The 144,179-nt window shown below is 34.4% G+C and overlaps 3 protein-coding genes and 1 long non-coding RNA gene across 11 annotated transcripts; 2 read left to right on the forward strand and 2 right to left on the reverse strand.

Moving 5' to 3' along the window:
* The first annotated feature begins 2,380 nt into the window (after positions 1–2,380).
* URH2 (uridine-ribohydrolase 2) lies at positions 2,381–62,020 on the forward strand. Of its 8 annotated transcripts, none has more exons than XM_089786232.1 (10): positions 2,381–2,634; positions 2,767–2,841; positions 22,748–22,863; positions 23,156–23,215; positions 23,467–23,652; positions 23,777–23,881; positions 45,461–45,557; positions 45,765–45,872; positions 46,096–46,231; positions 61,661–62,020. In XM_089786232.1, the coding sequence occupies exons 2-10, from the start codon at positions 2,781–2,783 to the stop codon at positions 61,764–61,766; spliced, it is 975 nt and encodes a 324-aa protein (XP_089642358.1). In that variant the 5' UTR covers positions 2,381–2,634; positions 2,767–2,780; the 3' UTR covers positions 61,767–62,020. The 8 variants fall into 8 exon arrangements, with proteins under 8 accessions (XP_089642358.1, XP_089642364.1, XP_089642359.1 ...); XM_089786238.1 differs by having other exon boundaries at positions 2,411–2,447; positions 46,132–46,231; XM_089786233.1 differs by having other exon boundaries at positions 2,435–2,613.
* A 1,722-nt stretch (positions 62,021–63,742) lies between these two features.
* On the forward strand, positions 63,743–64,497 carry LOC149550674 (uncharacterized). Its single transcript, XR_016352552.1, has 2 exons — positions 63,743–63,874; positions 64,113–64,497. It is a non-coding gene; the product is annotated as an uncharacterized LOC149550674 (long non-coding RNA).
* A 4,793-nt stretch (positions 64,498–69,290) lies between these two features.
* Positions 69,291–72,984, reverse strand: LOC149550675 (uncharacterized). The gene is made up of 4 exons (XM_089789566.1): positions 72,926–72,984; positions 71,642–72,636; positions 71,490–71,556; positions 69,291–69,603 (listed from the first exon to the last, which is right to left on the reverse strand). The coding sequence occupies exons 1-4, from the start codon at positions 72,982–72,984 to the stop codon at positions 69,291–69,293; spliced, it is 1,434 nt and encodes a 477-aa protein (XP_089645692.1).
* Positions 72,985–134,495: 61,511 nt separating this feature from the next.
* On the reverse strand, positions 134,496–136,963 carry LOC149550676 (strigolactone esterase D14-like). The gene is made up of 2 exons (XM_089786239.1): positions 136,448–136,963; positions 134,496–135,269 (listed from the first exon to the last, which is right to left on the reverse strand). The coding sequence occupies exons 1-2, from the start codon at positions 136,828–136,830 to the stop codon at positions 134,840–134,842; spliced, it is 813 nt and encodes a 270-aa protein (XP_089642365.1). The 5' UTR covers positions 136,831–136,963; the 3' UTR covers positions 134,496–134,839.
* Positions 136,964–144,179: the final 7,216 nt, after the last annotated feature.

The raw sequence follows: 144,179 nt of genomic DNA on the forward strand, positions 1-144,179 counted from the left end.
TCACCAAGAATTTCACATGCCCAAAAATTGCCAACATCCCATCATAACAACAAACATAAAACTCTTAGATCTATAATAAACAACCTACAAAATTAATCTATCTTTCCCTTTAATTATTCTTTCATGCATTCTTATGGATTTAATCTATGGCTATAACAACAAAACCATAACTTTGACACCGCTTGTAAGGAAACTTACAACCAAAAATATTACGATTGTTGGACATAATTCATAGTAAGTCTAAAACAAATAAACACTTAAAAATCCACATGCAAGAGATATCCACAAAAATGTCACACAAGATATACCTTAGGAAACCCTCACCGAGGGAAAAAAAAAAAAAAAAAAAACCCCAACCTCCAAAAGAATCCATCACCATGCATTATTCAACAAAAATATCATTGCAATACAACCATGGCCTTCAAAGCCATAGCCACAACCAAGCAATCCATGTGAACAAGCATCAAACCACACATCCCGTGCCATGCTTCCATCCTTCACAAATGCTCCCTTTGCTAACTTGTCTCGCCTTGACTTGCTCGACTTTGCTTTTTCACTTTGCCTCTACAAATAACATTGTGGTTGCTTTTATAATAGCAAGGTTCCACAAAACCACCAAGTGGTATTACATAAGCCATGTGCTAAACATGTGCTATCTAACCCATGTATTGACCCACGTTTAATTATTTTCCCTAATATTAAATAATTACATCAAATATTATCAAAATGTTATGATGCAACTCATCAATGATAGTCCATGGGAATCCATGTTACACGTCCATCTAGATGATCATAGGTGCAACATTACATAATAAAATAAAATAATACAATATAATAATATAATGCAATGTGTGCAACACTCATACTCTCAACAATAATTTACTTCTATGTTGGCAGATAAATCTCATGAGCTGTCAATACTTCCTTGGAATGATTAGACAATTTACTTGTACGTTGGTAGACAAATTCCATGAGCCACAATCGATATTCAAACTACACCCTAATATTTTAGTTGAGAAGGTTATGTAAAGTTGTTTGTCTCTGATTCCTCATGAGGTAGTTTTGACTGAGGATGTAAAAATTTATCTCATGTGCAAACTGGATGAATTCAATCAATACAAGCTATTGGATATTTGGGAAAAAAATTGTCAACCAACGATGGAAGAGTGAAACTAGAATATCCAATTTTGGTGGACAAGAAGCTAGACGTGTTCAACAAATTTCCAAAGTTTTGTGGAGTTAATAATTGGATGAGAATGGTAATAAGTCACTTTCACAATACCTTTTCATTGCTCAACAATTGTCATATGTTGAGAGAGAAGGATACGAAGAAGGTTATTGGATTGTGTGACATTGGTGAAGTACCAAAGAACAAGTTTGCAAGGACTTACAAAGAAAAATCTCTAATGAGTGTTGTTCCTAACGGTAGAACACCTCATGCAAATGACCACTTAGATTAAATCATCCCAACCAAGTATTTAACCCCCCACAAATTACATAAACAAAGAAAAACATCCACTCATCTAGGTTAAGGGCATCATCATCACCTCTAAGTGTATATCTAACAAAACAAAAGTTTTGACCATTTCTAGTCTAATAAAACTCTTATATATTATACAAGTTAACTTGCATTGTCTTGTCTTTAGGGGGTGAAAATCATTATGTGGCAATGATATTTGTGTACATTCTCTTTTTATTGTTACAATCACATTATTAAAACACAAAACTGCATATTGACCCTTCTTGTGGAGATGAGATATCTCAATATTTGCTCGATCTAGACTAAGTACAACTTGACCATCATATATTTTGATCGTCCCTATTTTCATATCATATCTATTTATGCATTCGATTACCAATTCCACACATTGTACAACTAATGATAATCCTCTTGCTTTAGTTAATCCACTCTCTACCAATTTTTAGCAATTCCATTTTGCTTTAGATGTTCTACCATTCTACAAGATTCATTCAGATCCATACAACTCATTTTTGTATTGCTCATTTCACCACCTATGCATTCTAACCCATTAAGATGTTCATACCCTAAATGCTTAAATTTTATGTTTTTATGCCCTTCTTCAATTTTACAATTAAAAGACAAAAAATCACTTTGCAACACACAAGTCTTATCACTTTGTTCTCAAAGATGTTTGCTAAACAATTTTGTAAATTGTCCAATTAAATAAATTATGCCATAAATACAATTATTTATTACCTATGATATTGCACTACCTCTCAAAATTAAAACTTCAATATATTGAAAATAAATAAATTATTAAGTAACTTTTGTAATTGACCTAACAATTTAATTGATGTTGCCCTTTTTTCCCACCCTTCTCATATTTAGACATTACAGTTTTAAAATTGTGCACCAATTACACAACTTCCTTTCATCACTTTCTAAATTCCCCAATTTACACGAACCCCATCATTTTCCCACAGACGTAAGTGCTAATAGGCCTATATGCTTTTATTATATTCTATTCTATTATAGTGTGCTCCACCGATGAAGCAATATCGATTTTTATCTCACTTGCATTGCATTATATTCTAATCTATTATACCTCGCGCCGACGATTCAGCAACCATAACTATCGACTTTGTCTGCATGTAGATGACATATTCTCTCACGTTCGTCCAAAGTGGCAAAGATTTTACTTTATTCTGTCTATAATTCACCAGTGCGCTTACTATGCCAAATTTATTCAGCCTTCAATTCCCTTGTGATACCCAATTTCTGCTCTCAAACTTTTGCTTTTACAGTTGCAGGAAGATCAATGGGCGAGTTGACAGAGGAAAAGAGAAAGAAAATCATAATCGACACCGATCCTGGAATAGGTAATAATTGCATTCATTTCCTAAACCGTGCTCTGAATCTCAACGGATAAATTAGCGTAATTATGACATAAACTAGGTGATTAATTAAGAGCACACGTTTCTGCGGAATTTTTAAAGGAAATTTCTTAAAAACGTTTCAGATTGCAATCAAGATTTAAACTGGATGAATGGACTTCAGTTTTTTGTGCTATAAATTTTTAAAAGAAAATTTCTTCAAAGCGTTTGAAATCGTCAATGTTCTTAAACACAATACAATAAAAAAAATAAATGAACAGGTTAGTTAATATAAATGTCTAAAGTAGGTAACGAATCAAGAAGATAATGTTTTCAAAACTTAAAATTACCCTTAATAATCCATGTGTGATGCGATAAGTTGCCAGATAAATTTTCACATAGTTTTCTCAGAAGATTTTTTGTTCTTAGTTAATGAGGGATTATGTCCATCCTGGGTATTGGGAATTCACATAGCTCCAGGATCCACTTTTGATCTGATAAGTTGATACAAGATTTCCGAATAGTTTTTTCAGGAGCTAGTTTTGTTTTCTTGTAGAACGAATGGTTATGGCCATATTGGTTCCCATGGTTATTTGGAAGTCACCAGTATAACTCAAACCTTTGATTTAATGACGCAGAAGTTAACTGCTTAGGTTTTATTGCTGAATCACAGGCCTTAGGCAAGAATCATATCTATATTAGGTTGTGAATGTAACTATATTTGTAATTGGCTGGAAACGTGTCAAATTAAAAATGTGTATTTAAGGAAATATTTCAATTTGTACTTGGCTTATAAACCTCAGCGATAGACGTTCATGTATTTGAATATTCTTGTTGTGGTTCAGATTACTATTATCCTTCAAACAGATACATTGGGATGGTGGGTACTTTTATTCGGATTTGTTAATAAATTCTTATGGGGCTATGCTCTTGGAAGTCAAAATACTCTAACAACGCAATTTGGAATTCTCAGCCCTCTGAGATTCGATCTAGATCTTACATCTTCTGACATCTATTATGAAACCTATGCCAGTAGCATTGTGCTGTAGGCTCTGTACATAAGATTATGAGTACGAAATAGCAGCATACTGTTGTTGTTGAGTTGGACTACCTGGACTGCTCAACATTACACCTATTTAAACTACTTTTTTGCAGTAAAAACTATTTTGAATTTTAAGGTTCAGGTATTTTGGCATATTGTTCAAAAATGGAAGAAGCGAGCAAAATTTGGAATTGTTCCATTTAGTCAAAAATAAAAAGGAAATTACAATTGCTGGCTTTAATTTCTGAGTTATAATAATTTCATAAAATGCAACTTGTATAAAATAGCTGGCTAAGAAGATTTAGGATCAATGCCTCTGATTATGGCAGCAGAGGTCCATAAACTAAGGGTATTTGACAAAGAGGCTTGATTATGGTATTGAATTTGAAGTGGAGGGATTGAGCATTGGGTTCAACTGGGCGCTTAAGGTTAAAATACGCTGATGTTTATATATTTTATCTAGAAATAAGAAATGAAACAATCTATTGTGTCCTTGTGTTGGTGAGGAAATTGAGTTCTAAATGTTTTGAGTGGATCTTTGCACTACGGAGCACAGATGATACACATTGATTGTATCACTTGAGGTTTAACTGCTTTTGGTTTGTTCCCACTAACTATGTTCACATTGTTTTAGTGTTGGATACCTTCTCAAAATCTTGGGTTCTTCTCCTTTACAAAGTCATTTACCAAAAAGTTTGGAAATATTCTATTTGAGGTAGCAGAAAGCTTATAAATGAAGATCTATTCACACACACTCACACGCACACACTGATACACACAGAGGGGTTCAGATTTGGGTTCCAGACTGTTTTGACTGTTTTGACATTTCCTAAGGTCTTGCTTGAGCATGTGCATAGAGGAGTTCAAGTTCGGGTTCAGAACTGCTTTGGGTTTCCCTAAGGTTTGGCTTGAGTGCACATACACACACATAGGGGTTCAGGTTTGGGTTCAGATTGTTTTGGGCTTGCCTAAGGTCTGGCTTGAGTGCACACACACAGGGGTTCAGTTTTGGGTTCAATACTGCTTTGGGTTTGCCTAATGTTTAATTGCTTTTGTTTGTTCCCTTTAACTATGTTTACATTGTTTTAGTGTTGAATAGCTTTTCAGAATCTCGAGGTTCTTCTCTCCAAAAAATATTTACAAAATGTTGAGAATTTTTTGTTTGACAAAGCAAAAAGGTTACAAACAAAAATCTTTTCTCACACATTCCACTCACACCCACCCACCCACACGTACATAGAGGGGCACGTGCGCACGCTGTTAGAAATATATGATTGGTTGTCTGTTGTCATTGATGTCAAACATAGTGTTTTCTAGGAGTTCGAGTTTGTGTCTTCTCAAGTTTTGTGGTTTGGAATAATTGCTGTTTTTGGAGAGTGTTCCATAGGAGTTTGAGCTTGTGTTTGCTCAGGCTTTGTGGTTTAGAAGATTGCTATCTTTGAGCTGAGGGTTTGTGTACTGAACCTTTAGAGAAGTGGATGACAAGTACATATATAGTACAGTGGAAGATAAGTATGTATCTTGTGATCATAAGATGATGATGTTCTTTAATGTCTTTGTATTATATTCTTCTATCTGAAAGTTTGTATGGTCTGGATATCTATAGTTTAGTTGCAGTGGTATTGTGTTGCAAAGCAGATAGCAGTTTTACAGTTGCAATTATTTGTCTTTCTAGAGTGTCTATGTTCCAAAATCAGGGTTGAAGATGTGCTGCTATTCATATAAGTGGATTCAGGTTTTGGTCTTGGTTGTGGCATTCTCTAGTGGTTAGGAATGCATTCCTAGTGTTCTAGCGATCATGTCATTCTGTGCTGTAGTTCTCTTCAGGTGTTGTTCAGATCCAAAAATATGTTGAGGCAATTCCTGACATGGCTTCTGATGCAACATGTTGACATGGCTTATGTTGTAGCATATGGATCACTCCATAACATGTGGAGGTCTAGTTAGAACTAGCAAGTTGGCAGTTTGGTTCTACGTGTTTTAATTATCTTTGGTTGTTCCGGTTATTGTGGATCTAGCAGTGGGATATGTTTAGCGTGTTCTTAGTCTGTCTATCTCCTGTGAAGGATCATGCTTTCAGATTTAGGTTGGGATTTTTTTTCTATCAATTGTTGAAGTATCAAATTTAGGTCTCAGTCTTGTACTTAATGCTTATCTCTTATTTGGATGGGTTCATGCTAATGGGACCTATTCATTTAATGTTTATCTCTTATCCGTCTAGGTCCTCAGTTCAGATGCTTTTGGCTTTGGGCTTATTTGCATTTTGCTATTGCTTTGGTTGACATGAAAACTTATTTGTAATATCTTTTGGCTTGGTTGACCTTGTTGTAATCTCCAATGATCTATCATGAATATAAGGACTGTTGGTGCTTTGGCAAAATGTAAGTGTAAGGTGCGAAACAAATGAAGTGTGCAAACCTGTTCAACAGTCAGCAAAGCACAATTCAGTGGCAGCGGCAGTGAAGGACAGGCAATAATAGTTTGCTGCTAAGGGTGAACAGTGATTTGCACATGGGCTACATTATCAGGAGGGTTTTTTATCTACTTTGAAGAAGTGTATGTGCTTTAAGACTGTGAGTTTTTGGTACTTGAGTTGTTGTATCTTGCTACTTTGGTAGTGAGCCTAAGTTTGGAGCAGTGAGCTTCTATTTGTATTGTAAGGTAGTGAATCTTCTTATTTACATTTATTGTTGTATAGGCAATGAGCCTTCTAGCTGCTAGTCTGAAGCAGTGAGCTTTTATAATCAGATTATATACATCAGTGAATTTTCTTTGTGAGGAAGTGCTCACCATGGTTTTTCCCAGTCTGGGTTTTCCACGTATCTTGGTGTTCTTGTCTTACTGGTTCTGTTCTTTACCTGAATACTTTAAGTTAATTATTGAAGTTCTGTTTTGTTGATTTACCCCACCCCCAACTCTCAGTATTCAGAGTGTGTTTATCAATTGATATTAGAGGAAGGTTCCTCTAGAAGAAGCTGAACTGCTTGAGGCAAATCCAAGTTGGCACAAACTTTACACTTTCAGCCACCATTATTTGATGGCATAAATTTTGCATGTTGGAAGGACAAGATGGAAGCATATCTGGAACATTACAGAATGGTATTTGGGAGGTAATTTAAACTGATTTTTATCCTCCTTTTGGAAGAGCTTTGACTACTAAAGAAGAAAGACAGAAAGAAGCAGATGTGAAGGCAAGAGCAATCCCTTTTTAGTAATTTGTGTGACACAACTTTTGGGAGAGTGAAAGGCTGAAAGGTGCGGAAGAGACTTGAGATAAGCTGGTGCTGGTGTATGAAAGAGATTTGAAGATAAAACAAGCAAGACTGATGAATCTCAAACACAAGTATGAAGTTTTGAGAAAAGTGGAAGATGAGAGTGTTGAAAGCTACATTTATATTGTTACTGATGTTGCTGATAGAATTAGAGTTGTCAGTGGACATCTTGAAGATACTGATATTATTCTCAAGATCTTATTAACCCTACCAAAGGAGTTCATACCAATGGCATGTTCAATAAGGGAGAGCAATAATTGGAGTAAATATTCCATTGATCAGCTCTTTGGGTCACTTTCTGCATTTGAACTTGCAGAAGTTGAAAGAAAAAAGAGAAACAATATTTAAAGCTGTTGGAGATGCTGAATTGGAGAGCATGCAAGATGATAGAGGATAATGAAGCATATCTTTCACTAAGATTCAAGGGAGGTACCACTGGACACAAAGGTATGTTACTTTTTTAAGTGTTTCAATTATGGAAGGGTAGGACATTTTGCTAATGATTGCGAGTATAAGGATAATTATAGTGATTTAGAAGATGAAGATAGAAAAGGCAATCAATAGAAAGGAGATTTCAGAATGAAATTTAATTTCGAAGGTAGAGGTAAGAAGAGCTTATACTTCTTTGAAGATGAAGATACTAATGAAATAATTGAGGAATCTTTATTCTTCTCTCTTTCTCAAAAAGGGAGTAGATTGCTTTACATGCTGAAGTTGTTGTAGATAAATGGATTGTAGATTCTGGGTGTTCAAATTATGTCAGGAGATAAAATAAGATTTTGGGGTAATTGAAAATTCAGTTTCAGTGGTAGTCAATGCAAATGTCCAAAGTCATAAAAAGTGCAGTTCACTTTTCACTACATGGGATGATACCATTCTGAAGAAAAAATCTATGCCCATCTTTTAAAGGTAGTATGTAACTCCCCCATGAGATATAAAGGTAAGTAGAAGTAGGGTCAAATGGAAGCCTTCGACTGCAGACTTCTTTAAACTAAATTTTGATAGTGCATTGAGAGGAAATCCAGGTGAGTTTGGTGTTGGGATTTGTAATCGAGATCATTTAGGGGAGTTGAAAGTAGCTAAGTCAATTGCTCTTCCTCCAAGTACAAATAATATAACTGAAGCCTGAATTAATGGCTTTCTTGCACAGTTTATTGCTTGTTAAGAAAGTGGGTTCATCTAAAGTACATGGACAAGAAGTCTCGTTATTAGTCATAAATGCTTGTAAAGAAAGATCATGTTACAATTGTCATATAAAATGTGGTACAGAAAATGTGGGGATTACTAGATACAATTTTATCAATTCAATTATCATATGAATAAAGAGAATTGAATAGGTTAGCAGACCAACTAGCAAACACAAGGTCTCAAAGGCAAGAAGTTGACATTATGGAATGTGATCATTACTCTAGCAACTTTCCAAACCTGGTAAAAAATAGTGATGCACAGAAGTGTGCATGTTGTTTTAATGAAATTTAAATGTTAAGAGTTACATCCCAAATTTTCCTTTTAGAAGAATGCCAACTACCCTATAATAATCATAACTCATGCCTACTAAAATTTGATTCAGGAAGAATTAATCATTACAGATGATGGGGTCCAGGTGGAGACATCTCCCAACTTAGCAGAAATTTGGTGACGAGCAACTAAGCAGGGATAAATTTAAATACACTACATGGAATCATGCAAATGCGTCACAAATAAATAGTGGGTACTTGGCATAGACAAGTAAATTATGGAGTGCTCAAGTGATAAAGATTTAATAGAGGATAATCATGAGGGGATCAGTTCTTGATTAATTGCATTCACAAAGGGTATGAGAAATCCAATACACATTACATTTGCAAAGAAAATTTCATGACTCCCAAGTGTATTTAGTACGCATTTCAGCTGCCACATGTGAAAAGCGACATCTAAAGTGGAAAGATCTCCTACATCCAAGCCGATGATATGTTTTAAATGCTAACATTATTTTCTTTGAATGTAGACAATTCTCAGTACAAAATATTTCACACAGGGACAAGTTGTCTAATTGTTGCGTGTGAGACCTTGCATTGCTTTACGGTGGCATGGTGCACTACATTGTTTCACTTCATTCATGTGTACAAGGAATATTTAATCAGACTCCAGACTTCTTTGAATTTCAACCAATGTTTATTGATAATTTTAGTAGCGTTTGGCAAAAGCAGGCTATGCATCCACTACATTCTTTAGAGGAAGAGGGTGAAATCAACACATTCTCTTAGAATTACAGGATTTGTGGCAGAGTGCAAATGGATTATTGACTGTGCAACTATGGATATGGGTACTAGTTAACAATTGTGAGCTATCATTCTCTAGGGCCATTGAAGATGAACAACTTGGGAAAATGTTACTGCTTCGAGTGTAAAGAAAGTGTGAAATAAATTATTGGGAGGAACATAAGGGTAATTTTTCTATCTTAATTAATATAGATTTTTCTTTCAAATGCCTTTGACCTTTTTTGATTGTTTCCATCGTTTAGCAAATTTCCATGAAAGTTGTTAAAGAGGCGTTCCTGTAAAATAATATAACTCGCAACAGTGCAATCATGGACAAGGACAAATTGGGGGTTTGTTTCGAAGACATTTTCTCCTGAATCAGACTACATTTGTTATAGTGTATAATGCCATTAAACAGACTTTGGAGATGCAAAATTCCAGTCACCTTCAACAAGCTTTATAGGAATTTTGTAGCCGTGGGTGATGAACTCACGAAAAGGATACAAAGGAAGGTAAATGCATTACTGATGATGCTTGTACATGATCATAAAGAACTAATTTCAAATGTTGCACTGAATCCTCTAGGTTAGGCCATTCACGGTGATTGAAAAGTGATTGCTCGAGGTAGTATCAGTCCTCTCATCAACCTTAACATGCTCAGCAACCAAGTCTCAACATTCCCCTTTTTACACAATCTGCAATGAGTGAGTTTCAGGAACAATTGGGTGAGCATGATATCTAGATTGATGTAGTGGAAGAGTAAAAGGTTATTGCAGTCATGTTTCTTTTTATAAATGGGGGGTTTAGTTAGTACATGATATATTTACAGTCTTTGTATATATAGTTCATTTGAGTTTTAGGTTGAATAATAGGTTTGGAATGCCACATTATAAATGATCAAATATCAATATGGGGATGATACACTATGTTAGATCAAGTCTTCATGTTCATTTTTCTTGCTAGCAAGAGCCAACATTATCTAATTTTGTATTTTGTAAATGTTTATATATTCAAATGTATATAGGCTAAATGCCTTCTGCTTAAAAAAATATTATGGTGGTGGAACAATCAGATTTGGAGAAGAAGGAAGTGCTCAAATTGAAGGCATAGGAAACATCTGCATTGATGGTCCACATAGAATTAATGATGTTTACTATATTGAAGGTTTGAAACATAACTTGTTAATTGTTAGTCAAATATGCAAAAAGGGTTATGAAGTTATGTTCAAAAGTGATGGTTGTACAATTAGAAAGAAACAAACTTGTAAAACTTGTATTGAAGATAAATGTGAGAATCTATGCTTTTTTAACTCAATTCAATGGTAGATGGGGAGATGATTTAGAAATCTAACTTAATCAAGACAAAGTGGAATCCTCTCTGTCAAAGCATAGCAAGGAAAGTAAGGTCGAATTGGAAGATCCGGTGAAGGCTAAATGGACTATGATATAATAGAGGCAAGAGGAAAACAATAAGGACATGGTAGACTAGAAGCAATAGTTAATTGGATGCAAAAAGAAGACAAAAAGGAAGTTGATTAACTTATAGTAGACCACAAGCAAGAGGAAGATAATATGGACATGGTTGACCAAAAGCTAGAAGAAGACAAAAAAAGCATGATAAGTCAGAAGTAGATAGTAGAAGATAAGAAATATATGGCAGATCCAAATCAGGCCAAAGACAAAAAGAACATGGTTAACTGGAAGTTGTTGGAAGATAAGAAACTAGTAGACCAGAAGCAAAAGAACAACAACGAGAATTTAGTGCAAGAAAAGGACAAAAAGAGGATGAAGAATCAAAGATCTCCTTCTATTATTTCTAGGTACTCTTCCTTGGTTGGTATCTATCTTTATTCCAAAAGCGTAGAACACAAAGTTAAGGGGTAGAAGTTTGGGAAGGAATCATATTTTCAATGGAAGATGCTATCATTTTAATAAGTTAGGGCACAAGGAAATTCAATGTAGAAGTAAAGTGAATTACAGTAGAATTAATGTGAACAAAGATATCAAGAACTTCAGTGGATACTGCTATGGTTGCAATGGATATGGACATAGAAAACTTGAATGTAGTATAATTATCAATGTCAGGAATCATGTAACTACTTAAATGAACACAGGTGGTTTGATTTGCTATAAATGTAGCAAGACAAGATATATTGCAAGGATGGTCTGGTTTGTTATAGATGCAACATAACATGACAAATTGCTATGTTCCACAATCATGTTAAAGAGTAGGGTGATTGTTTGACGATTGTAGAAGACTCAAAAAAAGGAATGAGATATATTTTTTGTGGAATACGGAGGAGGTTTCTAATGGTGGTTTGATATTCATTCCAGATTTTGTTTCCTCCTCTGTTAAATGACTTGACTATATGTTTTGAGGGGAAGTTTTCAATTGTTTCCTCGTTAAGACTAAATGCTTGATATTTTCTCACCGTGAAAATAAGGTACGAGTACTTCTTTGAAGATAATGTATATGTTTTGTGGTCTGGAAAAGTTTGTTGGTTGATGGTGTTAGAATTTGTTTATTCTAAGATATGTTCAAGTATGGACTAGAAATATGATGTGTCAGTTGGATCACAAATTAAGGTACATTTGAATGACAGTGCTATGAATTATAAGTCCTCTTGATGAATCGATAAGTTATAGGATTGTTTCTCTACTAAAGTTGATGATTCGTTAAAAGAGAATAAGATTTTCTGCTACATAGATAAGATTGAGTTTGAAGTCATATATTGCAAGGACTAATTATGGCAGGTCGAGGGAAAAACAAAGATAAGGATAAGATAATGAGAAAAACGTAATCAGAGAGCTTCTTTGCTCCGATTATTAATGTTGCTGGAAATATGCTTCATCATATGATCAAGATTCTTTTGTACTTCTCCAGAATTGCTTACGATTGTCACCTCTTTCTTTATCTAGCTTTGTGCATCAAGATAATGCATCTATCCAAGGGGAGCTCTAACTCAAATTTATTTTGGATTGATGTTGGTGCTAGGTTATTAGAGTTGTGCAATGATAGATTGGTTTTTAGCCTTTGTCCTTGATGACAAAGGGGAGAAAGATAGAGAATTTTTTTAACTACAGTAGGGGGAGCTAACATTTTTGGTAGTTGTTTTCCATCAATGACAAAGGGGGAGATTGTTAGAAATAAATAATTTGTTATCTGTTGTCATTAATGTCAAATATAGTGTTGTAGAGGAGTTTGGTTTTCTTTTGCTCAAGCTTTTTAGTTAGGGACTGGTTGTTGTTTGTGATCAATGTCAAACATAGTGTCTCGGAGGAGTTTGAGTTTGTGTCTATTCAAGATTTGTGGTCAAGAAGACTTTCTATTATTGGAAAGTGTTCCAGAGGAGTTTAAGCTTGGGTTTGCTTTGGCTTTGTGGTCCGAAAGACTGTTATTCTTGGAGTTGAGGATTTGTGTAGTGAACCTTCAAAGCAGGCAAAGATAAGTACATATTTAGTGTAATACTACAGTGTAGAGGAAGACAAGAATGTATTTTGTAATCATAAGATGATATGGTGTTTGATAGATAATAATGTATTATGGTTTCAATGCCTCTATGTTGTATTCTTTTGTTTGGAAGTCTATATGGTTTAGATGTCTATATTTGCAGTGACATTGTATTGACTTCATCATGTGCGAGTGGTTGGTCCATATGTACTTTAGGCATAAGTCATCCTAAAGGCATGTAGGACCAAGCAATGACTTGCCTTAAAAATCCTTTCAATGCTTGTCAGAGCATTCACCAAGGAATGCCTTTTTGCATTGCCTTCCAAAAGTCAAATTGGTGTGTTGATTGTAGCTGCCACCACTTATATCACCAATATTTCTTAGAAAACGTTGTTATAGGAATGAGGAGTCGAAAATGAAGATGATATACTTGTATCCAAAAATTTTCCTTTGTAATTATGACTTTTTCATCCCAAGCTTCAAGACCGCCTACATACATTGTTACCATTAAATCTAGTTAGGCCAAGGACCATCAACTTGGATGCCTAATGTGCTTGCCACTCGGCTTTGTATCAGTTCTCTTGTGTGAGGTTATCAACCACTTTGGGACCATGATAATTTGATCAACGTATCTTTAACCAATCAAGCCATATCTTTCAAAATGAAGGCCTTTCATTGGTTCTCTATTTTGAATAATGACATTTCAAATACATGCGAAAATTCCAAAGATGGGAATTATCTGCTCATTCTTGCTAGGAGGCTATTGAGGAATGTTATTTGTAATTGTTTCTTCATCTCCTTGAATTATGTTTACCACTTTCTCCTTGGAACTTGGTCCTTTTTCTTATTGCAAAATCAACTTCGCATGCTTTGTTAAGGTTACTTAGTTTTAAACCTTAAACACCTCCATTGTTTCTTGAAAAATTGCCCAATGTGCCTTTTTACTCGAACTACGCTCTAGTGGCATGGGAGAAGAAGAAGCACCTTGGTTGTTATTTTTCTTTACCACGGTACTTTCTTTGCTTGGGGGGTGACTTGTTGTAGCTTCAAGTCTTTTCTTTCTTACCCATTTTTCATTGCTTTTAATTACATTAGTTGTCCTTTCCTTCAAGTCCTTCATTATGGGATCGGCCAATCTATTGGTGGTAATTGGGGCAACTATATCTTCTCATTGTAGATTGGGTCTATCAAGGATAGCTAATCACCTTTAGTGTCAGTCGCATCAATATCTTGTTTGAAATCAATAATTTGTTTCACTAATTGAAAACTTGTATGTTTGCCGATTTTCAAACTCTGTCCTTCCATTGGGGTATTTTGTAAAAAACTAAGCATGTTTACATATATATCCACAAGACCCTTATTCAAAGATTTAAATCACATGGCAACAAAGAGCACAATGTCAAAGGTTGTGATCTCGACGTCATACCTCTTAACTATCACCACACACATTTCACGAACCCCTCTCCCTTACAGTAGGATTTTAGGGGTATTCATACATTGTTTGAGCACTTGATTAGGTACATCTAAAGAGATCACATCTCTCTTGAACGAGGTTGTCAAATAGCTTTTTGTCTTTCTTTTGCTTACATTCTATAATCATTTCCCTTATTTACTTGAATCAATGTCTCTTAAGACATATTATCAAACAATTTGATGTAATATCCCCTTTTCTGGTTCATTACTATTGTCATGTTCTTACCTCTTTCCACTATGTTATCATGGGCTAACCAGGAAACCTTTGAGGTATCAGTGTGGGTTTTGGTCTAGGTGCTTGCAGTTCAGGCCAGGCCGAGTGTTTTAGCCAGGTTTGTTATACACTTACTATTTGTAGTGATTCACTTGGGTCTATATTTTGGTATTCCAGTATTGAATGCGAACCGGTTCATTGAGAACTTTCCATCGAGCTATCACACTTGCAATTCCAAGTTCAGTTTAGTTGGTTCATTTTTATGCCAAAGATGCATTTAGACTATTTATCATGGCACTTTCCTATTACATGGAGACATTAATTAAAAGTGGAATAATAAGACAGGGAGAAATATAAAGAGTCAAGCAGGGAGAAAATGAAGAGACAATAGGATAGTTATAAAAGGACATTCAGGTGTTCATTTTGGACATGTTTGGATATTTGCTTGGATTTGATTTGGATATTGAGCTCTCTTGGAGAGTTAATTAGAAGCTTCAGCTTTCAACCCGCTTGGAGGATGAAAACCCACAAGTTGGAAGACGGTTAATGAAAACCCATCGTAGTGGAGGTGTCATTTCAGGTGTCTCACTTGTACTTATTTGCTTCTTTGATTTTTAGTACTTCCAATCTAATTGTGTCTGTGTTTGTAAGATTGGATTTGGGTGGTAATAAGAGTTATTGTATTGCTGATGTATAATGCAATAACAAATTTGAGGTTGTTTTAATCCATGATATTGGTGAAATTGCTAGTTTGGGTTCAATAACTAGTAAAATCTACTACATGCATTTACTGTTCATTATTTTGTGGTTTCATTTTTTGAGGGGTTGTAAATGATACCTAGATAGGGTATCACATTCAATGTGTTGCCTATGCTTCACCATTTTGCACACGTTTATTAGTGTAATGACATGTTCAAATGTTGGATCGAGAATCTCTACACTGCACCTATTTCATTCAGCTTATTGACATGGAGCATTATGTTGAAGAAGTTTACATGCTTGGCAATGCTTCCAAGTTTTCCTTACATGTCTAACAAAGCATTTCCATCTATAATATCTAACAAAAATCTTCTTTCATTGTGCTTGGGTAAATATATATACACTGTTTCAAAGCTTTATTACTTTGCAGATTTAGCTTCCATTAGGGTGCTAAGGGGGAAGATATTCCCACAAAGTTGTGGGTTTTGGCTCCACATTTGTCACTTGCACTTGTTTTAAATTTTAAAACTTGTACAAAAAATCATCTCCTAGAAAACTTGACAATAGAGCATATGCCGCTCAACAAGATCTGTATAATGATGTGCACACTCTTGATGATTTTACACAAGGCACACATGCTTGTGCGGTTCCATGTTATGGACGAGCACTTGCTTCAATGCGGGTCTACATATGATCTTTAGACAAAAAAGAATCTGCACAACCACCACGACTCCGTATTTCAGATTCATTTCATTTAATTTTTTGAAATAGTATCTTGTCGAAGCATTATATTAAACAATTTGTGTGCATTGGCATATCCGTCGGCTTTCTGTCAAATAGTTTGCATACCACCTTTGGGCATCCACATTTTCTAGACGACTGTTATATGTTCATCAACACTACATAACATTTCTTTCAAATGTAAGTTGCAAAAAAGCTTGTTGCATTGGGTCTATTGATGCCAATTGCATTTACTTGAAAGTAAACAAAACCTCTCTTACTCTCATTCAACACATACACAACTTTCATTGCATTTTGAAGGATGACATGCTTTTGTGGCATTCTATCAAATATATTAGAGCCATGCAAGGTTATAAAGTTTTATGAGACCACATTTCCCCATGTGGCATTTAGTCAAACAATTAATGTGCTTGTTGGTTTTATTTGGCATATATAGCAATCTGCGGGTAAGGAGGGAGTTGGTGGGGTTTGTTGAATTTGCAAGCACCTCTACCAATCACATGATCTTTGAAGTTTTTAATATCTTTACGATCTGTGAAACTTATACATATCCTGTGATCATGGTGGTCTGAAGCTACCTTTCATTAATGGATTGTGTCAAATAGTTTGCATGACCCGTTTCTCCTTCATTTCTTTTTATACATAGTTATTGATGTTCACTTACAACTCCAACATTCAATAGGATTTTCCTATCCCTTGAGTTCTATACTTGCTAAAAAAAAATACTTCATAAAGCCAACATCTCATATGATGTCACCTTTATGAGGCATCCTGTCAAAAAATTCATTGTTTATGATTCCTCCTGCTTTGCGTTTCTTTTATATGAAAAATATCCCATCTACAAGTTTAAAAATAGTTATATAATAGAAAGGTTAATGAATCATTTGAAAACATGTAAAAGATGATGATTGCTTAACCAAGGGGAGGTTTAATCGTTCCCATCTTTTTGTGTGTTTTATACAAGTTAATTAATCCCTCTTTTTATTTTCTTTTCATTTTTATTTTAGAAGAGGTTAATGGAATGTTATAATTTGCTAGTTTTTAAAAGATTCATTAGCCTTTTCCTCTTTTGCAAGTTAATGAATATTGGAAAAACAAGAAAAAGTAGAGCATGCATAACTTATCATAAGTTTTGACTGGGATGCTTTTTTTTCAAAACTTCAAAATGTAGGTTAGAGCTGGAGATCTTCCAAACTCAACTAATCTATAACATCTTGTTTTTCTATCTCTCAAAACTCAACAAACCAAGTCTTTGAAAAGTTGAGTATAGGAAGGTGAGGAAATGTTGAGCACAAAGGAGCGAGGCAATGGGATTTTAGGAGACATTAGTACAATGCGAAAAATCAAATTTTAGATGTACATAGGGGCAACAATATCATTTCTTTTTAACAATCCCTATTTAAAGGAAATTCTACTAGATTGAAACCATTCGATAATGGCTTGATTGCAACATTAGTCCCCCAATTTTGTCACACCATTTGCTCAATTTTCCAAGGGCAAGCCGACCCACACCCCATTTAATGAACATTCCAACTTCTTTTTATTTTGAAACTAAGTTTTTGACTTCTTTATTTTGAGATAGATAACACAATATTTTTAGGGGTTTTGTACGTACCTTTTCTTTTCTCCTCTTTGCCCTAGGTTGCTTCGCTCTCCAAGAGAATCCCTTTGCATTTCCATGGTTTGGTGTTGTGTTCCATGATTGATAGGCCATTCATCAAAGGCTATTTTGTCTTCAAATTCTTCAAGGTTTCTTCTCTTTGCCTCTTCTCTTGCCCAAATTGTCCATACCCTTTCTTTAATTTTCTATCATGCTAGGCTTTATCCAACCAACAATCATCCCATGGTTTGTTTGCCAATTTGGTGCTCAAAGATATTGATTGCCCATTCCTAGTCCCTTCTTGATTGAAGGTTTCCCTTAACCTCATTATTTTTGCTGATCATCAGGTGTCCTTGGTGCTATTCCCAACCCAATGTTTGTTGCAATTATGGGAATTTCCATTGATAGTTGATCCAAAGTAATTCTTTTATCTTTGCTAAAACTCTAGAATTTCCCTATGGTCATAACCATTGCCCTAAAGGGATACCGTTCACTCCTATTGAAACTCTTGAACCTTGATTTCCAAGGTGTGTGAATTTTCATTTCCAAATCTTTTACCAATTTTTGGTTGCCCTAGGCAAATCTTCCAATGGGAGTTCCCTTTCAACTTCATCTACCCATCTTCCTAGACTAGCCTAGTTTCGTTGTTGATCCCATTTTTAAGTTTTGTTATGTTCCACCCTTGACTTTAGTTGCCACGATCTCTTGCCTTGCGCACTTTGTTGTTCTATCTTCCTTAGTTGATGACATATTTATATCATATATAATCATTAAGTATAGTGTTATAAAATTATCAATAGATTATATTGCATTTGTAAAATTTTCATATAATATCTTATTATAAAATTTGTATATATATGTATAATGTATGTATGTATGGCCATACCAAACACTAAACACAAAGCCCCGGGAACACTTTATTTTGAACCCAAACTTCGAATTGTTTCTGAATCCAAACCTAAATTGGCAACTTAGGTAAAGAATTTTTCAATTAATAGGGAATAATTGAGTTAGGTTTAGGGAAAAATCTGGAAAAGGTTAGTGTAGAAGTCCAGAAAAACCCCACAAACACTAATGTTTATGATAAACCTAGGTTTATCTTGGTTTTCCATAAAGTTTTTTTGCCAACTTAGGTCTATTCAACCCTCCAACCCTAAAAGTGACTACCATAAAGACCAAAAAAGTTGTGTATATGTCATTTGTGCATTTGTGAATGAAAAGAAAAACTTCTTGTCTCCATTGCCAATTTTTTTTTTGTCTACCATTGTTGGAGTGTTGACAGGTGATTGTTACATACTCGAAGCTTGTCTGTGAGCTATTTCTCTATGGTTGCAAGTGTGGACAACTCTTCAAAGACATTGAAGAGGAAGATTTCAACAAAAGAGGTAGGGTTTTATTTGTTTTTAAAAGTTTTTTTGCTTTTGTTTTACAAAATGAAATGATCGCTCTAGTTTTATTTTCTTTTTTCATTTTGGTTTGTGGCTTTGCATTATTTGTAGATTCCTAGAATGACAAGTGTTTCTAGCATTGGAATCTCACACTTCAAAATAAACAAATCCTCTCAATTATGGAAATATGTGGAAATGGCTCAACCAATGCCAAGCGGAGGAGGGCTTTTGTCGATTTGCCGCCATTGCAAAGAGGAATATAGTAGCTCTTATAATAGAGTGAAAGCAAATTTGTGCTTTATTCCTCAAAAAGTACATTAAGTTTTGTACAGGGAAGCTAAGAGTTAATGGGATCCTACCTAAAACCCTTCTTCCAAACCATTTTGTGAACAAATATATTCAAGAGCAAAAACAAGAAGACAAAGCAGCTTGGAATGCACATTTTTATCCTTTGCAAAAGTCTAGAAAAATAGAAAAAAAATCTATGGCTTCAGTTTCCACTCCCAATGGATCACCTGTAGAGGGCCATCGATTATTGTGTGTTCCTCAAGAATTGGTGACAAATAAGAGAGCAAAGGGGCCCTTGGAAATATCATTTTAGAATGAAGCTAGAGACATTGTTGAGGAAGACAAAGCGAGATGCATCTATGCAAATGGGTTTCCATTTAATTTTGTTTGCTCATCATATTGGTGAAAAATGGTGAGATCAATTAATGAGACTTCACAAGAGTTCAAGGGATCGGGCTATGAGAAGGTGTACACTGCTTTATTGGACAAGGAGGTGATCCATGTAGAGGCTTCGATGCACCCCATCAAGGATTTGTGAATCGAAACATGGGTGACCCTAGTATTCAATGGATGGAAAGATGCAATAAGTTGTCCTTGGGTCAATGTTATTGTAGTGTCCACAAGAGGTGCAATGTTTTCGAATGTCATGGATTGTGAAGGAGAGGCGAGGGACAATCCTTTCATTGAAAACATTCTCATCCAAGCCATTGAACAAGTTGGCCCTCAAAATGTTGTTCAGGTATAATCAACAATGCCAAGAATTGTAGGGCTGCCGGTTTATTGGTTGAGGAGTGCTTCAAACACATTTTTTGAACACCTTGTGTTGTCCACTCGCTCAACCTAATGCTGCAAAAAATTGGCACTGAAATTGAGTTGATCAAAAAAATGCATGAAGATGCACAAGAGATCCAAATGATTGTCACAAACCATCATACGACTCAAACCATATTTAGACAATTCTCAAAATTGGAGCTTTTGAAGATAAGTTAAATTATTTAAAATTTAAATATGTTTTAGAAATTTAGACTTTAGTAAACTTTTTTTGTTTTTAAATATAAAATTTAATCTTGATTTAAATTTATTATTGTTTTGATTTTTAAATAGGTTGGCGAGACCCCTTTTGCCTCCAACTCTATTGTTTTGAGATGTGTTGTGAAGGTTAAAGAGGAATTGTCTAGAATGGTAAAAAGTGCTAGTTTGGGCATATAGAGGCAATCTTGTAGTACTAGAGTAGCTGCCATTAAGGCAATGATACTAAACGATTGTTGTTGGAATAGTGCTAAGTACCTCGCGAGTTTCATGGAGCCTAAATTGAGCATGATTTGATACATTGACATTTATAGGCTTTTCTTGGGTGAGTTATATGATGGCATAGACTCCATGATTGAGGATATAAAAAAGATCGTAAATGAGAGAGTAAGATCTTGAAGAAAAGTCCTTCAAGCAACTACAGATAATCATTGTAGCAAGATGGAACAAAATGACTGCCCCTTTGTATCTCCTTGCCTTTTGAATTGTGCCCGAGGTTCTATAGTCAATCAGTCCTTAGGGTGAGTACCACAAGCGTTGCCCCACATAGAGATCCTGGAGTTACTCACTAGTACAAGGCATGCCTTTGAAGACCCTATCTCTATTACATATGACCTACAATGAGGTCTGCATTCACGAGTTTTGCAAGCATCGATGATTGTGGTCTTGAGGCTCATGAAGACAAGAACAATGTTGACACTCATAAATGGTGGTACTTCCATGGACAAATGTACCAATACCTGCAACCCATTACCATCAAAAGTTTATAAATAGGTAAATTCTTAACTCTTCAAATTTTAATTTCTAAATTCTTGTTGTTGAATATTGAATTTATATTTTTTGAATAATGCAAAACTCTTAATCACTAATTTCAAAATAAAAAATCTTGATAGGTTACGTGGTGCAAGGAGGAAAGAAATAACTAGGGCCAAGGGCACACCTAGCTATCCAAACCACCTTGCTGAGTAAAGACAACGGAAGCAAACAACTAAGAACAACACCAAGGAGAGTGAGAACAAAATACTTTTATTGATTTTTCAAGCAATCAGCATACATGCTTAGCTGTAAGGCCTTCTGGGTTACGACCAGATACAAAATACATTCAAGATCCACAGTTCAGCTTCAAATTCGCACTTCCAAACACATATGCCTCTCACTTTTGAAACCCTCTTAATTCCACCTTTAACCTAAGCCTAAGCACTCTATTTATACTTGCCAAAATGGCTTACAAAAGATTCTAAAATATTACATCGAAGAAAGGCCGACCCCAAAATGGTCAACACTCATCCCTAAACAAGATCCTATCATTAAATTCATGATTTGAATTAAATACGAAAGTTGGCTCCTACTAAGAACTAAAACACAGGCAACTCGGCGAAAGAAGGAACCGAGCATCAACAAATAACATGATCACTCGGCACACGAAGGAACACTCGGCCAACACTGGAACTCAGCAGCAACTGGAACTTGGCAGTAACTGGAACTCGGCAGCAACTGGAACTCAGCAGCAACGGGCGCTCGGCAGTTACTAGCACTTGGTAATAACTGGCAGAGTGAACAAAAAGTGCAAGATTAGAAGGCAACCTCAAATGCTTCTACATCATTACAAGTTCATCATCATCCGAGAGGAACTAGAGCACATACTCCTCCATCCACTCAATGAAACGCAATAGACTAAATTCCAAGAAGGCAGATAACTTGGTCTTTGTGCATACAAACTTGAGGCTCACAACACACAAAGACGATGCTTACAGAAAAGGGGAGGCAAAGCTCTGGGATGTTGAACTGCACATGCGGAGTTGGAAGATTCAATTGCCCACTTTGAAGCACTTGCAATTGACAACGGTGATCACAAGCTACCTAGTGATGTTGACGCTGCTCCTAATTCTGACATTGCTAGTACTGATGCTAGTGGCACTTGTTGGGATTGTAATTTGCAACATTAATGATATTTGTTAAGTGATGGCTGATTATTAATGTTGACATTATTGCTTTTGAACTGAAACATTGATATGGTGGTGTATTTTGGCATTTTGTTATGTCATTTGGACTAAAACGTTAATATATGTGATGGTTTATTTTGTTATGTTGCTTTAATATTAGCATCGTGGTATATGAACTTATTTGCTGCTGCATACATATACATATATTTATATATTTTTTTAGAAAAAAACATATATTCTGGTACAATGAACCCAAAATGAATCCGAGCCCAACCCCAAAAAAAGTGGACGAATTTTGAACCAGAACCTCAAACTCCCATCCATACCAGAATCTAAACCAGCAACTTAGGTTTTGGGTAATCAATAAACCTTAGTGTTATGAATCCATACACCGTACAACTATATCCAACATTATAAAAGTACAGACTTTTACTTCAGTATCAATTATGCAGGTCACGATGGGTATTTTAAGTAGAACTTTCAACTATATACGAGTTTCTAACTTGCTATGACTGTTGAATTCATTTTTACAGATGATGCCATGGCAATATTTTTGGCTTTTCAATCTCCAGAGGTTGATGTAATTGGTCTCACTACAATTTTCGGCAATGTCTACACAAGTTTGGCTACAAAGAATGCTCTTCATCTGGTATGCAGATAAGAGAGTTCAAGTATTTGATTTACGGTGAAAATAAGTCACATTTGGACAATACTGTAGGAAGCATATCTAGTGTTCTTTCTTATTATTTATACACTTTTATTTAATCTTTCTATTTTATTTAGTTGTTTCTAGGGATTAATGATGTGCAAAATTCAAGGCTTTGAATTATAATATCTTATTTTATTCTCATATAGATTGATTACCTCACATACCAAGTTTCTTTGTTTCAGCCATACTGGCGAATTCTTAATCTGATAGCCATGTTGTTTTTTAAATGCAGTTAGAGGTTGTGGGAAGAGAAGATATTCCAGTGGCAGAAGGTTCACATACATCAATCAAGGTTTGAAGATGTCTGTAGTTTTTTCTTAGCAAGCCTTGAAGATGATTCATTCTTTAGATATGAAAGATTTGCACTAAAGCCATTCTGAATTGAAGTTGCCTATGATTTCAAACTATATCCCAAAATTGTTAACATCTCAAGTTAGAAATTCCACGAAATTGTTGGTTGATGTGGAAAATTTAAGTTGCTTCTTGTCATTAGCTGTTAAATTCAGAAGATATCTGACTTCTTGTTGCACACTTGTCAAATAGAGAGTTCCAAAGCTACGGATTGCAAATTTTGTCCACGGTTCTGATGGGCTGGGAAATACCAGTATCACTCCACCAAAAGGTAATGCAATTGTGCAATCGGCAGCAGAATTTCTTGTCGAAAAAGCGAATCAGCACCCTGGAGAAGTGACTGTTGTTGCTTTAGGACCACTTACAAACATAGCATTGGTAAAGCTCTACTAAGTTCTGCTCAGGTTGCATAAATTACTTTATTTCATGTCAATTGATATGTTTATCCAGGAGGTTTATTTAATTTTATGTCGTCTTCCTCTAATATTTTCCAATGTTGCAGGCAATAGAAATGGATCCTCTCTTCTCGCAGAAAGTAGGGCAGATTGTTATTCTTGGCGGTGCATTTTCAACGAATGGAAATGTTAATCCTGCTGCAGAAGCAAATGTATGTACCACATGCTAATTTTATGTAAGATTTAGTTGATCTGAAAATGCAGAAACTGAGAGGGGGAGAGGATGAATCAATAGTTTTAAAATTTTAATAGAGACAGAACAAAACACAAGAAAAAGTTGAGACCAGGACACAAAATATATCACGTGGAAACCCTTTTAGTTAAAAACCACAGTTTTCTAATCAGTCAACAATGGGCTGCAACCCAGTACATTAGCAGAGCTCCAACTCCATTTAAGGCTCTGAACTGTCTACTAATGAACTCCAACTCATACAATCACATGGCCACAACCATTACATGGGTGATGACAAACTCAATCTGCTCCTCCCTCCATTACCACTATATCAGATATGGTTTTAGAAGTCGCATTCACAACCTGCAGTTCTATCAAGTTATCAACACAACCTGTGACCTGTATGTCACTCAATACACTATATTTCACTCTCAAACGACCCTGTCAAAATATATCCACTTCACAGCAATCTATCCAATACCTGTAATACCCAAAATCAATTTTTTGAGTATCATGCATATTATGGGAAGTAATTGGTAAAAAATACTTGCTTGTATCAACAAAGATCAATAGATCAATATATACAAATGAATAAATGATGTTTCCTTAGGAAATAATTGTCAAGGACAGAAACATTTCTATTCTAGCTAACAAATAACTAACAACTAACTAAATATTAGAAAGATTCTAATATTTACAATTAGTTACAATAGATAACCATTAAATACAATAGATAACCATTAAATAGAAATAGAAACTATCTATTATTGTAATACTCTTCCTTAATGGTTAATCTATCTGCTACACCAAGTTGTCCTCTGAATTTGACAAACTTATTTGGACCAAGAGGCTTGGTGAGAATGTTTGCAGTCTGATCCGCTGTAGGAACATACTGCAAGTCTAGTGTCCCATCTTCAACCAACTGCTGTATGTAGTAACAGTGAACATCCACATGCTTGGTTTGTTCATAGAAGATTGGATTCCGTGCTAACTTGATAATGCCTTCATTATCAACAAACAAAGTTATTGGGCTTGCTAGTGACATATGCATATCCCCAAGCATTTGACAAAGCCAAACAACTTCGCAACCTACCTTAATTGTCCCTCTACAGAGGAGAGAGAAACTACCTGCTGCTTCTTACTGCTCCATGTGACAACATCAGATCCCAAACTGAACACATCTTGAAGTTGACTTCTTATCGTCAACAATGTACAGTTTTGCAAATTTTGAGTCTTGAATTAGAGTTAAAAATCAGAACCCAGATTGGCAGAGAGTGAACTTCTTTAATATACTAAATATTCAGTGTGTTGACTGAAAGTATAAATTAACTTGAGTACAAATCCACTGTATTATTCTGATCTGAAAATATCTCAGATACCGATGCGTGGCCCTAGGGCCTGGCTTTCGCATCCGATACGGACGGATGCGGGAAGCCTTTGGGTGCCCTGCGAGTGCTGCTCAAAAGCCACCCGCAAGCATCTGGATGCGAGTGTATCAGCTTCCACCCGCATCCGGATGCCTGCGGGTGGCTTCCGGGCAGCACCCGTAGGGAATCCGGGAGCATAAAATCATAAACATTCGTTCAGAGTTTTGAAGCACAAATTTTGACGGTTTTCGACTATTTCATTGTATAAAATGTTGTTCAACTTCATCGCAAAAACATTTTAATGGGTTTCGCTGCTAAAATATGTGGGAGTTGATCATTCAAGGAGGCACGAAAGAAGCTGAGCCAGGTCGCATAACTTTTCTTTTCCTTCGCGCCGCGTGACTTCATAATTTAGGCACACGACTCCATTTCTTTTGCCTTTTTGCAATCTTCTTTTCTGCATGCAACTCTACATTTGAATTATTAGGTTCTGTTTTAGGTTTTCTTACGTATCATTCCCATTTCATATCCGTATTATTATTATGTTTTTGGTTTACTTATGTTAATATTAAGTATTATTAAAAATATATATATATATATATTTTATGTTCGATTTTACTTCACATTTCTTTCCTTGTATCATTTTCATGTATGTATTATTATTTTTTTGGTTTATTTTTTATTTTCAGAATATTTATACTGTCAAAAATCTTATATTAATAATATTTAACAATATTACTAAAAAATAAATCATATATTTAGATATAGTTTACATTTAATAAATAATTCAATCTTTTTATAATTATTTCAAATCTATTTAGCAAAGTAAAATTACTTTCACCTCAGTTGCATTTCTTTGGATATGTTAATATATATATACGTTTCCTCTCGTATCCGCATCCTAAAAAGAAAATCCCCGCATCCCGTATCCGCTTCTGGAATCCGCTTCGGAATCCGCATTTGAATCGGTAACTTAGGAAAATATATATATTTTGCAGACTTATCAAATGCTGGAAATGAAATGCATAGAGGAGCAAACTATTGTATTTCTGTGTGTCCTCTAATTCTACATCCACAACCGATCATATACCTTGCTAAAGGGTGTCTCCTTCAAGGAGTATAACCCTTCAAAAGACATTAATAAAACGTTTTCCTAAGTCAGTGTCTTCTATTAACTTTAGTTTAGAACTTAACTAACTAATCAATAGTTTAGTCAAATACTAACAAAGACACCTCTAAGAAGATAGCCGGCACCTATAGGATAGATAGGTATAAATAACAAATGCCATTCTTAAGTTATATTATCATTTAGGAGAGGTACGGTCTGTACTGTCAGACCTGTAGGATTATTTAGGTTAGGATTTAACACTCCCTCTTAACCTGATAATCCTACAGAGAGATTTATATCTAGCTATCATCAATACAGATGATTAAGCAAGTATTAATACTCTATATCTGTTTGTCTCCTATGTGGTATCATGGAACACATGATACAAAGTCATATTACTTAGCCTGTAATATGACAAATCACTGCTACTAGTGATAAAACACATGTTATGACTCATAGAAATTGGTATTTCTAAATCACAACTAGACCCTGAATTTAAGATCTACCAGAATACAGGATAAACCTGAAGAATTTCTAGAATTCTCTCTTTATCCAATTTGTGACCCATGAACATAGCAATGTCAATATCACAAGACGATCTAAAAATTCACTTGGATCTTATAGTAAAATCTACTATTAGGGCATTATCTAAGAGATCGTCACCTCTCATAATGCCTTTGCACAAGTATTCATTATTTTAGAGATCGTCACCTCTAAATAATGATTACACATGGTGGAGCCCATAACTGTCAATAGCCTGACAAATAAAATTTAATTTTATTAATAATTAAAGAGTACAAATGAATTACAACTCAACCATACCAAGTCTCTTTCTGAAATGTTCTATCTTTACTCTAGATAGAGGTTTGGTGAGTATATCTGCTGTCTGATCTGCAGTACAAATGTATTCCAATTTAACAGAATTCCTGTCTACCATATCTCTTACATAATAGTAAGGAATTTCAATATGCTTGGATCTATCATGGAAAACTGGATTCACTGAGAGCTTGATGGAACTCTGATTATCACAATGAATGATCGTAGGATTCATGGCTTGCCCAAATAATCCCACAAGTAACTTCCTTAGCCATACTACTTCTCGAGAGGCTATTGCTGCTGCAATGTATTCAGCTTTTGTGGAGCTCTGAGCTACTAAAGATTACTTTCTGCATATCCATGAAATCATAGCTGATCCTAAACTGAAACAGCATCCCGAAGTGCTTTTCCTATCTTTAAGACTTCCACCCCATTCTGAATCGGTGAATCCATGCAAATCTAAAGCAACTCTCTCATATTTGAGTCCATAGTTAAGAGTACCTTGAAGGTATCTCATAATGTGTTTAACAACAACTAGGTGAATCTCCTTAGGTTCACACATAAACTAACTTAATGCACGAATCGAATAGCAAATATCAGGTCTCGTATTTACTAGGTACATCAGAGACCCAATTATCTGCTTGTAGAGAGTAGAATCTATTGGAGGTGATTTTGCAGTTGCTTCTTTAAGTTTATGCAAATTGGTCTCCATTGGAGAAGACATGGACTTGCAGTTCCACATTCCGAATTTTTTCAAGATATCTGAAGGGTATTTCCTTTGATTCAGTATGATACTATTGGCATTCTGTCGCACTTCCAATCCTAGGAAGTAATGGAGAAGACCCAAGTCTTTCATCTCGAATTCTCTGATAAGATCTTTCTTGCATTGATCTATAAGATGATCATCACGTGTGATTAATAAATCATCAACATACAATATCAAGATTACCATACCATCTTTATCTCTTTTATAATACAAGTTCAGATCAGCTTCATTCTTAGAGAATCCTAAGCTAGTGAGATATTTATCAATCCTTTCATACCAGGCCTTGGGAGCCTGTTTAAGCCCATAAAGAGCTTTCTTGAGTCTGCAAACAAAGACATTTGGATCATGAGTTTCAAAATCTTCTGGTTGCTCTATATAGACTTATTCTAAAATCTTTCCAAAATCTTTCCATTGAGAAATGTTGTCTTTACATCCATCTGATGTACCTTCCATCCCTTAGATGCAGCAATTATTGAGACAGCTCTAACGGTAGTATATCTGGCAACAGGAGCAAAAGTTTCTTCATAATCAATTCCTTCTTTCTGAGAAAAACCTCTGGCTACAAATCTGGCTTTATATTTCTCAATACTTCCATCAGCAACATGCTTTATTTTGAATATCCATTTTGAAGACACAATGGATTTTCCCTTTGGCCTAGGAACTATTTCCCAAACATCATTTTTCATAATTGATTGATATTCTTCTGTCATAGCTGCTTTCCAGGCTAGATGTTTAATAGCATCAGAAGGATTGGTTGGCTCTGTTTTGGATAAATCAATCATATTTGCTGTATAACCAGAGAATCTTTTAGGTCTTTTACTTTCTCTAACAGATCTTGAAGGTGCAGCAAAATCTTGAGCTGCTTTAACTATTTTTATGGCCCAAAGTGGCCTTTTCTTTGAACTTTCTTCAAGGTTTATTTCATCTTCGACCTCTTCTAAGTTCTCCCTCTGAGATTTAGATTCACTTATTCTTTCATAATTTGATGGAGAGGGTTCATGGGAATTTATTGCTCTTTTAAATGCAAGATCTTCCTCAAAGATTACATCTCTGCTAAGTTCAATAGTTTTCTGTCTAGGTATGAAAATTCTATATGCTTTAGAAGTTTCACTATACCCGACAAAGATACCCTTCCTTCCAGATGGTTCTAATTTGGTCCTCTTTTCTTTTGGCACATGAATGTATACAGGACATCCAAAGATTCTGAGATGACTTATATTAAGTTTTATTTTAGTAAATACTTCTTCAGGGGTCTTATCTTTAAGATAGGAGTGAGGGCTTCTGTTTTGGATGCATACAGTAGTATAAGAGGCTTCTGCCCAAAGATAGTATTCTAGATTTTGATCAAAAATCATAGCCCTAGCAGCTTCTATAATTGCCCTGTTTTTCCTTTCAGCTCCCCCGTTTTGTTCAGGGTTATAAGGAATAGTGTACTCCCTCTTGATCCTTGATTCTTTACAAAAAGTTTTAAACAAATTTGAGTTATATTCTCCTCCATTATTTGTTTTAAGGGTTTTAATTTTATGTCCTAAAATTTTTTCAGTTAATGCTTTGAATTCCTTAAATCTTTGTAAGATTTCTTCTGATTCTTTGCATTTTAAAAAGTAAATCCATGTTTTTTTAGAGAAGTCATCTATGAACAAGACATAATACCAGAATCCTCTAAGGGAGGGAACGAACATGGGTCCACATAAATCTGAATGAATTAATTCTAGTACATTATTTGTTTTTCTAGTTCTATCATGAAAAGGACTTCTAGTACTTTTACCTAGGGCACACTCTTTGCAAATACTAGGGTGATCTTGGTTTAATTTTGGTAATTCGGTAACCATCTTTTCTATAGTAGATAGGGTTTTAAAGTTTAGGTGCCCTAATCTTCTGTGCCATATTTCGTTTGAATCCTCTGCTTTGTGAACAAGGGCTTGAATGGGTTCTATATTCAGTTCATACAAATATCCCTTTCTTTAACCAATTACTTTAGCTTTTTTGATGGAAGAGTTCTTAGCCCAAGTTAATACTTTGCCATCCGCGAATGTAACATTGTGTCCATCATCTTCTAACGCTGTAATTGATATTAGGTTCCTTTTTATCCTTGGTACATATAGTACATCCTTAAGAAGAAGAGCATTTCCTGTCTTTAGCTTCAAAGTGCAGCTACCAATTCCTTTAATTGAATGTGCTGAGTTATCACGAATAGTAACTTCATCGTTAACTTTCTCGGTCAAGAAATCTAAAGTTTCCTTGTATCCTGTTATATGCCTGGAGGATCCACTATCTATCACCCATGCCTTATTTGAGATTTCATTTGATAAGGAGGAATACAATACATGATTCTTTGGATCATAAGTTTCTTCTTCTCTAACAACATTTGTGCAATTTTCTTGTTGCTTGGAGTTTTCTGGACAATTAGATCTATAGGGTCCATTTGAAACATTTTATTTTTGATAGGTCTTTCTTGGGCTTGCCATTCTTTTGATTTCCTTTATTTTTCTTGAAATGTTTTTTCTTGCCTTTATAAAAATTGGCATTAAGAATGTGAAGTTCTTCATCTTCCACTTTAGGTTTTCCTCCTTTCTTTAGTTTTCTTGATTCTTCCTGAAGACAATCATTCTTAAGTCTGTTAAAATCAGAAGTTGATCTCTGGCACTTATTTCTTGTGCAAATGTTTCCCATGATTCTGGTAGTCCATCCATGGCCATGAGCGTTAATTCGGTATCATTTATGATGATTCCTATTCTGGACAATTCATCTCTAATACCAGCGACTCTTAGAAAATAAGAGTTTATTGATTCTCCTTTCTTTATTTGGATGTGATTTAGTTGTCTCTTTAGTGCAAGGACCCTCGTTGCATTATTTATTTCAAATGCATTTCGTAATGCATTCATCATATCGTAGGCAGTCTGGTGTTTTGTAAGCATAGGTACAATGTCATTCTTAACTCCATCCAATATGATTTGAATGGCTTTCCTATTTCCATTGATCCATATAGATTTGTGAGGTTCAACAGGTGGCTGTTTGGATGCTCCATCAACAAATTGTCTAACATTATTTTCTTCGAGAATCATCAAGATTCTGAATTTCCATGCTTCAAAATGTTCCTTTCCATCGAATCTATCTTCAGGTCTGATTGAATATGCCATTGGAAATGGAAGACAATTACTGAATGTAAAAAGTCTGATCACTGAAAAATTTGCAGAGCCTTACATTTGATAACTAGGCTCTGATACCATGTACAGTTTTGCAAATTTTGAGACTTGAATTAGAGTTAAAAATCAGAACCCAGATTGGTAGAGAGCGAACTTCTTTAATATACTAAATATTCAGCGTGTTGACTGAAAGTATAAATTAACTTGAGTATAAATCCACTGTATTCTTCTGATCTGAATATATATATATATATTTTGCAGACTTATCAAATGCTGGAAATGAAATGCATAGAGGAGCAGACTATTGTATTTCTGTGTGTCCTCTAATTCTACATCCACAACCGATCATATACCTTGCTAAAGGGTGTCTCCTTCGGGGAGTATAACCCTTCAAAAGACATTAATAAAACATTTTCCTAAGGCAGCGTCTTCTAGTAACTTTAGTTTAGAACTTAACTAACTAATCAATAGTTTAGTCAAATACTAACAAAGGCACCTCTAAGAAGATAGCCAACACCTATAGGATAGATAGGTATAAATAAAAAATGCCATTCTTAAGATATATTATCATTTAGGAGAGGTATGGTTTGTACTATCAGACCTGTAGGATTATTTAGGTTAGGATTTAACAAACAAAACCGACCTATTCTGAATCAGTGAACCCATTGAGTTTAGGATCAGAACTCTGAGAGTAAAGAACATAATATGTAGTGCCCTTCACATAACGAAGCATGCACTTTGTTGCCATCCAATGATCAACCTTGGGAGCTATCATAAAGTGTGAGATGATTGACTGCAAAGCTGATATCAGGTCTAGTAGCAAAGAGGTAGATGAGGCTGCCTATTATTTTCCTGTATGTGGTATCATCAACTGGAGGAGAATCAAACTTGAACGATAACTTCAAACCTTTCTCCATGGGTGTAGATGCAGGCTTGCAGTCTTGCATACGAAATTTGTCTAACAGAGTCATGGCATATTTGGACTGAGAAATGAATATACTAGAAGACTGTTGTCAAACCTCAACACTAAGGCAATAATGCATGAGCCCAAGATCAATCATATCAAAAGACTGTCATCAGTAAATATGGTATCAAGATGTATGTCGTCGGTATTGGGAAGGTTGTATCGGGAAGGTTCTCATCGGTATCAGGAAGGTTCCTCGAGATGTATATATACACCCTCCAGGTAATCATCTTATCGGTATCGGGAAGGTTGTCATCGGTATCGGGAAGGTTCCTCGAGATGTATATATACACCCTCCAGGTAATCATCTTATCGTCAAAATCATCTCATATTAGAAGCATATTGTAATATCTTTGGCATATGTGAATAGAAGTTTTGTTGTTCTTATCTATTGTCTGTATGCATTGATTTTTTTACCCCAGTATGATGAACATTTGGCGTTGTTGCCCGATGGACTTGGAAAGACAGGAGAATGACGACTAATGCCGAATCGGTTGAACAAGAATAAGAACAAGTTGAAGGAAAAGGACGAAATACGCACAGCACACGGAAATATAATTTTGGCACAGCAAGCCAAACACAAAAAGAGGTTCTAGAAGATTGCCGACGGACATAGAAGTGCGAAGGACTTGGAGGAGACTCGATAGCGGGTGGAGTTGGTGGAAGAAGCAAGGGAGGAGTTTTTGAATTTGTATTCGCCGAGGGAAGAGAATCCAGACGGAAGAGAATCGACCCGCATGGCTCGGAGTGCTGAGGGAGCAAGAGCGTGAACTCTTCATCCGCAATACACTTCCAGAACAGACAGATTCGCTTAACGGAGACCCTTCTTCACCAAAAAGCACAGCTGTCAGGATACAAACCGTTGGTATCGGGATACCAAATGTCAGTGTTGAGATACCAAGCATCGGTGTTGGGATGGCAGGACCAAAGGAGAAGTTGTCTAAATTTTATGGTGATGGAGCAGCCGATCCCATCCGACATTGTAAAACATGCAAAACGATTTGGAGGGCGAATGCCATAACAGATACAAACGAATGGATCCGGCAATTTCCGACCACCCTACGGGGTGTTGCAATTGATTGGTTCATCGATACAAATCCCCAGAAGTTAACCGACTGGGACAACATTAAAAAGGAGTTTATTATGGAATTTCAACTGCTGTGCGATGACAACGAAATCGTAGTAGAGATATACAACACAAAATAGGGGGAAAATGAAACAGTTCGAGTCTACGCCAAGAAGTTGAAGGACTTAATCAATAAAATGGAGAATAAGCCGGTTGATGGGTTGTAGAAAAGATGGTTCATTGAAGGCCTACACCCGAAGCTGCGAAAGAAGATGAAGATCGTGCCGCCATCGTCATACACTGAAGCATACAACCGGGCAATGAACCTGGAAAGTGAGCAGAAGAAGAAGAAGAGTAGTTCGTCTGATTTAGATGATGACACATCTTCAACAGAGGAAAGCAGTGATGACGAAAAGGACAGCAAGAAGGTCCGCGCTCTCCAAAAGGACATGATTCGAATGATGAAAGAGTTCAAGAACATGCAGAAGGAGACCAAGGGAAACGAGCTATGGTGCACCAAGTGCAAAAAAGGCCATACGAAGGGATCCTGTCCGAAAGATCAATTTTGCGAGATTTGTTAGAGCATTGGACATTTGACAAAGGAATGCCCTTTCAACCTGAAAACAAGAGCACCGCAGCAAGTGTTTTTGACACAAGGCGTTTGCGTCAGGAGGGAGCGGGAACACCAGTACAAAGGGTGCCACATTGGGAGGATATAGAAATAATTGACATGGTCAAAACAACAGTAGCAACAATAATAATGGCGGGAGGAGTCGAATTCAGTACGATGCGAATGACCGGCCGATAGTTCAATACCGCGCATGCAATTTGTGGGGCCACTTTGCCTGAGACTGTACAATGGGAAACACATCGAAATTGTTATGCAGATGGTGCAGACCCGGTGATCATGAAGATGCCAAGTGCTCGAAGTCGGGAGTAAATTTAATCACCATCGGGATGGACGAAGAGGAGGTTCTGGCCATCACATGCAAGCAAGCAAAAGTGTACCCCGACCTGACAGAAGAAAAGAGGCGATTGGAGGAAGCGCGGGCAAAGATCCAGAAAACAACGCAGGCAGAGAAGGCACACCTGAAGGACACTACTGGTAACTCCGTACAGAACATCATACGACAAATATTACAAACTGAGGTACCAGTTAAAATCAATGATCTGCTGCTTACAATGCCTCAACTCCGTACGACACTCACGAACATAGCTCCAACTACTAAGTTACCGGCAGAGCAAAGAAGGGAGAAAGAAGGTGGCGCAGGTGCAGAAGATCCGATGTTGTTAGCCCTCTCATCTAGATGCCATCCGACAGTTCTCGAAATGGGCATTCTCGGGACTATTTTGACAGACACAATTGTGGACGGAGGGTCTGATGTCAATGTGTTACTCGAGGATACCTAGAAAAGGTTGGGACAACTGACGTTGTGGCCACCTACGTTCCAATTATTAACGGCGGACCAGCACGGGATCAAACCATTAGGAGTCCTCACGGCACAACTAGTGACGATTGGAACACAACCGTTCTTGCTTGACTTCATCGTCATTCTGCTGAAGAGGAGAGGGTACAACGCTATTCTAGGCCATGGATGGCTAGTGCAAGGGTTAAGCACAACTGGAAGAAGAATACTCTATCAATGGAGCGCGGAGGGAGAAGATTCATAATTGACTTGCACACACAAATGGTAGGTGAGGAGGCAACATCGTCAAACTCAGAAGGTGAAAGCAAGAATGATGACTAGGGGAAGAAGAGAATGGAACCTGATGAAGAGGGAGTATTGAGACTGGAAGGAGGGTCGGATGAGGATGACCTAGACTTGTTGAATGGCCTTTTCCACTAGCAGATGGAGGATTACGAGCTCTTTCTGAGCTATAATATGTTAAGGGTCGCCGAAGGTGAGAAAAATGAGGGAAATGAATGTCCGAAGGAATGCCGAGAAGTGAAAGAAGGAAAGGCGATTATGGCAAAAGATGAAGGGAAGAACATACAGTACAAACCCATAAGAAGGCAAGATTCCACCATACAACCGCGCAGAAATGAAATGTTACGTTGAACCACAGATATAGCAGAAAGGTGCCAGCAGCAAGGAAGACACATCATATGGTCTGCACAGGAAACAAAGAGGAAGGGTTTAATAAAAGTTGCAGCAGTACGGAGTGGAGGTGTTATTGCCGGCAAGAAGAGGCAGCGCAACGGAGTCCATAGTACCAAGCATCGGGAACAAACTGGGTGATATGGAAAACTTGAGGGAGAAATTGTGTAACTTGAATAAACTGGATGAGCGACGATTACAAGCACAGTGGGCCACAAAGGTTACACAGAACAGGCATAAGGCATGGCACTACAAGCACTTGAAGTTGAATAGGTTTCAATCGAGACAACCAGTGTTGAAGTATAATGGGTGCAACGAGATCAAACTAGGTAGATTTAAAATAAAGTGGGTCAGGCCATATAAAATCCCTGAAGTGGGCGATAATAGAGCAATAAAATTATGGACGCTCGACAGGAAGGAAGTAGCTGATGCAGTGAATTGGTCGAAAGTCTACCATGGAAGAAATAACGCACCTCCATGGACGAGCAACTGAGAAAAGAATGACTGTAAATACTGCACATATGTAAGACAGTTGAACAAAAAAATAAAAAACAGAGAAGAAAAAGTACCGTATGGTGGTCGTATATGCCTACATTGTACGGCTGGATACTGTACGGTTTCAAGATGACTAATATCCACCTTACGGCGTGAAGGGTGTTTCAACAAGCATGATCCGTACGGCCTTTTGCAGGTGAAGAGGCATAAGGAATAAGGAATATAGAGTCCTCCAGTTGTCTAAGGTAGCATACAACACTCAACTAGTTCCTGGAGGCGGCGGTTCTAAAGACACATTTACTTGTCTGGACACCGTACGAACGCAGGAGGGAGTACGAAGTGATCATCGTACAACTTGAAGAAGGTGACACCATACGGATTGAAGGAGGGACACTGCACGGCATGGAGATGGGCCATCGTATGGCTTGAAGGTGATACCGTACGGCACGTGACTGACGCCATAACTTGTATAACATTGTATGGCTCAGTTAAAACGCCGTACGACATATCCTTGCAAAGTTTTGAAGTGTTTAGGCATAAACCTCGTACGACCTCTTCCAGACGTCTTAATGTAGTGTTTTTGTTGAACAAAGCCAGCAACTGGGACTCTGTACGGGAGCAGGTTATTGTTGGGCTATCATCTGGAATAGAGTAACGACGTACAAAAGCAAGAAGCAGAGACAACATGATAGGGAAGGGTCGTACGGTGATGTAGACAGATACAGAAGGGTTTTCTAAAAAAAAAGGTCGACAAATAAAAAATGTTCAGAATGAATAATGGATGATGCCAAAGGGAAGGGAAAACATCAACGATTGCCCCCTAGACCCCCATTCGTTGCAGTTATTAGTCGTGGGAAGTTTGACTAGTTGATGAGACATGGACTTGCTATAGGCATTAGTATCTGTGTATCGGGGGTGGAGGATTAGAGTGCAGTAGCAACAGCAGTAGAGAAGTAGATGGAGGGTTGCAGGGGGCGAACCCTCTATAGCTAGCAGAAGAGAAGGATAAGGATGTTCGTTCATGCCTTGTTGACATCACAGAGCGAAGCAAGTCCCTGGCAGAGTTGGTGCTTACAGAGAGAAGATGGGCAAAGGTTGGGCGGGAAGCTTGGGACACGGCGGAGAAGGCTCGGGAGAAGATGACCGATCGACTTGCCACCCAGTAGATTGCATGGGAAGCAGAGCGGACAACCTTGTTAGCACAACTTGAGGAAAGTGCACGAGGGAGGCAGCAGGTAGCAGCAGCAGAGCAGCGTTTGGTAGAAGCTCTTGAGGAGAAGGACTCAACAAAGAGGGCTCGTGATCAGAAAGAAGCTGAGTGTCAGGAGGTTGCATTGATGTTGAAGGAAGTAGTGGAAGAGAACTCTCAGATCAAAGCTGATTTGAAGGTCCAAACAGATCAAGTGTATCAGCTTCAACGCAGCCGGTCTTCACAGTCTGAGACACAGCCTTCTGGTTCATGATGTCTATGTCTATGTTGTTTTTATGAATAAATGTAGTTAGTTGTTGAGTTTTGTTGTGTGGTCGTCCGGAGACAACTTTTCTTTTTGGGGGGGATGATGTCATCAATAAATATGGTATCAGGATGTATGTCGTCGGTATTAGGAAGGTTCTCATTGGTATCGGGAAGTTTGTCGTCGGTATTAGTAAGGTTCTCGTTGGTATCGGGAAGGTTCTCATCGATATCGGGAAGGTTGTCGTCAGTATCGAGAAGGTTCTCGTCGGTATCGGGAAGGTTCCTCAGGATGTATATATACACCCTCCAGGTAATCATCTTATCATCAGAATCATCTCATATCAGAAGCATATTGTAATATCTTTGGCATATGTGAATAGAAGGAGTTCTCTTGTTCTTATCTATTGTCTGTATGCATTGATTTCTTTACCCCAGTACGGTAAACAAAGACTCTATTTGATTCCTTGAATCAAAGATGTTGAACTGCCAGTGATGATCAAATTATGCACAAAAATGACCAGAAGGATGGTGTCACTGTCAGTAGTCTTGATGTACGAATTTGAATTTGAAGAACTCCTTTGGAAGCCTTGATTATTGAGGTACATATTAATTTTCATGGATCATGCCCTAAGGGCTTACTTCAAACCATAGAGAGCTTTCACCAATCTAAGAATTTGGTGTTCTTTACAAAGAACCTTGAAACTAGGAGGTTGCATCATGTAGACCTCTTTTTGTAGGTCACCATTCAGTAAAGCACCCTTGACATCCATCTGATGGACCTTCCAGCCAAACTATGCTGCCATGGCTAGGACTAATCTGATAGTGCTCATCTTTGTTGTAGGAACAAAAGTATCCTTGTAATCAATACCCTAACGCTGAGAAAAGCCCTTTGCAACTAAACGAGCTTTGTACTTATCCAAAGTATCATCAAACTTGTATTTTATATTGTAGACCCATTTGTAGTCAATGGGTTTCTTCCCTAGTGGAAGATCAGAAAGGACCCATGTGTGATTCTTCAACTGCCTCTAGTGTTTAGACTTTATCCCCTATTCCCACTTTGGAATTTTTTTAGCCTTGGAGTATGTTTGAGGTTCAAATACATTGTGAATTTCTGGCTATGAGAACAAAATTAATTGTTTGAGTAGGTTTCCTATATTTTCGAGTAATTCTCCCATCGATGAGCTAATCATCTCGGAGATCAGCAAGATTCTTAGCCCACCACTTACGCTAGAGAGGAGAAGGACCAACATTAGTATTAGGATATGCTCTATGATCAAGGTCCTCATTAGAAGAATCTAGATCAAAATAAGGTGAAGCATCTGCATATCTAGGTGATCCTGTAGGAGAAGTCAGAGGTGTTTGTATAGGAATAATTGGTATAATTGGAGCTGCAAGAGTTGTTGGATCCGTCACATCAGGTGGACCTAATGGATCATGAGCCTTCATAGGCTCATTTGTTGGATTAGGAATAGGAGAAATAGGCATGAATGGTCTTGCTTCTCATCAAAGACTACATCACGACTGTACAGGAGACAAGATGTCTTAATGTTGATTAAGCGGTAGGGTTTGTGAAGACTACTCTATCTACCAAGCATGAGTTTTTGACTCTTGCCATCCAACTTGGTGTGTAATGCATTGGGGATCCAAACATAGGCAAGAGAGTTAAAAGCCTTCAGGTGACTAATTTTGGGCTTGTGACTTGACTAGGCCTCTTCTAGAGTCTTACAATTGACTGCCAAAGTGGGTGAAGTGGGTGGCCAGTTCAAAAGGTAAACTGCAATGTTAACTGCTTCAGTCGAAAACTTCTTCGGAACATGTTTGTGGTCAAAAATGGATCAAGCCATATCAGTGTTCTGTTTTGATGTTCAACTACACTATTCTGCTACAGTTTGTGGGGTGTGGTTAATTAACGCTTGATGCCATGAATATCATAGAAGCTAGAGAATTCATTAGAACAAAATTTCCCCCCTTGTCTGACCTAAGAGCAATAATAGATTTCCCAAACTCTTTTTCGACTAGAGGTTTAAACTTCTGAAATACAGTAAACACTTTTGATTTCTTTGTAAGAAAATAGACCTACATTTTTCTACTGAAATCATTAACAGACGACAGAAAATACCTTGACCCAAGAACAAAAGGAGTGGCCATAGGTATGTAGATATCGGCATGAACAAGCTGAAGTACCTGAAAAGCCTGCCATGAATCGCCACTTTTGAAAGGTGTGTGATGTTGCTTCCCCATGTGACATGCATTACAAACTCCAAGCTACTGAGTCTGAATCTTTGGCAATCCGAGGACAAGCTCTTACTGAGCAAGTTGAGAGAGATAATGCACATTTAAGTGCCCATACTGCTGATGCCAAAGTGAACTGACAAAAGACCGCCGAGCAGCAATAGCTAAGTCCCGAGAATCACAAGAATCAACAAGTCTAAAAAGATCATGATCCTCAAGACTAACTGCAACAACAAAACAAAACTCAAGTTGATATTCAAATTTATATATACATAATTTGTGCCATAAGGTATATTTAACTCAGATTGAGGATTTTATAAAGACTTTAATATCTCTTTGCAAAGTCTCTATTGATTTCTCCGTCACTAGAGTCTGAACTAAATTAATGTTTTGATGTTTTCACAGTTTCACTCGTCTGCATTTCTTCTTCCTGTTGAAACCATAAACTACTGCATTTTTCCTTTCATTATTTATTTTTCCTGTTGAAACCCTAACGACTGTGCATCAACTTAGCAATTAAGTTTTACCATCGATATCATTATTTCATGTGATATTGCAATTTAATGACCAGAGAACCACTGCAATTTTTAGAAAAACTCATGCACGATTATATCGTTTACAGTTGTGGCTAGTGATATATCTGCAGTTTATTCAACTATCAGAGAACCTATTTTTAACCATGGGCAGTGCCACTAATTCATTATTTTCAATTTGATAGTAACAAGTTAATCTTGAAGCTGAATGATCTATATTATATAACTAGCTACTTTGTTTGTATTAGGTTGTTTATGTGGCACTAAGCTTGTCCTTTAGCAACTTCTTGCAAGAAATGTTTACACTTTGATACATCATAGGCCACCTTTTCTGTCTTCTTATTTGTGATGTGAGAGCTTAAATATGCTTTCATTCAATGTAGGGTGATATGCTTTGCCTTGGTAGACGTTTTCTTAAGCAAATTAAAACTGGGTTGCTAGGAGGTGAAACGTTCATTATCAAAAACTCAAAAGATCAATTTCCTCCAACAGCAACTGCAATTTCCACTTCCGAGAAGTATAGCTGGAAGTAGCTGCTCGATGCTCACACTCTCTAAGATTAAAACCAGTTGTACCTGCTATTCCTGAAATACTCTAAAGCTAAACATGTCAACTAAGATCAATGGAGTTCAGAAGCCTATCATAGGGGTGGATCAACACACCAATCCCTATAGGACGTAGGATACCCCACTGTACAACTTCTTATAGGTTTAGAGTGTTTTGGTCATCGAAACAAGGGCATCATATTAATTGAAATCCTCTGACAACTCCCTCTCACGGGTAGCAGCACACTTCATACATGGATTTGGACTCCTCAATACTACATAATTTATCTCTTTTCAATTTAAAAAGAATTACATTACACTAGCTCAATACTCGAATTTACTCCATGTTTTTCGGCAGTGTGCCCTAGGTCTCTTTTATAGAACAAGAGAACTGATTAAAAATTCTGATCTCAGTGGGGTGCCTAGGAAAGGGGGAAAATACAAAGGAACAGCTAAAATAGAAAATTGCCTTGTTCTAAATAACAACAAAGTTAACCGACTGAATTTAGAATCTGATTAAATATTAAAAAAGGAAGCATGTCATGCTAAAATATAGAAAAACTTTGTCCAAATAAAATCAAGACAGACAAAAACCTCAAACTAATTGCTGTGCTCAATTTGGTGAGTGTGTCCTGTTGAAAGATAACAATTGCCAAGCAACAAAAAACTAAAATAGTTCAATTCATATGTACATTTCCAGTTATAGATATATCTGGAATACAGGAGTTGAGGGGCTAGAGCAAAAATAAAACAACAATGAATATCGGAATGGAAGCATTAAATATATTCATTCCTGCCCAAAATGATCCATTAGTAGATCACTAGATCTAATCATTCATCTGAGGTTCTCCTGCCCCTTTACTAGAGGGCACTTTTGGAGGACAAATCTTCCAGAAGTTAGAAAGGTAAAGACAGGAAGTGAGTGAAAATCAAAGACATCAAATTTGCATAGTCCATGATATTGTAGATAATTTTCTGGATTAGACTGTTAACAATTTTTCTCGTGTACAGATGAGTGAAAAGCCAAGGGCCATGTTCAAGAGATGTATAGAGAAAATTCTTGACCTCAACAAAGAGGAACCATCTTGTCGAATGTAATTGGAAGTATCTTCGATGAAGGGAATATGCTAAGGCATCTTATGGTCCTGGAGCTTTTTCGGAATTCAGTGATCTTCACAGTAAAAACTTGTCACATTTCAAGGGATGCCGATTTATTTTCTCTTGGATAGTTTTTTCACCATGTGCTGCACAGGAGTGTTGTTTTGATGAATTAATTAAGGGAAAGAGACCCCACCTGACTACTATTAGATATGCATGAAGACCATGGCAAATCAGAATGGAAGTATTAAATATATTCATTCCTGTTCAAAATTATCCATTAGTAGATCACTAGATCTAATCATTCATCTGAGGTTCTCCTCTCCCTTTACTGGAGGGTAGCTTGGAGGACAAATGCTTCCAGAAGTTTGTAAGGTAAATTGAGCAAGTGAGTGAAAATCCAAGAAATCAAATTTCCAGAGTCCAATATATTATAGATATTTTTTTGGATTAGACTGTGTAACAATTTTTCTTGTGCACAGGTGAGTGAAAAGCCAAAGGCCATGCTCAAGAGATGTATAGAGAAAATTCTTTACCTCAAAAAATAGGAACAAACCTGTTGAATGTAATTGGAAGAATCATAGTTTGCAAACTCTCCAAGTATGTCAGAGTTGCCGAGTACTCTCAAGTTTTTTTGCTGCGTGAGTACTTCAAGTTTAACTCTCATGTATTTATAGATGTTAAAAAATGTAGGTAAAAATGTTGATGCAGGGAAAACATTGGATTAGATGCATTTTTTACATCATTTTAGTGCTATAAAACTATACATTTTCTCTATTGAAATGTCAATTACTAATTTAATATATTTTATTATTGTATTCTACAAAAAATTATATGTTTCTTTAGGAGATTTTAAATTTTAGTACTTTCTGGGTTGCTGAGTTTTCCCTGAGTTTTTATTGAGTATATGCCGAGTTTTTTCTGAGTTGAAAATTTTGGGCTTGTTGAGTACTCTCCAAGTCCGAGTCTGCAAACTATGGGAAGAATCTTTGATGAAGGGAATATTTAAAGATATCTTTTGGTGCTGGGGCCTTTTTTGAATTCAGTGATCTTTGCAGTAAAAACTTGTCACATTCTATGGGATGCTGATTTATTTTCTTTTGGATATTTTTAAAAAAAAATTCCTCGTGTGCTGCACAGGAGTGTTGTTTTGATGAATTAATTAAGGGAAAGACACCCCACCTGATTACTATTAGATAAGCATGAAAACCATGGCAAAAAATAACAGCAAACAGTAAATCAAGAAACGGATGGAAAATAATGCAGAAAGCTGTGAACAACACCAATTTGATGTAGACGAGAAAGCCACTAGCTAACAAAGAGCAGTAGCAGACAGAGCTGATTAAAATAAAGATTTGATGAAGCACTAAACATCCAAAAAAAATTGAAATCAGAAGCGGCCAAATCAGAATCTCTAATATGCCATGAAGAAACTAGAACACTCAGTGGTGAATGTTAGGTCTTCTGGTCACAATAACCAAAGTAGAAACTTCACCAGTAGGATAAAATAATGATTAAGGATGAAGCAGCAGAGCACTGCTAATGACCTCGGAAGCAAGGAAGAATGAGAGAAGTACAAGAGCAGAGGCACATGTTGTTGGATGCCTAATCTGAGATGCGTTACCAGCACAATGCACTTATAATCATTCAACAATAATACCAGATATGAATCTTAGATAGCATCACAGAAATAACCAGAGACAATACAGAACATATAATGAGGTATGGCAGAGTGACATAACTTTTTATAGCATAATTATATCCAGTACACAACCCCTTACTTTGTTCCAGCATGAATACAAATAGACCCAACGGTTGATTAAGTCTGCCAACTGTTGCTAACTGACACCACTTGAAAACAACTGTTTTACTATTATGCCCTTTAATTAATACAAGTATTATTAAGGCATAATAGCCACCTACATCACCCCTAGCCCCCCAAAAGTTGTCGTCTTCCAGATGACAGAAAACAAAACATCTAAAACTCTGCTGGGATGGGTGAGAGGGCGTCCCTAGAGTCACCAAAGTGGCAGGGCGTGGAAGTTGCTGATGCAAAATATTCAAGTCTCTATCAGCTAGCATATGCTCATGCACAGCCTTTAGCAACCCAAGAGCAGTCATGAGATCCTTCTCAGTAGTCTCCAACTTCTGCTACTCCATCTGTGCTGACTTCTCCAACAGCTGCACTCTAGTCTGTAGGGCAGTCTCCTCTTTGACAAAGAGTGTATGCTTCTCCACAGGCTTCTGGGCCATCCATGTAGCCCACTGCAACTGTTAAAATATAACTTTGAAAGTCTCTTCCATGCTTGTAAGGTTGCGCATCATCTCTATGTGCCCCTTATGAGCTGTCACGACATATGACATACTCCATGCCTCCACCTTCTCCTATATCTCCATCTTTGGCCACCCATGTTATATGAAACACTTGCTGACTTCCGTGTGGAACCCTTCTGTCATAGACCTCAATAGTGCCTCTATTGCCGTAGTCAAAGACCCCATATCCAACTCCCTTGTTCGGTCTGCCATGTCCTGCGTAGCAGCTGCGATAGCCTCCAATACCACCAAGAATCTCTATTCTGAGTCCCAGAATAGAGGGATGGGACTTTCTCCACCAATGTTTCTCACTTCCTATTGTTTCTCTGACTCCCTCCCTCAATCTCCACAATATCTAGTTGGGTCTGGGTAGCCTCCCCATCCTGGTCTCCCATCATCATGGTGGGAGAGGGTGGCAGTATATCCTGCACCTCCATTTGGAATTTTGCTAGCAAGTTGTTGGCTTCTGCGTCCATATCTCCCCCTTTGTGATCACTCCTGCCATCTTGGCCATCTCGGTGCCAACTACCATTTCCCCACTGCCAACTGCCATCTTGTCAATCTCCACAATGTCTAGTTGGGTCTGGGTAGCCTCCCCATCCTGGTCTCCCATCATCATGGTGAGACAGGGTGGCAGTATATCCTGCACCTCCTTTTCGAATTTTGCTAGCAAGTTGTTGGCTTCTGCGTCCATATCTCCCCCTTGGTGATCACTCCTGCCATCTTGGCCATCTTGGTGCCAACTACCATCTCCCCACTGCCAACTGCCACATTTAGCCAAGGAATATTATTCATGTGATGCTTTAAAAATTAACTAAACCACATATGCTGTATCTCAGCAACTTGTCTCCAAGTTTGTAATGTTACGTCACTTAGTTCCACATAGGATCTTCATTGATGTTTGAAAACAGTTATAAGCTATTTGAAGATAGATCTGCTGGTTTTTTCCAAAGTTTTTAATGAATCTTTGAAAAGCATACATATGAATAGCATGCTATTTCTGCTCCCAAGTAAAAAGAGAAGGTTGATGGATGCTTGTGGTCTATTAAAGAGAAATAGTGTTAGTTGAGAAATATGCCAGCTGAAGGATTTGTTCAGTTGTCTTGTATCACATTCATGTTTTATGTTGATATAAGGCCATATGGGATTGGGAATATGACCTTCAATTAACAGGAAGTAGAGAAATTTATTTATTGTCTTGTTGATGAATATGGTGGGGCTTTTAAAGGAAAGCTGACAAATTTTTGCCAGTACATTTAAGTGCTTAAAAGAACAATGCCAAATTTCATACGATATGAAGGATTACTTAAAGTTTGCTATTCCAGCCATTTCTATTAAAGAGACGATTCATGCTTTGATAGGCAGCAAAACCTTTATCTTGATGCTTATGAGAGAGGAAGGTTATGTGATTTATTTGCACATGGATTTTATGTATTGTTATATACTGTTCAGATATGCATACTCTATGAGGTTAGAATAAATTTAATGGATGAAGTAATAGCTTGGATATCATCTATCTAGAATCTGCATTTAACTTGAATTTATGATTAGTCAGATATTTGGCGATCCAGAAGCTGCTGATAGGGTCTTTACTTGTGGAGCAGATATTATAATTGTTGGAATCAATGTTACACATCAAGTTGTTATGACAGGTTATTACTGTTTCTTTTACTGCATTATACTCATTAAATGATTGCCTGGGGTTTCTTTCCTACCAAAATATAAAATTACTTTGCCTGTGCAATTTTTCTCAACATGGATTTTGTTATATTTTTTAATTAATGCTAACTCAACTTATTTTGTTCTGTTTTCGGAGCTTTACTGTGGTTGTGACGTGTGGTGATGTTTAAGCCTTGTAGATAAAGACCTTGAGGATCTTACCCGCTCTCATGGGAAATATGCCAAGTATCTTTCAAAAATATTGAAAGTTTATTTTGAATATCATCTTGAAGCCTACAATACATGTGGTAAGTTTTAGAATAAGGGCACAGATGGTTTAGAATATGACAATTCTGAGGAATTAAAAAATGCTTAGTTTACGGACTATTTTTATATTCTGTAGATGGTTGATATTATGCCAGTGACATCAAAGAATTTTGTGAATACATTTGATGTTAAAATTGTGTTTGCTTTTCCTTTCCAAGCCTTTCTTCTGATTCAAATTTCAGCTTACTGTTTTGATGAATCCAGGAGTATATCTTCATGATCCTACTGCAATGTTTGCAGCTATAAATCCTTCGCTCATGACATATGTAGAGGGTGTAGTTAGAGTCCAGTCAGAGGGTATATTTAGGGGCGTCACAGTACTTGACAACATGAAAAAAAGGTTGGTTATTCTCGCTTCATCTGTTATTAGCCAGGATATCTGTAATGCTAATTTATCAGTTTAAAGCAACTTGCACCTTCTGACATGATTGATTGCTTTTGAGTTAGAGTTTAATTTTGCTTGAATGACTCTGGTTATCGATTTAATGTTTTCCCTTCACTTTAGTTCTTTAGGAACATATATCTCTAAGATGGTGAAGATATAGTAAACATTTAGTCATTTGCATATTCAAACCTACCATGAGGATCAAGGACCTCGTAGATTTAACTTTGTTTTTACATATTTGGTCATACAAATTAGTGATCCAATTGGATCAGAATCCAGTGAGCAACATACTGAATTGTAGGACTTAATAATGTGTTTAATGTATTATAGATGGAAGAGATTAATGAGAATTGTATGTTAAAGATAATTACAGATTTGTAACTCAATGAGTCAGAAATTAATGGAAATAAAAACATGCATGGAAGAAATCTGAATAGAATATCAATAATGTAGTATAATTACTGTTTCATTGATATTAGAGGCATGTACATGAGAAGAGGTTTAAGCTATTCTCATGTGATATTACAAAAGGAAGGTAGTGGTCTTTTTGAGAAGAGATGCAAATCTACCTGGAATTTTCTGCCATGCTCTGCATTTTTACAAGGACAATCTAACTTCTAGACCCAAGCACAAGCAGTATGATTATTACTCCCATTAAAATTAGCAAGAGTCACCTTCCCCAGAGATTTTTGATAGTCCCTTTGCAACATAAGACCTTTGTTCTCTATTTTTCCACCATCTCTCTGATTCTTTGGATTTATGAAGTGATCAAGTGTTAAATAAATATCTTGAATCTCTAGTGGAGTTGCCACAAATTCAGTATAACATGCCCTTAATCTGCTGTGGCAACTTTGGCTTTTGGAGAAACTTGAACCTCCTCCCTATAAGTGAAAGTAAGCTGGAGAGGTCTTGAAATAGACCACATGACAGTCGCAATAGTTACTCATTACTTTTCTTTTGGTTGCCGATGTTTGAAGAACTTTCTTTATTCTGAACTGGAGATTTCTGGAGACACACTTTGATTCGTTTTGGCAAGCAAGTGCAACACCATGTCAAGCATGCCATCAAACTTTACTTTTTCTCTAGTGTTTGGACTGTCTAATGCAGACATTCCCTTGTCATTTTTGATCATTTTTTTGATGAAATCTCAATACCTTCAGCAGAATTTTTATGGGCTGCTAGGAAATCTGAAAAAGTGTCTTAAAGTGGGGTTATAGGCATTTGATATTGAAGTCTTTTCTGCTCTCTATTATAGTATCTCAGCTGTTTTTCACTCATTCAGAGAGAGCAAGCTGCATGAAAGATTTTACAAGCACAAGCTGGCAAGATCACTAGCTTTGAGACTGCTGTAATACACTTCTAACTGTTTTTGAAATTTACTTCAACTGAAAATGAGATACAATGCAATAATCTTTCAACTCTTTGGCCAGCCAGATCTTGGAATGGGCAAGGTGACAGCATATGGCATTTAGGATTTAATAATTAACTTGAATGGTATAGTAAAAGAAATGCAATAGGTGGTAAGCTAGCCATTCTCAGCTATTCAGTGAAGTCCTTATACAACCCTGAAAATGAAAAAAAAAGCTTCTTCCACTTATTTAGTGATGAGCAAGTATAGAGCCTCCACTTGTTCACTGGTAAACAAAATAACTCTTCCACTTTTCAAATGGTGATTGGTAATTGCAATGGGGTAAGTACTAGCGATAATCGAGATCAAACCTACTGGTAGTATTACCATCCAGAGTTACAATACAAAATGTATAGAAATATCAGCTTTTCGGTGATACAACCATCTGAAGCATTACATGGCTAGTCCATGTGCATTGTAAACACTGCTTAAGAGGAATAATTGCCGATAAGTAACACCTCAAAATAAAGCTAAGTACAATGAACCAAATACCTTAACCAGGAAAAACAATGTGATACCTTGTTTGAATGATGGAGAATTCTAGTGTAGCTCTGACAATTCCCTGAAACATGCTGCAAAAGGGTTGAATGGGGTAATTCACCTAGAAACTCACCAACTCACACCTCAACACCTCAAATGAACATAAACTGAAAACGCTAACTCTAAGCACACCCAAATTTCATCACAACATACTGATAAGGATGCCATAACAATTTGATAACAAATTTCAGGGCCAATGAAGTCTATAATAACATATAGTATCACTGTAAGTGCAAGTACAACAAGTCTAAAACATCACCACATTCATTAAAACCCATGAAGTTTTCTTTAATAATGTTTCACACTTTGCGAATCCGTGGCATCTCCATTTAAGGTGGAAATATCTTGTTGGTCTAAGTGCCTTGCTTCATTAAGTCCCATGGAACTTCCACAAGCACAAATCATCATAAGATACTACTCACAATCTCTACCTTGCCCTTTTCTTGGACTGTACTAAGAAAGAACAAAACGATGGCATCCAATATAATATATAAAAGGAAAATAACTCAGAAATTATACCCACAAAGCAATCAATAGGGAAGAACGGTACGGCCAAACAACACAACTACTTCAATTGCCCTACAAACTCACAAAATCTCCAGAAGATCTCTTCACAATGACAAACTAATAGAGTTTCAAAACAAGCTAAAAACCTCCATGATTGCAACAAAAACTAGAACACTTTTTTGCAGTAGAATGGTAATCTCTATATGAAACTACTCTAACCAGTAGTGGGGTTGGTCCCTGAAATCAGCAATTTCAAGATAGTTTTCGTCCTCAAGAATTATAGAGTTAGTTAGGTTCTATCCAACAACAAAAGAAGAAATTATTTAAATCTAACCTTGCGAATGAGCCCACAACCTCCTTTTTAATCTTTTGTAGAGGGGCATAACCAATTTTAAAATATAATAATCTTTTCCATCTCAAATATCTTTTTGAAAAATAATAGTACTTCATCATATTTAAAAGGCCCCTTTCTAGGAATCCGACATTTGAAGCTCAATTTTTGTTTTAGTGAATTATTATAGTAAGCTATATTTTTAATACTTTGACGTCAGACAACCTAGGTTAATAATCAAATAATTTATGCAAGTTGTAGAAAGCATTTGAAATAATAGAAAAGTCAAATTTTGATAATACCAATATGACTTGGAGGGTTTCCTTAAGGTGGGAAATTGATTTTAAAAGCATCAAGGGGCTCCATATAACCATCTAAACTCATTGCTATGAACGACTGTGCAAAACTGAACTTGTGCTCTCCAAGTTTAATGAAAATGATTCCTCACCCTTGCAAATCACGTAAGGTTACTGTTTATGGTAAGTTCACATGTGAGCACATATTGGTCTGAAAATTTCCCCAAAGCTATGGATTGGCTAAATAAACATGTTGATAAATTTTTGTTGCAAGATCATCAAGCATTTGAAGATATTAAAGTTTTCACTTCTAAAAGTTTTAAAGTCAATTTTGAAGGCCTTGGAGGCATTTTGGGCCTAAAAGTGGATGTAACTGGCTTAGTGGCTCATAGCTTGGTAGAGCAGTTCATGAATTTTCTAATGGTTTAAACTGTTCAATTGGATTCTGCAATCAAAAGTTATGACCTATGGAAGATGGGTCTCTTGGAATTGGAAATATAAAAACGTGTTGGACACATAAATGAGCTGTAAAAGTGAGTTGCAGATGTTGTATATTTTGACACATCAAAGGGCATCTTGGATTGAAAATAAGTTGGACACCACTTTTTGGGCGGTTTTAACCTGTGGTTTTGTAATGCCTTTGACAATTTCATGTATTGTATCTCCTATATATTAGGTGTGTGATATGGAAGTTGTGTAAGAGAGTCTTGTAGTTATTGACTTACCTCTAGTCTAGTTGGTGATACTCTGCGGGAAGCTTTCACTACAAATATAATGTGGGAAGTTTATTGCCGTATGTATTCAACCTATTAAAAAAGTGGTAATTTTTTATTATTTGCGCACCATTGATAAGCGGAAGAGTTGTTTACTTAACACTGAATAAGTGTACACTTAGTATGTGCTCACCGTTGAATAAGTGGAAGAGCTTTTTTTGTTTTTAATATTGCATAAGTACTCCACTGAATAAGTGAGCTTGGAATATTGTATGCTCGCAACTTGCCCATCCTTGGATCGAGTTGCTCAAAAAGTGGAAAGGACATTGCTTTGCATCTCATTTCAGTTGAAGTAATTTTAAAAAGAGAATAGTACTGCTTATTATGCTTCTATGTGCAAATCTAGTTTTGCTGATGCCGTGCTCAGTGTTTTCCTTTCCTCTTTGCTATTATAACTTTGTTGGCCAATGAATTAAGCATTGATCTTTGTTGGTTTAAAATCAAACATTTTATATTGAACAATGTAATTTTTTGTTATCTATAGATTTAGATTGGGTTTTGCATGTTGTTTATGGATTGCTATTATAAAGTAGTGACTTTGTTTTAATGAAAACATGTGTATCATTAAATAATCTGAATACGCACGCCTAAACCTTTCCATTGTGTGAGAGAGATGGTCAATGAAGCTATGTTAAGGGATTAGAACTATTGATAGTTACAAGAACATGCACAAGTTGTATAATCAGCTATATAAAGGTCCTTTCTAGTCAGTTACATTTGACATGGTGATAGAAATCGGGGTCAAATGTACAATTAAATCTCATTATTTATTCTGCTCATTGTCACATTTTATTTGATGTAAAAAACCTGTTGAGGAGGCCTTTTGGGAACATTCTCCCTGGTTTAAGCTGAGCCCACAGAGTAAGAGAATCTATCTGCTCTTATTGTGGGCCCTTGATCATCCTTAGCCTATCAATGAGAATCTATTTCACCCTCTTGAAGACACCCCTAGATTGTGGACCCGGTTTTGGTACCTAACATGGTACATATAGAAGCCTTCCCAATGTGGTTAGAAGGGGAGAGAAGTTGCAACATCCTTGATATCAACATTAGTTGTCTCATAAAATGTAACATTATGATGGGTTATGTTGGAAAATGAAGTAAAGTCTTTTAACATAGAAGGGTATACATGCATAAGGTCCATAGAAGAAGAAATATCATGTAAATTACTAAATTATCAAGGATCTTATAAATGAAAAATTTGTTGAAACATTGTATTCTAATTGGTGCGAAAGGAGTGAGCAGATCAATAAGAATTAAATCTAAATATAAATTTAAATACGGTATCTTGGGTCTGGTGGCTACAACAAATAATATTGCTCCTAACATGATATGACTCACCATTTGAGTTTTGGAAGGATTGTGAAAAGATATGCTAGATGGTTCTCTTAATGTCATTATTATATTCTGGTATTAGTAGTTTTGATTTTCTAGCATGTGTTATTGTATGGAAGCATCTGCATTATGTTTACAAGGTTGGTTGATCAGAACTAATATGTGCACTTAGTTGCACTATCGTGGTGTTTAGTAAAGGTACATATGACTTATCATACTACAAAGTTATCATACTACAAAGTTTTAGAGGTTGAGCCGACAAGTCCCTTCGGGAAATTTATTGTTATGTAGCCAACAGGTCCCTTCGGGAAGGTTCTTGTTATGTAGCGACATGTTGTATGTGGCCGACGAACTCCTTCAGGAAGGTTCTTCGGAAAGTATTTATACAACCGTCAGGATTATTGTAAATCATCAGTTCGAATTAAGCATAATGTAATGTCTTTGGCATATGCGAATAATAATAAGAAGTTTTGCTATTCATATCTATTGTTTGTGCTTTTATTTCTTTACCCAGTACGGTAAACATTAATTGTGCTGTGTGTGTTAATGTTCACTATTCAGTAAGTAGCTTGATAACTAAGGAAATATTGGTAGATAATGCTAATGAATTTTTGGGTTTGAGGATAGTTGTGTTGCTTGGAAAAAATTTATTAATGACAATTAGTGTTCAATAAAGTTGAAATTGTCATATATTGATTCACAACCCCCGAACCCACCTCAGTATATTTATGTGCTTAACAATTGGTATAAGAGATAGGCTTCTTGGAAGAAGCTTAACAACTTGAGGTAGATCTGAAATGGCACACTTAGTTGCTCAAGAAGGTCTTTTTGCAAATGTGGCAACAATTTTTGATGGATCTAATTATGTATTTGGAGTGTCAGAATTTGAGCTATTTGATGGCCTTAGATTTAACATTTGGAAAACAGTTGTGGATAGTTATGAATTCGAAAACCAAGGTAGAGAAAAGGCTTGTGAGAATAATGCCAAGGCAAGAAATGCAATTCTATGTGATTTATCTAACTTTGAGTTTTTAAAGATAATGTATTGCACAACATTGTAAAGGAAGTGTGGGTTAAGTTGCACAACATCTATGAAGATGATGACAAGGTCAAGCAAGAAATGCTTCAGACCTACCCAAAGTCAATTTGAGAGCCTGAAAATGAAGGAAGAAAACATTGCCACCTTTTTATTCCAGGTTGATGCAATAGTCAATACTATTAGAGGAATTGGCGAAGAGATGAAAGAAGTGATGACTGTGAAAAAGGTACCTAGATCCTCCCCACAAGGTTTGATCCCAAGGTTTTTGTAGTTGAAGAAGCAAAAGATTTGGATACCCTAATTATTGGAGAGTTACATGAAAGTTTGACCGTTTATGGGATAAGGATTGATACCGATAAATTCTTATTGAAAGAGGCGCTATTCCAAGAGACCAAGAAGCAAGAAGATCAGGACTCTGATGATGACTTAGATTTGGAGGAAGCATACTTTCTCAGAAAGTTGTAGACAGGCTTTCAAAAGTACAAAGGTAAATTGCTTTTTAGATTTTTTAAATGTAGAGTAGGAGGGCATTTTATGGTTGTTTTTATACATAGGTTCTAACAATGAATAGGGGTTATTCAATTGATGCTGAAGATCATTGCATTTATGGGATTGAAGGTGAAAAGGTTCTATAAATGGCTATGGAGACTATTGAGGGGGATGCAGGAGGAATAAAGTCCAGAAATTATGATGTGTTGGAAAAGAAATCAAAAGACTGAAGAAGAGGATTACAGAGCAAGTAAAGGCCAAGGAAAAGGTATCACATGGCCTTGAGAATGTGGAGAAGCTGATCATTGACTTGAAAATACAAGTGGAAGAAGCAAAGAGGATAGAAGAAGTTATGATGGAAAGGTTCTTGATAAGAGACGGATTGTGAAAGACTTGAGGCAGAAATATTGACCTTGAGAAGGGATCGAGAAGCAAAATGATGAGCTAAAATTGAAATTTGGAAAAGGCCCGAAAAAGCACTGAGATCTTAGATGCGATCATAAGTAGTCAAACATTGCCACATATCAAAACTGCTATTGGATTCAACAAGATGCAAATGAATAAGGTGACAGAGAAGCCCACAAAATTAGTGGCTAAGAGTCCAAAAGAAAGATGGCTTTGAAAGTTCAAGATTAGAACAATTTGAGGTTTACTAGAGACAACAAGAGGGAAGATGATGGCTTCATTTGTTGATGTTTGGTAGCTTCAGTTGGATAAACTCATGAGACTAATTTGAAGTTACATATATGTGATATGTATGTATGTATGTATGTATGTATGATTATGTTCTTATCATTTTAATGAATAGACATGTCCCATGAAGGGACATGTCTCCTCGTAATATAATCTCAATAAATAAGAGGTCGCCGCCATCTGGAAAACATATACCAAACATTATGGTAGTGCTATTACATTTTTAGCAAACATCAGAAAAACAACAGCATTCAAGTGCACAAAAAGAATAGGAGATACAAAAGGCAATTTTCAAGAGGATAAACATACAATACTAGGTTCAATTATTCTTAGGTTTTAATGGCAATCAATTCAGTCATAAGGCAATGAATTGTAGAAATGTTTTTGCATCTTTTTTTGATGTCAATATTGTTTATATAAGTGCAACATTTTGGGGCATACTACAAGAAATTGTAGATGTAATTTTGTAAGTCATTCTGCACATGTTGGGCATATTGCAAGAATTTTGTAGATGAAAAAGGAAAAAGCTAAGTAAATCAAAAGAATGAATTAGAGAAGGTTTGGAAAGAGAAATGTAGTGCCTTTGTGTTTGCATTCTGTACCTTGTTTTGTTTTGATTCGAGAGATACTTGTACTCATGATTTATACATTTTGAGATGACCTAAGGGTTGGATGTTATATTTTGATTTCAGTATCATAGATGCTATACTATTATGTTGTGCAGTTGATCATATTTGCATGTTGATGCCATTTTGAGATGACAATATGTTTTATGATGATACATGGTTATTCGATATTTGGACATATCTCTGATTATGTTTATGTGTTGGATTTAATGCTATGGTACTTTACTTCATTCTTGCTTTGTCATGTTTTATGCGAACGTGAGTGATGTAAATGGCTTATTTCAGTGTATTAGAATAAATGGTTAAATTAGGTATTTAATGCATTTATTGCTTCAGCTATGTTATTATAAGCAATTGCACTTGATCATGTGTTTTAGTGTGTAGGATTTATATCCCTGGCAGCGGCATATGGAGTTAGTGATTTAGCAGTTCATATTTTTACCAATGTCGTCCTTGTATGGTCGACGTATCTTATTTAAATGTTAAATTAAACCTTTCAGTGATTTGATAAATCTGGACTCATTTGCATTATGTGATTAGACTAGTGAATGTGTCTGTGCATTTAGAGTTTCGCATTGTCGCGAAGTTGTTAAGGTTCTCTATGATTTTGGTTTAAGGATTTTTGGGCTTTATTTAATTGATTTTTAATTTCTTGCAGCTTTGCCATAGATGAATTCCAATTACTTGGAATAGCATGTTTTTGTTTGAGTTGATTCAGGGTCTAACTAGTTTAATTGGTTATTTACCCTAATCGATTATTCACTTGAAAATTGAATAAGTATTGAAAGAGGAAATTAATTCTTCACTTCTCACTTTTGGAAATTGAGAATTTGAGAGATTTTTCCAAAATCCTCTTTTGGAGGATCGCGTTTTTGTTTGTTATGAGAGTTGCGGGCATGGGATCTTTGCGAGATCGGTCTCGTTGGATCCAGTGCGGGGAGACGTTGTTTTGCTGTGATTTCTGGCAGCTTCTTCAGGTTATTTATTTTATTGTGCTGATTCCTATTTCTGCCCTTTTGACTGTCAGGTAGGGTTCTCTTGTTTTTGTGTTTCAACTCCGTTTCTGGTAGCTGTTTGTTAGGAGGCTGAGAACTAGTGTTCCCCTCCGTTTCTGTTTGCTGGTTTTGCCCAGTTGGTTGGGTATGAACGTTTTCCCAGTTTTTGGGATGGGGGTTTGGGGTTTCGCATTGTTATGTTGGTCGTTTTTTCATACAATGGTTGAACTTGAAATTTATTGGATTTTGTGGCTTTTGTACCTAAAACCAAATGAATTCCCCAATGAGAATGATGCCCACAAGATGATGTGCTAATATAAATATTCCTTGTTAGAGGATGGACCCTATTAGGAGTCTATTACAACATTTAGTACATATGAGTCCCTATTAGGAGACTTTGAATCCTTGTTAGGAGTTGTAGTACAATGTATGCAAGATGTATTTTTGAAGTTTTCTAGTTTTGGAGTTTTTACTTCGATTTGTGTGCCGCCCAGTTTTCTTGGGCTTTCTTGGCATGATGTTGGTTGTAGATCTGGATCATTCGTTTGGATGTCAATTAGATTGTTGTTGTGCTTTTATGTTGCATTGGGATGTGTGTCGCATCTATCCTCCCAAGCTGTTATTCGGTTGAGTGTTTTATTGCTTGTGTTCTCATCTAGCCCTTGTGTTTTGATATTCATGACAGTGGTGCGTCCACTCACGAGCACATGCGAGTGCATTTATCGAGTGACTTACAAGGCCCAAACTCCCGTGTTAATTCAGTTGAGTTGTATCTTTTGGGTTGGGTTGGGAATATGCATGCCTACAAGCGTTCACCGTGGGATGAGTATGGGTAGGGTATGGTAGCTTCATGGAGGGGCTTCTACCGCAATTTTGGTGACTTCTCCCAAGTTGATGGGTAGAACGCTTAATTAGTGATAACTAAATAAAATGCTAGGTGGTGATAAAAATTAAGATAATTAAAATGTATGAGCACCCGATTAAGTTTGAGGACACAATGTATGAGCCTTTCATTGGGATGTTGACTTCAGCAGCTCGCTAGCTTGAGCTACGTGATGCCATGCTATTTCCCCTCCAGGCGAGTCTCTGCATAGTGACCCATTGGGTGTCTAACCAAGACCTATTGTACTTGCATTGTCTCATGATCTTGGTTGCAGTCATCTTACTGTCTAGCGTGAGTGTTAGCCATGGATGTTTGTTTTGTGTGTGTTTGTGGTTGGATCATTATCTCCATCAGCACAGTGGGAGTGGACCTATGGGTTTTCACGTGGTTGGGAGGTGTAGCTACCTATACCATTGCTGGGGACCGGTGTATAGAGATGGTTTGTTGTTCCAGTGCGATTGTTGCTTGATGTCTTCACTTGATACTTCAGGTTCCGGAGTATGCTTTCATCGGAATGCTTGGATATCATGTTTAGATGATGTTAGTTTATCTGTCATGTCCCCATTTTGGAGGCAATTTGATTTAATTTATTTATTTAATTAGGTTGTCCAAAATAATGAATATTTTATGAGGATGACTAATTAATTATTTTAATTAAATAAATAAGTGGTATTAAGTTAATTATTTATAAAGCTATCAAATAAATAAATATTAAAAGGTAACTTTATATTTAATTAATTTAATAAAGTGAATTGAATTATAAAATATTTTATAAAGTCACTTTATAAAAAAAATCAAGAGTTCCCCTTTTGAGTACATACATGGACTTTGTAAAAGGAAAAAAAAGAAGTAATATTAAAACTCATGTATTATCCCACATTGGCAAGACGGAAGCGTGGAGCAAGTGAGGAAGGGATTAAAAGAAAGAGGATAGCTCTCATTTATTCATGGTTGGAAATATCAAAGAAATTAGGGAATTTTCTGGAGATTATGTCTCAATAGTTTGAAGGACGAAATCCCTTCAAGCTGGAAATCTTGATGCCATTGAAAGATATGGTCTTGAGATTCAACATAGTAGCAATCCGAAAAATCAGATACGAAAAAGCAATCCAAAAAAGCGGAACCGAAAAAGCAGGCTGAAAAAGCGGGTACGAAAAAAGCAATCCGAAAAGACGGAACCGAAAAAGCAGGCTGAAAAGCGGGTACGAAAAAGCAGTCCGAAAAAGCAGTCCGAAAAAGCAGAGCCGAAAAAGCAGGCCGAAAAAGCAGTTCGAAAAAAGCAAAGTAGAAGGGGCAGCATTGAAGGAAATTGTTACAGCCATCTACAACCAGGTTCTTTTGTTAGTATTGCTTTTTAGGGTGTTATAAGTTTTCAGTTGTAAGTGTGCATTATACCAGCATTATCATTTTGTAATCCATGTAAATCCCAAAGTCTTGGCCATATTTCATGAGCATTGTATTTTTCATTGCAGTTAAGAAGATAATAGTTGCTGGTGTCATTTAAGCAATTTAATATCATTATTTATCAACTTGTTAGTTTGCATACCAACTGTTTGTAAAAATGCTAGTTGGCTGTAGGCGTTCATTTCTCATGCTTAGATCATATATATGCATTGAATATTGTCAAAATTAGTAGCACACTCATGTTAGGTCATTGTGTAGTCCATTGTAGTCTTCTAGCACAAGATTCTCATTGATGCAAATTGAAGAAAAAGTCATTTGAAGCTCGCTGAAATACTATATCAGTCATACGTCCCTTGCATGTGAATTGTTTGATGAAATTCCTTGAGCTTTTATCAGCATTTTTGAGAGCAGATTTGAGGCGGGCCATTACATTATCTGACACATTCCCTTATTATGATGTTTAGCATATGATTAGATGATGTGACTCACTTGGAGTATATATCGCTTCTTGTGTTAGCATGTTAGATTTCTTGTTCTTATGATGTTATTACGTTTTAGTAGTGACATCCTCTTAAGACAGCTTTGACTATCTAGTTGGCAGTTTAGGATGTTACACATGGGGGATGGTTAGGACCTTCAAGGTCTCATGATGCTATTATGGTTGGAAGGAATTGCACATGAGTTTTGTTATGTTCGTTTATTGCGATGTTGCTTTTAGTACTTTTCCTTCATTGTTATGTTTAGATGGTTAGATTCAGTTTTCATCTTTTAGTTGTTATGATTCGAGTGTCTATGCCTCGATTGTGGATCCAGTACTCCACGTTGTGGAGGAATCATTTTTCTATCTTTTTATTCCTTGTTTTTCTGGTGTGCTCTTATGGTTCCTCGCGCGAGATTGTACTTCCTCGTGCGAGATTGTGGAAGTTTCACACAGGGCCTTGTATTTCCTCATCTCCTGGCACTTCCTCACGTGAACCTCAGCACTAGTGTAGTGCTTTTTGGCTACTGAACCTAGCACTACCTTGTGCAAGATGGTGTTTCCTCGCGTGGCTTAGTGTAGTTTCTCGAGCGAAGAGGTAGTTCCTCGCACGAGACTGTCAGTTGTAAATTCTCTGACGCGAAAGTAGGGGGCACCCCCGCTGTTTTTCAGAGAACGCAATTTGGACTTTTGAGTACCCTTTAGGAATGTTGGTGTTTCCTTGTTTCGACAGATCGGAGATTTTGTGTTTTGATGTCGTCTTTGGTTTTCATCTATTTGGTCATGTTAGTTTAGTAGTGGCGTTTGGAGATCTGTTGGTGTTTGGATGTTTGGTTAGTCTTCCATTGTGATCTTTTTGATCCCTGTATGATGTTGTCATGTGCATTCATACTTGTCTAAAAAATAATTGTCTTGGTATATATTAATCCTTGTTCCAAGGATCTCCGGGCAAGGCATTACAAGAAATCAAAAGGTCATAGTTGCTCAAACTGCACTTTACGCTTAGAAAGAGAAAATTCTATGCATCATTGACAACAAATGTTCAAGGCACATGACTGGAAACAAGCAAATTCATGAACTTCATAAAGTTTGACAGGGGAGTTTTGACTCTTGCTAAGAAATCTGTTACTATTACTAAGATTATCAGCAAGGGTATTCTGAGTCTTGATGGCAGAAAGAAAAAAAATTGTAATGTCTTGTACGTAGAAGGCTTGAAGCATAATCTTCTAAGTGCAAGCTAGATATATTTGATCATGGCTGAAGGAAGTAGGATAAACAATGATGTGTATTATCTCAGTGAAGTTGGTGGGCAGAATTGCTTTGCCATGTAGAGGGAAATGAGTTGGCTTTGGCAGGAGAGATTGAGACATTCATTTTGATCATCTTGTGAGGATTAGTTCAAATGTTGTAGTAAGAGGCAAGCCTAAGATCAAGAAGCCTCCATTTACTAACTACAAACCATGTCATGAAGGAAAGAAGACAAAAATCAAATTTCCAGTCAAGGAGCATTCTTCCTTAAAACCATTGTTCTGATCCATACAAATCTTTTTGGATCAACAAGGACAGAATTTACAACGTGACATGCATTTTATGACGCTTGTTGATAGTTAGTGTAGAATGGCTTGAATTACTTTTCCAAAAGAAAAACCAAAAGCTTTTGAAAAGTTTAAAGCAATGGTAGAGAATGAGACTGGTAGAATAATCAAATATTTAAGATCAGAGTTTTAGAATTTTCCTCTGACAGATATGAAGAATTCTGTGCGATTTCGGAAACTGGGGACAATATTCAATTGCTAGGAACTTCTCATCAAAATGGAGTAGAAGAGCAAATTGTGCATGAGATGGCTAAAACAATGTTGAGTCAAGCAACATTATTAGAGAGAAATTGTCTAGACAACGAGTTATATTTTGAACAGAGCACAAATGAGGACAAGGACCACTGAGATGCCATATGAGCCATGGAAAGGAAGATCAATGTTAGACATCTCAAAGTATTTACTATTTAGAAGTAAATGCTACACCAAAAGGGATGAAGAAAATTTGGCTGAGTTTGATTCTAGATCTGCTTAAGGTATTCTTCTTGGTTATTCTATGACAAGCAAGGCATATGGATGTTATAAAAAAAGGTGGAGAAGAATAGTGGAAATTGATAATGTGAGTATTAAATAAACAATACAGTCACCTGAAGTTTCAGATGAGGATGGCATTAATGAATCATTTCACAGTAGAGATCAAGGTACCAGAAGTGGATAAAAGAATACAATTGCAAAGAATCCGATCAAGTAGGCCTAGAAAATCATTCTAAAGATCAAAATCATGGGACAAAGAAAATGGAGTGTAGACTCGGAACAGAATTGAGAGACTGAACGAACAAGTACAATTTTCCTTGCTATCTTATGTAGAGGCTAGCAAAGATAAAGGATCATGAGAAGCAATGGGGGAAGAGCTAACTCAGGTTGAGAAGAATGAAAGTTGGGAGCTAGTTCCAAGGCTTAGGAACAAGAATGTCTTAGGTACCAAATAGTATTTAGAAACAAGTTGAACGAAGATGGAAAAGAAATCCAAAATAACGGCAAACTTGTATGTGTAGGATATGCATAAGTAGAGGCAATTGATTTCAAAGAGATATTTCCTTTGGTAGCAAGTTTGGAGGCAATCAAATTGTTTTTTTTTGCATAATCAACAATCAAGAACTTCAAAGTATATTAAATGCATGTTAAATTGGAATTTCTAATGGATTCAAATAAGGAAATGCAAAAAACAATCTGTACATAAAAACAAAAAGGTAATCATTTTTTTATTGTTGTTGTTTATGTGGATGACATTGTCTTTGGAAGAATTCCGGGATGCTATGCAAATGGAATTTGAGATGTTAATGCTTGGTGAGTTGTGTTTTTTCTTGGTTTACAAATTTATTAGTTTTCTTGGTGTGAGAAGGTATACCATATATTCATATCTTGAACCAAATATTTAGCAGAAATATTGAACAAGCTCAAGATGAAAGAGTGCAAACCAGTAAGTACACCTATGGTTATTGGTTGTAAACTGAGCAAAGATGATGAATCTGTTCCAACAAATCAGACCTTGTATAGATTAGCAATTGGCAGTTCATTAAATGTAATTGCTTCTAGACCAGATCTAATGCAAACAGTAGGTACAGTGGCTAGGTTTCAGGACGCACCTAAAGAAACCCATGTAAAAGCATGCCATCTCATAATCATGATGTTGTATAACACTGATTATTCATTATTGTATTATCAATCTTATTGAATTATTTGGTACATATGACATGCTCCATAAAAAAATAAAATTTTCTTGCTTTTGTTCCATAGAGTTTTAGCATTTCTTAGTCTACAGTGTTATTGTGTGAAGTTTGAACTCTTTCACGATGATCAATGAACACGTGTTTTCTTTAGCCGCCTTATATTTTATCATCATATTTTGAATTGATTCTTCTTTACTTTAATCACAACAGAAATGTTATAACTTAGCAGTAAAGAAGCAACACATGTCCATGTTAATTACTCAATCTACATGCATTTAATGTCCATCAGATACTGACAATATGTGTATTTGGTCAAGGGCAGGTGGGGGGAAGTTACAGAGTGGTCAAATAAACCTTCAGTGAAAGTGGCAATGACAGTAGATGCTGACCAAGTTGTACTCTTGCTTATGGACCGATTGAAGAACTGATAGGATCAACTGAAATTTGAAATTATTTTCCAGAAATTCAAAGGAATATTTTAATATGGCTTTCTGAGTCACAATCTTGTTGAATTGTCACATAGCTACTGAGGTTAATTTAGCTGAAAAATTTTCACATATTTGGTTGAAATTGAATATCATTGGCTGGGGATCTTCTATGCCTGATTCCCAACACCTATAAATATTTTGGCCTTTAACCATAATAGATAATAATAACCAACATGCTCAGTGTACCTCTGAAATAGTTGTGTTTTTTTTTGTTAAGTTTATTTATCGAATTTCGTTCTCTTGGTTCTAAATGAAGAATTTCCAAACCAATTATAGATAGATATCTTACAAAAAACATGGATTAAAGCAACAATTAGAAAAGGTTTTGGAGACTGATGACTATTGATAAAAATTAAGTGTAACTTTGATTTTAATTTTGACTATTCCTATTGTCAAAAAGGAAATAATTGGTTTGGCTTGTCTCAATCCATGTTCTTTGTAAGATATCTATCTACAACACAGTACTCTGTCAAAAAGTTAAGTGGACTGAAGAATGTAGACTGAAAACAAGAATGAATAGAGAAGGTATATAGAAATGGAAATGGAAACAATGGACAATTTCTTTTTCTTTTTTAAAACACAAAACTAGTAGGTCATTTTGTGTATATGCATCAATGAGTAAAACTATTTCAGTTACAGTGATGCAATGGACACAAAACCTTTGGTGCATATATATTTGTGAGTTTTTGTACCATGCCAAACCAACAAGAATTATTACAGGTGATAATGAGTAATGGACTTGGTGAATAAGACTTATCCTATTTTAGATTCTCATCCGAGGATATGTCAACAAAACATAAAAGAACAGCCAGTCTAGTCAGCTGACAGGCAGAAGAATGCTCGGAAGGTCTGGTAACCAGATGGCAATTAAATGGCCTCAATGGTTGTGTTTCAACTTAACATTTAATTTAAGTTGAACAAACTTTCATGTCAAAATTCAATTATATGACCTCAAAAGTGCTGGGTGCAGGGACCATAAAACCTTCACATTGCATCCATATGACCTGAAAACTATATGGTTTGTGCCTCTTAGATGTCTCAAGTTGCACACTAATGATCAGATCAAAACTCCGCCGTTTGGCGGCAAAAGATGTTGGGGATGGTTGATGGAGTTTTAGCTATAATAATGAATATGGTTGTATGAAGTTGAAGTTACCTGAATGTTTTGAGTCTGGACTGTAGCATGATGACACATCTCCAGATGGACATGAAATTTCAGAGCAAAACATGCCAGGGTTGATTGTCAAAAAGACAAAAGACATGATTTATTATCACAGTTTTCTGGATTTGATCCGATTTTTTTAAAAAATTTGATGATGAAAATTCATTCATCCGGAAATCTGTGGTAAGTTATTATTGTGAACTGTGGAAACTTCGTGCATTTAATTAAGACAAAATACAGCTAGCTGTTTTTTTTAATAACTTGACCAAATGAACTTCTGACAGCTTAAAATTCAACTGGGAGCACCAAGACTGGTTCACCTGCCCATCAAAAATCATGTCACAATTCTTTTGTTGGATATTTCAAAAGATCAAAAACATTTCAATTCTACTCTTAACGTTTAATAAAGTAGACCAGCATTCAATTTGTTTTATATATGTCATTCATTGGCTTCCTATAAACCAATTCATTTAGAAGTTTTTGTCTAATATTTGATCTCCACCCAAAATAATAGACAATTTATTTATAAGTTTATCTTATATTTGTATACCATGCCCTAATTTCATTTTTTCATTCATTTGCTTCCCATAAAAGCTTTTGTCTTATAGTTGTCTCCTACACCCTAAAAAGAATAATTCATAAAAAAGTTTATCTTATATTTGTCTCGTATGCCCTAATTTCATTTTTAAGCCGAAGCAGAAGGAAGAAAAAGAGTGTAGAGCCAAAGTTTGATTGCATTGGAAAGAAGTTAGCAAGGAGATCATGCAAAAGTTGTCAGTTGAATCACATTTGAACAGATTAGTAACTATTTTAATTTTTTGGTGCATTTAAAGGAGTCTACAAAGGTTTGGGAAGAGTTCGCCATTGATTTCAAACAGAGAGATAAGTTCGTATTTTTATTTTTAATATTTTAAACAATAACTTCATTTCTTTCATACTTTTTTTCAGTTCGTTTTAGCGAACCAAAGAGCAAACCCTGATGTGAAGTTATTTTTTCTAACAAATCTTATGTGTTTTTTCAAAAAAGATTAGTTCTATAACTGCAAAAGCTATATTATTTATATCATTAAAATTATAAACCAAAAATAGTTTTTTTATAATACTCTATTTGCATGTTATTGCAGAAATATTTAGATGTAGAAATTGTTTTGAAGTGAGCTTTACATGCTATCCTTGAACAAAATAAAGGGAAGAAGTTATTTTCATTGCAAACAAATTTTGCTTGGGATAGACATTAACAGATCATCCTCTTACATATATACCATATTGGCATGCTAAAGCATGCCCAGATGCGCTTCCTGATGTTATGGTGAGATGCTGTGCAATAAAGATAACTGAAAAGAGGTGAGAGAGGAGATAGACAACCATTGCTAGAATTTGAGAGGTTTTTTCCTTCCATTCCATTTTGTTATTAGTTGAGAGTTAGTTAAGAACAAAAATAAGTATGTTGCAATTAAAATTGTAATTAAAGACTCTTCGTTCTTAATGGAATACTCTATTTACATGTTATTGCAGCAGTATTTAGATTTAGAAATTGTTTTGAAGAAGGGAGCTTTACATGTTATTGGAGCAGTATTTAGATTTAGAAATTGTTTCGAAGAAGGGAGCTTTACATGCTATCCTTGAACAAAATAAAGGGAAGAAGTTATTTTCATTGCAAACAAATTTTGCTTGGGATAGAAATTAACAGATCATCCTCTTACACATATACCATATTGGCAAGCATGCCCAGATGTGCTTGCTGATGGTATGGTGAGATGCTATGCAATAAAGAGAATTGAAAAGAGGTGAGAGAGGAAATAGACAACCATTTTTAGAATTTGAGAGGTTTTTTCCTTCCATTCCATTTTGTCATTAGTTGAGAGTTAGTGAAGAACAAAAATAGGTATTTTGCAATTTAATTTATCATTAAAGACTCTTCATTGTTAATGAAAATATAACTCTCTTGAGATCTTTTATTCCTTCGAAGTAAAATTACCCTTCCATTTCAATTATTAAATTTATATCCTCTTTAGTATTGGGACTACTTGAATATTTGTAGATATTAATATTGGGTGTCCTCGCAATTTCTATTATAGACTTAACAATCTAAATTATTTTAGTTCCTCTTCAATTTATTCATTTTAGGCTCTTCTTAACTCTTCCTAGAATGTTTTAATTGTCCTATGCAAAGATCTAACCCTTCTTTCATCACTGTAATGTCCCCACCATCACAATTACTTCATGTAGGCTTCTTACACATTTCATGAAACCTATTCAAGAAAACATGCATCAAATAAAAAGGCATAAGATCCTAACCTCATTGATGATATATCTACATAGTTGGGAACAAGTCAGTTTGGTACCAGTCAATAGGAGTTATCTTCAATAACACACAACTTCAATTTCTCACATGCAAATATGCATTTCTTTATTTGAATATGACTAATCACATTGCAAGGATATGGAATGAAGCATAAAATAGGTTACAACATTTTGTAGCTTCACTCCTACTTTTGGAACCTTTTGCCTCTTTGTAGCTTCCAAAATTGAACATAATTCTTATGTTTCCTCCTTTTGCATGAAAATTATTTTCACTCTTTTTCCATACCTATGAAATGTAAAATATAGCCCAAATGGGTTTTAAAATCTCCAAATTCAGTTTTGAAATTTGCAAATAGCTTTCTAAAAATAGGATAATGTCCAAGAATAAAAATTCTTCACTTGTGCACATGATTGAATCCATCAAAAAATAGCATAACGTTCGAGAATAATAATTCTTCACTTGTGCACATGATTGAATCCATTCTTTTTATGTAAGCACTCAAATTGCTCCATGTTTTCAATTTTTAAGGCCTCAAAATTCATTTGAAGCTTCAAAACTCAATCTTAATCTTAAAGAATTTTAAAAACTTAACTAGTTAATATCTTCCATCCAAACCTTATCTTTTTCTTGATACTTACAGGTGCAATGTTAATTTTCCAAGTATAAGTGTTGGGTAAATATTTAGATCCTTATGTGATCAAATGCCAAAAAAAAAGTAAATGTAAAAACTCTCAATATTTAACCCATATAGAAATTTCTAGAGGAAATAGGTCTCAGATATATCAGGCAAACAAACCAAAAGTTAAACTAAATACTTTTTACATGATACAAGATGTTTCATACACATTTAGGTGCTCATTGATCAAGGAAAATGTCTCTAATTCATATGGCAAGGAAAAATAGTCAAACTCAAGAATACCCTTATGTAAGTTTGCAATATGTTGATTCTCTAGAAAAATTATAATTTTATGCTTATTTACATCCCATTTCCTATTAAAAATATTGAAACTATAGTGAAATGTTCACAAATGCCCTCAACATTTGGCACATACTTTACATTTGAGTGAAAAAATAATAGTTATATGTTTGCTAGGCTCTTAGTTATTAGTCCACTAACATGAATCGTCAAATTGATAAAGTGCATGCTCTCACTCTATTAAATAGACCAAAGAAAACAAATCAAATTATATTGGAAACACCTTAGACCTTCATCTTCACCCACTGACATTATTTGTTCATGTATCTATTATACTACAATCAGCATATGAAACATAACACGCCTTGTACAAAATACATAGGTTCCTTATGCATCAACATGATCACCATCTTCACAATTATTAAGGGCATCCTCTAATCAATCTCTACAATCAATAGCGAGAGATTCATAACCAAAAGAAACTGCGTAATGTCTACAATATTACTTGTATAATAACAATATCATCAATCAGTATAGGTACAATCAAGTTACCCTCATGCAAAATCACTAGAGAATGGTCATCATTAGTAGCCTCACTCTAATCCAAGTAAGAAAAAGAAAATCAAACCTATCAAACAAGATACTAGTCTATCATTTGTGTTTATAGTATGTGTACATAATCAATCAAGATTATTAGTTTCATTAATCAATTCAGTTGGATACACTTGCGCACATACACCATATTGTAGTCATAGTGCTACCAACAGTTGTAGAACTACATACCTCAACTTTAATTTGAGCTCCAATATATATTTCATCAATGTCATCTCTAAAGGATGGTTACGTTTCCAACTAAACGTAAGTGAATACACTTTTCACTGTATAAAACTATGATACGCATATTCATTTTTCACATGATTATTTTACTCATTTCTCTTCATGCCAACCAATTCAAGACTACAAACATTTGTGCTTTAGGATGGAAATTTTGAGAGGAAATATTGCAAACAAGTATTCAAAACCTACATTTGTGCTATAATAAAATAATTTTACACAACCACGCAAGAGAAAATCATGCAAACAAGTATTCAAAACCTACAATACATAATAATATGCATATCATAAATAAGATATAAGGAAAACCCTAATGTGGAAAAAGAAAACCTTTAGAAGAATCCTATTCATTTTATAATTTCTTAAACAAATATTCAAATGCACTTCTAGGGTACTCAGTTCGTCCATAAGGATGTTTGTTTTCTCTACCTCTTCTTATGCTTGTAGCAGAAGGATTTGACTATTGGCCTAAGTAGTTTCTCATGCCTTGGTTAAGAGAATCATTATTCCTAATGCTCCCAACTAATTCATTAAATTTGATTTTGTGCATGATTTATTTCCTATTCTTCTTGATAAAAAAGGTGATGTAGCTATTCAATATTTTGCAAATACTTTTAAAAACTTTTATTTGAGTATACAATGGAATTTATGTAATGTCCCTTGCTAGGACTTTAATTAAATTTAGGTCATTTTTCCAATTGCACACTAGTTGCATATATTTTCTTCATATTTCCCCATATCAATGATATTCCCTCAATGTTAAAACTCTTTCTATATATATTATTTTTATTAAGTCATATCTTTTCATAAATTAAATTAAATTATAATAATAATTATATTATAACATATATATATATATATATATATATATATATATATATCGGTAATGTTCCATATATTTATATAACAGAAAACAGAAAAAATTACATATAAGCTATCCAAGAGCAACGAGCCATAGTTAACAAAAAACTAAGACAATTATAACACCCCACCTACAGCTGCCTGCCAGATTTGCATACCATTCCAACAGCTCTGAGCAAAAACCACTAACCAACCTAACCCTGGCTCGAAACTACTACAAACTGCTAAAACCAACACATTACATACAATACTATCATCATAAACAAAACAAAATTTCCATCAACTACCCAATAGCACTTGTTGCACACTAATCCTCCACCATTGTCTTCCCCTGACCTTCGGAGGCAGCTCTCTCACCTTGTGGACTGCGCAGTCGGCAAGGGAAGTTAACCCATTCGCTCTTTGGCTTCTCCTCACCACCTTCCACTCGATTCAGCTCCACCCGCAGCTTCTCCCAAGCTTGCTTCACAGCATTGTATAGAGACAGCTTATTCGCCTTTGCCTTCCACCTTAGGAATGGGATATAGCCATAACGCCTCCCCTCATCCTCATCTTCAAAACACTCTGTAAAATATGAGCCAATACCCAAGACAGACCATTCCAAGATGGAATCGAGGCTACCCAACATATCTTCTTCAAACAAAGACCTTGCAACATATCCCACTTCCTCTGATGTGTTATTTAGCTCCAACCCCCATGCCACTACCATGGAAATCACATCTAGATTGGAGTGACGTTTCATTGCATGCTCCTGAAACTGGGTTTGCCTCAATCATGCCCTCTGTTTTGATCTTCAGTAGGCCCTTCAACCTCTCCTTGCTTACTGGCCCCTTAAACGCCTTCAACTGCTTGTTGGAATCCATGGCAAAGGAGGCCTCCATTGCTACCGTCTTCCCACACTTGCTACAAGAACTGAACATAAACATCATCTTCCCCTCTTGTTATAATTAAGTCACATCCATTCGTTTGCATGCATTAAACTCGCACGCTTAAATCGTCACTTCCAAACTACCTTCCATATACCACCATCACCAAATCAAGACACCCTTCTGACACCAATCTTTTATTCAAATAACAATGACACAAAAACATCAATCTCTCACCCTTCGCACGCATGACCATGTCTAAATCTGCCAACTTCGCTTAACAACAATAAATGACCTTCCTTCGTATAGCTAACCGTTACCAACAGCTAAACCTTCCTCTAATTGCACTAATTCTAAAATCTTCAAACAAAGTTGAATTAATCTGAGGGAAAGTTGTTGCTCAATTTGCCAACTTGTTCGCCTCCACAATCCCTTCCCTATATATGTGGCTCTCCTTAAAGTTTATGAAAGTTTCCAACTCCACTTTGATCCTGTGAATCGGATATTGGTAAAGCCATGCCTACATCGACCCTTTAATTATGCCATCTAGAATAATTTTTGAATCCCCCTCTAAATGAAGATACTTGATACTCAATTTTTTACCCAAAAAAATGGCCAAAAGTGCAGCCTCTATCTTCGTCGCAGTCTTAGTGCCATCTGCTAGCCGCTTTGCTGCAAAACCAATAATGTCCCCTGTTCCATTCCTTGCAATTGCCCCTGCACCCGATAATCCTTTATTACCTTTTGAGGCACCATCAAAATTAATTTTAATCCACTCCCCCGCTGGTTGGCGCCATCTAATCGCCTTCCTATCTACTCTCACCTTATCTTCCCTTCCACCATCATTAGCCCATTTAATTTTAATCCCAAATCGTAATTTTTACACTCTACTATCCCACCAATTGAATTTACTCCTCAGGTGCTATAACACACAATTTGCATTCATACATTCCTCAATAGCTCGATGAATTCTGTCCCAAACCATCTCCACACTCTCCAATCTATTTTGAAAAATTTACCTATTATGCTCCTTCCAAACTTCCCAAATCACTAAGGCTAGGCTAACAATCCAAATATTTGAATAGATGGATTTATTAAAGTCTAACAGCCAACTTTGAAACACACCTAAGAGAGATTCTGGTAGGGGAGCCGACAAGCATAACTGCCTCATCAAACACATCCAACATTGTTGAGAAAATTCACAATGAACCAAAAGATGATTCATAGTTTCCATTACACTAAAACAGAGAACACATCGAGATGAGCCCACAAAACCAAACTTGTACCTCCTATCATCCGTAAGAATCCTGCCCTTCAAAGCTAACCAAGCAAAGGCACCAGCTTTAGGCAGGCATAGTTTATTCCAACACAACTTATGGGGCCAGAATTCTAAAGCAGGAGCCTTTCTACTAAGCTGATATCCTAATTTAGCTGAGTAACCTCCACTCTTAGAGGCACACTAGATGATTCTATCCTCTTTGTTACTCAAACTCACCTGCCTATCCTAAAAAATAACTTTCAACTTCAATTTAAGTTCCTCTAACAGCTGCAAATGGGAGAAATCCTTCCACCCCCAGTAAAAACCCACCTCCGATTACCTCTCCTCCACATAACAATCCACTATTTCTCCCCATTCTACCTCCATAATTGGAATAAGATCTTCAACTCCCTCAAGATCAACCAACCTACTCAATCCATTCCAAGAGTCATACCAAAAGGAAGTTGTTTCCCCATTTCCTAAATGCCAAGAGATGTGGTTAGTAATGATAGGCTTGCACTCTAGCATAAAATTCCTTACCGGTGATCCCTTCAGTAGATTTCTAACAGTAAGGATCCTCAGCGGATCTCTAGAGTCTAAATATTTAACATGTAAGATTTTAACCCATAATTGATTAGGATTCTCATACATTTCCCAAATTATCTTAGGACACAATGCCTTGTTAACATCATGCCATCTACGCAAACCCACACCTCCCTATTTCTTTGGCTTACACAAAGCTTCCCATGCACTACCAAAGGAATTTTTTCTTCATTAAGGGTACCTTTCCAAAGGAATTTCCTCATCCTTTGTTCAATATACCTTAGCACTTCCACCGGAATTTTCAAATAGCTCATAGAAAAGGTTGGAATTGCTGAAATAATAGTCTGTAGCAATAAAATCCTTATTGCAAAGGACAACCACGTCCCTTTCTAACCATCCAAGTGCTTGATGCAACTATCAATCAAATCCTTCCAAAGATTAGAATTATTTCTACCTTGAAACAACGAAATACCTAAATACTTATTAGGTAACATCCCATACTTTACCCCAAAAATTCTACAAATCCTTGCCTGAATCTTGCTTGCAGTATTAAAGAAAAAGATCTCAGATTTTTGCTAATTAATGAACTGCCCCGACACTTCGCCATAAACCTCCAACACATTTTTAATACAATGAGCCTCCTTTATACTTGTCTCCCCCATTAAAAAATTATCATCTACAAATTGTAAATCCGTGACCGGATCCACACCTCTTGCAACTTGCAACCCATGCCATTTTTTATCCTTTCTAGCTTTTAAAATTGATCTCCCCAAAACTTATGCCAAAATAATAAAAAGAAAGGGAGATAGTGGATCCCCTTGGCGGATTCCTCTCTTTATTTCAAAGAAACCTTGAGGGATTCCATTGACTAACATAGAGATACGAGAGGAATCTAAACAAGAGAGGATCCACATGCACCAGTCACTGTTGAAGCCAAACTTGTCAAGAACTTTTAGCAGAAAAGGCCTATTCACATTATCATAATCTTTTTTGAATATCCAATTTAATCATCATCCTGACCTCCTTATTCAATTTCAATGAATGTACTGCTTCGTGGGCTATAATAATACCTTCATAGATAGACTTTCCAGGGGCAAACCCACTCTGTTTAGACGAGATAATTGTAGCCAATACCAGCTTTAGTTTATTCACCATTACCTTAGAAATCACTTTATAAACAGTGTTACAGAGAGAAATAGGCCTGGAATCATTAAAAGTCTCTCTCTCCCCTTTTTTGGGTATGAGGGATAAAAAAGTATTATTCATATCTTTGAAAATAAAAGTCTTCTTTCTCGACTCCTCAACAACTTCCCAAAGTTCTTGTCCCAAAAAATCCCAAGCTTCCTGAAAGAAAAGAGTAGGAAACCCATCCAGACCAGGCGCTTTTTCCTTTCCCATGCTAAAAAGGGCAGTCCTAACTTCCTCCCTCGAAATTGGGCAAGTCAACATTTTGTTCTGGGCATCTGAAATCAACTTAGGGATTTCGTCCAGCAAGCCAAGACAAACCTCCTCGGAAGCTTCCTTATGCTGAACACCTAGCAGATCCTTAAAGAACCTTACAGCCTCCCCATTGATATGTGCTTGATTTGTAATGGTATCGCCATTCGAGTTCTTTATAGAGAAGACCTTGTTAATTGATCTCCTTTCCTTTACAGAATTATGGAAATACTTGGTATTGCGGTCACCTTCTTTAAGCCACAATTCACAAGACTTTTGCCTCCAAAAAATGTCTTCCTTCTGTAACACCGTAGCATATTTTATTTTTAGATTCAACTCTTGTTGGTAAAGAACATCATCCATAGCCCCAACCATAACCACCTCATTAACTTTCGCTAACTTTTTCTCTAGCTTGAACTTTTCATTGAAGATATTTTTAAACACCACCCTATTCCGTACTTTCAGTTGCTCCTTTAAAAACTGCAATTTATTAAAAAACTTGAAAGCACAGGTGCCTTTTGATTTAGGAGGTGAGCTCCACCAACTTTTAATCAGATCCAAAAAGCCATTTTCTCGCAGCCAGATTTTTTGAAACCGAAAAGGAGTGTGCTCCGGTGTTGAATCATCCCTAATATTTAAACATATAGGAAAATGATCAAAACTTGTAAGAGGTAAAATGTCTGCTCAGCATAACCACTCCATGTTGAACCAATCACCACCCAAGAGAAAATGAACAATCTTTTCAACAATATTAGTGAAACCTTTCCTACAATTAGTCCAAGTAAAATCTCCATTAGAGAAGGGTAAATATTGTAGATTATTCATAAGAACAAAATTAGCAAACTCCTGATGACATCTATTTAAATTGGCTACCCCTCATAGTTTCTCACTCGAAGATAGTATTGCATTAAAATCACCACCCAACATCACCAACTTGCCCTCCCCCAAACTCAATTTGTCCATCAAGGTTGCCCATAGTTGAGATTTCAAGGTCTACTGACACGACCCATATATATTAAAGGCCAAAAAACTCATCTGCAACTGAAAAAGAAGAAATATTCACTAGTTGCCAGTGAGGGCCAGAATCCACCAAAGAAATACAAATAGAGGCCTCTTTCCATAGGATACCCAAACCCCAGATGCACCATCAACATCTACTAACAAACACTTCCAAGACAACAATTTCTTAGAAAAGACCCCCCTACCTTCACCGCTAAGTTTCGTTTCTTGTAAGAAAACAACATCTGAATTAGCCTATTCAAGCACACGTTTGACCAAGCACAATTTGTCAAAGGCATTGCAGCCCTTGACATTCCACGAAAGTAGCCTCATGGCTTCTGGGAAGAGGTATATCCTCTTCCTGATCTCAGCAGTTTAGCTTGGTCCACTACACAACCAACCATGGCAAGTTTAACACTCACCATTTTCGGGCCCCTTTTTTCCTTTTCCGCAACCTTAGGTTTGTTAATGCCTGATGATGTCATTCAAATGGAATGCTCTTGTTCCAACACCAATGAATCCAAAACCCCACACTCATCTGCTCCAAGATCCTCATCATATGAAAACTCCGATTTTGAAGCCGGTGCATCCCTCCTACATTCCTTCTTGCTATCCAAAAAGGACTCCAACATTATGATTGGAGATATCTGTATGTCTTTGCAGATTTCCTCTTTCGCCCAATCCTTGCCCTCCAGTAAAGGAAAATCCCCCACCTCCTCCTTACCATTCTCCTCCCTCTGAAGCATTAGCTTTCTCTCCACCAGAACATGTTTACCATCCTTACCATCACTCTTATCTAAGGTATGCAGAACAACAGAACTAAGACCCTGATGGAGAGGAACCTTTCCCAGGGTTCCCTGGATAATCTACTGGGAGTAAGGAGTCTCTGTAACCACCGGCATAGACTAGGCAGTAGTCTCACCGTTCCCTTCAACACCTATCTCGTAGCCATTTTCACTAGGATTTATCTCCCAACCCTTAGAGCAGACCCCATTTTTGTTAGGTCTACATATCATTTCCTCCTAAAAGGAAATTGACCACAAGGGAATGATTTCTCGCTACTGCTCAATTTTCTTTATTAGGTCCAAGCAGAAGTTCTCCATTTGCCCCTTCCCTTTCCTTAGCTGCCCTTGAGGATTAACATGATCAGCATAGCATAATCTGCATCAATAACCACCACAAATTCTCCTTTCAAGGTGCGAATAGCAATTTGGTCTAGCACAGAGTAACAATCTTGCATCTTAATCGAAATCCTAGAAAACTGAAACAAGCGGTTCTTTTCTAGCACCTCTTCAGATTTAAGAAAAACTCCTAAACTATTCCCAATCATCCTCAGGTTTTCCTCATCCTTATACTCCCATGGAAGATTTTTTAGGTTTACCCAAATCAGAACTTCCTTCACTTTTTTAGTCTCTAGGTTAAAATTTGGCTGCCAATCACAAACATAAAAACCTATTCCATCCATCATGTATGGGCCTCCACTCAATATAGCCTTCTTATCATCAGGTGTTGGACAAATAACCATGAAAAATTCATTCACCAAAGGCTTGAGCACCATATTTTCCCCCCAGTTTGCGTTTAACCAATCTTGGATTTTCCTTAAAGATGGCCAAGGCCCTAACCATTTCAAAAACAAAGCCCCACACTGAAGGCGTTTAACCGACTCACTCCAAGAAAGATTTTGAACTGGCAGAGTTGAAACCCTAAAAATATTCTTATTTAGGGTATCAAAAGACATACCCGCTATTGTCGTCTGCTCCTGTTGGACTTGTTTCGGTCGCTAAAACTTCCTTTCAATCTTCTTAAAATCAAAATGATGGGGCAAAGCTAGGTTACCATTAAAACGTTGGGGCGCACCATTTCCTTTCCACCCACGCCTTTGGTCATACTGCAAATCCCTGCTCCAACCATTGGTATTCCTTCATTGAGATCCCTTGTCATTAACTTGTTTATCCCGATGGAAGATTGAAAATGGCCACGATCCACCAAAAGCTCCACCCTCCAGTCTAGTCTGCCCATGTGCTCTCAACATGAAATGCCTATTACCTCTGTTCCTGCCAACTCTCCCATCTCTTCGCAACTAGGGCGCCGTTATAGCCTCACCCTCAAACCTTGGTTTTCGTCGAGGAGGTTGCCAAGCTTGCCTTATCACCATTTTTCAAAGATATATCTTATATATTTATTATTATAATATTAATATTAGTATCATTACATATAAGGTGTAATATATTTAGATTATTAATCTAAATATTTTATTTTATCGCTTAATATGATATTTAATTTTCATATTAATATAATATGCAGTATATAATATAATAATAAATTATACTATATTATTATTGTTATTATATTTTTATAAATCTTTTTGTTGGGGATATCATAGTCCTCCCCTCTTAGATTTTGCTTGTCTTTGACCAAAAATCATTTACACACGAGTTTTTGTAGAACTATCATATGATGTATATAATTGGATGCAAGAAGATTTAGTATACATCATAATGCATGAAATCACAAAGCATACACGAGGTAGACATACAGATTCAGGAAAACACGAAGTAGAAACAAAAACATGAAGCAGACACATGAATGCATGAAAACACAAAGAAGAAATAATGTAGACACATAATACATGCATTCTGGACCAATGTCATATAGTTCACTAGAATCAAGAGATGATTTACAAAATTTAATTCTTCGATAGAATCATATAACCACAAGTAATCATTAGTATGCATGTGTATATATAAGTTTCAAAAAATGTGTCATGATAAATTAGTTCAAGCTAATTCTCTAATAGAGTTAATTTGTTCATCTTTTAACAATCATATAAACCTCAAAAGATTGAAGAAGTTGATGTTATCCAAGTTTCCTAGATGCCAAATGTGCAAATGGATTCCCTCGAAGTTTATAGGTCCAAGCTCGTGTCTTGAAAGATCACAGGTCGCTGACCCCTACCCTATCTTGGGACAAAGGTTCAATTGCTTGGACTTAGACAAGCCCCTACTTGGTAACATCACTACCTTCTCTTATTGGCCATATAGGGTCTAATATTAATTCTTATATATCTGGTCATATTATTATTTCAACCAGTGAAGGATAGAGTAGATGTTATTATCTAAATTTAGGATCAGAAAGTATAGATGTTATCCAAGTTGCCTAGATGCCAAATATGAAAATAGATTCCCTCAAAGTTTACAAGTCCAAGCCCATGTCTGAAGGATCATGGCTCACTGACACCTACCCTACTTTGGGACCAAAGATCCAATTGCTTCGACTTAGGCAAGCCCCTCGATAAAATCATACTCTTCCTCCCACAGATAAAATATTAAAATTTTGAAAAAATAATTTAATTTTTAATGATAATGAATTGGGGAAATAATGAATTCACTATATTTTTTCCCCTATCCTTACCAAATACATTTAGGAGTCTGGAATTCACTTAAATCACATATTCATAATGAATTGGGCAAATAGTGCTTACCTCAACACTACCTTACCTTCTCCATGCACACGATCCATGGAAAGGATTTGTGTTCACTTTCATAAGCTATACAATTCTTCAACAACTTTTCAATTTATTACAACCTCTCTTCAATTATGTTACCTCAACTTTGTTAATTTATAGGATCTTTGATAGAAATGATAACAGATTTATATCAGACTTTACTTACTTTGGTTTACTTGAATGTAACAGGTAGATACCTTCAGAATGCTTTTGATATGTTGTGACTGGAATGTTGAATGTTGATAGGAATGTAGTTTGTAATATGCAATGTTTCTTTGTTAATTTTGGGACTGCAAGTATGTTATGTCTTTCATATTGCCTTGTCCACTGAAGAGAGTAACTATATATATAAATGTGAAGGGTTATGTCCCTATAGGGGCATGACTCCACATGGCCAAAGGTTACGTAGGGTCATGACCCTACGTCGTCATAAACAACCATTTCATAATCACTCGGTAATTTTATCATGCCCAATAATGACATGTTTGATAATACTCTTAATGTATATCGATGGTAATACAAATGAAGCTTGATCCCTGATCAGTGAAGATACTCAATAACTGAAGGTAATCCAATGTGAATTGGTAGTAGTAGTAATATCAAGCATGGCAATAACCCGATGTGAATTGGTAACAATAGTAATATATATGCCTGATCTGAATCATGTCTTGTTTAAGTTGTATACATACATATCTATACATATATACATACACATATTATCATGTGTGTGTGTGTACACTAGAGCATAATAAATAAAAAAGATGATATGAGAAAACACAAAGAAGCCAAAAAATATTATAATAATAACAAGTAAAAATGAAACATATTTACATATGTGCTTATGTCTCATATATAGTAACATATCTACATCACACACACACACACACACACACACACACACACACACACACATTATAGATGTCAGTAAGTTACTAGATATGACACATAGGACATATGTATATATGTTTCATTTTTTACTTATTATTATAATACTTTTTGGCTTCTTTGTCTTTTCTCATTTTGTCTTTTTTTATTTATTTATTATTTATTTTAAAACTCTTTTATTTCTTCATTGTGCTCTTGAGTGCTATCATCTTTCTTTTGATTCATCTTTTATCCTTTTACTTTCTCTTTACTTATATATTGACTCTCTAGCTTACTTAATTTGTTAGTATATCTGACTTTTCTACTTTTGCTTTTGTATCGCCCACTCGGTTTATTATTTTTATTTGTGTTTGGGGTTGTGTCACATCAACTCTCTCCCCTCCCCTGTCCCCTTCCTCCCCCCCTCCCCTTTAAAGCCTGGTGGATTTGCATTTTACTTTTTTATGTTCTTTTCTCTCTAGCATCTTGATGATGGATCATGTAGGATGATCCAAAATGTTGATGTAAAACAACTATACACAATCAAATCCAAAAATTTAAAGCATTAGTTCATTTTTCCAATTGCACGCCAGTTGCATATATATTCTTCATGTTTCATCATATCAATGATATTCTCTCAATGTTAAAACTCTCTTTATATATATTATTTTTATTAAGGGTTGTGTCTTTTCATAAATTAAATTAAATTATAATAATAATTATATTATATTGATAATATATGTTATAATATAATATTATAACATATATATTAAATTTAATATAGGAAAGAGTATTGTTAAAAAAAGGCTATTGAAATGTTGGTCATTCTCTAATCTATGCATTTGCATGGTCTCCAAAAGGGAATTTTGAGAAGGTTATGGAGAGATCTACACCTAATTGAGAGGAAATTAAAAACCTTCAAGCAAAATTTTGGCTTTTCATCCCTTAAATCTAAACCCACTTGGGACTGTTCTGCAAGTTGAGGAATCTAGGGTTACTCTGCCACATTTAAATGCTAAAGCCCTCTTAGCTCTCACTCTAGAAGTGGAGTTCGAATAAATCATTTCATTGGAACTTGAAGGGGAAATTTTCTCCTGGGAAACTACTTTGTTAGGCATTCTTCATGCTTGCTTCCATTGCAAGCTTAATGGGCATCTTAAAAAAGATTGCCTAATGCTCAAACTTCAGTTTGATAGGGCTAAAGTGATAGTGGAGAAACACAATAATGACTCTCATTTATCTAAACCTACAACAAGTTCTCTCGATCCTCTAAAAACCAACACAAAATCTAATTTAGCAAAAAAAGACAACCCTTTAATGGTTGAAGTCGAACCAAAGGACAAGACAATTGAATTAGAAGCTATTGATAGAGGTGAAATTATCACTCTGTCAAATCCTTTGTATAATAGAGAATTTTTTGTGATCCGATCGGACATAAGGAGCCAAGTATTGTTGAGACTCATCCCATGACCCTTGCTATGGTAAGGCATGATGATATGGAAGAACGAAGAATTAGAGACATCCCCACCAGATTGAATACTCAACAATTGGCCATTATATCTATTAATGAGAAAGAAAAGATTATTAAAAGTGCTATTGTAAACCCTAAAGAGAACAATAGCCTAGCACTTGAGACCCCAAAGGAATTGTCCCTTGATTTGGGAGATCCTTTTACATAAGTTGTTAGAAAGAAGAGGAAACAAAATGAGAGAAATTCTCTCTCCAAGAATTATAGTAGTAAGAATGGTATCTTTCATAGGTTGTACAAGAATCAAAAGCCTTACTCAAATAATATGTCTTCCATGTTGCACATACATAGCTAGAATGTGAGGGGGCTTCAAATGGCAGACAATAAATACTCAATTAGGAGCTGGTGTAACAAAATTAAAGAAAAAGACATCATTTTTCTTCAAGAAATCAAAGCGGCAGGCTTTCAAGCCTATTGTATGATGAGATTTTTATGTGATAAGGCTATAGGTTTCCACTCCAATCATGAGAGGGGAAAAGGAGGTATCGTTATCCTTATTAGCCCTAGTTCGTCTAATTTTATTTTGGATCATGGAAGTTCTCCACGCTAGAGAGCCTTGTGGGTGATTTTTAGGAGAGACAGTGAAGTAGTTGTTATTTGCAATATTTATGCCCCCAATGACTATAGGGAAAAACCAAACTCTAGAATTGGTGCTCTGCAAGCCTTCCTAAGGCTTTCTAGATATTTGCTAGTGATTTTAACATGGTGGAAAAGGGGAGTGACAAGCAGGGTGGACTAAAAATGTCTTGGAAAGAGAATGAACAATATTTTTGGTTTAAATTTAAAAGATCTTTTAGTTTGATTGATCCTCTTGAAAATAAGGGAAGTGAGTTCCAGGATATCTAGTTTACTTGGTGTAACAATCAAGGGGGGGAAGTAGAGTCTTTTGCAGATTAGATAGATTTTATGGGGACTCCTCATTCTTCTCATTTCAAACAAGAGGAGGACAATCTCCAGTTGTTGTGTCCAATGTAGCCCTCTTTGACCATTCTCCTATTTATACATTGGTTCTTCTTAACCATGGCAATGATGTGAGGGTTGGCATGTCTAGATCCAAGATGTTCAAGTTGAAATCTTCTCTCTTAAAAGATTCTAATGCTAAGAATGCTATTAGAATGGTTACTTACTTGTCTAAGATGTGTTCTCTGTTCTTGAGACTAGTAAATCAATGAGATGCTTTAGTTAATGCTTGGAGAAAGATTTACCAAATTGCTAGTAAAAATATTGCTTTTGAAAGAAATAGGAGGGTAAATGAGCTTCAAAACATACTTAATGAGATTGAATTGGAACTTCAAAATAAAGGAGGAGATACCAAGTTAGAGAAAACCCTGATTTCTACCAAAAACCAACTGAGAGTCATACAGAGATATAAGGTTCAAGGTTAGAGAATTAGAGCTAAGATGAACTGATTGAGAGATGGGGATGTTGGGTCAAGATACTTTTTCAATGTTATTAGGACCAAACAAAATAGTGAATTGATTGAGGAGGTGCGGATTGGAGATGATAAAACTAATGCCCCCAATTTAATTAGTAAGGCTTTTTATGACTTATATCCTGAACTTTTTTCATCTGAGGTTAGGTAGGAGCAAAATGAGGCCTTAAATGTTGTCTGAGCATTATCCAAAAAAAAATTCTTCCCTGAACTCTGACAAGATTAGCAAATGTATCTCTCTAGATGAAATCAATGATGTCATCAAATCTATGGCTAATAAGAAATCTATAGGATTGGATGGGCTCACAAGAAAGTTCTGTAAAGATAATATCAAATGTATTGGTGAGGAGTTGCTAGGTTTATATAATGATGCTTTTGAGCATGGTTCCTTAGGCACCAATGTGAATAGAGGTGTCATCAAGCTTCTACCAAAAAATGGGGATAAATATTTGGTTAAAAATTGGAGACTGGTTACCCTGCTAAATCTATCCTATAAAATCATTGCCAAGGTATTAGCTAGAAGGATTAATGAAATTCTTAGGGATTTTGTTTCAATTACTCAATTTGGCTTCATTAAGGGCAGATACATATTATAAAATCTTATAACTTGTTGGGAAGGAATGCATTGGGCTAAGGTTGATGGGAAAAATGTAGCAATGATCTTGTTAGACTTTGTAAAGGCCTATGTTAGGGTGGAGTGGCCTTTTATTACTAGTATGCTCAAACATTTTGGTTTCCCTTCTTATTTTTGTGAATGGATTGAAATTCTCTTCAAAGACTCCTCTATTGTGATAGATATGAATGGGGAAATTATTGGTCCTATTTTTCTACAAAGATCAATAAGGAAAGTGTCTATCATTGCACCCTCACCTTTTGTGATTGCGACAGATGTTCTTCATTATATTCTCGGAGACAAGATGTTTTGCAATCCCATTAAAGACATCACTCTCCCTAGCTCTAAAGAATTAATCAATGTGCAATTTGCTAATGACACAACTTTGATTCTAGAGCTCTCCGAAGAGAATTTTGCTAAGACCATGAATAGACTTTATTTTTTTCTTTTTGGCTTCTAGAGCAAAGATAACACCTTTGAAGTCTTATGTTTTGGGGTGGTCAGATACCCCTCCCAACTGGCTAAGCAATATGGGTTGGAACTGGGTTGGTCCTAGGAAGGTTGTGAGATAATCTTGGTATTGCTTTTGTTTTAGACCCTTCTATTTCTGACATGTGGGATTGGATTTACTGTAAGATCCACAAGAATCATCTCAAATGGCCATCATCTGTATTTTGCTTCTACTTGGTTGTTTGCTAAGTATCAGAACAACATGCTTGAAAATATTTTGAGAGACTTCTTGTAGTCAAATGGCATGGGCTCTAGGAGGAGGCATTGTGTAAAATGGGACTAGTGTTGTTTATCAAGGAAACTTGGGGGGTCTTGGAGTGAAAGACATCAAGACACATGGCTCAGCCCTCATAGCCAAATGGATAAATAAGGCCTTATTAAGGAATGAACCATGGAAGGTTCTTGTGAGGAACAATATTGAAAGATCAACAATCAAAAAGGGAAACTAGTGGTATAATATACCTATTTGGGATATCATTATGGGTGATTTCTAAATGAAGATCTTTGGTTCCAAGGTGTTTAGTTCATTTTTTAATGCTTGGTCTCAAGTGAGAGGGTATATCTCTTGTAGGGGTGTTATTGATTGCCTTCCTAAATATGTTGCTACTATCATGGGGTTTGGATCTCAATAATAAGCCTTTGGCTTTTACCTAAAGTTGCCATGCTAAGCAATGGAATCAAAAACATATCTTTGTTATTACTGATATACTTGTTAATAACAAGCTAGGATCGTGGGATGAGATCTTTACCGAATTCGGTATTCCTAACTCTCAAAAGAAAACATATACTCTTCTTTCCAAGGTGATTAATAAAGAGAAAATACACAAAATTATTAACAATGATGAAATAACAACTTTTTTACTTGGGTTGATGGTACTCCTCTTAAAGATACTTCTACCAAGCAGATTTATGGATTACTTAAGGATGACCATTATGTGCTCACACATGTGCTCACACTTGTGGCTCAGTGTTGGGGGGTTGAATGTTCCTTTTCAAACTGGCATTTTTTCTTTGACTATTTTTGGAAGGGTCCCTGCGATAAAAAGATTGTGCATTTCCTCCTTATCAAAAAGCTTGTTGTTGGTTTTGTGTTCTCATCCATTAATGTTGAACCTATTAAGTGTAATGTGTAATAAAATTGAAGACTTTGAGAACATTTTTTTAAATTATATTTAAGCAAGAAAAATATGGTCTATCTTTTTTTGTTTACTCACTGATTCAAAAAAGAAACTTGGATTGTTGTGGAGTGAGGTCCTTGTTGGTTACATTCAATCCTTTGATTTTTTTGCAAAATAGATTCTGGTTTGTACTAACTGGTGAAACTTTATAGCTTCTTTGGAAAGACAAGAACAAAGAGTTATTTCAAAAAGTTAGAAGATGTCCTACTGAGGTTAATCTTAAACTCGTACATTTTAACATAATGTCACAGGTATCTATTTGCTTGGATATCCTAAAAAGTGGATTTATGAAGTCGGCCTATGAAGGAACCTTACTAATACACAAAGATGAAGTGAAAGCTTCCACATACATTGATAGCTATCAAATTTCTCTTACTCAAATTGAAATTGATGATCTCACCAGCCTAATGGAGAACTGTCACCTGAAGCCAAATGGTTGTAATGGAGGAACCAGTCATCAAAAAGAGGACTTTGGGTCTATAGGGAATAACGAAAGTGGAGGTAATATATATGAAGCAACTGGAACAAGTTTCTCAGCACATATTGATCAATAAAGTCCATGGGACAAAGCTAACTAATTTTGCAACTCTTTTTGAAATGATATAATTTTGTCTTGTAATGGTACCTTGGGTACAATGTTAAGAATACTCATGCTAGTTTTTTATAAATACTGGTAGATACAAAGGTAATTTTAGTATAGGCCACCTCCCCCAATTTTGTAAGTGTTTATAGTTATGGGGGTTGGATTGTTTTTCTTATTGGTTCTCCAGACTATATTTGATGTAATGGTTGATTATACTATCTTAATACAAAATATTAATATTATTACATATAAGGTGTAATATATTTACTTTATATATTTAGACTATTAATCTAAATATTTTATTTTATTTCTTAATGTGATATTTAATTTTCATATTTATATAATATGTAGTAATATAATATAATAAGAAATTATACTATATTATTATTGACATTATATTTTTATTATTTATTTAATTATATGGATCCTTTTTATGGGGATATCACAAAATACATAATGTTACAAGAAATATTTCCTTTCTAAGCTAGGCCAGTTAAATGATTTTGGCTAGAAATGGATCAATAAAGGGGAAGTATTTAATTTTCTTTGTATTCCCTTTACATTTGAAGCTTCTCATATTCTCTTAAAGCAAGTTATTGTTACCAAAAATGAGTAAAAGATAAATAATCAAATTATCGAACCTCTTTCTTTGACTAGGATACTTAAATTTTTTTTAAGGTTTTGTTGGCTACCACTCATGTTTATTATTCCTATTACTTGGTTTCTTCAAGGTGAGTTTATTTTAAAAATATTAAAACTCATAGAACCTTTTAAAAACTCATAGAGACTCTTTATAAATCTCTAATGATGGGAATCAAGGGTTTCATCATTTTTCTTTGGAATATTAATTGTCTTTTCCATAATGTTTTTTTTTTAGTAAAAAGTGGTATGCCACTTTGACATATATATTAATATAAAACTAGTTCAATGGTTCATGAAGGGAAGAACCAGAAAGAAACCCTCCAATCGTCACCAAATACAATGTTATATGAGATTTTATACATTTAGATCCTCTCACTATACCAGCATACAAAGCCCTTATAACATTTGAGCTATTTACACCATACATTAGTGTGATATAGTACCAAACCATTTACATCAGCCTATAACTATACAAAAAAAACCCTGGGAAAATTTACAAATTTACATGTTTCAAACTCAAAAATATACCCCTTGGGTTCTCAGAAAAACAAACAACTAGAACATATTAAAAGCACCCCATCCTGCAATAAATCCGCTACAAAAATTAAGACCACTACAAATTGCAAAAACCACTAAATATCAAGCTACAAAACTAACTCCCATTCCATCAAAGTCGGGGCTACATCATCAAATAAGTTCAATCAAGCTACTGGATTATCAATTTGCAATAGATTGACTACCCCCTATTCATTAGAAGCCGACAGGTATCTAGCTCGACCACAACCTTGCAAAGATCTTGGAACATCATGAACATGAAAAAGGAGATCATTAATACACATAACTTTCCCTCGCATCAAATAAGCCTCTTCTCTCGACATAAGTTCTCTATGGATCCATAGAATGTCGTCTAGCATGCCGAGCTCCCTATTTAAAATAATCTTCTTCAAATTGGTTAGAAGGCTAAGAAATTTTTCATCTCTCCTAAGTGACAAATTGTTAAAAACACCCCCGACTGGTGCTAGTCTCGCTTGAGATTATCCACAATCTATCAACAATGTATCACCCTATGTGGTGAATGGATTGTTAGAACTTATAAGGGAAATGAATCCCAGAAAATCATCAGTAAGCATTATATCAATTCAAACACATTTTTTGGATGGTAATCTTTAAAAGGATCAAACCTTAGCACTCACCTTGATATAAGAGATTCAAAATAATATTCAAGGCATTTTTGTCATTAAAACATATGAAAAAACAATGAGCATGTTAAGCCTTGTTGTCTTTGGGAAAGAAATAATTTTCATAATGGATCTTCAATCAACCAACAATCTTTTTTATGATTTTCTACTCTTTCTTTTCTAGAGCACTCTTTGCCTACAATAGATAGTTCTACAACTAAAAATATTCAAAAGAAGTATTAGACAAGACCACGATATTTTCTCTCTTGGATAAAAATTAGACAAAACTTTAGGTTATCTTATCAAGATTAAAATAGTTATGATGGCATTCCTCTCCAAAAAATGTAAACAATTAGGGTCACTTTTTAATGTTGGAAATGATATCTTGATACATTATTTTCAATCATAATCTTAGTAAAGGACAATGTCATTTTCTCTTAATCTTTGTATGGTTGATCATTTTTAAACCATCACTAGAACAACATTAGCTTTCTTTTTGTACCTAGCTAGTGTCAATTTTAGGCTTTGCAATTGACTATTCATAAACCTATATTAGCTCATTTTCCCAAGTGTATTTTTTTATTAGTGGTCTTTGTTTGGTTCTCACTTAATGCATTTGGGAGTTCCTAATCTATGTTTTCCATTTAATGAATTATTAAATACTCTCAAACATATTTTTGGGTTTTTGCGCTAGATTTCAAGAAGCTTGGAATTAGATTTATGATTTTTAGAGTTATTTTAGACTTACTTTCTCGTAGCATATTGTTTTGATGGGGGATTGACTATGTATCCCTTTGTAATATACCAAGATTTTGCATGTTCTTAAAGTTCAAGGATATTTCTAGTATTTGAAAAGATAAGAATGTAATTATTTTTTCAAGATTTTTTGTTGATGTGGATATCTCTATATAGATTAAAGCTATGATTTGCTATGATGTGCATATCCATATTGAAGTGCAATGAAGAAAAGTTGAACTTGAAGTGACACCTTTGGAGGATACATTGGAGTAATGAAGTAATCCTTATTACACTATTTCCATAGTCTTTCCTCCCTCTCCTTTTTCTTCAGGATGTTAATGGTGACATAACAATTTTTTAAAAGAGACAATGTTTCCTAGTCTCATGACTCTCAACACTTAGGAAACTTAAATAATGTTGTCTCTAGCTGCTCTCAAATCTCATACCCACCTTCTTCCTCCTCTCATGGGCATGATGTTGCTGATGAAAAAATTTGTTAAGGTCCCTTGATTGAAGCTAATTGTTTCTCTATTTCATTCTCAACAACCCTAAGATGAAATTTTGAGGAAGAGTCTATACTCATTGATTATGAGTCAATTGATAATCATCCTACCCTAAGTGATGCTCAAAGAAAACATTTTGGTAAAGACCTACCTCTTGTTGCGATTGGATTAGTTGCTTATATTATTCTATGATACGTGTTCAAGCTTGATCTTTTTAATTCGTCCTTTAGTTTAAGGTTGGTCCCGCTAAGACTTCTAGGGTGCATCTTTTTATAACCTATAATTTTTTAATAAATTGTGCTATTATCTTTTTATTCTTGTTTTAAAAACTCTTGAGTATATTTATTCATTAAAAAACTCTTAAGTAAATAGAACACTTCCAAACTCACACTGTACTTAAAACATTGTCAATGTATATTCATAAAAAAATTTATACATAGTTAAAAAATCAGGACTATAAATAATGTGTTCGATGTTACTTCTAAATTAGACTATATTCAAAAACAATTGATTGATGTTTTATCTCACACTCAATAATCTATCATCAAGATGAAAGAGTGCCAAGAAATGTAAAACTATAAGATCAAAATGATAATTTATTATTAATTAATATTTTTAAGAAAACTTGATAAATAAACATTTCTATATTAACAATTTAGAACTAATTTGATTTGTAACCTAACCATTTTAAAAAGGTTGTTTAGCTCGGCTGAGGAAGGTTCTAGGTGGGGGCTTAATGAATGGCATTGTGTCGCATGTTGTTTGTGATAAGATTGACAAGCAAGAAAGCACTGAGAAAGAATGCGTCCTTTCATTGAATGGTCTCGTCCACGCCTGACAAAGCATGTTAGCAAAGAGAAAAAGTACATTCATGCATCTTTAGCCAGGCTTTAATAATCACGAGTATTTTGCATTCTTTCAAATACTTCCTCAGCAATAGATAAGGCTTATGTGGGGCCTCCATGTGACCATCTTTAGAGCTGCTCCATCCATTATTTCATGCTTTGTGTACACCTCAATACAATTGCAGCACGGCTCTTTGTGTACATGATCACCAATTTGCTTGAATCACATCACAAATGGGAATGTGAAACAATAAAGTGATTTGGTGGTCCATTCAAGTGAGGGAGGGGAATAATTGAAGGCACTCAAATATCAGTGATTGAATTAAGTTTTCCAATAGTCTTCACTTGCTTGAACTTTGGTATGTGTTAGTCTCCATTTTTATGAATGTCCCCTTCAAGATAAGACCTCTTGTAAGGATAAACATGGGCTTGGGGGAACTTTGGATCTTTTCACACTTAGGATATTTTATGTACATCCCAAAATTATCATGTTTTATTGGGCATAATTGTTTGATCAATATAAATTTGGGTTAATATTTAAGAGAAAGGTTGGTAGATTTTAATTAATGTTTAGTTTTTATTTTTAAATTAAGTGAATGTTATTGTTATTTATTATTGGGCAGTTAGTTTGTTAATGAAAATGTTTAGTGCATACAATATTTGTTAAGATTCTTTTCTTTTTGGATGGGTATGAAATTGTGATGTTATTCAGAATGATATTCAGATTGAATCTCAAGTGAGTTGGTAAAATAGGAGTTATAGTTTGGGTCTTGAATAAAGTTAACAAAACAAAAGACTCATTGTCATAATGAATGAGTTTTGAATCAAAATTCAAATAAATTTAATAAAATAGAAAGTCAAACATTGTAAAATATAATCTACATGTCATAAAAGTATGTCAAATTTAAATCTCAAATAAAATTAATAATATGAAAATATATTTTCAATTATATTTATAATGACCTTAATATTCTACCCAAAAAAATTAGGCCATTTTTTTTTTGTATTTACTTAAATATTTGTTTTTACTTAAAGTTTGTTAATATTCATTCATTTTCAATACAAGTTATCATAACCTTACAAGATTAATATTTGTCTATTAAGGACAAGCATACAATCATACTTGAGAAGAAATTTTGTATATAGAATAAACATAGCCTTATTCTATCTGGATCCAAATAGGATGTGTGTGTGTGTGTATGTACACACACACACACACATGAAGGGTACTCTCCTTAATATATATATACACATAGATATACATATATAGATATACATGAAGGGTGCTCCCCTTAATATCATAAACACATAAAAGAAACAAAGAAATAACAACAATGTGCGAGAACAAAATATGGGCTTTTTATTATCACCGCAAATGTGAAATTATAGTATCTAGAATTACAATATGCTAACCCACATGTGCGCTCTTCATTATAGTAATCTAAGAGACAAAGTTGCAAACTATCACCAACTATCACCCAGAGTTGTCCTAGACAATGTTTAGGCATTTCTTAAATAGGCAATTTTATGTTGCTCGGGAAGGTTCTAGATACTCAAACTTAATACCTAGGGTTGACAGAACCTAAAAATATATATAGTCGACCAAATACACTTTTGACATTTATTTTGAAAGTTTTGGTCAGCCCAACTTCAAAAGGCCATAACTCTCAAACTGTTGCTTTGATTGGCTATTATAACCACTTTTTGGAAACCTCAGCTTGTGATCTACAGGCTTGAATTAGCCAAGTGCCCATTTGTCAAGTTTTTGGGCCTCATCTAGACACGTTTAGGCCTTCAACAATGAGCCTGGAGTTTACATACCAAATTACAAACCAAAAATCTACAATAAATCCATGAATACACATGATATAGCATTAAGCCTCAATTGGTAGGTTGATATATCCAAGGTGAATATCCACCTCTGAAATTAGAACATTTTGAGCTTGCATGACTGACTTACTAAGTAGAAAGCCTCTATAGACAACAATTCTGCATTAAGACAACTCTAATTCAAACAATTGTAATGAAATGTTTTTGGTTGATGCAAGATTGCTCTTACACCCAGGATGCTCTTGCATCTGACACTTGGGCTAATTTGAGAAGTGACCCCGTCACATCTCAGGTATTTAGAGGAAAACCAAGACAGTTAACCTCCTCCCTTACTAGTCATGATGAATCTTCTAGTAGCCTCCCTTTCCATTTGACTAGGTATTCTTCATAAGTTTTGTTCCTTGTATTTTTGCCAATACGACTATCCAATATTTCCACTGCACTTCTGTAGCTTCAACTCCATCTCCTCCATAATACTTGTCAAATATGAAATGTCAAATACTGGTGAAATATTCAATTCAGCAGGCAACTCCACTTCATAGGCATTTTCAAAATCATGTCTTTTCACTCTCTTGCATGGTCCAAACTTCTTCATTTGTAGCGTATTATATGTACCCACTGGAAAATGCTTATTTCTCAAATGAATAATGACTTCATCTCCAATTTGAAATTCCTTATATCTCCTTCTCACATCTGCCTTAGCCTTGTATTGTATATTCATCTTTATAATGTGCTTCCTCACCTCCTCATGGATATTTTTAAAAATTTCAGCAAATTCTTCTACTTCAGCACTACTTATCTCTAATTTATCCAATTGCCTCAATTCATAAGCATTTTTAGGACTGCTCCCATATACAATCAAGAATGGTGATTTACCAGTACTCATGTTAACATAATTATTATATGCAAATTCTTCTTGTGGTAAAATCAAATCCCATCTTTTTGGTTTATCTCCAACCAAACATCTCAACAAGTTTCCCAAACTACAATTCATAACTTTTGTCTGTCTATTAGTCTATGGATGATGTGATGAACTGAACTTCAAATTTGTCTTTAATTTCTTCCATAATGTATGCCAGAAATACCCAACAAATTTGGTATCTTGATCTAAAAATATACTCTTTGGCAGACCATGTTCTTTCACCACTTCTCTAAAAAATAACTCTACCACATGAACAACATCACTAGTCTTCTTGTAGGAATTGAAATGTGTAATCTTTGAAAACATGTCAACCACCACAAAAATAGAATCATGCTCTCATTGAGTCCTTGATAATCCAAGAATGAAGTCCATGCTGACATCCTCCCACAACTTCTCTAGTATAGGTAATGGCTGATACAACCTCATATTTTGCTTCACTCCTTTTGCCATCTGACATACTCTGCAACTCTGCACAAAATTCTTCACATATTGTTGCAACTATGGTTAGTAATAATTCTTAGCAACTAAAGAAATGGTTTTATCTCTCCCAAAGTGTCCAACCAATCCTCCACTATATTTCTCCTTGATGAGATTCTCTATCATTGAACTCATTAGAATGCACAATTGGCTGCCTTTGAACAACATACCATCTTAGATTATGAAATCTAACCACTTTGTCTTGTCAAGAGTAATAGATTATGTACAAGCTTTCCATGCTTCGCCAAAATTAGGATCCTCTGGATACAAATTATTGAGTTTCTTGAACCCAACCACCTCAATTTGCATCTTCATTAGTAAAATTTGTCTTCTACTAAGAGTATCTGCAACTCTATTAGACTTCTCACCGTCATGTTTCAAAAAAAATGTATAACTTTGCAAAACCTCAATCCAAATCAAATGCATTTGGTTTAATTTTCCTTGACTATTCAAATATTACAAAGCTTGATGATCAATATACAAAACAAACTCCTTAGGAAGAAGGTAGTGTCTCCACTTCTTCAATTCTTGAACTATAGCATAAAATTCCTGATCATAAACAAAATGTTTTCTTTTGGCATCATTCAACTTCTCACTAAAATAAGCAATAGGTCTACCTTTTTGGCTCAAAAAAACTCCTATTGCAATACCACTAGCATCACAATCTACTTGAAACACCTTGTTAAAACTTGGAAGTGCTAAAATAGCCTACTCTGTAACTTTATGTTTCAACATATTAAAACTCTTATTTTCTCCTACAGTCCACTTAATTCTTTCATATCCCCTCTCATTGTTTCAATCAAGGGCCCAGAAATATTGCTAAAAATGAACTTTATGTAAGAACTAGCTAGTCCATGAAAATATCTTACCTCTGTAGAACTCTTTAGAGTAGGCCATTCAAGGATAGCCTTCACTTTCTCTGGTTCCATTTTTAGACCATCTATTGAAACTACAAATCCCAGGTACACCAACTCTTTCTTCACAAAACTACACTTCATCAAGTTTATCAACAACTTTTCTTCCCTCAACTTATCAAGCACCTTTTGAATATGCTCAAATGATCCTCCAATGTCTTACTAAAGATTAATATATCATCTAGGTAAACAATGACAAACTTACCTAGAAACTCTTTCAGTACCTCATTCATGAGCCTCATGAAAGTGCTCAGTGCATTGGTTAGCTCAAAAGGCATGGCTAACCACTCATACAATACTTCCCTTGTCTTGAAGGAAATATCCCACTCATCACCTTCTCTAATGCAAATATGATGGTATCCACTCTTCAGATCTATCTTTGTGAAATACACAGCTCCACTCAAACAATCCATAATATCATCCATCCTTGGCAATAGAAATTTGTACTTGATTGTAATCTTGTTGATAGCGCAAGAATCTATGCACATCCTTCATTCTCCATTCTTCTTTGGTGCTAATATTGCTGGTACAATACATGGACTCAAACTCTCTTGAATCAACTCCTTCTACAACAACTCAAGCACTTTTATGTTCAACTCCTCACTTTCTGTTGGTGTCATTTTGTGCATTGCCTTATTTGGAAAACTATCTCTTGGAATCAAATCCATTTGGTGACTGATCTTCCTCACTAGGGGTAATCCATTAGGTGCATTATCTAATACAACATCAGGAAACTCTCCCAACAAATTTGTAACTTTTGCAAGCACCTCATCTACTTCTTCTTTACCATATTTTGGGATTACAACAAAACACATATGCTTGTGCTTCATACCTTGGAGAAAATCCTTTCTATCAACAAAACATATTCTAGCAACACTACATACCTTTTCTTCTTTCTCCTTCAGTGGTTTCAAATTATGTTTCACTCCATCCTTTGTTAAAGTGTAAGCATTTTCTCACCCAAGATGTACAACATGCTTGTCAAACTGCCATGGCCTACCCAACAACATATGCCATATGTCCATAGGTATGATATCACACAACACCTCATCCTAGTAGCTTCCAATCTTGAACTTCACTGAGCATTTCTCATTGACCATGACCTTTTGGTCATTTTGCACCCAGGAAATATAGTATGGATGTGGGTGTTTCTACCTCTTCAACTTCAACTTTTTGACCATCTTTTTTGATTCCAAATTGTCAGTGCTTCCACCATAAATGATCACATCACAACACTTATCTTAACATTTGCACCTAGTGTGAAACAAACTCCTCCTTTGATCAGGTTCATTCTCTCCACTCAGCAAGACTCTCCTATCAATTAGGACTTCTCCTCTTTCAACATCTTCAGAATGGGATGATTTGGCATCTTCGTCAACATGCACAACTCTAGCCTAGCCTTCAATTCTTTGATCTATCCTTCCTTGGCCTTGAGAGCATTCAAATGCTCTATCCCCTTCTTCTCTGCAATGAAAGCATTTTCCATGAAAACCTCTTCTTCCAGATCCTTTCCCTATGCCTCTTCCTCTTTGATCTCTATTTTTTTGATCATGGAAATGATTGGAATTATTTCTCCTTTGGTTCTGATTGCTACTGCTCACCTCATCCTTTTTCTTTTCATCTTCATTTCAGCCTCCATAAGATCGTCTGTTAGATCTTCCACCACAACCTTTTCCACTATTCTTATTATCAAAAAAATTGCTCAGTTTCTCCTAAACTTTTAGGGAAAATTGGTATGCCTCCTCAATACTAGTCATTCAAATTAAAATCAGCTCCTCTTGAATTCTTGGCCTCAACCCATTAAGAGAATGGACAACTTTCTCCTTATCAACTTCTACATGGCCAGTTCTAATGAGAACTCGATAGAACTATTTAGTACACTCTTGAACATATCTTCCTGCTTTCTTCAACCCTTGCATTTTCTTCAATAGATCAAGCTCATAATCCACAGGAATGAATTGTCTCCTCAAACCGAATCTCTTGCCACCAAATCTTTGCATGTCCCTTCAGTTTTTCCTTTACAAACTTAACCCTATTAGAATCCTCAATATCTTCATACTCAAAGTATTCCTCCAATTCATTTATCTAATCGATCAACTCCTCTAGGTTAAGATTTCCCAAAAAATGTGGGAACCTCAAACTTAGATCTTTTTCCAATCATGGAGATGGCCTCAAAAATCCTCTCTTCCTCTGAGTTTAGAATTGTCTCTACTTTGGCATTTTCTTCTTTTTCATCCTCATCCTCGCTTTCATCTCTTATGAAAAGGTTTATTCCTCTGCGCATTTGTTCTTCCAATGCTTGCATATGTCTTTGGAGGGTTTTAAAACCCTCAAGTGTAACACGTACAACTCTCCTACCATGCTCTCTTTGTGGAGGAATCTTCGTGCTTCCATTGAAAACCTAGTGCAAAATGCCTCACAATCTGTGATTTGTCTACACATTCATCCCAAACTATGGTCTTGGTCAAAAATACCTCATAATTAGAAATATGTCCACACACTCAAGAACTCCATCTCTGATACCACTTGATGAAGGGCGATCCCCTTAATACCATAAACACATAATAGAAACAAAGAAATAACAACAATTTGTGAGAACAAAATATGGGCTTCTTATTATCATCACAAATGCAGAATTACAAAATCCAGAATTACAATATGGTAATCCACATGGGTGTGTTCATTACAATAATCTAGAAGACAAAGCTGTGAACTATCACTCAGAGTTGTCTTAGACAATGTTCAAGCATTTCTTAAATAGGAAATTTTATGCTGCATAGGAAGGTTCTAGATACTCAAACTTAATACCTAGGGCTGACTGACCCTAAAAATGCATATAGAGTTGGTCAAATACACTTTTGACATTTATTTTGGAATTCTTGGTCAGCCCAACTTCGCAAGGCCATAACTCTCAAACCATTGCTCTGATTGGCTATTATAACCACTTTCTAAAAACCTTGGCTTGTGATCTATAGGCTTGGATTGGCACATGCACTCATCCATCGATTTTTTAGGCCTCATTCGGGTACATTTAAGCCTTCAATAGTGAGGTTAAAGTTTATATACCAAAATTGCAAACCAAAAATCTGCAATAAATCCATGAATACACATGTTATAGCACTAAGCATCAACTAGTAGGTTGATGCTTCCAAGATGAATATCCACCTCTAAAATTAGGACATTTTGAGTTCATATGACTAACTTACTAAGTAGAAAGCCTCTACAAACACTAACTTTGTATTAAGACAATCCTAATTCAAACAACTGAAATGAAATATTTTTGGTTGATGCAAAATTGGTCTTACACCCATGATGCTCCTACATCACATATAGATATAGATATATATGTGTATGTGTATGTATATGTGCATGTGTATGTGTCTGTGTGTGTCTATGTGTGTGTGTGTGTGTGTGTGTGTGTGTGTGTATCTGTATACGTATATACGTATATATATGTATATATTTATATATGTATATATGTATATATATACATATATATATATGTATATATGTGTATATACACATATATACATATATATACATATATATATATATATATATACACACACACATATATACATATATATATATATATATACACATACACACACACACACACACACACACACATACACACACACACACACACACACACACACACACACACACACACACACATATATATATGCTTTGGCTAGAGAATTAAACTCATAAGGACCAGGTTAGCCTCAACTCCTAACTAAAAACTATACTTTCCTATTGGAAGTGTATTGAGTTCATTATCATTTAAGGAAACTTTGGACACATTTATTTGGATGATGATTGATCATGCAAAATTGTCAGAAAGGCTGACAAAAGTTGAAGTGGCATAGATTAGATAATGGATGTAAATGTTGTAGGAGAGAGTTTGATAGTTAATTTCATATTGTTGGATTCATAGACAAGAGATAGTTCCAATAACACCATTATAAAATGGTATGTTTAAAGGGTGGATAAAATAATCATGGAATGTGCACGGAGCATGAGATTTCATGTAGAATTACCAGTACAGTTTTGGCTAGATGCTTTGGACACTCTTGTTTACTTGATAAATAGGGGACCTTCAAGTTCCTTATACAATATTATCCTAGAGAAGGCATCAATATGTAAAAAATTTATGAAATCTTTCAGTTGTCAAGTATGTGTTGATATTCTTAGAGAAACAGGACAAAGCTTGAGGTAAAATCCAATAAATGTAATTGCAATAGATATTGAGTTAATGATTTTGGTTATTATTTGTGAGATTATGAAACTAACAAAATAATTAGGAGTATAGATGTCATATCCATTGAGAATGTCATGTACAAAGATCAGTTGCAAGGAAAGATCCAGGAAAATGAAAACATAAAATATATAGTGTTTGATGAAATCCTATAATGTGTAGTTCTAATGGTGCCAAAAACATAAACAAATTCTTTAACTAGAACTATGACACTTAGCTCAAACTCATGTAATAAGATTTACCAAGATAAGATGTATTGAGAAATAGTTTGATTCATTATACTGTGCATTATTAAATTATTCTTGTGAACTAGGAGGTTATGTAGAAGCAAGTAGGTAGAAACCAGAAAGAAGTGGGAGCAGGGAGTAAAAGAGGGGATAGGTTTGTCGACATAAAGAAAAAAAGACTTTGGACTTAGCTCAATTGTTTGGAGGTAATATATGATTGCAAAACATATGAGATTACAATTTGAAGGAAGAACATGAATGCACTCAAAGGTATAAGGTCAAACTCGTGGTAAAAAAAATTCCACGAAATAAATCACATAGATTTTAATGAAATTTTTTCTTCTATTTTAAAAATGAATTCAACCAAAAATATTTTACGTATTGTGGCCACACAGTAATTATATATTGAAGATTTATATGTTAAGATATTTTTTTACCATACAAATTTGTAGGTAGAGATTCATATGCAACAACCATAAAGTTATAAGGTCAAAGGGAATGAGGTATTAGTTTGTAGGTTAAAGAAGAGCATATATGGCTTGAAACAAGCACCTTGATAATGCTATCTAAAATTTGATAGGTGTATGGTTGAATAAGGTTACAACTAGTGTTATTGTAATCATTAAGTTTATTTTAATATATGTAAACATATAGTTATATTATCCTATTATTATATGTTGGTGACATGATTGTTATCAAATCTAATATTTAGCACATACATTTAAAAGGAAATTACAAAATTCATTGTCAATGAAAAAATTGGGCTTAGAAAAACAAATCCTTGTAGGAGATAATGACAACATCAATCCACATGCCAAGAATCATCTACAAGCACAATGCATGTTGCAAACAGAAGATCAAGAGGCAAAATAATTTGTACAACTTGAGAATTCTGTATTGATTGTCAAATGAAATGGGGATTGCAAATGAGGTTGAATGGATTTCTTACAATGACTTAATGAATCACTTTTATAGAAATAAATAGCCCTAATTATATATGAACAATAGGAAATGGGAATAAAAATTGATTCTTACTTCTACGTAAAATGATGGAACTGGAAGAATGTTGAAGTAATCAATTGATCAATTAAGAGATTCGCTAAAAAGCTGATAAAAATAAACTAATATTAGTTGATATATAGTTGAAACTAATGGAAATGGAAATAAGAAGAAATAACACATCTTCTTGGGAAATTTAAGCTAAAAATGGTAAGGAAAGGAAAAACATCGTCACATATCTATGGATATGTGACAATGGTGATGTGTACCCAACACCTCATGGAAAAACTTCACAAAATCTACAATTGAACCTATACTACTCAGATAAGATCGAATGGCTCTATAACCTATTCCTACAAAAAAGGGGGAAGAAGGTTGAGAAAGTGGTTTTTCGTAGTCGAACCCTAGCTTAGGAATCAACCTTGAAATGAAATGAAATAAAAGAAAGAAAAAAAATTGTAGAAGAGGTTGGATTTATAAAATGAAGCATATTATACCTTGTAAATGAAATTACTTCTTTAAATGTGATCAAGTATGTTGATGAAATAGCCTTGACTAAACACAAAACCCTCACTAGAAAATCATGCAAGACAAAACCTCAGGGAATGGATGTTGTTATTTGACACAATGTTTGTTTGGGGAAGGGAGAAGAATTAAGCTTGATGGATGAATGTGAATCTTCATCCTTGAATAAAACTCTTTTCCTTGGCCTCCAATGGGGGAAATGAGCTAGAACTATGGAAAAAACACCTTGATTGTTTGAGAGGAATGAAGACTTGAATACTTGAAGGCTCTTGATTGCTCCCTTACACTTAAATGCTTGATTATTTGGTTATGATGGATACTCACAATAGATTATTAATTATCAAATGAGGGGAGAGAGAGGGTTTGTATACATTTATCACGATTTTGAGGAGATAAGCAGCCAACCACGAGCTACTTTTTCCCTCCCAGATCTTGGTGTAGGATTCTGAGCCAAATTTGGGCCTAATTCTATAGGGATATTTTGCCAATAGCAACTTGCCCTAGGGACACATTTTTAGTGTTGATCTATCCTTGGAAGAATGGTCCTACATTTAATGTGGGTATGAGGGAGATATCTAGTATGTGAAACAAAAGAAAGGATAACTCATTTTGGGATTGGATTAGATCATGAAGGTAAAAGTAAGTGAATATGTCCTAGGTGAGGAAATGAATTATGGGATTGGATGGACAATGAGAAAATATGCCTAGGAGTAAGGGCCAACCTTGAGTTGAAGAATAATTAAAGGGGGTAGAGGATCCATATTTGAATTTATGTACACTTTAATTGTTATATGAGGTCCTACCAAAGGAAATAGACTAAAGTAGGCACAAAATAATCCTAAAATTAAGCACAAGTTAGGTGTTTACATTTAGGACTATGAAATAGAATAAAGAAAACTAAGCTAGATATCCAAACTGGAGAAAAACAAGATTGAACTAGGCTAAATTAGAATCAACTAAACCTAAACAAAGTGAACTTAAGCTACATGCATGTGAAAACATACATGCTGAATTATACATAAGAATATTCTTGAGAATGTGAACTATTAGATAATATAGCAATAGAAAGTGTACATGATGTAACAACTATATGCATGTGCATTATAAATGCATTCACTAACACCCTACCTTAAGTGAAATTTTGAGAGAAAAAATACCTAAATATGAAATGCATGGATAAATGGATCTTGACAAGTAGGCCTAGTTAGGTACTCATGTACAAACCAATACGATCTTTTAGACATGAAGAAAATGAAATAAATCCCATGGGATAAAACCTTCTCTAAAAAAGAGATTAAAAAGGTGAAAAATGTATATGTGAATAAACATGAAGGACTCATTCCCCCAGATATTGAATTAGTCACATAAATATAGCCAAAATACTCCCATGGGAGAGAGAAAAGAAGATACAATGTATCTCCATATTACAGAAAAAAACCCAATATTGAAGATGTGGGCTCAAGGATAAATGAATATTTGTGTATGTGTAGCATAAATGCATGTTCTAAGAATCCTTGGTATGATCTAATAACTAGTGATGACAAAAATCACATACTATTTGGTGGAACCTTTGATTTTATGATGAAACTTGATATTAAAACTTCATTTTTTGCTATTTCGGAAGGACGTGTACGAGGGGCTTGTGAAACAACAAAAATTGGGATTTCGAGGGCATGATGTAGAAGGTAGTGTGAAATGGTGAAATTTTGCCAAATTGCAGAGAAGAAGCTTAGCATGGTCCGAAAACATGATTTATCACTATTTTAGAGTAGGTTGCCTATGGGCCATGCAAAGTTGTGATTTTGGGTAAAAAGCACAAGAAGTCTTGCACAATAGAATTTTTTTGAAACTTCGCAAGGGATATTGATATGACCTAGCAGATTGGCAATTTTTGAGGTTTCAGGGAGCATGCAAATGGTACAATGTGAAATGGAATATTTTTTTCCAAATCGTAGAAGTGTTTAAAATGTGCCTCAAAATGGTGAAAAGGATTTGCAACACATTAATGATCATCATAGTTTCGAAAGAGGGAGCCATATAAGCATGTGAAAAGGTAAAATGATAGTTGTCAAAATATCTTGAGAAGTACAAAGAAAATTTTGCAAAATTTTAAGTGGAAATGACATAAATGTTATGCATATGCAACTAGACATGTGTGGATGTCCTCTATGGAATTGTTAAAGTAATGATTTATTTAATGCCACTTTTTTTTAAGGCCTCATTGCAAGATGAATGTACAAGCAAAGTTCTAGTGTGCATTCTTTGGTAAATTCTTCAACCTATGGGATTTTGGTTGCAACTGCAAAATGGGGTTACCAAACAATAACATCCAGTAGGCAAAAATCAAGCTAGTGGTGTAGCCTAATCTCTCTATTGAAGAAGAAGACCAGTTTGACATCATCAACAGTATGTACCACACTACGTAGGACCTTAGGAAAAACTATGCTAGCTACACAAGTGACTGTCATGAGCTTGAGCTAGAAGAGGATAGGGTTGCAATTACACAAATGTTGGTGAAGCGAGAAGAATAGTCAAGTGAATGTGCACACATCAATGATGTGCTCAACATGTTTTGTGGCCTTCTCCCTTGAAGATTATGAAGATTTTTTTTTTTTTTTAAACTATAAATATTATGAATAGTTATAATTAGATTAGGTAAACAATTTTGAAAGGGTCTGAAGCTTTTTTGCACCTCTTCGTTTACTATAAGGAGAGGTACCAGGATCTTAAAAATCATGATCATATATTATATTGATAGGTTATTATACAATGGAATATATAAAAACTAGGGCATAGCGCAAAGTCGAACAACATGTGCTAGTTTTGAGTGGATATTGCAAAGAACCACAACTCTATTGTACTATTTTTGAAGTTAAATAAAAATAATTTATTTCTCTCAAGAATTGTGCAAGATATTATTCCAATGATATTTAATAGATTGTCCTCTTGGATTTATATTGTCATTGATAGAGCGAAATTTAATACATTCCTTTGATAATTAAAATTCACAAGCAATGTGTTTTTTATTCAATTGGTTTTCCAAGTTTGGAGTTAAAAAGTATTGAACTAGGGTTTGTGTTCAAGTTATTTTTCTAGTGATTGATGGTAGCACACACTATCTCTAAAGGATTCTAATGATCTTGAAGTCCATATTAAGTTAACTCTATTCTGACCAACTAGATTAAGAAATTGGTCCAATTTAATTTTAATAAAACATATTATCAATTAAAGTTGGTGGAGTTCTTTATCACACTCAAGTGCTCTAAAATTCCTAAATCCATACTTATTGAAAACATTTGAAACACCCATTCAAGTACTCAAAAAGAATTTAGTTTTATAGTTGTGATTTCTCCTTGGAAATTCCTTGCTATCCCAAGAGCATCAAGTAATAAAATTTGCATAAGACATATCAAACAATTTCATTATGTATACCCACCTAGGTTAGCATATCCTAAAGTGAAGAGGATTTGATCACCGAGAATCAATCCTACTTGTTAGTCAATTTGTGTTGGATTTCCCAGCATTGAGAAAGAAAGGCTCATAGGTTTTCAAACCAACAATTTGAGGAACCAACATATTGGCGACTCTTCTAGGGAGAAGTAACAGAGAATTCTCAAATTTACATACCAGTGAAAGTTTTTTAAAGTGCACTCTACTAGAAGAAATCCATAATATATATTGAAATACCCTTGAAGGAAGAGGTGGTGACTCTATGTAGAATTATATGAACGGTTAGTCTTGTTATTTTGAAAGAAAAGGAAGTTATAGGCATTGCTCTATTAAGTGTATGTCGGGTAGGAGATCTATTCACGAAGGAAAATAATTCCTAGAGTAGACTCTACAGAAAAGAACTAGGAGTCAAAAGAACCAATCATCAAACATGTTGTATACCAAGTACAAGAAATTTGTTGATAGGGAAAATGGATCCTTTACTAAAGAAGATGAGCCATCTAGAAATAAGACTTTAGAAAGGGAGAGAAATCATGTTTATAATATAAAAACACTTGATAATGAAAACCAACTAGAAATGTATTAGGTTGATGATGAAGATGAAGAAGATGATAAGGAAGAAAATGAGGAAGATGCTCACAAGTTGGATGCAACTTTTTAGATACTATGCACTATTGCACCTAGGAAAGTAGCCAAGGTTTTGAGGCGGGTTCCTAGTGAGATGCTTGAAAGAATTGTCATAAAGTGAAATAAAATTATCACTCCTACAAAGACTGGTGATAACAAAATCTAAGAAGCCAATAAAACCACTAAATACAATCCACCTCATAATAGAGATCCCATTTATAATAACTCGCATAAAAATCCCTTGTATGAAAGAAATAGGAGATAAAATTAATGGACATTGGAGACAAAATCAAAACAAGGGAAATGATTGTTGTAGAATAAGATTTTAGTGTGCAAGGAACATTAGCAATAAGAGAAACATTCACAAACCAAAACTAAGTTCACATATATGTTTAGACAAAGAAAGCAAACAAGAAATGCAAACCTCAAAAGAGAAAACACTCCATGCTTCCTTGATTTTGTAGATGTGTCCTTTGATGTGGATGTATGCTCAAATGCTCAAAGTTGCTTCAATGGTGGAGATGGATAATAGCAAATTGGTAGCTTTGTGAGCTCTCAATTTTGCATTATAAGGGTATGGGTATGGCTTTTGGCTCTCAAAAGGGCATGGTAACTTTAGCTCAAAGATTGGTGATGAAATGGCTTGGGATGGGATTCAATTTATAGGCCAAGGGGTAGAGGGATGGAGGGCTTAGATGCAAGGATGGGGAGATGGTTAAGGAGGGCTAAAATGCACTCAAAGGGGAGCACATGGATTGTGCTTGTTTAGCACCAATGGGAAGGTGACACTTGTCACAAGGAGGATGAGTGTGAGAGGGTAGGGTAAAGGGTTGGTTAAAGGCATGATGAGTGGGGTTGAGTATATAAGAGAGATGTAAGAGGAATGAGTGTGGAAGAGGGAAGAGTGTGGAAGATGGATGTAAGAGTCATGAGTGGGCTTGTAAGAGTCTTTTATGTTTTGTAAGAGCACTCATGACTTGGTGGTCGGGATTTTTGAGGGGAGACTTTGATTTGGTTTAGGAAAGTCTTAAACTTGTTTAGGGAATGTGACAACATTAGGGGGTGGATTAGGCTTGGGTTTAGGATTAGATTAAGGATGTTAGAGATGTGCAAGTGGATGGCATTAATGAGGGTGGGTGAGTTAGTGGCTAAGCTAGGTTAGTATGGGTGGATGGGGTGGATTAGGCTAAATGGAGGATTAGGGACAAGTTAGGGGTTTTTGGATTTGAGGATTTTATTTATCAAATAGATTTATTTAATAAATGGGGATTTTTGGAATTAGATAGAAGAATAGGATTTAATTGATAAATAATAGGTTTATTTGATTTATCAATTAGGACTATAGATGATTAATTAAATTAATCAACTAGGGATGGCAAAGGATTAATTAAATAAGAATTTAATTAATGATGCCTTTAGAGATGGCTAAATTAGATTACCAAAGTGTTGTAATCAAATTTAGGTGTCTACAATTGTCACCAAAATGGCAATTATAATGGAATGAATAGAAATAAAAATATTGGAAACAATCTTCAGAACAATCAACAGAATGTAGCAAACAGTAAGAGGGGGAAAAGTCAAAATTAGTTGAATGTGGGATAGAGAGCTAGAGCTCCTATGGTAATTGAAAGATACATGCAACTCAATTTCACAAGAATTGTGAGATATCCAAATCATATAATGTATGAGTTGAGAACTACAATCGCAAAATTGTTTAGTGAAGAGACTTAGTTTGTTGAAGCTCATTTGATTAATTTTAAAAATACTTTTGAAGAACTGGAGGAAAATCATGAGGATGTATTTGTGAAGTGATTTGTGCAATCCCTTACTGATGATTTTGTTGAATGTTATAGAGGATCACTTGACAATTCTATATCAAGTTGGAATGAGTTTGTGGAGTTATTTATTGAACAATTTAGAGATCATAGTGATACATCTTTTGCATCTCATGAATTGACTAACATAAAAAAAACTCAAATGAATCGATAGTAGGAATTTAATAAAAGGTTTAACAAAGTTTTGAATAGGATACCAAGAGATATATGACCAGTAGACTCTTTCATGATAAACTTCTACTTGAGTACTTTGATAGAAAAATTCACTACGGGATAAGGTCTCATAGGCCTAGCACACTAGAAGAAGCCTTCAAAGTTGTCACAACTATTGAGAATGATAGAAAAGCTACTCGTAAGATCGTTAAAAAAGAGAAGATCCAAAGTTGTTCAATCCCAAAGCTCAAAAAAAGAACAAAGATGAAGATACAACTGATAAACTATTGAATATGATCAAATATTTATAGATCAAATAGAACAAAAGTGAAACTTTCAAATCTAATAGAAATAAAAGGCCATGCAAATATATACTATGAGATATGCCATACAATACCAATTGGAAAGATGGAAAACCTATAAGGAACAATGAAACTCCTAATCCTTTGAAAGGAACTAATAATTATATTAAAAAATGGTCCTTGGTTTGAGATTTTTTAGTTTCTACATGCTCCTGATCAGTGCTTAATTTCTCATAGCATTTTGGAAGAGGAACGGGAAAGGGAAGAGCAACCAAGTATCAACACCTTGTCATCAAAACCACTTTGGGGAGATGTTGATTCTTCAAAAGATGAATACATCCCTGATGTTAACATGATGAAGGAAAGGCATCAATGTTCACAACATATTTTATCTGATGAAGCAGAAAGTCCAAGGATAAGAAAGTCAATTGAAGAGGAAACAAGAACCTACACCATTGTAGTAGTCGAACAAGTTAGAAGTAATCATTATTATTTCTTGATTCAGTTGTGTAATTTTTTATGAAAAAAAAAGTTACACAATCAAATCTAGAAATAATAGCAAGTGTTCATGGATTGTGGAAATCTACTTACTCTTATTAAGCTAGAAGTAGTTATAAATTAAGAAACATGACTATAAATCCTAAGAATGGAAAGTCACCAGGAACAAATAATAGTAGGTTGCAAATTGATTTACATAAAAAAGATAATGAGAAGGTTATTCCAAGTCAGCAACTAGAAAAGGAGACTCAATCTAAGAAAATAATGAGTAAGAAGATAATTAATTGTTAATTCATTTATTTCAAATTCTTTGTCCCAAATGAAGATTCTAGTTCCATTGTTTGAAATTGCTAAGACACCAGAATACGGAAGGAAAGTCCTAGGTCTTCTATCTAAAGAAAACAACAAAGATGATATAAGAGAGCATAAGGCTAATGATGCACCAGTTATTTATCTAGGGACCAATGTAAATGAAAATTCACCACATGTCAACCCCTTCAATCTAACCTTGTTAATCAACAATAAATTGTTGAGAATTTGCATGCTAGACTCAGGTACTGCAGTAAATATTATGCTTGTTAAAGTCACGAAAGCATTGGGTTTAAATGTTGACACTCCTTATGAGAAGTGTCATGAAATGAACAACTGGCATGTGTTAGTAGTGGGAATCATGAAGGGCATTGAATTCAAGTTTCCCTCATGTCCTGATATATCATACAAAATGGATCTCACTATTGTAGAAATACCAACTTATAGTGGTATGTTACTTTCAAGACGATGGTTCAACTTGGTGGGTGAACACATTTAGTTATATTTGTCTTATGTGACCATTCCTTTAAATGGAAAATGTGTTAGAATTGACAGAAAACCAAGATTTATATACCTAGCAGAGAGCTTTAGTCTTGATTATGGAGTTAACTTTTGTCAAACGGATATGGAGAACTTCAAGGTAAACTTAAGTAAACTAGTCTAATACATTGATGAATCCAAGGAAGTCTATCCACAAGAGGAAAGAAATAGAATATGGAAAATGAATTTTGATGGAGCTTGCAGTAAGGAAGGTAATGCCGCAAGAGTAATACTTATATCTCCTTCTAGAAAGATATTCAGATATTCCTTTTTACTAAATTTTGAATGCATAATAACATTACTGAGTATAAAGCATTGATATTGGGATTAAACAAGGATAGAGTGCACAAGATTAAAATCCTATCTGTCTTGGGAGATTTTGAAGCAATACTATCTCAAATTAGAAGTTAGTTTACGACCAAGAATTCAAGATTGAAGCAATACATAAATTATGTATGAGACTTGAATGAAAGCTTTGATGCATTTCCAATAAAGTGGATTGATAGAGTGAAAAAAATTTAGTTGATATGATTGATAGTCTAGCTATCAAACATATTGATATCCCATTACAAGAGTTTGTCCAAGTTGAAATGAAAAATAAACCATTTGTAATAGATAATGTGCATAATTGGCAAGTTTTCGATGATGATAATGATTTGCTTGATTTTTTGATATGTGAAGGACATTACCAAGATCAAAGTAATGATTGAAATATTTTTTACAAAATCAAGATGATAAGAAAACCTTATTTGCGAAAGAAATTGTTTAGCTCGGATATAATGAAATACCCAAAGGATTGGTGGCATTCGAAAGAATCTTTTATGAACATGGAAATCTCATAACTTACAAGCCTACTGCTATCCTAGAAGAAATTGAAAAAGAAAATCTTGGGAATGAAAATTCCCCAAAAGAAATCTTCATTGGCAAAAAATTGACTCCTAAAATTAGATAAGACCTCATCTCTCTGTTGAGAAAGTACAAACATGTGTTTGCATGGTATTATGATGAATTGAAAGCTTACAGGGATGATTCATTCCAACATGAAATACCTTTGAAACTAGATGATAAGTCATTCAGAAAAAATAAAAGGTCTATAAATCTAATGTTGGCACCAAAGATGAAGGAAGAGTTAATCGAGTTTTGAGATGTAGGGATCATTAAACCTATTAGACACTCTACATGGGTTTCCAATCTTGTCCCTGTGAGGAAAAATAATAGTGCATTGATTTCATAAATTTGAACATCTCACCACTAAAGGATAATTATGCTCTTCCTAACATGGAAGCATTGTTGCAGAGATTAATAGGGAATGAACTTCTCTCTGTGATGGATGGTTTATGTGGGTACAATCAGGTCAAAGTAAGGGAATCAGAATGGTATAAAATTGCTTTAACTACTCCATGGGGAACATATGTGTAAGCAAGAATTTCATTTGACTTAACCAATGCAAGGGATACCTTTCAAAAATCTATGAATGTTTCTTTTGAAGGTGTAGTTGGTCTCATTCTTGCATTATATCAAGATGATCGCATTGCTTATTCAAAGAAGGTAGAGGGTTATTATAATCATTTAGAAAATATTTTCAAAAGAGCCCTTGAATATGGGCTATCCTTAAATCCCAAATAGTGTCAATTCGGAGTCACAGAGGGGAAACTTCTTAGGCATATTGTATCTAAAGACAGGGTTAGGATAGATCATGATAGGGTTAGCAAAATTTGATATTATAAAAGTTCCTAAAACTATTAAGGCAATTCAGATATTTGTTGGGAAAAAAAATTTTGTGAGGAGATTTCTTTCAAACTTTGTAGAGATAGTCAAAGAAAGGAGCTAAAATGATTTGGGATGATGAAGCATTACAAGCTTTTTTTGATATAATGAAGGCGATAAAAGAGGCACTAGTATTAAAGGCCCTTGATCATTTTAAGAAACTTTTTCAAATACTTTCCTTTGCTTCATACCATACAATAGTTGATATCATGTTACAGAAGAATGACGAAGGACATGAACAACCTATTGCATTCTTTAGTAAACATTTACAAAGTTCTAAATTAAATTATGATATCAATGAAAAACAAGCCTATGCATTGGTGAAGACTGTAAAATCTTTTAGGCCATATCTAGTTCGTGTTGAAGTGATAGCATATGTACCAAATGTTGTTGTTAAAGATATCTTGAAAAAAACACAAACTACCAAGAGGAGATGCAGGTGGATCAATCAAATTTAAGAACTCAACTTCAATATCCAAATTACAAAATTGGCAAGCGGTCAAGGCTTGGAAAAACTTATGGTTGGTGTTAAGTTGGAAGCATCACAAGTAAATCATGTAAATTTGGAAAACAAAATTTTTAGTATTGAGCATTGCCCATGGTATAAGGAGGTTGTTTACTATTTAAGACATATGAAATTTTATGATGATCTAGATTATAATCAAAAGAGGACTATAAAATTGCAAGCATCAAAATATGTATTAATTCAGGGAGGCCTTTATTAGAGAAATAAGGATGGAATATAACTATTTTGTCTAGACACATATCAAGTAGAAGTGACCTTGAAGGAGTTCTATGAAGGACTTTGTGGATATCACTTTTCAGCTAAGACCACAACCCATAAGATATTGTGTGTAGGATATTATTGGTTGTATATATTCAAAAATTGTCATGCCTATGCTAGGAAATGTGTAGCATGACATAAATTCTCTAGAAAGTTGAAGTATAATGGAGCCCTCGCTTTCAGAACCTTGCAATCTCAGGAGCCATTTCAGATGTGGGGTATTGACTTCATATGATATATTTCAAATAAGTCAAATGGAGGACACAGTTGGATCCTTGTGGCCACAAACTATTTTACCAAGTGGGTAGAAGCTATGCCTACTAAATAGTCAACTAGAAAATTTGTGATAAAATTCTTGATGGAGAATATTATAACTAGATTTGGAGTCCCTCACAAGCTTATCGTGCATAATGGCATGTGTTTTAGATTAGGTAAATTTTCTAAATTATACCACAAATATGGTATAACTACCTCATATTCCTCTCCATATCATCCTCAAGAATATGGTCAAGAGGAATCAAGTAATAAGAACCTACTAAAAATTATCAAGAGAATGCTTGACAATAACAAAAAGGCTTGGGATACTAAATTAAGTTTGGTGGTATGGGATGATAGAATTACAGTAAAGAAGTCCACAAGTTATTCCCCTTACAATCTTGTTTATGGAAATGAGGCTAGATTTCCTCTAAATAATTTGTTATGAGTATATAGGTTTATGACTGAAGAACAACTAGAAGACATTGACTTCATGGAGGAAAAAATGAATGCATTAGTTGAGTTGGATGAAGCCAAGAGATCAAAATTAGAACAAAATATTAAAAAACAAAAATAGATCAAATTCCTTCATGATGAAAGGTCAATTGAGAAGTCATTTAAGATTGGAGATTGGATACTTAAGTGGAATTTAGAGGATCAAGACAAAGGAAAACATGGAAAATTTGATGCATTATGGCTTGGACCATTTGTTATTTTTGACATAGTAGGAGAAGACTCTTATTTCTTATAGGAAACAAATTGTAGTATTCAAGAATTCCTTGTGCATGCACAATTCCTTAATCCCTTTTTCTCCTAAGTTCAAATGGACTTTTATATTTTGTATTACTACATAATTGTTTATATTTCCCCCTGTATTATATTCTTTTTTACCAAAGATAAATGAATTCTCATCATATTCTGAAGTAATATGTGTCCCCAGAAAGAGCCACTGGTGGAACCTTTAAGTTTATGATAAAAAATAATATTAAAACTTTAATTTTTACTATTTCTAAAGGATGTGTATGAGGGGCTTGCGAAACAACTCAAAATCAGGATTTTGTAGGCATGATGTAGAAGGTGGTGTAAAATGGTGAAATTTTGCCAAATCACAAGGAGGAAGATTAACATGGTCTGAAAATGTGATTTGTCACTATTTCAGAGTAGGTTGCCTATGGGCCATGCAAAGTTGTGATTTCAACTTAAAAGTACAAGAAGCCTTGTTAAATAGTGAGTTTTTTAGAACTTTGCAAGGGATGTTGATATAACTTAGCAAATTAGCTATTTTTGAGGTTTCGGGAAGCATGCAAAGGGTACAATGTGAAATAGTAATTTTTTGCCAAATCACAAAAGTGTTTAAAATGTTCCTCAAAATGGAAAAAAGGATTTGTGGTGCATTAATGATCATCATAGTTTCAAAAGAGGGAGCCAGATAAAAGAGTGTGAATAGGCAAAATGATCATTGTCAAAATATCTTGAGAAGTACAAAGTAAATTTTGCAAAAATTTTAATTGGAAATGAAATAAATGTTGTACATACGCAACCAAATATGTGTGGAATTTCATTGATGGAATGTTTGAAGTAATGAGTCATTTAATGCCATTTTTTTATTAAAGCCTCATTGCAAGATGAATGTTCAAGAAAAGTTCTAGTGTGCATTCTTTGGTAAATTCTTCAAGTTGCAAGATTTTGAATTACAAGTGCAAAATGGGGTTACCAATATAGCTTAATCTTTCTACTAACAAAGAAGATCAGTTTGAAAATGAAATTGTGTGGGACCTCAAGATAAACTATGCTAGCTATGTGAGTGACTATCATGAGCTCAAGCTAGAAGAGGACAAGGCTACAATTGCACAAATGATGGTGGAGTGGGAAGAAAAGATGGGTGAATGTGCATACATTAATGATATGCTTCACCTGTTTTATGCCCTTCTCCATTGAAGATTATGAATATTTTCCTTTTTGTCAAAACTCTAAATATTATGAATAGTTGTAATTAATTTAGTTAAACAATTTTGAAAGGGTTTGAAGCTTTGTGCACCTCTCTATTTACTATAAGGAGATGTACCACCACCCTAAAAATGATGATCATACATTATACTGATGAGTTATTATACAACATAATATATAAAAACTAGGACATAGCCTAGAGTTGAACAACCTATGCAAGTTTTGATTGGATATTGCAACTAACGACAACTCTATTGTACTCTTTTTGAAGTTAAATAAAAATACTTTGTTTCTCTCAAGAATTGTGCAGAATTCCATTGATATTTAATAGATTGTCCTCTTGGATTTATATTTCCATTGATAGATTGAAATTTAATACATTCCTTTGATCATTAAAATTCATAAACATTGTGTTTGTATTCAAGTTCTCTATCTAGTTGTTGATGGCAGCACACACTATATCTGAAGGGTTTTGATGATATTGAAGTCCATATTAAGTTAACTCTATTCTTCCCAATTAGAGTAAGGAACTGGTCCAATTTAATTTCAAAGCATATTATCAATTGAAGTCATTGGAGTTCTTTATCACATTCAAGTGCTCTGAAATCCATACTTATTCAAAACATGTAAAACACACATTCTAGTACTCAAAAAGCACTTAGTTCTATAGTTGTGATTTCTCCTTGGGAATAATTTTCTATCCCAAGAGCATGAAGTAATAAAATTTGCATAGTTCATATCAAAAGGTTCCATTAGGTGTACCCACCTAGGTTAGAAGATCCTAAAGTGAAGAGGATTTTATCACTAAGCATCAATCTTAGTCGTTGGCCAAATTATGTTGGGTTACCCAACATTGAACAAGAAAGGCTCATAGGTTTTCCAACCAACAATTTGAGGAACCAACGCTAGCATTCTCTCAAGGTGAATTTTTTGAGAAGATTTCAAGTACAAGATGCAAAACTAGTTAGTGCATTTTTTTTAGTCATTTTAAATTGACTCTAAGAAGATTTTCCCAAGACATGTGAGGAGATGGGATGAATGAACAAGGTTACATGCTCTTCAAAAATTAGCATCTTGGTATATTTCATGGTGTGTGCAAGGCTAGATTTTACCCATGCAATGGGAGTTATGAGTAGGTATATGACTAAGCTTGGAAAAGAGCATTGAAATACAATGAAGTGAATCCTTAACATTTTGAGAGGTGTCACTACTCAAGCATTATATTTGGAGGTTTTGATTTTGTACACTCTACAATGGTATGTTGATTCAAATTTAGTAGATGATATTAATATCAAGTAGGGTTTGACCTGACACAGTGCAAAGTAAGAGCATCCCCAAAGGAGATGTCCTAGCCCCCTGCTATAAAACCACACAACGGAAACACAAGAACAAGGAGAAATAACACAAGATCTGATACTAAATCATAATAATATATTCATAAAATGTAACTGATTACATGCAATGTGCCGGGCTGTAAGGCCTTCTCGGTTATGGCCAAATGCAAAGCAAGTAATAGTTCTACAAGATCCCTCAAGATCCAATCCCAAACCCTAGCTAGTCTAGATCCACACTCTGGTAGAAACCCACAAGGAAGATCTCAACTTGTGCTCGCAAGCCCACCAAGCATTCTCCTTGTTTTCCAAGCCACAACTACTAACTCTGCTCCAACGTCATCCAAGTGTAAACTGCCTCACATTTGGTGCTCTGTCCACACATTCACAACTCCATCACAATCCTGCTATAAACTGCCTCACATTCAGCGCTCTATTCACAGACTCAGGAAAACTCGCTCTTCAGCTACTTCCCACACCCACTCCTCTTCTAAGTGAATGAATAATTATCACTATAGACTTCCCCAAAACCCCTACTTATACCAATCTAAGCCACAAGTCAGCCCAAAACACAAATTAAATGCACATACATAAATTAAATGCCAAAGTCGGCCTCCTACAACAATTAAATTCCCAAAATCGATGTCTTAGTAAAATTGCGATATCTCCTAGCTCTGGATGAATTAGAACTTGATCTTCGAACCGTAGTTAGAAATCTAGGCCCTCTTCCATCCCTGAAATTTTTATCCTCTAACTCATTGTATAAAATTAGATACACCTCCTAAAACAGGAACCAAATTCCTAAGCAAATCCGAGCTCCTCCCAGACCATGCCAAGTAACCAAAGACCATGCCAAGTCACCAAAGACCATGCTGAGTCCCAAGACCATGCTGAGAAACCATAGACCATGCTGAGAAAATGAGGACATGCTGAGCTCCATAGACCATGCCGAACTCCCAAGACCATGCCGAGCTCCCAAACCATGTCGAGCTCCATAGACCATGCTGAGCTCCCAAGACCATGGTGAGCTCCCAGTGTATGTTGAGAACCAGTCCAAACAGCCTCCAAAGAAACTAATGAGCCTCCTCCCATGAACTCCAAAGTAGTCACCAAGTAAATCCAAGATGCTCCTGCATCAGATTCCCCAAGTAAATAGAAAAGTGTGTCCCACACTTTGATGCCCAAAGAAAGAGCAACAACCAATTTCATCTTCACCAAAGGCTTCCACTCCAATATGAATAAGAAAACCAATCTGCACATCATCCACATCCACATCATTCTGTCAAACATCAAAATCTCATCCAACCAATCATCATGCTCACTCCTAGGAACAAATTGAACATAATGCTTCATCAACAAACCCCCATCCATATCAACAACTAGTGAATCTATATCATCAGCAACCAAATCCACATCAGTGAAAATATGAAGATCTCCATCAACACATGCCAAACTCTCAACACCAACCATCTCATTGCTCACAACAAGATGCTCTACAACACACAACTCACCACCAACAACTAGATGATCCATGACCACACACTCTGCAATTTCCATGTCAGACTCAACCAATTGATCATGAAAACCAACCTCTATCCCAACATCAACAAGGTTAGGAATATCTTCAGCAACAACTTCCAGCTATTCTACAGGTTCTATATCCGACTCCACAAATTGACCAACAAAACCAAACTCTTCCACCTCGACCTTGTTATGCCATCTTCTCTCACAAACAAGTCTCTTAACCGGCCAAACGAATCTCTTTCGGATCGATAGACTCCAACTCCACAAATAGCTACGAAATTCCTTCCTTACCTCATCCCTAACTTGATCGGCCAAGCTAGCTTTAAATTGAGTAGTCATCTCAAAAAACCTCCTCTCCACCACATCACAGAGATTTGCAAGCATCTCCGGGTCCAATCCTCTCAGAGCCATCTCCCAAGATCTTTGAAAACCCTTTGCAACAAATCCTTCCCACGCTCCTTGTGACAACCTTGAATTGTTTGCAAGTCAAAATGCAACCTGCCACCTTGCATGAACAATCAAGAACCACATCACAAGTCTAGGACCACGGATCTGTAATCCACAAACTCTCTACGATCATGCCTCAACAAGATCAAACTTCCATCTTCGCATCCATTGATCAATTTGCATGTCCTCCCAAGGTCCTAGTGTAAACTACCTTAGCTTCGGCGATATGTGTACATACTTAGGAACAACCTTTGCTCTAATACCACCCAATACAGTGCGATACAACCATGCAGTAGAAGCACAAGAACAAGAAGCAATGACACAAGATCTAATACCGAATCACAATAATATATTCATAAAATGTAATTGATTACATGCAATGTGTTGGGCTATAATGCCTTCCTGGTTACGGCCAAATACAAAGCAAGTAATAGTTCTACAAGATCCCTCAAGATCCAATCCCAAACCCTAGCTAGTCTACATCCACACTCTAATAGAAACCCACAAGGAAGATCTCAACTTGTGCTCGCAAGCCCACTAAGCATTCTCCTTGTTTTCCAAGCCATAGCTACTAGCTCTGCTCCAACTTCATTCGAGTGTAAACTGCCTCACATTCGGTGCTCTGTCCACACATTCACAACTCCATCACAATCCTGTTGTAAACTGCCTCACATTCGGCGCTCTGTTCACAAACTCAGGAAAATTCGCTCTTTAGCTACTTCCCACACCCACACCTCTTCTTAGTGAATGAATAATTATCACTAAAGACTTCCCCACAACCACTAATTATACCAATCTAAGCCACAAGTCAGCCCAAAACACAAATTAAATGCACATACATAAATTAAATGCCAAAGTCAGCCTCCTACAACAATTAAATTTCCAAAATTGATGTCTTAGTAAAATTGTAATATCTCCTAGCTCTGGATGAATTAGAACTCAAGCTTCGAACGATAGTTAGAAATATAGGCCCTCTTCCATCCCTAAAGTTTTCATCCTCTAACTCATTGTAGAAAATTAGATACACCTCCTACAACAAACACCAAATTCCTAAGAAAATTCGAGCTCCTCCCAAACCATGTCGAGTAACCAAAGACCATGTCGAGTCCCAAGACCATGCCGAGCAACCAAGGACCATGCTGAGCTCCATAGACCATGCTGAGTTCCTAGACCATGCCAAGCTCCATAGACCATGCCGAGCTCCATAGACCATGCTGAGTTCCTAGACCATGCCAAGCTCCATAGACCATGTCAAGCTCCCAAGACCATGTCAAGCTCCCAATGTATGTTGAGCACTAGTCCAAACACCCTCCAAAGCAACTACTGAGCCTCCTCCCATGAACTCCAAAGTAGTCGCCAAGTAAATCCAAGATGCTCATGCATCAATTTGAGGGGTGTTGGGCTACTAGGGCTCAATGACCCTAAATAAAAAATTATTCATTATTTAATAAAGGAGCCTGCTATATTTTAGCATGTAAACTGACTTTTTGTAAACCACCAAAAGGAATTAATAAATAAGTGGTTTTGTAATGTGAAATATCTATTCACTAGGTAATAAAAGAAATTAAATAAGTGTTTCTTTGTGGACATAGCCCACATCAAGTGAACTATGTTAGATATGTGTGTTATTGTGAAATTTTATTTTTAACTCTTTTATTATGCAATATATTTGATATTTGGAATTTCTCTAGTCCTTCTAAAACCCTAATAATTTTTTAACATTTTTATTGAATTTGATGTTATTACTTTTAATTAGTAATAATTACAATTTTGATCTATACTTTTGTGTAACACATTCTTTCAATGTATATCAAATTGAAAGATTGTGAAGATTGATACTTGTCCAGTAAACCAATCAACAAATGAGATGCATGGTTTGTTTTCAACAACATAAAAATAGAAAACTTATTTGAAAATTTAGTTTCTTAATGCATAAAACCTTTCTTAGATCCAACTTAATGATGCCAAAAATAGTCAACGAATGCTCACCTCCCCTTCAAAGACTATACATAGTTCATCCCCTAAGCTATGTAATACATTCAATTCTTCAATATTAAGGATGAGAAACCCTTTTCCTTGAATCATTATAAATTTATTTTTGACTTTTAGTTCACTAGTTACAAAAATACTTGAATAATTCATTTGGTAAGGTGACACCACAAGATACACTCATATTTCAACTATGAAAATATAAGGCATAATCAATGAAATTTACCAAATCTTTAATTCTAAAGCTAATGATTTAATTTAATTATTATACAATGAACATACCAATTTATTGACAATAATTGACAAGCTTTCAATATGCAATTAAGGATGGAAAAAAGGAATGAATAGATACTGGGTAAAAGTACAAACACGTGTCACCTTTTTACGAAGGAAAAGGCTAACAATAATAAAGTGTTTAAATTCAACGATGTAAAAGTGATATTTCTATTTTAAATTTTAAGTTGGTGTAAACTGATAAAATGTATATAAATGGATGAAGTTTTTGTTCGTTATGTTTTTAATTCAAAATTAAATTAAATTAAATGACCTTTTTTTACTATCTAAAAAATTTAGCAAATCAGGGGTTATAGTTCCCACCACAAAATTAAATGCAAATAAATGTTTTTACATCTAATTTTAAAGTATGTTTTTGATGACATGTGTGCCTAGAACTATAAAAAATTAAAAAAATAAAAAAATTGTATGTTTTGCCTATTATAGCTATTCAAAGTTTGACTTTTTAACTATTGTTTATTCCCACCACCTTTTCCCTAAAAAGTCCATGTTAATCCTTTAAAAACTTACATATTGTTGAAGAGAACTCTATCCTCTAGAACAATTGATCGTTATAAAAAAATAAAAATAAAAATGGTATCATCTACTAAATTTATTTATTTTTTCCGAATGCGCATCATCTTCAATGTTGAAATACTTACTTGCAATATTTTGTGATTATTGTAGACGATATAGAGTCACCTTTCAAAAATAATTATATGTACGTAATCTTGACTCCAAGCTCTATTCGGTGGTTTTTTTTTGTAACCCTAATTTTGATGTTGAAATTAGCATGTGAAGTGTGAAGTTTTTCAAAATTGCAACAACCATGGGAGAAAATGTCACATAGGATGACACATAGACAGATTCGGCGGAACCGGATCCGAGCAAACCAAGTCTGTTCAAATTGGTTTCAGCCAGAATTGCGCAGGACAGAGAAGGTCACACATGCAACCCACCGCTTAAATTTTAAGTTCACAATATTTTTAAATGAATAAAATAAAGTCTAATAATTTATTTTGTAATTTTTAAAAAAAAAATTGTATCTTTTTATAATGCAATCCTTTGTAATATTTAGAAATTTAAGTTTTTAAAAAATTTATTTATTTAAATCAATTATATCGTAGAAACTTTTGTAAATTAGGTTTTTTAAATTTATTTTGTATTGAAGTCAATTAATTAAATTTAATATTTTTGTAAATTTATTATTTGATTTGATTTAATTCACTTATTGGATTTAATTTAATTATTTTAAATAATTATTAAAAATATTTAAAAATAGTAAATAGTTTAATTAATTATATATTTAATCAATTCACTTAATCTAAATTTAGCAATGCTTTAATGCAAATATTTATCTTAAGATTTTCTAGTTTTACAGACAGTCAAATATAACAAGTTTCTAAACTTGACAGTGTTTTCTAAATTTTCTATGATCTAAACTATTATTTATGTAGGTGAATTTGGAAGTCTTTTGCATGTAGGTGATTCAATGCTCTCTTCTTCAGGCTTTTGTGCAATGGAGAATAAAGAAAAAAGAGCAAAAAGATATGATTGAATAAGAGATGACTAGAAGAAAGGATGTACAAAACGTAATATAGAGCCACCAGTTGAAGAAAATCATGTTGAAGTTCTAGAAAGTAGTAGGAAATCTAGAAAATTTGTTTTAGGGTTGGAAAATTTGATGGATATGGATGAAGAATGTCTTTTTAGAGAAATTGAATCATTTGAACACATGATGTCTGAAAGTACAATCAAGCTACATCTAAAAATTATGTGGGAGCACTTTTTTGAAAACAAATCTCTGATTGGTAAAGAACAATTATTTGTCAAATTAGTTAGGAAAGAGGAATGAGTCATATTCTAGAGTTGTTGGGTGTGAACAATAAGAAAAGCTCTGAAGATCATGTAAAGGAAACAATAGTTTAGAATTTGATTGATGCATTAAATGCTATTGATAACATAAGTTGATTAGTTCATTTAAGTGTTGCATAGAGAGCATTGATGACTATGATTACCAAAAAGGATTTGTTACAGAAAAATCAAGTTCAAGCAATTTTTGAATTGTTGAATCTATCTAGAAGAACTATTTAAAGATATATAAAAAGGATAAATTTTCTAGATGAGAACATTGAACAGAACTTGGTTAATATTTGCAAGCTTCCTCAAAAAGATAGAATTTTTGAAGATATTAGAAGATGGGTTGTTAAATATTGGACTAGCCACTCACATGTTTCATCTAATACAAGAGACGTTATACAGATGAAAGATGAAGAGACGGGTATGAAAATTACACATCCAAAATACTTTATAGAAACAACACAAAGTGAATTGTTTGAATCATTCAAAATAGAATTTTCAAATGTGCAAATATGCCAGAGAATGTTTGAGAGCTTGTGCCCTTATCTTATATGCATAAATAAGGTATGTGAAACTTGTTGTTGTAGAAACCATGTTGATTTTCATCTTCACTTGCAATCTTATAGAAAAGTTATGACAACACTTAAGCCAGATGTCATAATTCCTAGAAGCACAATAGTTTTTCAAGTCTATGTTATGCGATATTTCTAAAGAGTCGGATGAATTCAATGTACATTGCATAAACAATGCATGTACAAATTATGGAGAGTTGCATAAATTTCCTATTGAAATGGATTATATTGATGTTTCAACACTAGTTGTGTGGAACATATTTGAGTATGAGATATACCAAACAAAGAATGGAGATGAATCTAAAAAAGTAGCATTGAAGGAGAGAAAATTGTCATATAGTGAGTTTATGGACAAATTCAGGACTATGATTTATCCACACATCCAGCATTGTCATGGTGCAAGATGGCAAGCTAAATAGTTTCAAGATTCAAAAAATTGTTTCCCACCTCAACATATTCTGTCAATTGTAGAATTTTTTGAAAATTATACTTTTTTCCCCTCAATTTGAAATTCAAGTTAAATATTATCACTCGGCTTAAGTTGCAATTTTCATACAAGTTACCTATAGACATGCGCAATTTGATGTGGATGGGATAGAAATTATTGATCTAGATGAATGCATTATCATCAAGGGGGTCTATTTTTTTATCAGTGATTATAGGGTTCATGATAGGAGCTATGTAGCTCATTATTTTGGAATGTTCTTTGATGATCTTGCAAATCGTGGGATAAATGCTTTAGAATAATGGATTTGGTTTGATGATTGTGCAGGTATGTGTATTTCAAAGTTAAACAAGTATAAATTATGTACATAAATTTGATTAGTCATAAAAAAAAATTAAAATTAAAATTTGGAGGGAAATTTAAGTTTGCAAAAGCATTGAATTGGCTTGCAAAACAACATGACAAGCACAATGTTAAGTTTGTTTGGAACTTTTTCAAAAGTGTCATGGAAAAAGAGAGCATGATGGAGTAGGAGGATGTGCAAAGCAGGCACTTTGCCAACATGAACTTTCAGATATTATATTGATATGTACTAATCAAATTTGATGTATATGAGCATCTTCTATAATTATTTTTACATTTTGTTAAAATCCATACAATTGTCTTTCCTATACAGGTGCAAAGATAGAGAAAGCAAATCAAGTTGTTGAATGGTGCAAATCTCATTTTTCTCCTCAAGACACAACATATAATAAACATTTTTTGAGGGAAGTGAAAGGTAAGCTTGATATTTTTGTTTGATCTAATTTCTTTTATATTTTGAATTAAAAGTAAGATTGTTGATAAGGAAATTTGCAAATTTAATGTGTTACAGATATTGATCAATTGAATCCTTACAATTGTCAACCAATTGTTGGAATTAAAAGATTGCATCAATTGATGACTATATGAAAACACAAATCTCTAGTAATTCAAGTAAGAGAAAAATCATATTTTTGTGATGCCTGCATTAATAACAATATAATGAGTCAATGCGAGAATATTGCAAATGGGTATGTCTTAGAATGGACGTGGAAAAAGATAATCAGAAGTCCTCCTTATGAAGAAGATGAAAATGGCATAGACATTCATAATCCTATGTGTTCATTTGATTATGAGTGTGTTTCTAATTTAGTTGTTCCATGTGTGTGTTTTTACAAACATGTTTCATTTTTATATTTAATTGTCTACATATTTATTTATTTATAGTCCTTTTTTTTTACATCTGTAGGTGACATCTTTTTTGTCTATGTGGAATGTGGAAGGTGTAGATTATTATGTACTAAGATGCACACAAGCAAAATTCAAGTTGACTGAACCAACTACAGATAATGATAACCAGTCATATCCAACTGGTTCAATTGTTATTGAAGGTATAGATTATCCCCTTATGAGATCTATACAAGTAATTAGAGGGACATATTAATTGTAAATATTTATTTCTTTTGTATATTATTAAGAATAGTTAATGAAGTAAATTTTATTTTGTAGGCACCTATTATCAACAAACAAAAATTGACCACAATGGTGTTCAATTTGTTGAATATATGTCTGGCCAAAAGGTTTTACATTACAGCCACTTGGTTATAGCCACAAAGATTCAGTTCAATAATGTGCCAAAAAAAGGATGTAGCAAACAAAAGTGGAGGTTAGATATTGAGAAGCATGAAAAGTTGTTGGAGATAATTAAAGATATAGAGGATTGAGACCATATGTATTGGGAGCTTTATGTTAAGAAGAAGTAGTTATATTTCATTACTTTGATATTTTGCTTATCTATCTATAGTACTCAGATCTACACATGTACATGCATTAAAACATTATACATGTTGATCTCATTACTTATTCAATGTATATGTGTGTTTAGTTGAAATAGTCAGGTGCATATGAATATTTCAAATTTGTATATACCTGTGTGTTTTTTGTATATATATGTATGTATGTATGTATGTATGTATTTCAAATTTATATGTGTGTGTGTGTGTGTGTGTTTATATATGTAAATTTAAGACTTTACTTAATTTTAAATTTAGCACATGTAAATGTTGACCATGACCATGTCATGTATTTGTGCACTTGATCAGTAGACATCTCATGCACTTGGGTTGCAATAGTGGCAATCCTCTCATACACATCTCTACATGTATCATATGGCATTCTATCTCTAGTTGCAACTAACTCCAAACATTTTGGCATCACCAAAAGGTTTGGACCAATCAATGCACGTTTATTAACAGGCACTGGAGCATCAGGGTGTTTGAATTTATCTACAAACCTACCCTTACCCTTGCCAATGTAGCTAGGGATATCTGTATAATCAACATCACAATGTAGATTAAATTTTGCAAACAATTGTTTACAGAAATACAAGGGGAACTCATCCTTTTGGGGTCATATGTGATGTGCAACCAACCAACACTTGGATATATGAAGGGAGCCACCAATGGGTCAATACACCTCATAGTATGGTACCCTCTAACCATTTTAAGTGGTCGATAATGTGGGAACATGCTCTTCACATTCTCCGTTGACACTAGAGCATCTATCTCTCTCCGCCTCATAGCACCACTGACACTATGAGAGAGAGTGCTATAAAAAGTATCCAAACTCATACTATCATAAGGGTCAACACCCTAAACAATGTTGATCATGCTGATCAACTTATCCCTAATCTCAGTCACCTTATCTCTATGTTGTAGGGTAGGTGAAGCCTATAAGCTATGATCAATGGCATCAAGTGCTCTTTGTAAGCATTGAAGAGTCTCAGTGAAAAGTGTATGTCTATCCTGGGTAGTATTAGTGGATCTATGTGATGATCCACTATGTGAACGACCATGTACATTGTACTCTCTGGAAACACTACCACCAGATGCCATAATGATGAAATATATATACAAACAAAATAAGAGAGCTAATAATAGAAATCTACACACACACACACGCACACACACATGTACATTATTGTAAAAACTAATTTAATCAAAACATACTAAATGAATCTTTTTAACAAATCTACATGAAATATAAGTACAAATTTGAGTCATATTGTACAACATATAAAGAAAATTAACTACATTACATTTTTATTTCATTAATAGGTGCAAATCAAATTTAGATAACAATTTAAAAATTAAAACTAGTCATACTTCAAAATCTAATCACGATTATAGACACAAGTTTAGGAGTTAGAGGGAGGTTAAGGGATTAGAGAGAGGGGGTAGAGTTAAAGAGAGAGAGGGTTGGGGGTTAGAGAGATGAGGTTAGGGATTAGAGAGACATAGGTAGAGTTAGAGAGAGAGAGGAACTAGGGGTTAGAGAGAGAGAGAGAGAGAGAGAGAGAGAGAGAGAGAGAGAGAGAGAGAGAGAGAGAGAGAGATGGTTAAGGTTAAGAAAGATAGGGGTGAGAGTGAGAGAGATGGGGTTAGGGACTATAGAAACTAGGCTAGAGTTAGAGAGAGGTTAGGGGTTAGAGAGAGAGAGAGAGAGAGAGAGAGAGAGAGAGAGAGAGAGAGAGAGAGAGAGAGAGAGAGAGAGAGAGAGAGAGAGAGAGAGAGAGAGAGAGAGAAGGGATTGGGGATTAAAGATAAGAGATTAGGAGTTAGAGAGAGAGAGAGAGAGAGAGAGAGAGAGAGAGAGAGAGAGAGAGAGAGAGAGAGAGAGAGAAGGTTAGGAGTTAGAGAGAGGTTAAGGGTTTGAGGGTTTCAATTGGAGTTTCATTAGCTGAACAATGGTAGGTTTGAAGGTTCAATGTAGGAGTTAGAGTCTAATTTGGTTCAATGTGAGATTTAGAGTTTGATTAGGTTCAAAGTTATGGTTACAGTTCCAGTTAGCTATAATATATCAGGTTCAATGTTATGGTTTTAGTTAGAGTTTAATTAGCTCCAATATAGGAGGTAGAATTTGATTTGGTTCACTGCAAGTATTTTAATTGTCAGTTTCATTTGGTTCAATGTTAGAATTTTACTTATGTTAGATAAAGTTTTCTAGTATTTTTTACATTTCTTAGTTTTTATAATATTTCAAGTAGTATTTTCTAAACTTTTTTCTAACATTTTCTAACAAAAACAAAGTAAAAATTTCTAATATTTTCTCTAAATAATGAAAAATATTTCACAATTTATTTAATTTTTCTAATATTCTCTAAAGTTTACTTAAATCAAATATTTTTTTCTAACTTATCTAATATTACACAAATTTAAAATAAAATATTACATGTACTTATTTAAAACAATAAAACATTAAAAAATAATTACAAAACTAAATTACAATAAAACATCAATAAAATATAAAATGCAATAAAACATTTTAAAACAATGCTGACATACCTAATTTGGCTGAAATGCTCCTGTAGCCCCTACCCACTCCACAATCTTTGGAAGTCGTTCGGTACAAATGAGAGGCAAATTGCTCATTTTGTTGTTTTTATAATTTTTGAGTGTTTCAACTGGACTCGACTCAACTAGATTCCTTATGGTCAAAAAGGGTTCAGCAGGAAGCATCCTACACACGTGTGTGCCCCATGGCACCTAATCGGCACCACGTCAATCCAACCGAACACCTTTTGGTTGAAAATGATTAGACTGTAAGGAATCCAACCAGATCAGTCAAGTTAGCCGAAAGGGTGACACAGATCTGTGCTTTCACTCTACCATAAGATTTATCCACATCATAAAAACATACTACACCTAAACAAAGTCACATATTTTAAAATTAAAAAGGATTCCTTAAAGAGCTATGATAAATCTTGTCAATCCTATAACATGGTTCCAACATCCTTGGAAATAGTCCTATGACACAAGGCATTTTGGGAAAAAAACTTATGTAACATTTGTTCTTATATTATTTAGAATGCATGATATAGGATTTATGGGTTCCGCTAAGAGTCGTAAAGGTGGATTGTGAACACAATTATTTACTATTGTTTCTCCCACATATGAACACATAAATGAGATATTAGTGGCATGGGAAGTGGAAAAATGAATGACCTTTGAAATTCTTTGACTGAGTGCTTGGAAGAGGAAAAAGCATCTCTTGGTACTTGGTGATTTTTTACATTTAATATAATGTTTATCTTGCAAGATTAGGGACCCAAATTGGAGGAAATGTATTGGCATTCTTTTAGCTTTTTCAAAGGTATACCAAGTGTTGAAATTGTTTATAATGAAGATCCTTCTTTGGGTCCTCTATTTGGTGGTTTTGGAGCTCTTGTCGTTCTATAAATTCAACTCATCAGATGTAGAATAAATGAGAAACAATTTAATGTAGAGTTAATCTATAGGAACAAGGATACGTGGGAGACACAGAGAGGTTATTTATAGTTGCACATATGCTACCATGTTGGAAGCAAAGAGGAGGATGAAATTAAAAGTATTCTAATCACATCTATAATTAATAATGCATACAAGTGGCATCTCTTCTTGCTAGAATTTTTTTTGGCAAGTATTTTCCACATAAATCATGTGGTAGTTGGAAACTTACTCCTATCACCTATTGGGTAAATTTGAATATTTTTGTTTTAGGCAAATGAAAAAAATATTTGGAGGTTAATCAACTTGTGACTATGATTAATTTGAATTTTGAGAAAAAGTTAAAATTGACATATATTACCCTAAACAAAATTCATGAGCATAATTGTAATATGAATCAAAATTATAAATAATAAAATGGACATTGAGATTGTTAAAACATTACAAGAAAATAAAATTATAATAAGTACCAAATCTTTCATAAAATTAATCATTAAAATTTTAAACTATTACATCCAAAATTCAAGAATAAATTAAAATTTTATTTTTAAAAAAATTTATATCTTTTATCTTTTTAATATCAAAATATAGAAATATCTTATTGTACAAGAACTTTTTATATACATGATTAAATGGTGGACTTTTTCTTTCATTTATAAAATTTTAACATTTTTCTTAACAAGTAATCTAATGTCTCAATCACCTAGATTTGTATATGCAACTCCCTTTTCCTTATAATCTTGTAAATAGAATTTTAAGATTTTACTTGACAAGTAATCTAATGTCTCAATCACCTAGATTTGTATATGCAACTCCCTTTCCATATAGTCTTGAATAATAATAGACCACACTTGATGTGCTCTCTTTTTTAAGGGGTATTTTGTAATTCAGGTAACAATAGACAAATTTAGACACTTAGAACACCTACAAGCTTTTGACATGAATATATCAAGTAAATGGTCTTGAGTGTTGCATAAAAATATTTTCGTAGAATAAGACACTCTACATGTTTTCAAATACAGAAATTCAAGTATGATAGCCTTTAGAACTTTGTCCAACTATGTAAAAATACGCAACCATAATAATGTGTAAATATCATTAAAGAAATTTCTCTATCATTTACCTATTAATTTTTACATATGTATTAGATCATTGATATATTTCATACTTTATGTGTTTAAAAATGATGAACTGATATTAAAAAGAAAAGAATATTATGATATTTTTAAAAATGAAAATTCCTTTTTTAATGTACAAAAGTTGAAAGGTAATATTATTTATCTTATTATGTCAAAGAGTTTTTTTTTTTTTTTTTATATCGGTAAGAGGCCGAAGCCAACATTAATTATTATGTATTATTATTAATTATTATTTTTATTAAGCAAGGGTAGATTTGAACCCAAGACCTCTTCGATAAGAGGCTCACAATTTACCATTGTGTTGTAAGCTCTTGCCTGACAAAGAGTTTATTTTTAATATATAATGATAAAGTTTATAATGTAAAAGTAATAATCCAAAATAAATTACAATAATTTAGATTATGAATATATTATGAAAGATAATATATTTTATTACTTATCTAAAATTTATATTTACTTAATTTCAATTTATTTTTGTCATTATTAACTATTCAATATGCTCTTCTTATTCTAAAATTTTAAAAATAATTTGAATTTTTTTGTTATATTTATTATAATTTATCATTTTAATAAATTCTAAGAAAACAAATTATATATATATATATTGAATTGGTTGATTTGTGTTTTATTTTTATTACATTATTTTTAAAATAATAACTAGTTTTATTTCTTTCACTTATTATACAATATATTTGAAGATACAATTAGAAAAATGATATTATATTTTCCCAAAAGAATCACTTTCTTTTTTCATATTCTGACAGTAGTCATTGTCCATGTCTTGTTCATAAGTTAGATTTTGATATAGTTTATAAATATATTAAATCTTTCTTAACATCAATCACAAATTCATGTTCTTTTAAGTCAATCTTTAATTTATATCATGTTTATTGTTAAAATCAATAATTACAATTTCCTAAAATTATTTAATGTAAACATATATTGCATTCTATTATATATCTTATTCCACTTGAATTTGTATATACATATATATATATTTATATATATGAGTAAATTAAATTAGTGGTATCATAAGCTAAATGTGTGGAAGTAGAAGTTCAAGCATGTTATTTTTTGTTGCACATACATATAGATGACGTATCATGTATATTCTCTATTGTTTCTCTATATGATTCTACCCACATTCAATAAATATTCACATGCATAATTGAGTGCATGTTTGCACATTCATGTGCCCACTAAGTTCACTTAGTTGAGCATTCATTGAGCCTACTTTAACCTAGTTTAGTCTAGTTGGGCTTCAATTTGTCTTTATAGCTTTAATTTGCATATCTAGCTTCATTAGCTTTTATCTCTATTTTTAGAGTCATTGTGTCTATAAAAGAAATTATGAGGAATATAACGATTCTTTCTTTTCTCTTATTTGTGTAAGTTGTAATTCATTTGTTGTATGATTTTGTAGGTGTTTGTGTTGCAAATTTCACAATAGTAAGTCAAAAGATATTAAAAGAGATTACTCAAAAAAATAGCAAAACTTAAACTTCAATAAGTAACTTGAGATGTCTACATTCAAATTTTTAAGATATTCTAAATCTAGTTTCTTAACTAATAAAGGTTTATAACTAGAATTTAGTTTAAGATGGTTACGTAACACACATGTGATTATATTTTATCACTAAAACTATATTGTAGTGTAAGAATTTGGTATAGCTCTGATACCATGTAAAAATTTGCCTTAGGGCAAGATTCACCCAAGATCGTAGAACTCTAACACAAGCACAACTGTAGACCGAAAAGGAGTATGATCAATATATCAGAGTATGTCCTCATACATTGCTCTGTATTGTATGTGATGAATGTACACACTAGGAGTGCTTGTATATAAAGGCCTCTCAGGAAGCACCTAGAATGTCTATAGAAAGAACTAGGAGATAAGATAACCATGACAACTAAGCACACATCTTATCCATCATTCTAGATGAGAGGATAAGAATGAGAAGGTGTATCTCAAGTGGAGATTTTGTAAACACCATGTGCTTAATTAGTGTGCTAACTCTTGTGTTGTAGACACCATGTGCATAAAAGAGGTGTGAACTCTTGTGTTGTCAACATGACAACTCACAAGAGTGCACATACTCCTAGGTGACTAATAAATAAATATTAAAATAATGCATTAACCTAAGTAAACTTAAGTAAGTACAAATAGTAAATACTTATTTACACAAACACCCCCCCTTAAGTGCAACTTAGGGGAATGCACTTAAGTTCACAAGAACTAGGATGAAATGCATAATGGGTCCCAGCTACTAGGCCATGTTAGGTATCCATGTACATAATGCAATCTCTCATGAAGTGGTGAAAGAGGAAAAACCTCATGGGAAAAACCCTCCCCCAAAAAGAGAGATGAGAATTGGATGCATGGATGGATGGAGTAATCAAGACCCCCCATTACGACATACATCAAGTATATACAAAAGAGAAGTGGGAGAAGGACAAAACCCCCTAAGAAGAAAAAGTCCCCCCCAAAAAGAAGAAGAAGAATGAGACAAGGTAGTCCACCCCCCTAAATGTAGTGTGTCGATCAGTGAGAAATGCTCCAATGTAGAAGTTGATCCATGACCATTGAATGATGTTCTTGCCCTTTGGAAGAAACAAATGCAAGGGTATAAAGGAGATGCATCCCCTATATGTAGAAATAATCTCTATGATGAACAGTGTCTCTGAAACCTACTCAAGTGCCCCTGTGTCGATACTGATGATGGCTCCTTCCAAAAATGTTGAAAAGAAGTGTAGACCGAGCAAGGAGTGATGTAAAACCTGTTTCAAAGAACTAAAAGTCTCCTCAAATGAGAGAGAGATCTCTTGCAACTGCTGTACATAAGGATCCACAATCACATTAGCCTGTAAAGACTGATCATGTAGAGAATGGACATGAGGGTCAAAGTGAGCCCTCACAACAACTGTAGAAGGATCGTCCTCATCAAAGAGAAGCAGCATATCATCAAAGAAGTCTCCCAAATCGTCTGTGTGACTCTACGAACAGAGCTGAAATGTTAGTCAAGAAATCATCACCTGAGGTTGGAACTGGAAGACAAAGTGTACCCTGTTGTTCTGAAGTACATGAATCATTCATTGCAGCAAAAGATGAAGAATTTTCCAAAAAAAGAAGATGAACATCATCGAGGATGTCCCCCACATCTTCAATGTGAGACTCCACAAACAACTATGCAATGTCTGGAAGGAAGTCGCCACATGAAGGTAAAGTAGGAAGACATGAAAGGTCCTGCTGCACTGAATCCGAAGAATTTGTGGCATCTCAAGTGGAGATGTTGTAGGCACCATGTGCTTAATTAGTGTGCTAACTCCTGTGTTGTAGACACCATGTGCATAAAAGAGGTACGAACTCTTGTGTTGTCAACATGACAACTCACAAAAGTGCACATACTCCTAGGTGACTAATAAATAAATATTAAAATAATGCATTAACCTAAGTAGCCTTAAGTAAGTGTAAATAGTAAATACTTATTTACACCAACATGTAGCATTCAATTTGTGTCCCTTCTATACATTTCATTACTTGAGGATACATGTGTATATATGTACACACACACACACACACACACACACACATGTACATACATATATGTATGAGTGTACATATACATGTATTTATGGTAAACCCATCTAGAAAATTAATCATTAAGCATTTGTGTCTCCTAACTTAAATTGTAAAAAAATCATTAAAAATGTTCGAAAAAATAGTATGTAATGAAAAAAACCATAAAATAATTATGTATTTTTAAAAAATGAATGTACAAAATAGTAATTTTTAATTTTTTAAAAATTGAATAAATAAAAATATTTTGATGAAAATCATACATTTATGTTTGAGACATAGAGATGTCACAAAATGTAAGTAAAATAAATGCCTTAATTTGTTCAAGCTGTAGAAAAATATGGTTAGAAAGTAAAAAGGGAGATTCATATTTTGATGGTGCTTTGAATATATTTTAACAAGGATGAAATATAAATATATTATATTTTGTAAAGAACATGGATTGGGTGTCCAATATGTAAATGCAACCATTAGTCTTGAAAACCCAAGATTAAAGTAGGATTATATAATGTTAATGAAAAAGATGTGTTTATTAAACGTGAATTATAAATAATAGACATATCTAAAACAATAAAAAAAATATCAATATAATTTTTATTTTCAAACAAAACATGTACAAGTTAGAACACATATATGTTAAGGTCTAATTAGACTTTGAACACATTTGACCAAATTTTAGCTCTAAATCTACATGAACATATCTTGCTTCTTTTTAAAGTGCATTAACATTGTAATAGTAATATTACCTATGTTTTGGAATACATTTTCAATTTTTCGTTTGGTTCATCAATTGGAATAGGGAATGGGAATACATATTCTCATTTTGCCTTTAAAATGAGCTTATATCCATTCCAAAAAATAGTTTTTTATTGGAATAATTGTTCCTATTCCGAATATTGCATTCTTATTCTCCATTCATATGCCTGCAACCAAATGAACCCTAATTCTCTAAGAACCTAGAACATTTAACATGTTGAAACGCTTGTTTCATTTCATGGGATCAAACTTGCTCATTACCAAGGGTTCACAAAAGTTTGGATTGAGGGTGACTCCCTTATCATAATACAATATTTGAAGGGGTCTCAAAGTCGATTTGGTCTTTCGAAATCCTTATTAAATATTCCAAGCATCTTATCGGGTCTTTTGATAAAGTATTGATATTGATTTTCCATATCTTTAGAGACGCAACTTAGGAGTTGCAAGATGAAATGTTCACTTTACAAATAACAAATAATAACAACCCCTCTCCTCCTAGTGTGGAAGACATTGCTTACTATAATTTTTTTCATAGAAACGTGGCAATGTTTCAAATTAATTTGATCTTTCCTAAGACCCTTATTGGTGATTAGTTTATTTTTCTTATTAATAACATTGATAGTGGTTACCGTATCTTTGTCAATATTTCCACATGGATTATGGGCACTCTCCTCATCTAGTTTTTATTTGGAATAGCCAAAATGCAGTTTTAAGACACCAAGAGTTATCGGAATTGGAGTGTACCAGTAGGGTCTTTTTTGTGAACTATAAGCTATATTCCGCCATGGGTGGTGAAATGAATAGGCTTGAACATATCACATGTGATGACATAAGGAGGAACAAGAAATTTTGGAAGATTTTGAAGAGGGCTTGTGTCACTCCTTATTTGGAACAATTCCATAGTTCAAACTCAAAGTTGTCAAAGTTGTTTTATGTAAAGGATGGATGGATTGCAAGCTTTCAATGTATGGTAAATGTATGGAGCTTGATAAATAATTGATTGCAAAAATCACTTGTCTTTTTATGGAAGGAGGGGGGATTTTTAGAGATAGAAAATCATATGACATCTTTTTCTAATAATTTCTTAAAGGCAAAGAAGGGAAAAAAACTAGTTAAGAAGGAAAACATGGTATAGTGAATTGAGTCACTAAAGACTCTAGGTTTTTTCAACATTGTTAAGGTGATGACGCAATATTTTAAATTGGATAGTAGATACACTATCATGTTTGGCTTCCACTTTTCTTTGTTGAACCATTACAGACACAAGGTAAAAGTGACCTCTCCCTACTATCTATTTTCTTTCCTAGAATTAGGGATTAGGGAGCATAGGAAGAATGTAAGAAACTCTATCCTTCATGAGTGTTTGATCCTCTTAATCATGGAATATACATCAAAGCCCTTCCCTTGATTTCTAGTGCTAAGGTTCAAAAGAATATTTCCACTCCCTTAGAGGATAAAAATTTTGTAATGTCAAGTTAGCTATCTAGAAATCTTTCCAAAGTACATGCTATTAGTTTTTCTGTAATAAAAAATTATTTTCACTTGTAAAATATTCCCTACAAAGGTAAAAGAGAAAAGGGTTCACTAAAATAAATTCCTTCTTTGTAAATCTAAAGTAAATAGATAAATAACATACACTTTTATCATTGATTAAATATCTAGCCTTGATGAGCATATCAAAATAGATGTTTCACATAATTAGATGAATAAACAATGAAGTCTAAATAAAAACTTGTTCTAGATGCATTGTGATTAATTGTTGAATATTTTCCATTAATGTGCAACAATTTATGATGCTTAAACTAATGATTTGGTATTTCTAACTTGTCATTTTCTATTGTGGGTCCCTTTTGCAATTCCATGATCAATCATTCAGATGTGATCTAATTTTTAGGCATATGTTTGACATATGTAAATCTCTCATTGTTATCTATCAAATTTTATTTTTTTTAAATTCCTCACTATTAAAAAAAATGGTTTGGTGTACATGGAATTTTTCAAGTCAAGAAATAACATCTAATTGGAAGGACACAATCGACATGAAGTCTAAATTTAAAAAGTGAAATCACAAGGATAATCTTGATAATTGTATATTTGAACTAAATCATTTAGACAATATTGTATATCTAATCTACACCAGAAAATAAATAATTTTAATATTAAGATTGATCTTTGAAAATGACTATATATAAAGACAAATGAAATTAGAATTATATATCCACTTCCAATACAAAGTATTACATAACATACAATCAAATAAGAATGAATACAGAAGACAATTTTAACCATTTTTAATATGAATTGTACTATAACTATAGTTTAAACTTAATCATCACATTTGCCATAGCCACAGACTACTTATATAAAAACCAAAAATTTTGAAACTTTTTGAAACAGTTTTTTCTATAAAGAAACTAGAACTTTTTAACCAGACTCTCTTTAACTTGATCTTGCAGTGAATTTGGAGGCCTCACTCTGTTAAAACCATCCACTTTCAATTTTCTTGAAAGGACATTGAGTCGTGTTCTGATCTGTTACTTAACTATAACATTCTTGGATAATAAATTAAAAACTTGATAAAGGATTTTCTCCCAAGATATGTGACTGCAACCTTTGCCTACCATTTATGTATCATAACGGACAACGAAAACCCAAAAACACTATTCATGACAGAGACCTGATGAAATGATGACATTGTTGCTTTTTGGTATTTGCAGGAGCATCAACTTATCATGAGACATTAAACCCCATTCCAACCATTGCACCCAACGGAGCGGACAATCATGACATCACTGCAGAATGTGGACTGTGAGTGGAAATGCACAGATATATCCAAGTCATGATCATGGGTATCTCATCCATTATCATAGAATCTACAGTAAAAAGTGCTCTAAAGAAAGTATTTTAGATAACTTTGTGATACCCAACAAAAGTATTATACATAACCTTCAGTTGGATACACACAAACTCACATAAATATATATTAGATATATAAATGTGTATAAATATATTGTGTTACTGGTACAGTATACGCCTGAGAAGCTGAATTGTCTTGGCTGGCTGGCTGAGATGAGGGAGATGACCTTCCGTGTCAAGAATTTCAAGAGAACTTTTCCTGCCTAGATTTTTTTGCACATAAAGTGCAACAGGAAGAGGAACTGCCATGTCTTTGCTGGTCTGAACAGCACAGCAAGGAACCTTAACTTGCTTCAAATGTCTCTCGTGTCACTCTCAAACACGGTGTGGCAAACTCTCGTGTCAGGACTTTTATCTTTTCATATGTTTTTATCCTGATAATATTTCTCCTTTCTTCTTGCTTTTGTGTGGACTAGGTGAAAAATAAAGTCCCATTTTTCTACAGTGGCAAAGGGGATTGCAACTTACTACAATTTATTAGATTGTTTTTTATCATAAAAATAAAAAGGATAAGATCTATTAGGTTTACTTAGATAACAGTATGTATCATAAAAATAAAAAAGCATAAAATCTATTATGTTGATGTAGATAATGGCACCACCATTTGTATTCGTGTCATAGAAACAAAAAAGACGAGCATGTTGTTTTTACTTATATAATAGCACTAGTGTTGTTACCCATATCATAAAATAAACAACTGCACCATCTTATCCATGTCATAAAAACATAAAGAATAAGGCTGTTGCTTTTATGATGGCACCACAGATCTTATCGTACCATAAAAACAAAAAAGATAACATCATAGGACTGACATTCTAACATATAAAATTGGGAATCCTAAAAACTAAAAAGATTAAACTATTGTTTTTATTTACACACAATGACATATAAGACTGTCTTTTTACCACATACAATGACAACCCTATTCTTGAAATATTATCAAAACAAAAATGATAAAACTGTTGTTTACTTATATACAATGACACCAATGATATACACTACCAATTATACCATATTCTTAACATATTATAGAAAAAAAAAAAGCATTATTGTTTCTTTTCTTTTTATTCTAATAAATCTTAACAGTAAAACTCAAATTTAATATATTTTATCATCTTCTACAAAACTTTATTTATTAAATATAGATATGCTAAATTTGTTGTGAAAGACCATTATGTAAGGCACAATTATGTGAAGATTGAAAGTCAACCAGATATCTAATAAAGATGTGGGTTGAATAGTTTTAAATGTATTTTAAAATGAATCGAGATAGCTTTCAGTGCTTTATACAATGGAAAATTCTTGCAGTATCCTTGTTTGGCAAAATGATTAAATATTTGGGCCTATTCTATCCAATTAGAAGACAAGAAGATATTAACTGGCAATGGATAACTTCATCTTGTTTTCCGCAGTACAGCTCAAGAAGTTGATTGATTCTTTTGCAGTATACCACTACCGATCATGCAGCCAAGAGATATGTACATAAGCACAAAATTGATTATTTTCTTAAACCGTAAACTAAACAATCTATTTAGGACAGTTAAATAGACAATAATGAAAGTTTAGGACGTAGTTGTTGGATTTATTATCAAAGATTATTGATAATAAAATTTGGAAAGCTTTTTTTTAAAGTTTTGAACTTTTTTTTCTTATTATCAATCTGTAAATCTATTTTATAGTGTTTGGAATTTTTTTTTGTGTTGGAATGATTTTTCTTAATGTGAAATGGTCTTGATGTACTAAAGAAAATCTATTTTCCAAAGATTTGATCAATAGATTTTCGAAGAATGAAATCTATTCACCTTGATTTTGTATCTAGATTTACATAAGGGTGGATAAATTTTTTAACATCTTAGAAGAATTTTCTAGATTGTGAGGGTTAAATTCTCATCAACCTTATTGATTCAACTTTATAATAATGAGCAAAAATTTCAAAAGTGAACAAGCATGCAACAAATCAGGGACAATGCTCTATGATGACTAGCATGGCCAAATGTATTTGTTCATTATTCAACTTGATAATAATTACAATATTATATTTGTAACTAGCACATTTATCTAAACTGGAAAAATATATATAAAGTATACCAAGGATATTTTTAATTGAAATCAAATTCTATTCAAATATAATTGTTATCTAATGTTTAGAGACAATGGTCATTTGTATCCAAATTAAATGTATGTAATACAATGATCATGTAATGTCATTTGTAATACAATGTTAACCATTTTGAATATGAATTGTACTATAAATTTAATTTAAACTTAATCATCTCATTTGCCATAGCCACAGACTAATTATATAAAAACCAAAAAAAATTGAAACTTTTTGAAACAGTTTTTTCTATAAAGAAACTAGAACTTTTTAACCAGCCTCTTCTTTAACTTGATCCTGCAGTGAATTTGGAGATCTCACTCTGTTAAAACCATCCACCTCACTCTGTTAAAACCATCCACGTTCAGTTTTCTTAAAATCATGTTCTGCTCTGTTATACAACTATAACATTCTTGGATAATAAATAAAAAACTTGGTAAAGGATTTTCTCCCAAGATACGTGACTTCAACCTTTGCCTACCATTTATGTATCATAACAGACAAAGAAAACCCAAAAACGCTATTCATGACAGAGACCTGATGAAATGATGACATTGTTGCTTTTTGGTATTTGCAGGAGCATCAACTTATCATGGGACATTAAACCCCATTCCATCCATTGCACCCAACGGAGTGGACAATCATGACATCACTACAGAATGAGAATGTGGACTGTGAGTGGAAATGCACAGATATGATCCAAGTCATGATCATGGGTATCTCATCCATTATCATAGAATCTACAGTAAAAAGTGCTTTGAAGAAGGTATTTTAGATAACTTTGTGATACCCAACAAAAGTATTGTACATAACCTTCAGTTGGATACACACAAACCCACATAAATATATATTAGATATATAAATGTGTATAAATATATTGTATTACTGGTACAGTATACGCCTGAGAAGCTGAATTGTCTTGGCTGGCTGGCTGAGATGAGGTAGATGGCCTTCCGTGTCAAGAATTTCAAGAGAACTTTTCCCGCCTAGATTTTTTTGCACATAAAGTGCAACAGAAAGAGGAACTGCCATGTCTTTGCTGGTCTGAACAACACAGCAAGGAACCTTAACTTGCTTCAGAATGTCTCTCGTGTCACTCTCAAACACGGTGTGGCAAACATGGAGAGCAATATCAGGCCTCACATTGAAAAGTGTTCGGCTGAAGTCTCTGACGGCAGCAGGCACATCTGCTCCAACAAGAAGTGGGGCAAACCCTTCCGCCCAGGCGCAGTAATTGGTTTCCATGGCTTCAAATACTTTGTCGATGTCTTTTCTCTCAAACCCACCTTGGTATTCATTCTCATTCATATACCTAAACACACAAGTTAAGTTGAGTGAGTAAAACATGTACAATTTCACACTGCAACAAAAATTACAACTGATATTGATTGCATGGAGTTGATAAAACAGCAACTAACTAAATATTTAATGTGAATGACAATTAAAAATATCAAGAAAGCATGTTATTAGAAAGTATAAGTATGGGGTTACAAGTAGACTGGATATAACTCGGGAGGAAATTCTGTAGTTAAGTGTGTTTAAGCTGAAGTAGTATTGGAATGGGCGACCTCAATGTTCTGGTACTTCACCTCTGTGAACATCACCTAGATGTCATGAGTGCTAAGTGTTGATCCATTTGTTCTCATAAAAGATGAGTTCGTGTAAACCACTTGTACAATATGAGTCAATATGACTCAAAAATCTACACGAATATCATAAGTATTAGAAGTTTCAGCTTTTCAAATTTATAATGTTTAAAAATAGAATTCAGGTTCAAATTATGAATACATTATACAAATGTCAAATTTATCCATATCAGAAATGTGGTTCTTGATGAGGAACCAATATTTTCTGATGTTTACGAGTTTCAGAAATGTATTTTCCCATTCCCTAGGACCAACTTGATCTTTCTTATCTCCTCTCAGTACCATATATCTTACTGGCCTCTAATCTACATAAAAAAATATTTGCACATTCCCTAAGATCCATATTAAAACATTGCTCTCCTCCCTTTACTCTCCTTGAAAACTTCTGATTTAAAGAGAAAAAAGAACATCATAACTGTTGCAAAACATAAAAGTTTGCACATTTGAAACCATGATACCAAACACCATCATTATCTATTAGTTTGAAACCATAATACCAAACACCATCATTATCTATCAGGCCCCATGTAGAACTGTGGAGAATGTTGGGAGTCATGACAACCTGTATCACATTTATATCACAATGTCATCATACCAACATATTAGATGTAATCCCATCCTTCCCCTCATCTCAATGAAGGCTTAAAGGCATTTCTACATACAAAATTGGGTCATTTGTTTTGATACAAAAGAAGGTAATAATCTCTGAACTTTGTATGATAATAGTTGTTATGAAGTAAACTGGATTACACATTTGGAGTTCTGAAAAACTCTTAACCTACTATTATGTGGGAAAGCAAATTGAACCTAATTTATGCAAACATTTCCCAAATCTTGTATTTACCTTGGGGAGGCTCCAAAGAGAACCAACTTGGTGAACAAAGAGGGCCTCATGATAGAAGCACAGCAACCTATCATGGCGGAAAGAGAGTGGCCAACAAAAACACAACTCTCTACATTGAGTTCGTCCAAAATAGTAAGGAGATCTTCTGCATAAGCTTCCACAGTCTCATATCTTTTAAAATCATAGTAATCAGGATTAACACTCCCTGCACAAATTAAATCAAACAAAATAATTTGAAAATCTCTCTGAAAGTAAGGATGAATTCTTTCCCACACAGATTGATCAGTGCCAAATCCATGAGACAAAACAAGAACTCTTCTGCCTGATCCTACCACTCTCACATTCAATGCATTCAATAATCCTGATCCTGATACAACACCCATTTTTTTAATTCCCTAGAACATATATTTTATTAGGCCAAATATATTCTATGGTAGTAAGGAATGATGATGCTTGTGGAGGGGAGGAATATATGAGGCCTACTGTGGAGACTCGTAAGTGTTTTTTATAGGGTGGAAGACCAGCTGGTCCCAACCCATATTTGTTTATTTATGCTTGAATGGATTGATGACTAAGGCGACAATGTTCTTCACCCATGCTAATGTATCTCACCACTATATCCTGCCCCACAGTATGATCCTTTCTGATTTGGAATAAGGATTTTCTTTATTATTATTCCTCTGCTATCCTTGTCATTTTGTCTCTCTGGGATAGTTGGTTAGGTCCAGCATTAGTGGACTACTGTCACCCATTGTCAACTTCGTTTATCCTGATAAGATTTCTCCTTTATTTTTTCTTTTGTCTGGACTAGATGAAAAATAATGTCCCATTTTTCTACAGTGGGAAAGCGGATTGCAACTTACTACAACTTATTATATTGTTTTGTGTCATAAAAGTGAAAAGGATAAAATCTATTATTAGGTTTACTAGATAACAGTACTACAAATATTGTTTTGTATTATAAAAATAAAAAGAATAAGATCTATCATGTTGATGTAGATAATGGCACCACCGTTCTTATTTGTGTCATAAAAACAAAAAAGATGAACATGTTTTTACTTATATAATAGTACTAGTGTTGTTACGTGTACAACTACACCGTCTGTGTCATAAAAATAAAAAGAATAAGACTGTTGTTTTAGTTATATAACAATGGCACCACAATTCTTACATAAAAATAATAAGATTTATCTTTTTGTGTGGACTAAATGAAAAAAAACCCTGGTTTTTTTACAATGAGAAAGGAGATTACAACTTAGTACATATTGTATTGTGTCATAAAAATAAAAAAATGATAAGATCTATTTTGTTTACATAGATAATGGCACCATGGTTCATGCCATGAAAACAAAGAAAATGAATATGTTGTTTTTACATATATAATAGCACTAGTATTCTTATCTATATCATAAAACAAAGAGGATGAGTCTGTTGCTTTACCATGGCACCACAGATCTTATCCTACCATAAAAACAAAAAGGATAAGATCATAAGACTGTCATTCTAACATATAGAATTTAAAATCCTAAAAACAAAAAAGATTAGACTGTTGTTTTTACTTACACACAATGACATATAAGACTGTCTTTTTACCACATACAATGACAACACTATTCTTCAAATATTATCAAAACAAAAATGATAAAAAATGTTATTTTTACTTTCGTATATACAATGGCACCAATGATATACGCACCAATTATACCATACTCTTTAACATATTATAGAAAAAAAAGGCATAATTGTTAGTTTTCTTTTTATTCTAATAAATCTTAATAGTAAAACTCAAATTTAAAATATTTTATCATCTTCTACATAACTTTTATTTATAAAATATAGATATGCTAAATTTGTTGTGAAAGACCATTATGTAATGCATAATTATGTGAAGATTGAAAGTCATCCCGATATCTAATAAAGATGTGGGTTGAATAGTTTTAAATGTATTTAAAAATGAATCGAGATAGCTTTCAATGCTTTATACAATGCAAAATTCTTTGAGTATCCTTGTTTGGCAAAATGATTAAATATTTGGGTCTATTCTATCACATTAGAAGACAAGAAGATATTAACTGGCAATGGATAACTTCAGCTTGTTTTTCTGCAGTACAGCTCAAGAAGTTGATTGATTCTTTTGCAGTACACCACTACCGATCATGCAGCCAAGAGATATGTACATGAAGTACAAAATTGATTATTTTCTTAAACCGGAAAATAAACAATCTATTTAGGACAGTTAAATGGACAATAATGAAAGCTTAGGACGTAGGTTTTGGGAATGATTATGAAAGATAATTGATAATTAAATCTGAAAAATAAGTTAATTGCACACTTTTTTAAGTTTTGAATTTTTCTCCAAATATTAATCTGTGAATCTATTTCATTGTGTTTGGAATTATTTTTAGTGTTGGAATGATTTTTCTTAATATGAAATGGTTTTTGATGTACTAAAGAAAATCTATTTTTTTAAGATTTGATCAACAGATTTTCAAAGAATAAAATCTATTCACCTTGATTTTATATCTAGATTTACATAAGGATGGATATATATTTTAACATCTTGGAGGAATTTTCTAGATTATGAGGATCAAATTGGCATCAACCTTATTGATTCAGCTTTATAATAATGAACAAAAGTTTCAAAAGTGAACAAGCATGCAACAAATGAGGCTGAATGCTCTAGGATGACTAGCATGGCCAAAAGACAATGTATTTGTTCATTATTCAACTTGATAATAATTACGTTATTGTATTTGTAACTAGCACGCCTATCTAAACTGGAAAAATATAAATAAAGTATACCGACAGATATTTTTAATTGAAATCTAAATTGTATACAAATATAATTGTTATCTAATGTTTAGAGACAATGGTCACTTGTATCCAAATTGAATGTCATGTATCCAAATGCTTTCAAAATTTGAAGGACAAACATCCACATTTAAAATAGGGAAACATTAAATTTAAATTTAAATTGACTTTATTTAATGTATAACTATTATAAAATAATGATAGTATAGCTTTGTGATATAATAACTACATATTTTATTTGTGTTTATGTGCAAACAATTTTATTTTAAAGTTGCTTTACTCAGTTTATTCGATATTTCCAATATTATTTCCAAGCCTTTCATATGTGTTTGAATGTTCTTTTGGTCTTGACTTGCTTTAAATAATTTTTAAAAAAGGTTGCTTTACTCAGTTTATTCTATATTTCCAATATTATGTTCAAGCCTTTTATATGTGTTTGAATATTCTTTTGGTCTTGACTTGCTTTCTTTGAATGAATTCTCCATTTATGTAAGCCATAATAGTTAAGGGCCCGTTTGGCTACGAGAATACAAGTGGAATAGGCATATGTAAATTCTTAAAATTTTGAATTCTTCATTTGGATGCACCAAATCGGAATTGGAATACGAAGTAAAATAGGAATACGTATTCCAATTTTGGCTTTAAAATGAGGTTTTGCAATTCCACCCAAATAGGTGTTATTGGAATATGTCCAATTTTATTTATTTTAGAAAACATAAATTTTGGGGTCCATGAATTCCCCATCAAATATTGGTTGAACCAAACAGAGAACGGGAATACATAGCCCCATTTTCTATTCCAAAATAACTATTCCTATTCCCACAACCAAATGGGCCCTAAGGGAAGACAGCATTTAATGATCATATTCAACCTTAACTAGAATGCCTTGAATGTTAGAAAATATGAAAGAGGTATCTTTTGAACAAATAGTATTATCAAATTGTATTCCTTTCTTTGAATTGTATTTTAGAAAGGATGAAACCATTTATATTAGAATTTTAAATTATTATATCAAATTAATCTTGAAAATGAGATAATTCTATTGTAAATTATTTGTGGTTTTCTTATTAGTAAATAATTAAATATTACAATCAAAATTTAAAAGTGAAACTCATTGTTCATTATTTTATTTTATTTCTCCTTGCTTGGTCCTATACATTGGATTTGATCCTAACAATGATATTAAAGCTTTAGATGGATATTAAAGAAAGTTGCAATAACATGTGTTGATTAGGTTGAATAACTAAGTGGGGAGTGAGTAAGTTTTTCCCATACAAATTATACACCTTCTTCTCTATCGGTAGACTTATAAACAATATCAATAACAACTTCTTATTTATATGTTAAACACATTAAACATCCACAAAAATGTAATTATTAAAAGCATGTAGAGAACACTAAGATTTACATGGACACCCAAACTACCCAAACTAGAAAAACTACCAAGAAACTAATTCTCATGGAATGAACAATTGTTAGGGTGACACTAATTGAGGTGATTTTTATAAAAGGCTCACAGTTAGTAATACTCACTGTAATTTGGGTCTCCATCGATAAGCTTCACTAATAATGTGGCTAAATTCTCAAAAATATAACCAAGCCTCAATATCAATAAAATTAGGCTTATAGCCTAAATATAAAAAATATAGATTGAATCCACTACTAAACATAGTCATTTATACCTTGCAACACAATTTGCCACCATTTACACCAACTCGCAATAATGGTCACAACATATTCATACTTATAGTGTATACATCTCACATACAAGAATCATGTGCACACTTACCAACTGAAATCTTGTTCCCTTTTATATTAGTTTTTACCCTCAAACCTATGAGCCTAAATAGATTTGAAATAGGGCACATTGATACATTCTCACAATGGAAAACGAAAGAAATGCAAGCCACCTCAGCCAGATAATCCAACATGCAACACCATCCATATAATCTTTGATGCCAAGGATCATGATGAACACAAACTAAAAAGTAATTGTTGGGACCCAAACACAAATAACATACTTCACGTTAGATCTACCCAAAAAATGATCCACCAGCATGTTGCATTCCAAGTAGATATGTCAATGCCAAGAAGATCTACCCCCAAGACATAGAAGGATAAAAAATTTAAAGCACGTTCATCGATGAACACATCAATCAATACAAAAGTTTTTGGTGAACATCAACCAATACTAAATTGATACACTATACCTAATGATACACACCAACCATTACATAGTTAATACACCAAGAGGTTGGAACAATGTTGACACTAATGAAAACCATTAATGATAAAAGCATGGATATTGTCAACCTCGCATTCTAACAATCTCTCCCTTTATTATTAATGATAGTGTTCATCAATAATAAAGTTCAACAAGGATCTCAATATCTAGAAACATCTCCCCCTTTGACAACAATGACAAAGGGCCAAATAGAACTACCTCTTGCTAAAACACTAGTATTGCTCCCCCTAAGAGGAAGTCTCCAAGCATTAATCTAGAAAAGTATAGACATGTAAAAAACCTAAGCAATGCCCATACTAGTGCACTTAGTGAGACTAGGAAGGGGGAGAATGCTCATTTTTCCCTTGAGATACTCAAAAGTATCCTTGTACAAAGTTTTGGTAAATATGTTTGTAGTCTTCTACTTTGTACGAGGTACATACTCAATCTTAACTTCGCCTTTTCCAACATGCTCTCTAATAGAGTGATATCTAATGTCAATATTTTTTGTTTTGTGATGCAATATTGGATTCTTTGACACAATTATAGCATTGGTATTATCACATATTATAGGAACTAGTTCAGTAAACTTGATTCCCTTAACCTTTAGGGTTTTTTTCATGCATGATAACTAAGTCCAACATGAAGATGGTGCAATATATTTCAATTTAGTAGTCTTGGTTTACACATTTACCCTTAGATGAAAATATGACAAATGACTCTATACACCTTTAGAAAGATAAAATCTTAACCAACAACCCTTGCATAATTACACACTTTATATTTTCAAAGGTTGAGGTCCCTTATATGTTTTTCACTGAATCTTTAATACTTAAAACAAATCATATAACACTTTTAATGTAAAAGTACCAAAAGGCAAATAAAAATTCATTCACAATTATGATTCTAAATGCATATGAATATACCATTATATACATCAATGCAAGTCATCGAACTTGAAACAAAATATGAAATGCACCATAGAGATTTTCCCAGATAGTAGAACTATCTATCATATATATAAATGAATTGATAAAAAGTAGTAAATTATAACCTAAAAGAGAAGCTCCAAAAGAAGTTAAATCATCCATCTTAAACATCTAGATCTAAAGCTACAATTTAGTTTTCTTCTTTGTATCGGATGAGGATTGAAGGGTTTCTTATTGTATTCTTCTCTTCATGAGTCCTTGAACCAACATTTATTAATACATGTATAGTGGCTCTGCCACTTTTTCCTTTAAAAAGGAAAACAATATATGAGTAGCATAATTAAATGTGTGACCTTTGTAAAGTCTAATATATCCATATTTATAGCCTTCATTCTATCATAGTTTTTGACAACACCAGTAAAGATAGCTCCATGCAGGAGTTGGAAACAATTTTCTCTATAACTACTAACTAAATAAAGAAAGAAAATTTGATAAAAGAAACTAGCAATTGGGACCTAAAACATAACAACAATCTTCATGGTTTGGTAGATGTGGAAGAGTTAGACTAGTCCTACTAGTTGTCGATGTCATGTGTGTTCCTTCATTCTATGTGTGTCACTAAAAAGATCAAGTTTAACTCATAATGGGGAAATCTGGTATGGAAGATTTGTTGCTTTCACACTTCTTTATCTCTTCCAATTTGAGTGACCTTATCCACATGTACCTCCAAGTGACCCTGTCAAATCATCAACATGGATTTGATCTGATCAACTCTGGAGAAGTCCAACAGAAGATCAATCATCCACCTTAAACACATAGATCTAAAGATATAATATTTTTCTTCATTGTAACAAATGAGGATTGGAAGGTTTCTTGTTGTGTTATTCCCTTCATGAGTCCTTGAACTAGCATTTATTAATATATATAGTGGCTTCACCACTTTTGCCTGGAAAAGAAAAATAATATATGAGTAGCATAATTAAATGGTTGACCTTTGTAACTTGTCTAACATATCCATATTTATAGCCTTCATTCTATCATAGTTTTTGACAACCCCAATAAAGATAGCTCCATGTAGGAGTTGGAAACAATCTCTCTATAACTACTAACCAAATAAAGAAAGAAAAAATGTTAAAAGAAACTAGCAATTTGGAACTAAAAAATAGCAACAATCTTGATGGCTTGTTGGATGTCAAAGACTTGGACTCGTCCTACTAGCTGTCGATGTCATGTGTGTTCCTCAATTCTATGTGTGTCATTAAAAAGATTACAATTAACTCATAATGGGGCAATCTGATATGGATGATTTTTTGATTCCCACTTCTTCATCTCTTCCAATTTGAGTGACCTTATCCATGTGTACCTCCAAGTGATCTTATCAAATCATCAACATGGATTCGATCCAACTAACTCTAGAGAAATCGTTGATCAATAAGGCCCTTTCCTCTTTTACACAATTGATCTTTTCTTTAAAATCTTTAATCATCTCCATGACATCTTCCAGTAATTTACCATCTTCATTTAGTAGTTAAATGGAAATACACTTCAAATATTTTTGTGTGGTTTCAGTATGTTTATTTAAATCCTTTATTAGTTTTAATGATTCCTCATGCCCTTGCCTAATCACTGAACTATACCACTCAATTTTTTTCTTAGACACATAAAGCACATTACTGTCAAAACTATTGGTGTAAATACATATTTACTATTTACACTTTACTTAAGTTTACTTAGGTTAATGCATTATTTTATTATATTGCATTATTTT

Source organism: Cupressus sempervirens, chromosome 6 (genome assembly GCF_028749045.1).
Source record: "Cupressus sempervirens isolate cs-2001-9-10 chromosome 6, ASM2874904v1, whole genome shotgun sequence".
NCBI classification, from domain to species: Eukaryota; Viridiplantae; Streptophyta; class Pinopsida; order Cupressales; family Cupressaceae; genus Cupressus; species Cupressus sempervirens.

What these genes read in the sequence shown, in the direction of transcription:
- URH2 (XM_089786232.1), top strand. Translation starts at nt 2,781, where the DNA reads ATGGGCGAGTTGACAGAGGAAAAGAGAAAGAAAATCATAATCGACACC. An exon ending in CGACACCGATCCTGGAATAG is followed by an intron (nt 2,842 to 22,747) that starts GTAATAATTGCA and finishes TCATTTTTACAG; the next exon opens with ATGATGCCATGGCAATATTT. An exon ending in ATCCTGCTGCAGAAGCAAAT is followed by an intron (nt 23,882 to 45,460) that starts GTATGTACCACA and finishes ATGATTAGTCAG; the next exon opens with ATATTTGGCGATCCAGAAGC.
- LOC149550675 (XM_089789566.1), bottom strand. Translation starts at nt 72,984, where the DNA reads ATGGGCAACCTTGATGGACAAATTGAGTTTGGGGGAGGGCAAGTTGGT. An exon ending in CAAGTTGGTGATGTTGGGTG is followed by an intron (nt 72,637 to 72,925) that starts GTGATTTTAATG and finishes TTTAAATATTAG; the next exon opens with GGATGATTCAACACCGGAGC. An exon ending in TTTGGCTTCAACAGTGACTG is followed by an intron (nt 69,604 to 71,489) that starts GTGCATGTGGAT and finishes TGATGGTGGAAG; the next exon opens with GGAAGATAAGGTGAGAGTAG.
- LOC149550676 (XM_089786239.1), bottom strand. Translation starts at nt 136,830, where the DNA reads ATGGGTGTTGTATCAGGATCAGGATTATTGAATGCATTGAATGTGAGA. An exon ending in CTCTTTGGAGCCTCCCCAAG is followed by an intron (nt 135,270 to 136,447) that starts GTAAATACAAGA and finishes TTGTGTGTTTAG; the next exon opens with GTATATGAATGAGAATGAAT.